Below are 137,730 nucleotides of genomic sequence, written 5' to 3'. Positions count from 1 at the left end.
TATTATTATTATTATTATTATTATTATTATTATTATTATTATTATTATTATTATTATTATTATTGTTATTATAATTATAATTATAATTATAATTATAATTATAATTATAATTATAATTATAATTATTATTATTGTTTTTTTTATTATTATTTTGACATAAACCATGTTTTGTTTAATTTGTATAGGATATGGAATCTGAGGAAGGCAGTGACGGTGTGAATTATAGTGGGAATTTTGTCACCAATACGTTTTTTCCTACATTTGACGATGCAGTTACATGGGCTGATGGTGTTTCCATAAAATTGAGATTTATATTGGTGAAATCGTCTTATAACAAAACCAGAGATGATCGGCCGTATCGGTATTTGCGATGTGATCGGTCACGAAGGAGCAAGCCGAGAGATTTGGAGAACGCGATACGGAAGGACACCAAAGCCAAAGCTAATGGTTGTCCATTCTACATCAAGATATATTATGATGTCAGCACCGACAGTTGGAAGATCATTGCGAAAAATGATCACACCGGGACACATAACCACCCAATGATTGTGTACCCAGAGGGTCACCGTAAAGTGAGCGGATTGAGTCCGGGTGCAAAACAGGTTGTGCGGGACATGACAAAGTCCAAGGTTGCTCCCCGTAACATCATGTCCACTATTGTCGAGCAATTAACTACTACAAAAAAGGGCAAAGAGACCCGTTAAAATATGCATAAGAGACCTCATTTGGACGGGTCTTTATCTCAGGGGTCTCTTTGATAAAGAGACTCGTCAATAGAAGGGGTCTGTTTAGTAGAACAACGAGACCCGTTGTTACAGATAAGGGGTCTGTTAGGTAAGGCATGAAATTAATATTTTAGAAGGTAAACAAACCCGTTATCTGAGATAGGGGGTCTCTTTAGTGGTATCAGTGAAACCTGTTATGTTAAATAACGAGTCTCTTTGTTGTATTTTTGAAAAATAAAAAAAAATAGGAAAAAATTGCTTTTCATATAACTACGATTCACATTTGAAATTTGAAAGCATTTGAAATTTGTATTTTTATTATGAATTCAAATTGGCGGAAAATTTCTAAAGTAACTTCTAGAGTTCAAGACCAAACAAAATACCATTGGACTAAATAGAATTCATAATATACAATCAAAATCAACAAAAAAAAGTAAATAAAACTATATAAAAAAAATTAAAATCCAATACATAAAATAAATAAAAATACAATACACAAAAATAAAATAAAAATACAAAACTCTATAAATGATAACTTCAGGTTCGTGATCTTCAAGATGATAACTTGTAGAAATCTTTACCTGTAACCACAAATATGTAAAACCAAACAAAAATTAGTCTCGAATAAAATAAATCAGAAACTTTGTCAAAAAAAAAAATCAGAAAAATTATACCAACATAATTAAAAAAAAAAATTAAAACAAAGAAAATTACGGAAAACTTAACCAAAAAAACCAAAAAAGTAATTTAAAACATATGAAAAACAAACAAAAACAAAGATCTAAAAATTGAAAAGAAAAATTCATAACTGATGAAATATGGGTTGTAAACTAAAAATTTGGTTAAATGGCAATCTTTAAACACAATAAGAAAAAATAAAAACGAAACTTGTAAAAATAATTTAAACTAATTTCAAAAACGAGCAAAAAGAATGATTGACCGGAAAAACTAAAAAGATAAATCTTAAAAACGAAAAAAAAATCTAGCACTTAAATCTGAAGAACTAAAAAAACGATATTGAAAATGAAAATAAAAGAAATACATCAACATATCAGATCTGGCTATCATTAAAGAAGAAAAAAACTAAAATAATATTAAAAAAATTGAACAAAAAATCAATTAAACTAGATCTAACACTACAGAAGATCTAAGGGAAAGAATTGTAAAAAAAAACGTTTAAAAAAAAGGGAATAAATCTAAATTAAAAATCTATTATCATAAGTAATGAAGAATTGTAGTATAAACAAAATTTTAAAAACAAAGGTTATAATCAATTATAAGATAGTCAGATTTGTTTTAAAGACAACGAAAAAAATGAAGATCTGCATTTAAAAAAAAAAAAAAAAAAAAAAAAAACTCGCCTTGACAGTTTCGAAGGAGGAGAACGAAGCATGAAGCGATTATTTAAGCTTTGATTGATGGTGATGAAATTACATGAGGAGGAGTGGAAGCGACCATCGACGCTAAGAAGGAGGCCGGCGGAAGCAGCATTTTACGCTCAAGAGAAAAAAAAAATAGAGGAGAGAGAAAGAGAAAAGGAAAGAGGCGTGAATAATGGAGGATGAATAGTGATGGAAAATGGGGAATATGAAGATAAAGAAATAGGGTTTTGCTATCAATCTTAAGTGGTGGGCCCTTACACATATAAGAGACCCGTTAAGTCAATTAAGGGTCTCTTATTTTTTTCCCACCATCTTTTGGTGGACCCTTACACATATAAGAGACCCGTTAAGTGAATTAAGGGTCTCTTATTTTTTTCCCTCCATCTTTTGGTGGGCCCTTTGATATATAAGAGACCCGTTATCTCTAATATCAGATCTATTATATTAAAGAGAGTCGTTGAATTAATTAACGGGTCTTTTATTATAGGTTCCTTTGACCATTTTTGTAGTAGTGATTTCCTGATGATCATCCAAACATCCGACACATTTACAATTGCCGAAATGACTTCAGGATGGAGATGTCCGAAGGAAGAGGAGTTGTTCAGCAATTTCTTCATTTGGCGAGAGAGAGTAAATACATTTACTGGGTCACGAACGATGATCACAACGTTTTGCAACATGCATTTATGGTGCACCCGATCATGGTCAACATACTCCGCACATACCCACATGTCATAGATATGGATTCTACTTACAAGACCAATCGATATAACATGCCTTTCTTTGAGATAGTAGGCGTGACACCGACAAACCAGAATTTTCTAGTTGGATATGTTTTCATGCGCGACGAGTGCACGACTAGCTATCGGTGGGTGTTGCAGAGATTAAGGGAGTTGATTGGGTTTGATAAAGAGACATCTGTATTTATTTTAGACCGTGATCTTGGGTTATGTGCGGCTTTGAGAGAAGTCTTTCCAGGGACGTCACATTTACTCTGTCTATGGCACATCAACGGAGATGTGGAGGCTAAGGTGACGAAGATGTTCGGAAACAAGAGGGTTGGTGTCAGTTTTAGAGCTGGGAGATGGTTCAAAATCGTGAATGCAACAACACGTACAGGCGGAGTATGATCGTGCTCTAGCTACCATGCAAGTGAGGTGGGGAAAATATCCGGAAGTGATTCAGTATGTTCAGAGAACATGGCTTTGTCATAAGGAGAAATTTGTGAAATTTTGGACGAACCAGGTTCTTCACTTTGGTAACACCACCAACTGCAGAGTTGAGAGCCAACATTCAGCAGTGAAAACTTGGTTTGAATCATCCACAGGTTAGTTGTATTATTTTATTAGTTGTTCTCGTTGTTACGTAATTGTAATTGTATTAATTGTAATTGTATTAGAATTTACTAATTAGAATCATTGGCAGGTGCTTTGGATATCGTATGGGCCCGAGTCCATTGTCATATCGGTAATCGCATCATACAAATTCATAATGACTTGGAGGCATCAAGGTCTAAAATTGGTCAGATGTACAGACAGTTGCCACTGTCACGTATAAATGGCTAAGTGTTTCAACATTGCTTGAAAGTTCTGGGTAACGAGACGAAAAGGATGCAGGATTTGAGTTACCAGGTCCATGAACGGTGTGGATGTGCTATGCGTGTGACCCATGGTCTTCCATGTGCTTGCCAGATACATGATTCGATAGTTGCACAGACAGGATTGTATAGCAGCCAAATTCATTCTTTCTGGAAGACACTGGTTATTGGTGATGGTGTTAACATTCCTGAAGTGGTAAATGATTCGACCGAGGAGGCTGCACATTTTTGGTCCCTAATCGATGAAGTCATGGAAAGTGACCCGGCCGTACGTCGAAATGTAACGCGAATCATTGAAGAGGAGCTACATCCAGATCATTCACACCTTGAAGAACCACATATCAACCTTAACACTCGTGGTCGACCGAAGAAAAATAACACCAGGCGTGATCCTAGCTATTTCGAGCATGTGAACCGTCAACACACTCGACGTGGTGGTGACCCAGAACCAGGTAATACTAAAATTCTATATGTAATATTAAAATATGTAAACTTAATACTTGTAGCTTTACTAATAATTTATCTTTTAATGTTGTGTTGTAGATCCAAGTGACATTAGTGAATGCAGGTATTTGAACTTGCTTCCAGCCCCAATGTTGCCGTACATTTCGTCTTGGAAGGATGTCATTGGTGATGGGAACTGTGGCTTTCGTTGTGTCGCCGACTTCTTCTTTGGCGATCAAAATTAGTGGTTTGACGCTCGGGAAACAATAGCGAACGAGATCGCTGGTTATCCTGATTTGTACGAACGAATTTACGGGCTTGGGCGACTTTGGATGAACGTAGAGCGTATTCAATGGGATGGTGGGGCTGTCGGGGAGCGGCATTGGATGGTTACAATTCAAGATTTATTTCCTATTGCTACGTGGTTCAACGCAAGGGTGATTTGTCTCGGAGTAGGCCTAGTACCAACTTGCTACTACCCATGCATCACAGTCTTACCGCTGAGGGCACGCAACGGGGTTCGGTCACCGACTCGAGAGTTTGTGATTGCTACAGTTGGTGGATCACATTTCATCCGTCTTGACCTTGTACCTGGTTCACCACTCCCGTCGATCGCCGGTTGGTGGACGGAACACCACGAGGATAGTGTCAATGGATGGGATCAAGCATATCAATTGAGAAGGGACATGTGGGATGCATTAGTTAGGTAGTTTGTAATGTACATTCACTAACTTTGAACATTTGTAAGAAAATTAGAATTATGAAATTAATTTTAAATGTATTTGCTTTTAATCTAACATGATATGCAACAAAACATCAAATATAAAAAAAAAATAAGTGTCCAGTTTATACATTACATTTAAAAACAAAAAATAAAAATAAGTTCATAACATAATTAAAACCACTAACAGAACATCTAATCAAAATAATCTAAAGTCCCATTTTTGACTTCCAATCAAATACAAGCTGCTCAGTCATTGTTCGAGTCTCACTCGACATTTCAGGATACTCAGCCAGTGCTCTTTGGTGAATCTCCATGGACCGACCCATCCACTGCAAATCAAACAATAACATATTATAAACACAAAAATTCATAGAAGTCATTGTTAATATAATAATAAGCATAAATACTTACGTAATCAGTGTTAGTCCGCTCAGGCAGGTTGCTTGTAAATCCTGCACCTGGAGATACCCGCGGGTGAGAAAACCTGTACAACCACTGCATGTAACCAGGCGCAACCGAAGGAGCTGCAGCACTAAGCCTGGTGAGGGCACCTAAAACTACACTCTGAGATACCCCAGGGATAAACCTCTTCCACATCACATCTGTCATCTCAGTCGGGAAGTCTACCCGATACATCTTCAAGTTAGTCGGCCTCTTGGCCTTCTCTGGCCTGATGATCTCGCGGGGTGATATGTCTATTTTATATAGTGTTTTACCCCCGTCCCTTGGTCATTATTAGTAGTGTTTTTGGCTCTTTCGGGCCACTTTTATTACTAATTTGTGTGTTCTAGTGTTTTCGTAGTTTTAGTTGTATTTTACAGGAAATTGCACTCTTGGAGCATTTTCCCGGGCCTTATTTGGCCTTATTTGTGTGTTCAAGCCTTTAAGAATCCCACTAGCTTGAACCCCACTGTGATCATACACTAAAGTACGGTGACGTCCAAAAGGGAAAAAAATAGAGCAAAAGAGTCGCCAACAAGTTTTTAAGGAACTTGTAAACCGTTCACGAGGTGAAGGTTACACCCCTTAACGATCCAAGAGATCGTCAACTCCATAAGGTCATGAACCAAATAAGGGTTCGGGGATGATGGTACAAATCCAACCTAAAAGAGATTGAACCTGCCCTAATAATAGGCCTCTACTTTATTCTGATCGTATTCATGTGCGCTTTCTGATTAACATGCAATCAATAGGATTAACCTAAACCTGTTTAATCTATGTTGGTTGAATTTAATGCACAAATAAACTATTATTGGCGATCACTTGAAATATAATCACAATTAACCCTAAAAAGATTATTAATTATCTTATTAAGCATGGTTACAAATACAAATTCCCTTTAAACATGCATCAAAGGTGATCAAGCAATAACAATAAAAAATATATCAAGCAACATAATAAATAATAATCATGAATAATAATTATAAATAATCATGACAATAATGAATATCATAATCATAGCAATCATATATATTAATAATCATAATTATAACAATATTCATGTTAAAGCATAATAAAAGTAAGATCCTAGGCATGATACTAACAAGATTAATAACAAACCCTAGCATGTCACTAAACAATAAAAATCAAATCTTTAGCCCTAACATGATACTAACATGAATAAATATTAGGAAGAGAATAAAAGGTATCGTAACAATCATATTTAATATTAAAAATACCCTAGACATGATACTAGGAATATCAAAATAACAATCTAAGCATGATATCTACATCATAAAATCAATTTAAACCATTAAAGTACTTACTTGGATGCCTCGTACCTCTTTCTAATAACAAAATACACGCGTTAGTAACTTCAAGGAAAATAATAATCAAAGCAATTAAATTAAATAATTGAAAGAGAGATTTGGGACCAAACCCTCAGAAATTAAAACCTTTCACGTCTAGGGCGAAGGCAACTTCGAATATGGCTAAGTGTTTCTAGATCTTGTGAATGCGGAATTTTGTATTAAAAAGCAAAGTTTAGTAAAGAATACTAAAGAATTAATATTATTGAGAATTGATGAAAGAAAGATGATGAATGAATGAATTGCGAAGAATTAGATGAATGGTAATTGGTGAATGATTTGTAAAAATAAAGAGAATTGATGAATGAATTGTAGATTAAAATTGGATAATAAAGAGAGTTGATGAAAGAAAGATGTAGATGATGAAGATAGATGGTAATTGGTGAATGTTGGTGAATGAAAACGGAGTTTTTGATACGATATTTATAGAGAAAATCAGCCAAAAAAGATAATTTAACAAAACAGAGTCTAAAGATCGCAAAACAACATTGGCGCCAACCCTGGCTAATTGGCGCTAGGCACCAGTGGCTAGCGCCAGGCGCCAATGGCTAGCGTCTGGCGCCAAGCCTGTTTCTAGACGCCAAGGCCTGGGGTTGGACGCCAAACTGGTTTTCAACGCGTTTTCGAAAATCCGATAAATTTCCCGTACTGGAAGATAAAATAATATAATTCCATCGAAAATGCTATTTGATCTTGATTAAAACTCTGAAGAGTCCTAATTGAATTAGAAATGATGAGAACCTTCTAGAATGTTCTAGAAGACTAAAACCATTCCTAATTGCATTAGGAATGATAAATTATATTAGGCCCTCCCCTAGATCATTGGGCCGTACATAAAGCTCAAACCGGACCCGGTTTAGTAAATTGGCCATAATTTCCTCAACATTCATCGGAATTGGGCTTATAATATATCGTTGGAAAGGTCTTTGCAAACCCCATCCAACTACACCACTATTGGACCCATATAATGGACCAACCAAACTGGATTGGCTGTTTTCTTAGAATAAAGTTTTCAAAAACAGGGAGAAGAGAAAAGAAATAAAACTTTCCGCAACACTAGACCTTTCCACACTTTCGTTTTATTCGATTATGATTCGACGTGAAAGGCACTCATCACCGGGTTTGGTTTTGGGGAGACACAAATGGGTGTCTACACTATGCCACCACAGAAAAGGAGTTTCTTGCTGTTATTTATGCTTTAGAAAAATTTAGATCATATCTAGTTGGTTCTAAAGTTATTGTTTTTACTGATCATGCAGCATTGAAATACTTGATAGCCAAGGCGGAATCAAAGCCAAGGCTACTCCGGTGGGTTCTCTTGCTCCAAGATTTCAACATTGAAATAAAAGATAAAAAGGGAGCAGAGAACGTAGTGGCAGACCACTTGTCACGTATCAGGTATGATGAGGGTAAGGATTCTTTACCTATAGATGATTCTTTCCCTGATGACAGCTTGTATGCAGTTGTAGAGCATCACCCTTGGTATGCCGATTTTGCTAATTATATAGTGGGTGGTACTCTACCTCCTGACTTGTCCTACCAACAGAAAAAGAAATTCCTTTATGATGTTAAACATTATTTTTGGGATGACCCTTTTTTGTTTCGTGAGTGTGCAAATGGATTATTTCGCAGGTGTGTTCCCGAATGGGAGGTTCACGGCGTCCTTACCAGTTGTCATACTTCACCCTATGGTGGACATCATGGCCCCACTAAAACGGTGGCTAAGATTAATGAGTCAGGCTTCTTTTGGCCTACTATGTTTAAAGATGCTAACACTTTTGTGCAGGCTTGTGACTCTTGCCAGAGGACTGGCAACATTTCGCGGAGGCATGAGATGCCCCAAACTGGGATTCTCGAAGTTGAAATATTTGATGTTTGGGGTATCGATTATATGGAGCCGTTCTCATCTTCCAATGGGAATTGTTACATACTTGTAGCCGTAGATTATGTGTCCAAGTGGGTAGAAGCCATAGCTTCACCAACAAATGATTCCAAGGTAGTCATTAAGCTCTTCAAGAATATCATATTTCCCAGGTTTGGTGTTCCACGAGCTATTATTAGTGATGGGGGTACCCACTTCCATGAAAGACAATTGGATAACCTCCTCAGGAAGTATGGCGTATATCACAGAACAGGGCTTAGTTACCACCCTCAAACTAGTGGTCAAGTTGAGGTCTCTAATAGGGAAATCAAGGCGATCCTAGAAAAGGTAGTAGCCAAGTCAAGGAAGGATTGGAGCATGAAGCTTGATGACACACTTTGGGCATACCGAACAGCATTTAAGACACCGATTGGTACCTCACCTTATAGATTGGTTTATGGTAAGGCATGTCATCTTCCCGTAGAATTGGAGTACAAAGCTTTTTGGGCGATCAAAGAGCTTAATATGGATTCTAAGGCCGCGGGTAAGAAGAGACTCATTCAACTCAATGAGTTGGATGAGTTTAGATTGTCGGCATATGATAGTGCGCGGATCTACAAGGAGAAGACCAAGAAGTGGCATGACAAGAGGATCTTACCAAGAGAGTTTGCACCGGGCGATAAGGTTCTTCTCTTTAATTCCAGATTGAAGATTTTCCCAGGAAAGTTGAAGTCTAGATGGTCCGGTCCCTTCACTGTCACAAAGGTGAACAAATTTGGTTCGGTAGAGTTTGTAAATGACAAAGGTGAAGAATTCAAGGTGAATGGCCAAAGGTTGAAAGTGTATCATGAAGGTGCTACCATTAGAGAAGTGGAGGAGACTCTCCTAACTCCACTTCCAACATGAGCTTCAAGGTGGTGAGAAGGTCGTGCGAGACCTAGATAAACCAGCGCTTTGCGGGAGGCAACCCGTATTTCATGCTTTCTAGGCTAGTTTTCCTTTTCCTTATATTTTTTTTTCTTATATTATTATTCTTTTTTTTAGAGAGGCGAGGAGAGTGATATTTCACCAGTTTTAAGTGTTGTTGTACAGGTATGAATTTGACAGGTATAAAGACTTAGAAAATTTTTGAAGAGGAAACGACATCGGAGAATAAGGCTCTCTCGGGCCCGATCGGGCGAGGCTCGCCCGATCGGGCGCGCAAGCTACCCAGAATTTAGCAGCAATTTTGCCCGATCGGGCAAAACAGCCCGATCGGGCGCAAAAGCGAGCTAAAAATCGGAACCAATTTCGCCCAATCGGGCGAAACAGCCCGATCGGGCGCGCAAGCAAGGTTGAATTCAGGGACAATTTTCACCCGATCGGGCGAAGCTTGCCCGATCGGGCGCTTTTTTGGGAAAATCGAGTAAAAGAAAAAGATATGTCGGGCGAAGCTCGCCCGATCGGGCAAGCAAAGGGCGAAAATTTCGTTCGCGTTCGCGCCCGATCGGGCACGCAACTTGAGTTTTGGAATTCCGCACTTTCGCCCGATCGGGCGAGGCTCGCCTGATCGGGCGCGCCTTCAGGCCGTCCCCCCTTTATTTTCTTTTCTCTTCTTTCTTTCCTCATTTTCTCCTTATTTCATCTTCTTCATTCACTTTCTCTCTCTAAAACCTCCATTTTCAAACCTTAAACTTACACTTCAATCCAAGATCTTCTCCAATTCTTCCATCCAAATTCAACAATTCTTACATATTCCATCTCCCCTCATCCTCCTCTATAATCTATACTAATTTTCCCCAATTTTCTCTCAACTTTTCTCAAACCCTAAGAGAGAGAAACCTCAAATTTTCCACTATTTTACAAGAAAATGGCCTCCAAGCGTTCAAGGAATCAAAGGGGTGAGAGCTCAAGTGCACCACAACCAACAATCAACCCGGACCTTCAAATTCCGGGATGGGAGGAGGTTGTAATCACCTCGGAGGAGCAACGGGTTAGGATGGTCAACCTCATCGATCGTCAGGTAATTTCTACCCGTTTCATTCATCATCCTACATTAGTTAGGCTAGGTCTTGATAAATATGTAGAAAAATTGTTCAAGGGCATAGGCATGAGTGGTTTTTTTCAAATGTGCCATGATACTTATGATTATTTAACATTGGAATTTATCTCAAGTTTTAATGTTATTAAAATGAATGCACTCATCACTCATGTACAATTCCGATTATTAAACAACGATGTGAGACTAACTCTAAAAGAATTTGGAAAGTTGTTTGATTTAAAATCGGATAAGCCTATTGAACCCTCTCAAGACCACACTGCCGTGGTCTATAAGAGGTTAACCGGGGAGGATTTAGTGAACCTCCAACATGCCAAAGGGACGTGGATTCAACATCCCGTCCCAAAACTTTGGCAAAGATTTGTCGGCCTCACCATTTTTGGGAGGCATGAACCGGAAAATGTTCGGAGAGATGAATTGGAACTATTGGCATCCTATTTAATCCCTAATGCTGAAAAATTGAACATACCCCATAGGATAGCCAATCATTTCCAAAGGGCGGCCAATGCGGCTGAGGCTAGTAGGTCTAGAGCACCTATTTACTTTGGGGGGTTAGTGACCCATATTGCTAGGAAACACTTAGGTTGGAACCCCGATGGCCATAGGAAAGTTGTGGGATCGAACCTAATGGACCTACCCTATTTAGGGAGTTTGAATTGGGTACAACCGGTGGGGAGTGATACTTGGTGGATTGTCCACCGACAATCGGGTAGGAGGGACCAAGCCTTTACCTTACCCAACCCCGCCTTGACCAAATTTGAGAGGGGAAAGCCCTCTTATATTTTCGAGATAAATGGTCAAGGTGAGGTTCAACCACCTCACCCCTCACCACAACCCCACCAATCCCCCATTCACCACTCACCCCACTACCAACCACCCCCACCTTTCACCTACGGCATGCCCACTTCCTCGATCGATTACAATGTCGACCCCAATGCCCCATATGACTTTTCGGCTTTTAGGAGCTAATTAGACCGCATTGAGACGGGGCAAGGGAGGGTTGAGGGTATGATGCAAAACCTAGACTCTAGGTTAAGCACCCTAGATGGGCGGGTTGGTCTTATAGAGAGGAACCTAGGGAGGGGCCTTTACCCCATGTATGATGATTATGCCCGTCTACTCCCGATTGGTTCCAATACCCCCAAGGAGGGTATTCTCACCCCGGTGCTTATGGTACTTACGTGGACTACTCTTCAGTCCACGAATATGGGGGTATGGGTGGGAATGTAGACCCTAACTACTATGCGGGTGGTTCGGGGTATGGAGGTGGTGGCTCTAGCCATGGAGGAGCTGGTTCTAGCCACGGCGGGGGTTATTCTAGGATGGATGAGGATGAGGAGTAGGCTACTCTCCCAAGTCAATGAGGGCATTGCTTGATTTGGCTTGGGGGGTGTTCTTTCACTTGGAAATTCTCTTCCTTTTCTCTCTTTATTTGCTTTCTAGTGTAGTTTTTATTTGCTTTCCTAGTGTAGTTTTTATTTTCTTTCCTAGAGTAGTTTTTATTGCTTTCTTATATATGAAAAATACAAAAAAATTGAAAAAATAAAACAATTCAAAAATACGTTCCAATGAATTGTAAATCATGCTTCCCTGTGCCCCATACTTGAGAAAATTTGTTTTGATTCTTGGTATTTGATGATGAATTTTGTGGATTTGTTGGTCATGATTTGAAGTCTAATTGTTTGGATTCCTAAACTTGCGTCAATTTTTCCCAACTACTTGTGAATATAGTGCTTGACTAGTTGATTTGGTTAGGAAATGTGTGATAGTTCCATAATTCCTGGTATGTCAATGAATTTGAGTATTGATTTGCAACTATGAGTAGTGTTTCATGACTTATTATTATGCACATGAGGAGGACGAAGGCGTTCATTCTTTTAGGTAGCCTTCAGAGTATTTAGATACATTTGTTCCCTTGTTGTCACCCATGTTGTTGCTTGTGCCCTTTTATTGTTTATAGCCACATTACAAGCCTTAATTGCCCCATTGGTTACTAGTCCCAAGCTTGGCTTGGAGGAGCTATTATTGAGTGAGGTGAGGGAGTTTGTAGTGTGCACACTATTTGCACAATTTGGGTGGGTTTTGAGAAGTAATTTGTTCTTGATCATATTTTTATTTTTATGAGTTTGAAAGTTGTATATATTTGAGAAAAATAAAAGTTTGATGGAAAATAAAAAGAAGTTCAAAAAAAAAGTGAGAAATAAAAAAAAAAGAAGGTGAACTTCTAAGAAAAAAAAATGTTTGATGTTCAAATGTTCTAAGTGAAGGTTAATCACAAGAAAAGAAAAAAAAAGTTGAGTTTCAATGTAAATATTTCAAGTTATGAGTTCAAGGTTTGTTTTTCACTCAAGTTCTACATTATCATATTTTTATGAGTGAAATTGTGAGTGTAGGGATTGTTTTTATTGTTTGGAGTATATTTGGTGGATTGTTGTTGGAGTTGGTTATGTTGGAGATGTGTATGATCATTAATTTTTATCATGGGTTTATTAGGATTTGGCTTCCTTAATGCATAGCTTTTCTCTCACATAATCCCAAATTTATCCTACCTTTACCCTAGCCTTACATTACAAGCTTAAAAGACCTTCCGACCTTGTGCATAGAAGTTATGTAAATGTGAAAGTGTTGTTTTTCAATGCAAGTTATGACTTGGCATATTTCGAGTCGACTAGTAGGATGAGCGTTCAATGTTTTTTATACACACGAGAGTGTGAGTTGGGAGGACATTGTTCACATTAAAGGGGTTGGGTGGAGAGCGATCGAGTACATTCTTTACTCGCCACATAAATGAGAGTCGAGTGTGTGAGCACTAGTCTTGAATTTTATATGCTCTTGTGGTTTGCTCTACTTGACAATTGTTGGGGAGGAAGGGTGATTAGATGAATAAGTTTGATTGATGTTGAATCATGTTCATTTAATTTTACCTTGAATCGTTGGATTTTGATTTGTTTATTGGGGTGAAGTATGTTTTATATGTTCATTGATGAGCTCTTTGCTTAGGGACAAGCAAAGGTTTGGCTTGGGGGAGTTTGATATGTCTATTTTATATAGTGTTTTACCCCCGTCCCGTGGTCATTATTAGTAGTGTTTTTGGCTCTTTCGGGCCACTTTTATTACTAATTTGTGTGTTCTAGTGTTTTCGTAGTTTTAGTTGTATTTTACAGGAAAATGCACTCTTGGAGCATTTTCCCGGGCCTTATTTGGATCGACTACGGAAGCTAGAAGGACACGACCATTTGGAGCCCAAGATCGGTGAGAGCCGGTGACTAAGGGCTCAGTTATTTGGATCACGAGGCATTTGGACCATGTATTCGAGACCCGAGAGGAAATATGGATTGGGCCGAGAAATCTAGCCCAATCGAAGTCCAAGCCTTGAAGAAGAAGACCGTGCCCGATCGGGCAAGCATACGCCCAATCGGGCGGATGCGCGTAAGGGCATTCTCAAGGGAGAGGCGCGCCCGATCGGGTGAGCGTAGGCTCGATCGGGCGCAGCACATCAGAAGAAGCATAATAAAAAAGGCGGGCCCGATCGGGCGCCCCTTCGCCCGATCGGGCACGTGTTTTTCCTAGAGTATGATTAAGTTTAGTTTAATTCGTGTTTTAGGAAAGGTTTATATACGTTTTTGTACGGAATAATTACTTACCTCTTTCTCTTAGACTTTCTCTCTCTACTTAGTATTTTTCTCTCTCTTAAATTCTCTCTAAACTCTTGTTCTTAATTCCTCCATTAATTCCAGATTTGTTTTGGTACAATTTCTTCCCTTTTTAATTTCAGCTATTTTAATTGTTTTCTTGATTATGTTCTTATTTATTTATTTGATTGGTTTAGTTATGATGATTAGTAAGTAGTTTAATTCTAGGGTTTATGGGGATCCATAATTAATATGAAGGGATAGTTTGTTATTATTGATTGTTGATATTGCATGATAATTTCCTATTGAATTGTTTTAATTCTTTGCAATTAGATTATGAATCGAGCAGATATAATTTGATTGTGAATGTTTAGCAATATTGAATTGATGAATCGAGCAGATGTTGATTTAATATTAAAGGCTATTTTTAATAGGAACTTAGGTCTAATAAATTGCGAGAGCCTGTTAGATCTATGTTGGTTAATAAATTGCGAGAGCCTGTTGATCATGTTATTTGTGCATTGTTAATTATTAACTACTTCGTTCTATCCCGGAATATTAATTATTGGTGAACCTGTGACCCTAGGTTTCCTTATTATTGATTCTTTTCTCCCTAAACTCATTCTTCGTAGTATAGAATTCACATTTAAAATATTGGTTACTTAGATAATTTAGATTATATTAATTAATTAGAATTAAAAAGACCTGTTTCCCTGAGGAGTTCGACCCTACTTCCCTATCTACCTTAGTTAGTGATTTAGGTAATTATTTTTTATTAGGGGATACGACTTTACCCTGTCACGGGGAATGCCTTGCACGAAACCAAGCTGGCGCACCACTCTATCAGGCATGTACGGCTCAATGATGTTACGGTACTGAATGCAGCCAATGAATAAAGTGGGGGGCACTCTTAATGCAGGATCAGCTCCGTACGGTAGTCAGTTCACCTCACGGTCAATAAGCGCATCAATTCTAGTACGAAAAGCTAACAGGCGCTCCAAGTTCTTGCTAGGACATCCCGCTCCAACATCCCAAGCAGACGCACGAGGCATTTGAAGGTCCCGGGTCAAGGTACCCTGCTGTGGCCGAAAGCACGGAAAGTACTCGTAAATCCACGCTTGCAGAAGCGTGAGACAACCAGCAATCGAATCAGCACTTTTCCGTGATGCCGTGCCCAGTTGCTGATACAAGTAGGCCAGTGCAGCTGTTCCCCAAGCATACTCGTTAATAGGGACATCTATGTAACATAGCTCGTGGAGGAAGGAAGGATGCGTACGGTTACCACTCTTGTCTACAAACAGTGTACCTCCAAGCACTAACCACAAGTATCCATCAAGCTGATCACTAAAATCCCGGTCAACCGCCAATGTCGACTCAAAAATCTTATCAGTCAACACCCCACTACCCTGCCAAATGGTCTTTGTGCCGCAAACCTCAGACAGATCATCTGGAGTCATATCCATGGTGATCGAGAACGCGTCCCGTAACACGTCCGTGCTAGGAGTAGTGGTCACCATATTGCCTGCAACCCGTAACCCAAGTATGTTGTACACGTCGTGCAGCAAGATCGTAATCTCCCCAAATGGCATGTGAAAGGTGTTCGTATCTGGCTGCCACCTCTCAACAAAAACAGAAATCAACGGCCAATCAAGTCTTTTAAACATCAGGCCGGGTAAGTGAGACAACCAACTAGCACCAATCGCCGCGAGGTCCTCCACAGATTGACGACCTCGCCAAGTGAACAAGTCAGAACATAACTTTGTCCTACTCAAACAGCGCAAAACACTACGCTCCTGCTCCATCTAAATATACCGTGCCACGTGAACGCCAAAACTAGGGATAACTGACCCATCCTCAGGCCCACCCGACATCGGTTCCTGCACTAACCATGCCTCTGCAGAAGTAGGCTGACTCGATCCACTACCAACAAATCTCCCAAACTGACCCCTATATACCATATGGAAATCCTTAGGGTCCTGTTCTTCATCCCGGTCACCAGCATGACTAGCCGAACATTCGTCTTCCTCGTCAGATATGGGTGCTCCACTTGCAGAGTACAAGGGCCGACTACTACCAGACTATTGGTCTCCCGACCAACCACTAGTAGATCCGTACTGCTGCTGCTCGGGCTGAAGCGGTGCAGATCGAGATGTCTGTCTCCTAACAGACGCATTCATACGTCGTGATATTGCATGTCGAGCACCAGAACCCTCGATCTACATAAAATAAGAAAATAATCCGATTTTAATAATAATAATAATAATAATAATAATAATAATAATAATAATAATAATAATAATAATAATAATAATAATAATAATAATAATAATAATAATAATAATAATAATAATAATAATAATAATAATAATAATAATAATAATAATAATAATAATAATAATAATAATAATAATAATAATAATAATAATAATAATAATAACAACAACAACAACAATAACAACAAATAAACTTAACAACAACAACAATAACCATAATAACAATAACAACAACAACAACAACAACAACAACAACAACAACAACAAATACAAATTAACAACAACAAATAAACTTAACAACAACAACAATAACCATAATAACAACAATAACAACAACAACAACAACAACAACAACAACAACAACAACAACAACAACAACAACAACAACAACAAATACAAATTAACAACAACAACAATAACCATAATAACAATAATAATAACACTAATATCAACAACTATAATACTAATCATAATTAAAAATATTAATAATAGTACTACTAATAACAATAATAATAATATTATTATAACAACAACAACAAAAAATAAATTAAACAACAACAATAACCATAAAAACCCTAATATCAAATTAGTTTAATAATAATACTAATCATATTTTTAAAAATAATAACACTACAAAATATGCTAACCATAATAATAACAATAATAATAATAATAATAATAATAATAATAATAATAATAATAATAATAATAATAATAATAATATCAACAATAATAATAATAATACTAACCATAACACTTCAAAATAACAACAAAAATAACAAAATCCAAAAAAAAAAAAAAAATAATAACAACAACAACAATAACCTTAACAATAATAATAAAAACCTAATATCAACAAAATAATAAAAATTATCATATTTTTAAAAATAAAAACATTACAAAATATACTAACAACAATAATAACAACAACAATAATAATAATAATATCAACAATAATAATAACAATAATAATAATAATCACCATAACACTTCAAAATAACAAAAAAAATAACAAAATCCGAAAAAAAAAATTAAAATTAACAATTAAAAACAACAAAACCATATTATTAACGGGCAAAAAAAAAAACAAAAAAAATAAAATAAAATTGGAACATCCGCCTAGAAAATCCGGATGTTCCATGGAGGATCCGCCTGGAATTTCCGGATCCTCCATGGAACATCCGGATTTTATGGGCGGATGTCACTTCCGCCTAAAAAATCCGGATGTTCCATGGAGGATCCGGAAATTCCAGGCGGATCCTCCATGGAACTTCCGGATTTTTTGGGCGGAAGTTCCTGGATCCGTAATTAAAAAAAAAAAATTACCTCGTCGCCACCGTCGTCGCCGCCGCCAGCGCCGCCGAAGCTCCTCCCTCCGAATTTCAGCCTAATCCGCCTCGAATCACCCATTTTTTTTGTGTTTTTGATGATTGATGTTTTTTTAAAAAATGAAGAAAAATTTTTGAATTTTTTTTTATAAAATTTTTAGAGTGTTTTAGAGAGTTAGAGAGTAAGAGAGTTAGAGAGAGAAGTAAGAAAGTGAGAAATGTTGGTCGGGAAGGAAAAAAACCGTATTTATATATTAGGGGTAAAATTGGAATTTCAATACAAAAAGGGAGTGTTACCCGGTAAAATGGGAGCGACGAATAACAACACCCTAGAATAATTATAGAGATTTTGATATAATTTCAAAGTCGTGGCTTAGAGGATAGAATTGAATAAGTTAAGAATGTTACAAATATTAATCATAACTAGCCTTTTGGCCCGTGCAATTCCTAGAAAATTGCATTGAGAGATGAGTTAGGAAATATCAATAAGTCATTATGAGGCATAATGTGTAATTGGAAATAAGGAACTTTTAAGTTGTGTTATGTTGTTAGGGGGTACTTGGGTGAGTTTTGTTGGTCGTCAATGTCGGAGCTCTGACATTGACTTTCACGTGTTAATCACTTAAGTTATTTATATATATAAAAAAAATATTTTCACCCCCTAAATTTCCCTCCTTTCTCGAACTACCCCTTTCATTTTTCCCCTTTTCTCTTTCTGTAATTTTGGGGGAATTGTTTTTTATTTTTTAACTCATCGGACTAACACGTGAAAGTCAATGTCGGAGCTTCGACATTGACCACCAAGAAAACTCATCCAAGTACCCCCTATAAATATAATACAATTTAAAAGGTCATTTTTCATAGCTTTTCACATAAAAGATCCCTTTTCACAAATTTCTCTAAAATTAAAAAGAGAAGAGGAAAATGTGGAATAAATAATTAAAGAAAGTGTTTGTAAAAAGACATGTGGCACTTTGGTTAGAGAAGAAAATAGAAAAGTGTAATATGATCTGAACATGTGTCTTTCTTGGTTAGAGTTTTTAAATACTACCGTATAAATACTAGGTATAGCCTAGGTATAGACTAGATATAGATATTTCTAATACTACCTCCGTTAACTTTTATTTGCAACTTTGGGGTATTATTTGTGAGATATAAAATATTCCAAAGTTGCACATAAAAGTTAAAGGAGGTAGTATAATTATCTCCTTCAACAAATAGATAAATATGACATCATTTATTTCCATAATTTCAGCATCTTCAATATTCTTAAAATAAATTTGTGACAGGCTATTCAAAAAAATAAATAAATTTGTGACAGAGATTTAATAAGGAAGTATATATGTCGACATGTCGTACGTATTCTAGGCAATTTAGGTTAAATAATATACTCCGTTTAAATTTAAATTCGTTTTTTTGAAATTTAGATTATATTTTTCACACACAAAAAAAAAAAGAAATCTAGATTCTAGAAACATCCTATTTAAAAACGGAATGAAGACAACACGACATCAACACGGAGTCTTATTGAACAAGAAAAATGATAAAACATACATACTTATCTTTTCTAGCCTCGACTCTATATATATATGTTTCATGCATATCCTATGAAAATTCCCACAGTATAATTGACCTCTCTTATATCTTATTAACTCCTAATTTTGCGCAGGAAAAAAAAAAACACACACACACACAATATAGTAAACATGTCATCAAGTTCACTCCCACAAACAAAGCTCATAAATCTAAGGCTGTTTCAATGGAACGACGTCGCTACTATGAAGCACAAAGCTGTTAGGCATGATGAAGGTTTGTTCGCCTTCAACTTCACCGCGAATCTCATACAAAAATTACCTCCTATAACCGTTAATTTTAAGCTTTGTTATCTTTTTAAAGATAATTTACTAAATTTGGCTAAACACATAATTAGCAAGGCTTATGTCTTTGACCCTAAGACAACTAAGTTACTTGCTGAAACAATTGCCGATTATATGAATAGTTGTTATAGATTTCACCCTTTGAGGACTAATCCTCGTCGCCCTAGGCTTGTTTTTGTCGCGGATCTTGACATTGATGATGTTGATGGTGAAGAGCAAATCGAAGAGGAGGCTATTAATAATAATCATAAGGAGGTTGTTCTTAATGATCTTTATCGAACGGTTGAACCTTTTATACAAGTTGAACAAGATGACAATAATATAGATACTAATCATGGCTGGCTTTTGCAAGATGTTTCGGTTGAAGAGGCACAACAACATGAAGTGTTGGAAAGCTTGGTTGATAGCCCTACTCCATTTCATCCATACCTTCAATTCGTGCCGTTTGCTAGACCTACTAGGGTTGCACTACCCCGGTTACTAATAGAGCCTACTAGTGATGTTGTTCGGCCACAACCCGTGAATATAGATATTAATTATACTTTTATTGAAGAACAACTTTGTAATGAGGGTGATGGTAACATGTGCACATGTTCGGATGTAGAGGAGGTTGATGATAACAATTTAGAAGAATTCGATCATGTTCTTGATATTTTAAAGATTTGGATTCTAATAGAAGACGAGAATAGTCCTTCTAATAAGGATGGGAGACGAGCATCCAAACGCGCTAAGAAAGTTGTGCAAGATCATACAACATTATTGAAGAGCTTATCAAAGATCAAACCAACACTAGTACGATTATTAGCAAAAGAAGAGGAATTAAGTGAGGATAGTATGTGCTCGATTTGCTTTGAGAAGATGTCAAGTGAAGAGGAAATCATAAAGATGACTCGTTGTAAACATTTATTTCATAGAGAATGTTTATTTAATTGGCTTCCGAAGAATCATACTTGTCCTTATTGTAGATCGAGTAGCTTAGTAGATGTTTATTATTGATTAATTAGGTGATAATTTATTATAGGTTTATTATGTATTCCCAATTTCCTAGCATAGGTTTCTATAATAATAAGTATATAGCAATACACTTCTAATGATTTTTGGGTGTTATTTTTTAGGTTTTGTCATTTCAATTTTGTCGGACTTACGAGTATGTTAAACTTATTAAACATAATGTCATTTCAATTTTGGCGCTTGTGAGTGTTTTTGCATTGCTCTCAAACCATAATCATTCGTATTGCCTACTACGGAGTATGTTAATACGGCATAGCATATATATATTTCTTTAATTACCCTTGCTTGTTTATTTAATTAGAACAAGTGTACATACACCATATAAATTTATTCTTTAAAAAAAAAAACTTATTCTTTCTAAGAACAAGCAATTTGAGCACTTTTCAAGGTGAAGTCAAATGATTTGTCCCAAGCATAATTGAAACTTAGGGCATTATTTGGACTGATAGGATTTCCACCGTTGATGGTACAATCTCCACCATCTTGTTTCAAAATCGACGGATCAATTGGTTCTTGAGTTTGAAATCCGTCACAAGCTAATATTATACTCGAAAACACACAATCACAAGTGTTTTTAAGGGTAAATTTAAACTCAGGCTTCCCTCCAACATTTTCTCCGGTTGGCGCTTGATCAAGTTTCAAATCTGCATTTGTACAAGCGCTCCTTCCTATACGAAAAAATTTCGTTATAACAAATAAGGGGTATTATTTGTAAGATATAAAAACTTCCTATGCTACAAATAAATAAATAAAAAAAAAAACAAAGGTAATATGTAATAAATTAATGATTATATAATATAATTTGTACAAGAAAACAAAATTGTAACTCTTACCTCCATGAATTAGACATACGAAAAAGAGAATTGCACAAAGGAAATTGACATATGAAGCCATTGGGAAGAATAATAACGAGAATTTAAATATAGATGTTTTGTAAATTGTGTTTTCTCTTAGAAAGGGTTTTATGGTTTTTGCTAATGGTGCATATGCCTATTTATAGTGAAGCATGCATTGTAAAGAGACTTTTTTAGAAAATGTTTTTAATTCATTACACAATCCTTAGTAGTATTGATATTGATCCTAAACATAATATCCTAAAGATATGGAGGTTTATTTAAGAAAATCTATATTATGATATCTTTCGATCTGTTGGAATCAACCTAAAGAAATATTTCTCCATTTGTTCATAAAATAAAAAAATCAAAAATCAAATCAAATCAAATCAAATATTATAGATAGTATTATCTAGTATGTATCTCATATATGATATTATCTCATACATATACTCTCCTATTCTGTATATACTTTGGTTGACTATATTTTATTCTTTGTAATCTTTAATTAATACATTATTCTCTCTTAGCTATATGTAATATTATTCTATAATTCTATTATTGAAGATTATTATTATTTTCCTAAGTTAGATTATTTTGTGCATATACTTAGGCTAATCTTGTACTATTAAAGCCTTAATTGAATAATATACAATTAATTCCTTCTTTAATTTTACCCCATCTCAAAGATATTTATATACACGTAATACACCCAAATATATACACAACGTAATTACTCAAATTAACTATTTCAGATCATCTTCAGAAAATCTTGCGTGGACCTGGTCCACAATAATGTTATTGTGGACCCGAGGTTTATACACACGAAACTGACATTATATTGAACATAGTGACCCTTAATTTTGACATAATAACCTTATTTTTAACATAATAACCTTTATTAAAACTAGTATAACGTTTAATATTATTGTGAACTTAAAGTACAACGTTATGACCCTAATTTTAACATAGTCACCTTTATTATTCAAATTAACCAGTATATAAAATATTTCATTAAAAAAATTAACCTTTTATAGCATATATATTACCAAAATGACTTTTATTTCAACATAGAGACCTTTTTTCTATTATAGTGACCGTTTTTTTTTTCTAATAAAACAACCATGATTTCTCTAATGTTAGCGGTCCACAATAAATTAGTGTGAACCAGTTCTATTTAAGAATTTGTAATTTCATAGTGCATAGTGCATAGTGCATAGTGCATAGCTACATACCATCCAACAATCAGTGTCTAAATTTAACTGGGACTATATAATTGGATTGATTGAATAGAAAAAAAAAATTGTTTGAGATTATCCTCCTTTAAAATTTTGAAAGACTCTTTTACTATGAACTAACTAGAAATTTTGATTAAAAAAAAAAAGTTTACTGAGTTTATGAATTGATGTCAATTCAAATATTCAATTGATATCCTTATTTGGTTGGTAATAATTTGAATATTTAAAATTTTATGAATAACAATTTACTCCGTATTAGCTTTTCTTATTCATAAATTCATAATCAAGATTAAAATTACTCTGTAATTAAAGCTTAAAAGCAATTAAGTACTTTGTAATGTATATAATGTTTAAATCGTGTAAAATAAAACAAATATAACCATTTAATCATTTACTCGATTTAGAGAAACAATAAATCCTTGAAATTATCCTAATATTTACTAGGAATATTTGAAAGACCTTTTTATTTTTTATAAATTAGAAGTGCAAGACGACATTTGATCACAAATTGATATTATATAGGTTTAATATCACCTCTTTTTTTTCATAATGCTTCTCAAGATATAACTTTATTCGAGTGTTTATTGCATGTAATAGCGGAATTTATAAGCACATTGTCAAAATAGGCAACACAAAGCCATAACCAATCAAGTAAAACAGTCGACAATTAACCGCCAATAACCGATTGCCAACAACACTCACTCCAAATTCAACCTAAGTTTCCAAAAGAAGAACAGTAAATTCCAATAATTTTTGAAATGCTCTAGATTCATCCATTGTCCTTGATTTTTGGCAATTAGTCTATGAGTACCCCTCACAATTAAAATCTATCCTCCTTTTTCTTTTGGGAATCAAGGATCAATAGACAAGTGTACCTGTAAAAAACTTTTGAATTAAAGCATTAGTCTTAGGAGGTCCACTTATTGTTTGTTTCAATAAATTCTCATTAATTTTTTGTCCATCTTTTTTTACATCTATAAGTTCCAAGTTATATTTTCCATTCATCAGAAACAAAGGAAAAGAAAAAAAAATATGGAAGAAAAAATTAATTTCCTCTTCATTGTTATAATTTTCAGCCTGTTGGTCCAAGGTATGTTTAATTAATGGAATTTATATGCATTTTTAATTGCACAATAATGCATGTATATTTATGTTGCAATTGTTATGTAATTTGTCGTGCATACATTTTCGATTAAGTTGCTTGAATATTAATGGAATGGTACTTACAACTATATGGAGTACAAGTTAAGTTCGTGTTATATTATGAACGTTTGGTGGTGGATGTCAACTAATTTTAGTACATTTTAAAGTGGCAATAATATAGGCATGAGATCATATCTTGTACGACATTGGTTGTTATAATTTGTTAGAAGTAACATTATTTGTTATTTTGGTTTTGCGCTTTTACAGGTATGGGGCAGTGCTCATTGAAGGATATGCGCTTAAACCAAACCAAGGTGAATAAGTTTGTGAAGAATAATAATAGTAATAGGCCAGTATGGAAAGTGACAATCACCAATAATTGTTACTGCTCTCAATCAAACATCAAAATTGCTTGTACCGGGATTCGAACCCTGAAAGAAGCTGTTGATCCCCCAATTTTGAAGATGGAAAAGGGTAAAGGAGTGGTGAAAAATGGAGAGCCAATTTATCCATATACTTCTGTGAAGTTTACCTATGCTTCTAGCTCACCACTTCAGTTCAAGCTACTTTCTTCTCAAGTTGCATGTTCTTAGATATTATGGTCATATGTTGTTAAGCTAATATATGTACATTGTTTTTAAGAAAATAGAAGGCTAGTGCAGTTGGCTAGCTCACCGACTACCATGCGTGACTCGTGAGGTTAGGGATCTCACCAAGCTCGACTTTTTTGGATCCTTTCTTCCGATGATAGGTCTTCTAATTATCCAAAAAAAATAAAATGTATGTTTAGGCTTAGGTAATTAGATTTCTCTTCCTTGTATTTAATGATTATTGATACTCGTTTGTGAGTTTCAATTCTACTCGTGTTTGTACTTTTGTTGTAGGTGATGTAAACGTTCATCCATGAATGTACTTTCCTTTCCTTTTTCTTTTAATTTGAGTTAGTGGATATGAACTTTGTTGCATATCGACATATTAGTTGATCATTTGGTAAAGAGCTTGCTGCTTGCACATAATGAAAACCAGATAAATCTATTCTCCACTTAGTTACATTTTTTAAAAATTCTAAATAACTAACACTTATTAGTTAGAGTGAAATAATAAGTTGGTTACTCATACAGATATACTTCGTATAATCGTATATATATATATATATATATATAACAAGTACATATAATATAGTAATTGAGCTCGATGGTCTGGAGTGCTTATGGGTTACATTTGAGAGCATTTACAAATTACAATACATGTTTGCACGGTTTCTTATAACTCTCTAAACGAACAAAAACTATTCAAAAAAAATAAAAAATAAAACTGAATACTTTTTATTCTAGATCGATATACTTTGATTAGAAATTAGATACGAGTAGATTTTGTAAAGAAGGCCGCTACAAAGTTGTTTGTACTTTGTATGGCTAGGGTGCTAGGTCTCATTGCAAGTTAGATGAATGAAAAAAAAAAAGCTCTAGGCCTCTAGCATATCTTCTTTGTTGGCAAACGAAATATGCAAATCAATTTATGTTTTTTTGAGGTTAACTTTATCTCTCCTTTGACTCCTTGATTGTTTGACTTTACCAAAGTAATACAGTACTGTAGCCGTGTAGCGTCTAACTAGTAACTACCCATCTACCAGAAAGTACAGAACTCGGTAGAACCCCAATAAATTTTGGAAATAACGCCCGCCATTGGAGCAAACCTTCAAGAAAACTTAGAGAGATAAGATGAGCGTAAATTGGGATGATGGGGTTGAAGAAGCGCTTTCCAAGTTAGAATCTCTGAAATTGTTACGTTCCCTTAGACCCATCAATGTCTCCAACAATTCATCCTTTTTTGATGGGCATGCATACCAAGTGTTCGACAATTTGCGTCAATGGGATCGTTCCTCTGTAGAAGTCATGATTTCTGAGTCTACTTTTCGCAATTGGCTCAATGATAATCCTAGTTGTGGTATTTTCCCTCTTCCCTTTTCATTGTCTTTTGAGTTTGTAGCTTATTTGCTGTTCTAATTTTTATGGGTATTTCATATTTTGGTTGTTTTTTTTTTCCTTTTATTTTCTGCTAAATGTTGAAATTAATTGAGCAATTTGGTAATTTAAATTGAACACATTGTACATTGTGTATATTGGATTGGATGAATTGCATAATCTGATAATCTGCGTTACTTTGGAAGCTGATTTCTATGTGTATCTAAGATTAATGTGATTTTGAAAATGATTAGAGAATGCTTGCATAAATGGGTTTTAAAAATTGAATTCAGTGAGCTTAAATGTCGTAGGATTGAGGATTGCATTTGAGGGAGCTATTTTTCTTTCAAAAGACTTTGTAGTTCTGAAAAGGAGGGACCTTGGAGTTGGAACTGTCTGTGTTTTTTCGTTGAGAGGAATAGCTGTATATATCAATTGAGGGAGGGGTCGATAGGGGATTGAAACCTGGAATATGAATATATGATAAATGTAAACCTCGGTGTTACAGGTTAACAGCTAGACTAAAACCTTATTGAGTTGTATTATTGTTGCTGAATTGCTTAGGATCAATTGAAGTGCCTAAAGGTGAAGAGGCCAATGAAGGAGAATCGTATTCTTGCAGTGGCAGGAAGCTACTGCTGTTCTCTGGAAATGATTACTTGGGCTTAAGTGCACATCCCACAGTTAGAATGGCTGCTGCTAAGGTGATTTTTGGTTGTTATCTATACATGTGTGATTCTTTCTAAGAAAGCACAGTGCAAAAATTTTGACATTAGAGGTGATTTGGACTGCTTGTGCTAGGCAGCCCAAGAGCACGGGATGGGTCCAAGAGGCTCTGCATTGATATGCGGTTATACAGATTATCATGGGCATTTGGAGGCAAGTTTAGCAAAGTTGAAGAAGAAAGAGGTTTGTTTTGTTCATAAACCACTATTAGCGTTTTTGTCTAGTCAATTATCTTAGTTGTGTTATGGGTCTATGGGACTTACTAATACCAAACCCTAACAGTGATGTACTCAAAGTTCTGCCTTTTATGTGTCAATACTAGTTTTAAGGATGCTAGGTTTATTCAATTGCTTATAGTTGACCATTGAACATGAACTATAGGTGTTAGGGTAGATAATCAGACATTCAGACTAGAGCTGTCAATTCAGGTAAACAGGTCAGGTTTGGGTCGGGTAAGAGTGGGTCGGGTCAACTCAGGTCGGGTCAATTCAGATTAATTCCATAACCTATGCAGTTTGGGTTTGGGTTGGGTCATGCTTGAGTCGGGTCACGTGTGAACAATAGGTCGGGTTTAATTGGGATTTTCACGGGTTATAACGGGTTAGGGTAATTCTCGAGTTCGAGTCGGGTTCGGTTCAAGTAAAAAATTTGCGGGTTAGAATCAGGTCAGGTCATTCTTAGGTTTGAGTCGGGTTCGGTTCAAGTCAATAATTTGCGGATTATAATCAGGTTGGGTCATTTTCAAGTCAGGTCATTCTCGGGTTCAAGTCGGTTTCGGTTCATGTCAATAATTTGGGGTTATAATCAGGTTGGGTCATTTCCAAATCAGGTCATTCTCGGATTCAAGTCGGGTTATGTTCAAGTCAAAAATTTGCAGGTTACAATCAGGTCGGGTCATTTCCAAGTCACGTCATATTTGTGTTCAACTAACTATAAATAGATAATTATCATTTTTATCAAGCTAATTATTTCCTTTGACTATAATATATATGGCAATATACTTGGGAACTATAGTCTATAATTTAGGAAGATACTTATCTCCTTTGACCATACAACAAATATATACTATTTTAACTCTTAAATTTGAGGATGATGACCCTTTCTTTTGCAAGCGTTGACCGACTTGGTCTCCCTAGACAAAATGCTTTGATCAACAATAATAAGGTGATCTAAATTACATTTAAGGTGATTTGAAATCAGGTGAGGAATTATTTGGGTTGAATTTAGGTCGGGTCAATAACAGATCGTGTTAATTTCGAGTCGGGTTAGTAACACATCGGGTTGAATTTTTTGGTCGAGTAAGTAATAGGTATGGTAAAATTCGGGTCGATTCAATAACAAGTCAGATTGAATTCAATTTAAGTCAATAACAAGTCAGGTTGATTTCGGGTCGGGTTTGTAACAGGTAGGGTTAAAATCGGGTCGGGTTAAGAACAAGTCGGATTGAATTCAGGTCAGGTTAGTAAAAAGTAGGGTTAAATTCGGGTTTTGACAGGTTAAAACGGGTTTGGGTTAATTTCTATTCAAGTCGGGTTCAGTGCAAGTTAATTAAATAGGTCGTTGTAAACCGGTAAATTTGCCATTTAAAAGCAAATTGGATGGTTCCACAAACCCAATTGGACTCCCGGGGGGTATTAGGGACCATGGTAAACATTTCGAAAATTTTTATTTTCGGGCGAAAAAAAGTCAAAAAATTCCAAGATGGAAGACTAATATCCACACTTTTTGAGAAACTTTGGAGGCTTCGGGGCCCGGTGTCGAAAAGTCTTGAAATTCTATGGGATACATCTTGGGGTCATATAATGCCGTTTGGAACCATATTGATCATTATTTGTTTTCATAAATGTTCGTGGTAGGCTTGAATTAATGAAATCGGTGCAAGTTGTAAATTGGTCGTTTAAAGGAAAATTGGATGGTTCCACCCACCCAATTGAACTCTCGCAGGGTATTAAGGACCATGATAAACATTTCGTCAATTTTTATTTCCGAGCGAAAAAATAATCAAAAAATTTCAAAATTAAAGGCTAATATCCACGTTTTTGGAGAAATTTTGGAGGTTTAGGGGCCCAGTGTAGAAAAGTATTAATATTTTAGGGGATACATCTTGAGGTCATATAATGCCGTTTGGAACCATATATGATCTTTATATGTTATCATAAATGTTCGTGGTAAGCTTGAGTTAATGAAATCCGTGCAAGTTGTAAACCAGTAATTAAATTGGCCGTTTAAAGGCAAATTTGATGGTTCCACCAACCCAATTGGACTCCCGGAGGGTATTAGGGACCGTGAAAAACATTTCGGCAATTTTTATTTCCGGGCGAAAAAAAAGTCGAAAAATTCCAAAATTGAAGACTAATATCCATGCTTTTTGTGAAATTTTGGAGGTTTCGGGGCCTGCTGTCGAAAAGTGTTGAAAATTTTTAGGGGATACATCTCGAGGTATTATTATGCCATTTGGAACCATATATGATCATTATTTGTTGTCATAAATGTTCGTGGTAGACTTGAGTTAATGAAATCGGTGCAAGTTGTAAACCGATAAATTGGTCGTTTAAAGGCAAATTGGATGTTTCCACCCACTCAATGGGACTCATGGACGGTATTAGGGACCATGGTAAACATTTCGGCAATTTTTATATTTGGGTGAAAAAAAAGTAAAAAAATTTCAAAATTGAAGCCTAATATCCACGCTTTTTGAGAAATTTTGGAGGATTCGGTGTCCGGAGTCGAAAAGTCTTGAAATTCTAGGAAATACGTCTCGGGGTCATTTAATGCCGTTTGGAACCATATATGATCATTATTTTTTGTCATTAATTTTCGTGATAGGCTTGAGCCGATGAAATCAGTGCACGTTATAAACTTATAAATAGGCCGTTTAAAGGCAAATTGGATGATTCCACCCACCAAATTGGACTGCCGAAGGGTATTAGGGACCATGGTAAACATTTCGACAATTATTATTTTTGGGCGAAAAAAGTCTAAAGATTCCAATATTAAAGGTTAATATCCACGCTTTTTGAGAAATTTCGTAGGTTTCGGGCCCGGTATCGAAAAACCTTGAGATTCTAGGGAATACATCTCTGGGTCATATAATGTCGTTAAGAACCATATATGATCACTATTTGTTGTTATAAATGTTCGTGGTAGGCTTAAGTTAATGAAATCAGTGCAAGTTGTAAATTGGTAAATTGGCCACATCAAGGCAAATTGGATGGTTCCACCCACCCAGTTGAACTACCGGAGGGTATTAGGAACCATAGTAAACATTTCGACAATTTTTATTTTCAGGCGAAAAAAAGTAAAAAATTCAAAAAAATTAAAGGCTAATGTCCACGCTTTTTGATAAATTTTGAAGGTTTTGGGGCCCGATGTCGCAAAGTCTTGAGAATTTAAGGAATACATTTGGGGGTGATATAACGTCGTTTGAAACCATATATTATCATTACATGTTGTCATAGAATGTTAGTGGTAGGCTTGAGTTAATGAAATCGATGTAAGTTGTAAACCGGTAAATTTGTCATTTAAAAGCAACTTGGATGGTTCCACACACCCAATTGGACTCTCGGAGGATATAAGGGACCATGGTAAACATTTCGGAAATTTTTATTTTCAGGCGAAAAAAAGTTAAAAAATTCCAAGAATCAAGACTAATATCCACACTTTTTTAGAAACTTTGGAGGCTTCGGGGCCCGGTGTCGAAAAGTCTTGAAATTCTATGGGATACATCTCAGGGTCATATAATGCCGTTTGGAACCATTTATGATCATTATATGTTGTCATAAATGTTCGTGGTAGGCTTAATTTAATGAAATCGGTGTAAATTGTAAACCAGTAAATTGGCCGTTTAAAGGCAAATTGGATGGATACAACCACCCAATCGGACTCTCAAAGGGTATTACGGACCATGGTAAAAATTTCAGCAATTTTAATTTCCGAGTGAAAAAAGTCAAAAAATTCCAAAATTTAAGGCTTATTTCCATGCTTTTTGAGAAAATTTTGAGGTTAGGTACGGTGTCAAAAAACCTTGAGATTTCAAGGAATACATCTCGGGGTCATATAATGCCGTTTGGAACTATATATGATCATTATATGTTGTCATAAATGTTCGTGTTAGGCTTGAGTTAATGAAATTTGTGCAAGTTGTAAATCGGTAAATTGGCCGTTTAATGGCGAATTTGATGGTTCCACCCACCCAATTGGATTCCCGAAGTGTATTAGTGACCATGATAAACATTTGGGCAATTTTTGTTTTCGGGCTTAAAAAAGTTAAAAAATTTCAAAATTGAAGTCTAATATCCATGCTTTTTAAGAAATTTTGGAGGTTTCGGGTCCGGTGTCAAAAAGTCTTGAAATCTTAGGGAATATATTTTAGGGTCATATAATGTCATTTGGAACCATATATGATCATTATTTGTTATCATAAATGTACGTGGTGGGCTTGAGTTAATGAAATCGATGCAAGTGGTAAACTAGTAAATCAACTATTTATAGGAAAATTGGATGGTTCCATCGAGCTAGGTGTACTCCCGTAGGATATTAGGGATCATTGTAAACATTACGACAATTTTTATTTTCGGGCGAATAAAATAAAAAAAATTCCAAATTTGAAGTCTAATATCCACGCATTATGCGAAATATTGGAGGTTTCGGGGCCCAGTGTAAAAAATTATTGAAATTCTAGGGAATACATCTCGGGGTAATATAATGCCATTTAGAACCATATTTGATCATTATATGTTGTCATAAATGTTCGTGGTAGACTTGAGTTAATGAAATCAATGTAAGTTGTAAACTGGTAAATTGGTCGTTCAAATGCAAATTGGATAGTTCCACTCACCCAATTGGACGCCCGCAGGGTATTAGGGACCATGGTTAACAATTCGGAAATTTTTTATTTCCGGGCGAAAATAAGTCAAAAAATTCCAAAATTAAAGGCAAATATCCACTTTTTTTAGTAATTTTGGAGGTTTCGGGACCTGGTGCCGAAAAGCCTTAAGAATTAGGGGATACATCTCGCGGTCATATAATAACGTTTGAAACCATAAATGACCATTATATGTTGTCATAAATGTTCATGGTAGGCTTGAGTTAATGAAATAAGTGCAAGTTGTAAATCGGTAAATTGGTCGTTTAAATATAAGTTGGATGGTTCCACCAACCTAATTGAACTATAGGAGGATATTAGGAACCGTAGTAAACATTTCGACAATTTTTATTTTTGAGTGAAAAAATGTAAAAAAATTCCAAATTTGAAGGCTAATATCCACGATTTTTGAGAAATTTTTTAGGTTTTGGGGCCCGGTCTCGAAAAGGCTTAAGATTTTAAAGTATATTTCTCGGGGTCATATAATACAGTTTTAAACTATAAATGATCATTATATGTTGTCATAAATGTTCATGGTAGGATTGAGTTAATGAAATCGGTACAAGTTGTAAATCGGTAACTTCACCATTTAAAGGCAAATTGGATGGTTCCACCCACCCAATTGAACTATCGGAGGGTATTAGGGACCATAGTAAACATTTCGACAATTTTTATTTTCAGGCGAAAAAAAGTAAAAAATTCCAAAAATAAAAGGCTAATGTCCACGCTTTTTGATAAATTTTGGAGGTTTTGGGGCCCGATGTCACAAAGTCTTGAGAATTTAAGGAGTACATTTGGGGGTCATATAATGCCGTTTGAAACCATATATGATCATTACATGTTGTCATAGATGTTAGTGGTAGACTTGAGTTAATGAAATCGGTGCAAGTTGTAAACCGGTAAATTTGCCATTTAAAAGCAACTTGGATGGTTTCACACACCCAATTGGACTCCCGGAGGATATAAGGGACCATGGTAAACATTTCGGAAATTTTTATTTTCGGGCGAAAAAAAGTCAAAAAAATCCAAAATTGAAGGTTAATATCCATGTTTTTTTTAGAAATTTCAAAGGTTTCGGGGCCTTGTGTCAAGAAGAAATGAGATTTCAGGGGATACACCTCGAGGTTATATAATGCCGTTTGGAACCATAAATGATCATTATATGTTGTCATAAATGTTCGTGTTAGGCTAGAGTTAATGAAATCGGTGCAAGTTGTAAATCGGTAAATTGGCCTTTTAGAGGCAAATTGGATGGCTCCACCACCCAATTCAACTTCCGGAGGGTACTAGAGACCGTGGTAAACATTTCGGCATTTTTTGTTTCCACGCTTTTTGAGAAATTATGGAGTCTTCGGGGCCCGGTGTCGAAAAGTCTTGATATTATAGGTAATACATCTCGGGGTCATATAATGTTGTTTGGAACCATATATGATTATTATTTGTTGTCATAAATGCTCGTGGTAGGCTTGAATTAATGAAATTGGTGTAAGTTGTAAACTGGTAAATTGGTCGTTTAAAGGCATATTGGATGGTTTCACCTACCAATTGGACTCTCGGAGGGTATTTGAGACCACGGTAAACATTTCGGCAATTTTTATATACGGGTGAAAAAGAAGTGAAAAAATTCCAAAATTGAAGGCTAATATCCACGCTTTTTGAGAAATTTCGAATGTTTCGGGGCCCGGTTTCGAAAAGCATTGAGATTTTAGGGGATACATCTCGGGGTCGTATTATGCCGTTTGGATCCATATATGATCATTATATGTTATCATAAATGTTCGTGGTAGGCTTGAGTTAATGAAATCCTTGAAGTTGTAAACCAGTAATTAAATTGACCGTTTAAAGGCAAATTGGATGGTTCCACCAACCCAATTGGACTCCCGGAGGGTATTAGGGACCGTAAAAAACAATTCGGCAATTTTTATTTCTAGGCGAAAAAAAAAGCCAAAAAATTCCAAAATTGAAGACTAATATCCACGCTTTATATGAAATTTTGGAGGTTTCGGGGCCCGTTGTCGTAAAGTGTTGAAATTTTTAGGGGATACATCTCGAGGTATTATGATGCCGTTTGGAACCATGTATGATCATTATTTGTTGTTATAAATGTTCGTGGTAGATTTGAGTTAATGAAATCGGTGCAATTTGTAAACCTATAAATTGGTCGTTTAAAGGCAAATTGGATGTTTTCACCCACTCGATGGGACTCCTGGACAGTATTAGGGACCATGGTAAACATTTCGGCAAGTTTAATTTTTGGGTGAAAAAAAAGTAAAAAAATTTCAAAATTGAAGGCTATATGATCATTATGCATTGGCTAATATCCATGCTTTTGAGAAATTTTTTAGGTTTCGGGGCCAATTGTTGAAAAGGCTTGAGATTTTAAAGTATACTTCTCGGGGTCATATAATACTGTTTTAAACCATAAATGATCATTATATGTTGTTATAAATGTTCGTGGTAGGATTGAGGTAATGAAGTCGGTACAAGTTATAAATCGGTAACTTCACCATTTAAAGGCAAATTGGATGGTTCCACCCACCTAATTGAACCCCCGGATTGTATTAAGGACCATAATAAACATTTCGGTAATTTTTATTTACAGGCGAAAAAAAAAAAAAATTCAAAATTTAAGGCTAATATCCACGCTTTTAAGAAATTTTGGAGGTTTCGAAGTCCGTTGTCGAAAATCCTTGAGATTTTACGGGACACATCTCTGGGTCATATAATGCCGTTTGAAACCATAAATGATCATTATATGTTGTCATAAATGTTCGTGCTAGGCTAGAGTTAATGAAATCGATGCAAGTTGTAAATCGGTAAATTGGCCGTTTAAAGGCAAATTGGATGGCTCCACCACCCAATTCAACTTCCCTAGGGTACTAGAGACCATGGTAAACATTTTGGCAATTTTTCTTTCCACGCGAAAATAAGTCAAAAAATTCAAAGATTGAAGGCTATTATCCACGTTTTTTGAGAAATTTTGGAGTTTTCGGGGTTCGGTGTCGAAAAGTCTTGATATTATAGGTAATACATCTCGGGGTCATATAATGTTGTTTGGAACCATATATGATCATTATTTGTTGTCATAAATGTTCGTGGTAGGCTTGATTAATGAAATTGGTGTAAGTTGTAAACCGGTAAATTGGTCGTTTAAAGGCAAATTGGATGGTTCCACCCAACCAATTGGACTCCCGGAGGATATTTGAGAGCACGGTAAACATTTCGGCAATTTTTATATCCGGGTAAAAAAGAAGTCAAAAAATTCCAAAATTGAAGGCTAATATCCACGCTTTTTGAGAAATTTCGAATATTTCGAGGCCGGGTTTCGAAAAGCATTGAGATTTTAGGGGATACATCTCGGGGTCATATTATGTCGTTGGGATCCATATATGATCATTATATGTTATCATTAATGTTCATGGTAAGCTTAAGTTAATGAAATCAGTGCAAGTTGTAAACTGATAACTTGGTCGTTTAAAGACAAATTGGATGGTTCCACCCATCCAATTGGACTCCCGGAGGATATTAGTGACCATGGTACACATCTTGGCAATTTTTATTTCCGGGCGAGAAAAAAGCCAAAAAATTCCAAAATTGAAGGCTAATATCCACGTTTTTTGAGAAATTTTGAAGGTTTCAGAGTAGAATTTTCAATTCGGGTAAATGGGTCGGGTTTGGGTCAGTAAGAATGGGTCTGGTCAACTCAGGTCGGGTCAATTCGGATTAACTCCATAACCTATGCGGGTTGGGTTTAGGTTGGGTCATGCTATAGTCGGGTCACGTCGGGTCATACTTCTTATCGGGTTTGGGTCGAGTTTATGTCGGGTTAATAACAGGTCAGGTTACATTCGGGTCAGCTGAACGATAGGTCGGGTTTAATTCGGGTTATAACGGGTTAGGGTAATTCTCGGGTTCGAGTCGGGTTCGACTCAAGTCAATAATTTGCGGGTTAGAATCAGGTCGGGTCATTCTCGAATTTGAGTCGGGTTCGGTTCAAGTCAATAATTTGCGGTTATAATCAGGTCGGGTTATTCTCGGATTCAAGTCGGGTTATGTTCAAGTCAAAAATTTGCAGGTTACAATCAGGTCGGGTCATTTTCAAGTCACGTCTTATTCGTGTTCAACTAACTATAAATATATAATTATCATTTTTATCAAGCTAATTATTTCCTTTGACTATAATATATATGGCAATATACTAGGGATGTATAGTTTATAATTTAGGAAGATAATTATCTCCTTTGACCATACAACAAATATATACTATATATAACTCTTAAATATGAGGATGATTCTCCTTTCTTTTGCTGGCTTGGAACGACTTGGTCTCCATAGACAAAATGCTTTGAACAATATTAAGGTGGTCTAAATTGCATTTAAGGTGATTTGAAATCGGTTCGGGAACTATTTGGGTTGAATTTAGGTCGGGTCAATAACAAGTCGTGTTAATTTCGTGTCGGGTTAGTAACACATCGGGTTGAATTTTTTGGTCGGGTAAGTAATAGGTTTGGTAAAATTCGGGTCGATTCAATAACAAGTCGGGTTGAATTTGGGTCAGGTTAATAGCAAGTCGGGTTGATTTCGGGTCGGGTTTGTAACAAGTTAGGTTAAATTCGGTTCGGGTTAGGAACGGGTCAGGTTAATAACAAGTCGGGTTAATTCGGGTTTTGACGGGTTAAAACGGGTTTGGTTCAATTTCGGTTCAAGTCGTGTTCGTTTCAGGTCAATAATTTACGGGTTACATTCGGGTTGGGTCATCTCCAAGTGAGTTCATGTTCGGGTTCGGGTCTCACATACTCGGGTCAACTCGGGTCTAGGGTTGGTTTCAGGTCATGTCGGGTTTGGGTGATCATTTTTTCGGGTTCAGATGGGTCGGTGAATAATCGGGTTTGAATCGGTAATTCGGGTCGGGTCAACTTTTGACAGCTCCAATTCAGACCACTTTAGGCACAATGGTTTTGCTATCTGTATGATAAAAGATATTTGAGACAGAGAGGGCAGAGACTAATATTCTTCATGATAACTATATGACGCAGGATTGTCTTCTTTGCCCTACTGGTTTTGCTGCGAATATGGCCTTCATGGTTGCAGCAGGAAGCATTGCCTCTCTCTTGGCTTCTGGCAAAATACCTCATAGAACTGAAAAAGTTGCCGTCTTCTCTGATGCCCTTAATCATGCATCAATCATTGATGGTCTCCGACTTGGTGAACGCCTAAATTGTATAGAGACTTTTGTCTACCAACATTGTGACATGTCCCATCTTGATGCACTTCTGTATGTCCTTTTCAATCCTATTTATAGACAAGTAGACTTGCAACTACAAATCTGTGCGTGACTTCTATAATTTGACTTCCTGAATATTGTCTCTCAGATTAGATTGTACAATTTCTAAGAAGGTGGTTGTGACGGATAGGTCAGTCCTACATGTTGTCCCCTATTTACTTTGTTCTTTAGTTACATAACTTTTTCATAATTGGTGATGTTGTAATGACAGCTTATTTAGTATGGATGGAGACTTTGCACCTATGAATGAGCTTGTAACACTTCGGAAGAAGCATAAATTTTTGTTGGTTATTGATGATGTAAGTGCTCCCTATTTGTTTATGCAATAGCGTCCGGGAAATATATATACAATGAATGATGCCTAAATTTTTTTCTTCATTACTCTGTTGTAATTATGTAAATTCAGGCTCATGGAACATTTACTTGTGGTAAAGATGGTGGGGGAGTGGCTCAACAGTTTGATTGTGAAAGTGATGTTGATATATGTATTGGCACATTAAGTAAGGCCGCAGGTTGCACCGGAGGTTTCATAGCATGCAGGTATCAACTTTAAACAAAGGATTTGTTTTGCTACTTTTGTCGTCACATTGTAGCAAGTCAAGTCAGTGAATATGTCTCTTCACTTCTAGATAAGCACTAGAACCACCATCCAGTGTATGTTTTGCAGTTAGCATGATAAAGGGAGGTATACTTTGATTTGTACCATATCCTTGCCAAAAACCATATGTTGCTACTACCACTTTTAAAATGTTAAGATTCGTTACAAGTATCTAGGTATTCTGATAAATATGCATAATTTTTTTTCCTTATTGTATTTCATGGGTACATCAAGCATCCTTTTCCATTAGAGTTGTTGGGTGGGTGTATTGCCTCTAGTATAGCAAGATAATTGAAGGTCTTGAGCAGCAAAGTACGTAGTTTAGGCCAGTAGGAGACTATTGCTTGGTATGCCAAGTTAGAAAAATGGAAAACCTGCTGATTCTGAAGGAACTTTTTTCATATTTCTGCAAGTTGATGCTTCTCATTGGCAGTCAAAAGCTTTGTCTTTAAAGGAATTAGTGTACATATTCATTCAGCAGTCATGAGTATTATTATTATTATTTTTTTTTTTGTATGTGGGTGGGTGAGAGGGGGGGGGGGGGGGGGGAATACCACTTGGCATATTCTCGTAGTCGTACTGTTGTCTTTTTTGATTTTCCTGTTTGTTGTCCATTGCATTTTTAGAAATTACTTACACATTTCATTAAATTTTTAATGGCAGTAAAAGGTGGAAACAACTTATTATGTCCAGGGGTCGTCCTTTTATATTTTCTACTGCTATGCCGATACCAATGGCTGCTGCTGCCCATGGTAAAGTGACTAATCTTTTCTATCTGGCCAACTTGTTGTATGAAGCATTTCCTAGTCATAAGAGAAGTTTATAGCATTAGTTTAATTAAAGCGGGGTGCGGGGGGTGGGTGTGGGGTGGGGAGGGGTTGTGGACTTGTGTTATACTTTCTCCACAGCTCTGCTCCTTCAACAACTTGTACGTTTTGCATGGAGATAAGGAGAGAAAAACTAGAGAAAAAAAGTGGGTGAGTGGATCTTGATTCTTGGAAGATGCTAGCTTGTTAGTACGTAGGATAAGAGAGTAATTTCAAGGTATTGCAATGTGAGTACACATATGTCGGTATATGCTGTATATATATATATAAATGCATAGCATTCTCACCACAGTGACAAGCATTCTAATGACACTACATACCAGCTGCTACTTTTGTTGCTGAGAAAGAAGCCTGGCGTAGAAAAGCAATCCAAGAACGGGTGCAAGACTTCCGAGACCTCACTGGAATCCCCATTACAAGTCACATTGTCTCAATTATAGTGGGAAGTGAAGAGAATTCCTTGCTAGCCAGTCGGTAAGTACTCCTTTGCCTTTCTATTTTACAAGCAGTTCTTGACTTTACTTAAGCCTTGTCATCCTGCAGGTATATGCTGAAATCTGGATTTCATGTTACTGCAATTAGACCACCAACAGTCCCTCCTAACTCTTGCAGGTTTTTCAGTTTTCTCTTCCGCCCTTTAGTTTCTTCCTTCCATTCGATATACAGATATGCTGCCATGCTGGGGTCATTTTTTCTGTTTTAGTTAGCTTAACCATATGTTGTGTTCTTTATTTGTAGACTGAGAATAACTTTGAGCGCTGCACATACAAGGAAGGATATAAAGATGCTTGCTGTAGCATTGTCTAATTGTGTAAACTTCCAAGATGTACATGTTGAGACTCCTGAATTACTGGCTAAGCTCTAGAATTCATTTTTTTTATAAGCTAGTATCTTTTTGGTTCTACTTAATTACAGTTGTACTATTTATACTAGAACTTAGGTCAGGCTAGATTTGGTCCTTGATATTCTTTGACAGACAACTTTGTTTGATATTCTTTGACAGAATTCATCAAGGGAGTAATGTGACATGGTTCACAACAATTTAATACCTTAGTCAATTTGTAAAACTGTGAATTTATCAAGGTATGCTATATAATCTGATACTCCACAAATCCAGTGTTTGATCCCCCAACAGTCCGACGGTTTTTGACATCTCGTCTCTAACACAGTCTGACACAGATAGGTAGTTTTCTGTGCATCGGAAGTCTGGCACAGATAGGTAGTTTTCTGTACATCAAAGGTGGCATTTCATGATGTATGCCATATTTTTTTTCTGTTACACACACTCTTCTTTGGATCCCAGTTTCAACTGTCTTTAATTTTTTAAAGTTTGCATGATCTTAATCATAGGAATTCACTCAGCAACTCAAGGCAACTCCTTTACATCACAATGCGAGGGGAGTTTGCATAAACCTTGTCATATAATCATAGCCTATAGCCTCACAGATATTCCGTCAGCTACTGAAGGCAACTCCTCTGTAGCACATTGTGAGGGATGGGTCAAGGTCCTCAAGGAGACAAGACGAAGAAGGGGCGAGAGGAAGAGGGATCCCTCATATCCCTTTGCCCATTTCATAATTCATATGCAAACATGAGAAATAGTACTCTTGACTCTTTCTCTCCTTTCTCCTCCAAATACATCGCACCAAATACGATATCTATCCATTTTCCATAAGTCTTCTTCAATCGTATGAGTAAATAACTATAGATCTTAATTAATAGCATGCAAAAAGAAAAAGAGCATGCATACCTTCAATTGTGAAATAGATGTGCTTTACAAAAGTTTCATAAAGAGTAAAATTCTTTAATTAAGAGAAATTGTTCCAGCAAAATAGTACATGATTCAGGAGTCTTATAATTATACGCCGTCTTCTTCAGTCCGTATATGATAATAAGAATTAGTACTCCATATGAGATAGAAGACTAGAGTAGTTGGCTAGTTCTTTGACTTTCAAGTGTGAGGACATAGGTCGAATCTCGCCAAGCTTATTCTAAGAAGAATTTCCCTTAAATCCCCCCTTCTAAAATGGACCTTCTCCTTACCCAAAAAAAAAAAAAAGAATTAGTACTCTATATTAGATTCCTATAAGAGTGGTTACTGTATTTTTCATTAACAGGACACCATTTGAATAATATAAATATTAATTAACCACATAGTAAGGCAAGTGATGTCGATATGTCCGAGTGGTTAAGGAGACAGACTTGAAATCTGTTGGGCTTCGCCCGCGCAGGTTCGAACCCTGCTGTCGACGTTATTTTTTTTTTTTTTCCTTTTAAAATTAAACTTTAGTTTAAGATTCTTATTTAAACCCAATACATATGAACTAATTGTGTTAGAAGTTGGCACCTTTTAATATCCAAAAAAGTAGGAAACATGATTCCAAAGGATGGTTCGTGCAGTCGGTGTACCCATGTGAGTCCAACAATCCAAATAATAAAGAAGTAAAAGTCCCACATCGACCATTTGGAGAAAAAACTGCAGGTTTATAGTCCATAATCTGTACAATACTGAGCACGACCTTACTTGAACAGGATCTGTTCTATAGGATCGTACCTCTGTATCCTTGAGTTCTAAGGAGACAGAAAACCAAGTCTGGTGGATGAACTATGACCGTGTGGTCAGAGCGTGATTAACAGCTACCTTTGGTTCTCGGACCACTGGTGCCGTAGATGATCGTTCCCCAGCTCCTCTGTGAGCTTGGGATGATCACACGGTTGTCTGACAGACTCCCTTCTTTTTTGTTTCATAGAAAATTAGCAGTTGATAAACATGACTTCGACTTACTGAGCTAAGCTTCTTGAACTTATAATTTGCCTGAGTTATAGTCTTGAAGATTCAATTCATATGAATTTTTATTAGGAGTATCTACTATTGTATAATTTGTATTAGTGAGAAATTTTAAGTCCCACATCGGTCACTTATATACGTCATAGGCTCGTAGCATATTATGGTATATATGCACTTGCAAAGTTGCAAGGCATACATTTTAGTTCAACCTGCTGATCTGTTCTATAGGCGAGTTCAATTCTCCCAAGTGCTCGTATACAGGTAGCAGACTAGCAATCAGGTTACCATCACTTACTACATACAGTCTGCTAGGACTGCTACGCCACTTCAGACCATTTTAACATTGTGGCATTCACTATAAATGTAAAATGGTGAAATGTGACGAACAGATCTGAAATGTAATAGATGTTCCTTAGGTCACAAACTTGAGTGTGTAACGCGATGAACAACTATTTAACTTTGTCTATGGATCTATGCGATGAACTATTTAACTTAGTCCATGAATCTTCACAGATGTGTACATTAGAGCTCAAATTCTTAATCTTCCAAAAATGTCATTCACTAGTCATTACGTCAATGATTATAACTTAATTTTGTGTAATGGTTTGACTTTGAGTCTTTGACTACTACATACGTATTAGTTAATGATCCTGTTTGTACTTGGTATAAATATTTTATATCTTAATCAGTTGACAGATTAGTCAATATGTCCGAGTGGTTAAGGAGACAGACTTGAAATCTGTTGGGCTTCGCCCGCGCAGGTTCGAACCCTGCTGTTGACGATTTTCGCTTTTTAATTTTTTTTTTAAATTCTATTACTTTGGACGTAATTGACACTTTTGATAGTTGAATATGAGAGAGCTATTAAAGAAGACTAGATTCAACAAATTCAGTCTTAAACTAAAGTTTAAGGCATGGATTTGTCAAATTTCTTAGAAGTAAACATGTGCATGTATAACCGTATTATTGTCAATTGCCTTTCATTATTTGGATATATTTTGGACCATTGCATGAAGGTTACTTCATTCACAAAAAACTAATGTTATTCTTTCACTTTGATGCGTTTTTTGAGGACTAATTTATAGATGGAAAAATTTAAGTGATTTTATTTTCGAAAGACATAAAGTTTAGGAGGCAACGACTTCTAAGTTTGCTTTTAGAAACAACGATCCCTAAACCCTAGTCATTTTATATTGTACTTATAAGCTAGTAGTCATTAGTCACTTGATACAACTATACAAGAATATTACAACAAATAATTATTCAAAGTTTTGTAAGTCCAAAATTTGTGAATGATGCGTGGGATCAATTCGTTTTTGACCAGTTGGAACATTTGAAAAATCACCTTTGTGCCCCATTGGACGGGTTACGGGTATAGTATAGCCAATCAGCAAAGAATTTGGTGTCTTAGTTCTTAACTAGTCAGGGAATCATCAAAATTAGTTTAGCAAGTGGACTTCAAAAAGTTTTCCACCTTATTTTCAACTATACATTATCCTACTTTGTATAGTAATAATACAATGCATTAATACAAGTATTTAACAAAAGCATATAATATACTTTGTAATTTAATATTCATGTTTACATCCATATAAAAATGTGCTTAATCTTAATGCTCAACTTGCAACTTTATTTGTAATGTACCTTTATAGGATGTTTCTTTGCCTAATAGCCTTATATTCTTGGCTCTTGATATACACCAACAACATTGATACTATTAACTCATGCAACTTTATGGAGAGCTTATTAATTTTTGACCCGAAGCTCAACCCTAACTCCCGAGTTTATAATAATCTATTTTTCGGCCCAATTTCTAGCACAACCCTTCATCAGCTCTATTACTTTATGTACATTGACTTACAAAAATTATTCCAAGTTCCTACCATTTGATTTGTGGATTATGCCCATCAAAATTTACGCACAAAATAATGAGAAAAGTATTTCTTACCAACCAAAGTGGGTCCTCAATCCTAAATCTTGTTCATGTAATTTGTATAGCCACCATTGACCCTAAATACATACTAATAGAAAAATCTAAAGTGGGAAAAAGAGAAGAAGGATCAATTGTTCTATTAATATGACCAAATTGTCAATTCTTCTATTATCTTTCCACTTATGAAAAGTATACTCTCTTTCACTATCCTTCCATTATTCTCATGTCAACTTTCTTTTCACTTTTTTTCCACCATCAAATATAACAAGAAAAATCATAACACCCATCAAAATTTTATTTCTTAATTCCATAATTTATTTTATATATCACATACTATATAATATACACCAATTAATACATAATATATCACACTTCTACAAATTTACAATAACATACATATAAAGTTACAAGAATAATATGAAAATTAGTTAAGACATGAAAATAAGAGGTGGAATATGGTGTAAAATGGTGTTTTCTATCATCTCTCTTCTGGGGTTGGCTTGCATCTTGTACTTCATCTTAAACCGTTCAGTTGAATCACCAAAGCATCAGACGGTGGATGTTTACTTTAATTCGACGGCTGAGATTGCTCGAACTGATGATGATTATATCTGCGCCACACTGGATTGGTGGCCTTCTGATAAGTGTGACTATGATTCTTGTAGTTGGGGTGAAACTTCTCTTCTCAATCTGGTATTCTTTTTTACCTTTTTTCTTCATCTATCATTGTTATGATTATGTTGTGGTGAATGAATACATGAAGTATAGTGTTTTTGTATACTTCTATTCTCTATATACAAGTTTTGCATTCATGTATTCATAACCCGATACTAAACTTACCTGGATTATAATACTCTCTTCGTTTTCAAATAAAAGTCTCATTTGCCTTTTGCATACATGCTTGAGACATAAACACTTAAAATCTAGAATAGTTGATAACAGGATCAAAATTGATTAAAGAAAACTTAAAAACAAAAAATTATAGATACAAATAGTATGAACCGAATTTAAAAAGTATGGCTAAAGCGATACATAAGGATGATTGGATGAGAGAATAGTAGACTAGTAGTACAACACTATTTGTCATTTATCAACTTTATTTAAGAATTATTTGTTTTAACAAAATAAGCATTAAAGCATCAAGGAATAAGTTTGCACTACAGTATATTATTAGCTTTATTTTCCATTTGAAATTCACATTGGTTGGTCCATTAAATGAGGCCAACAATACGAACGTGGAAAATGACTTCCATCCATTGAGGAGAAACAAACTAAATTTCTTCCTCACAAACACAAAAGTTTTCAAAGATTATGTCAAAAATACTCATTTGGGAAAATTTTCCCTTCTTTTTTATTGGGGATGAACAGCTGATAAATTATTTATGAGAGAATGAGTTGAATTGTATCACAATAATATATTTTTCTATATTCCTAACAACAGCCCTTTTAAAAAATTACTCGTAATGTGCATCCATAAGTACACTTTAACTTAAATAGAACGGTACGTACACCCATATTGGCAAATGAAGGACAAAGGCCTCACGTAATCGAACATACTAACAGGAGCACCATTTTCAATACTTATTAGGTGGGTAAAATACTTTGCTTTGTTTATGTAAACAATACATAATCATTTCAATAAAAATGGGAAATCATGACCACTTGAGTTTGCTATGTGCTTTGTATATGGCCTGCCCTATATGCAATGACTATGATGAAGCACGCTGATTATTACAACTTGTGACAAAAGGAATACGCAATTATATATTTATATTACTATCAATGATAATCAAATGACTAGCTAGGCAAATTGGATTAAAAACTACAAGTAAATGATTTCAGTTTTCACTTTTTTTCTAATTGCATTTATCTTTTTTTTTGTACAAAAAAAAAAAGAAAAAGAAGATAAAAAAGAAGATAAATGCATTTATCTTTGAAGAATTTAATTATCTACTCGCTTTCTCATGGGATAAGCCATTCTATAATCTTTCCAATTAGCCTAACAACTTTAGCCCGAGCCCAAATAGGTTAGGTTGATCGAGCGGGGGTGGCCAGGTGGGTCACTGGGTCATGGGATAAGTCTTTGAGTTATGTTCATGCATGAACAAGCCGGCCGGGTTAGATTTGACAAAATTATAGGCCTACCTATACTAGCCCAACCCAATTACATGGTCCAAATCTAGGCTCAATCCAACTTATTAGCCTACCTTTGAACTGGGCCAAGCCCACCTTTACTAACAGTAGTTGATTAATTCTTAAGCATGGTACCCAAACTTTGGATCAAAGAATGCACACGTATTTCATTTGAGGTTTCACTGATTTCTTCTAATATGTGTCTTTGCTAATTGTAGGATCTGAACGACACAATTTTGTCAAATGCTGTAAAGGGTAAGCTCGGTGCTCTACGCTGTACTAATCTCCAGCATATGGATATATGTAATAATGTTTTCATAAGATTTATGTGATCGTCGTGGTATTGCAGCATTTTCTCCCCTGAAAATCAGAATGGGCGGAACATTACAGGATAGGCTAATCTACCAAACAAACGAGCAACAACCCTGTAACCCATTCATCAAAGACTCCTCTCAATTTCTTGGTTTCTCACAAGGCTGTTTGCCCATGGCGCGATGGGATGACCTTAACAGATTCTTCAAAGAGACGGGGTATGTACTAGTTTATTAACAAATTTCCTTGCCAACAATACATATCTAAACAAATGCATCTTTCGAGCCTTCTACAAAACTTGATCAAAATCCAAGTAAAAATTTCCGATGTCTTAAAAGGTTATATGGCATTTGTATGACTAGGGCTGTGGTCACTTTCGGGTTGAATGCACTGACAGGAAGAACTATAAACCCAGATGGGTCAACAAAAGGAGCTTGGGATCCCAGCAATGCTGAATCACTTATAAGATACACAGTTAACAAGGGATACAGTATCTATGGATGGGAACTTGGTAAGGTGCTCTAAGTAAGAATTGCTCACAAGATTTCAAGCGAATCAAAGTACTCGTTCCAAAATTATGACATATTGTTAATGTTCTGAACTATTGATAGGAAATGAACTCAGTGCAAGGGGAATAGGTGCAAGAGTAACAGCTCACCAGTATGCTTCAGATGTAAAAATCCTGCAAAATCTGATTGAAAAGGTGTATGTAGGCTCTGAGACAAAGCCTCTTATACTTGGCCCTGGAGGATTTTTTGATGCTACATGGTTCGCAGAGTTTATTGGCAAAACAACCAAGTCTCTCCAAGCAATCACCCACCATGTCTACAATCTTGGTGCAGGTAAAGTGGTAAACCACTCATTCTCTCAAAATCATCTGACTCGTAATATTAAGGAAATCAGCACAACCTACCAGAAACAGTCTCCCTATCAGATCAACTGGCAAAGTATTAGTATAACAAATAAGGCATTACAGCTATGTACATCTTGACCAGTAGGACTAACATGAAAATAATAATTGTATACTCTGGAAGAAGGTAGGACTTTATAGGTAATTCGATAGCAAATATAACCTTACCGTGAACCCTTTTTTTTTTTTTTATTTGCAGGTGACTACAATGGCCTTGTGGGTAATATATTAGATCCATCCCACCTCAACGGGGAAGCAAGAGTATTCAAAAAACTCCAACAGGACATAAGGAATTCAGGGACCTCAGCTGTTGCTTGGGTTGGTGAAGCAGGTGGTGCTTTTAACAGTGGTCGAAATCATGTTACAAATACTTTTGTGATGAGCTTCTGGTAAACATTCCACTCAATAAGCCACTGAAACTCAGCTTAATTTTCGATGAACCTTGGCTTAAGCTTCCAGGCTTTTAATAAACAAAAACAGGTACTTAGATCAGCTTGGACTGGCAGCAACATATAATACCAAAACTTATTGCAGACAAACTTTGATAGGTGGAAATTATGGGCTTCTCGATAGATCTAATTTTGTGCCAAACCCTGATTATTACAGGTACTCTAACAATAAGTTTTATAGCTATAATTGTTATGCAAGCAAAGCATATATTTTAAATTGTAGCAAATTTGTTTTATTACTGACTTGATAATATTTGTAGCGCTCTTCTTTGGCATCGTTTGATGGGAAAACAAGTTCTCTCTACAAGCGTTTCTGGGACGAGTAATTTACGAGCATACACTCATTGCTCAAAGCAATCTGTGAGTACTACCAATTCCCATATCAAGTTCTTATCTTATTACATAAGGATTTGAAAATTTTACACACAATATTTTAGCCACTTCAGTTAAAACAATAAGAAGCATTTCCTAAAACAATAATACTCGTATATCTTCTTGAACAAGGGAAAGAAAACTGTCACCCCTACTTCAAAAAGTATATGCCTAACTAAAGACATCCATAATTGAAACATTTAGCTTGAAATGGAAGGTTTAACTATACATTTAAAACTAGATCAAGTATATCATGTCATTCTTCCTCATTTTAAGGTTTTTTATGAATAAATTACATTGAAACTTTGAAAGGTGAAAATTCAGTAGAGGAAAGACAGGAAGTTGTATTTGACAAGGCTAAACTTGATCTGACATACCGTATTTATCCATTCAGCAAGGGATCACATTGCTCTTAATCAACCTTGACGCTGAGGCGACCCTTAGAGTCAACATATCTACAGAAACAGGCAGCATTTCAGCAGAAAACAGCGGACCATTTGCTAGGAAGTCCAAATTTGGTAAAATGCCAATATTTACTCAGAATATAAGAGAAGAGTACCACCTGACAGCCCCAGATAGAGACTTGAGCAGCAAAAAAATGCTCCTAAATGGGAGAGTTTTGACTGTTGAATCCTCCGGAGGCATCCCAACACTGAAACCTGCAATTGTACATATAAATGATCCGATAACTATAGCCCCATTTTCCATTGCATTTGTCCATATACCAAGCATTGTTTCAAACGTTTGTAAATAAAAATCGATACAAATCATTATAGATTACAAATACTAGGGAAACACAGCATAAATGTACCAAATTTAAATCAAATATCAAAGTGAAGCTTTATAGTCCTGAAACAGTCTCGTCTCAACTGTATTTGTTACAAATCCAAATCTGACTTTCATGCTGAAAAGCAAGGCAAGGGGTCAACAAAGTACTGAGGCAAGAAATCATATAGTAAATTGGAAACAATATGGTGAGTCATTCGAACTTGTACATAAGAAGAGCACTTGTAAACTAATAAACACAAAATGTTTCCAGTAATAGTATTAGATTATTAAGCCGCATATCTTATGCTCAACCTCAAGTTTTTTCACCAGAAAACTCAAAATAATCTACAGAAAATTTCAAAATTTATAAATAATGTCTCCTTGACTTTGAATTTCTGATATGGTATAAAAACAATCATGTTACATTGACTCAGCTAGCCATTGTTGGCACTTGTTGTAGTGCAGTGGGAACCACAGGTCTCCACGTCGTTCCTTCTGGGCTGTCCATCAGAGTAATTCCCACTGCAGCCAGTTCTTTCCTTATTGCATCTGACTTCTCATATTCTTTGTTCTTCCTTGATGTGTCTCTCTCTTCAATCTTTTGCTTAACTTCAGCTTCTGAGAGCTTGGCACGTTTCAAAGCCTTCTCTTTGAGCTGATGTAAAGCCTGCATCACCAAAAGTCGACATTAGTTAATGTTTTTCCAGGTTTTTTTGGCTGCATCGGATCTAAAAACATCAACAAAGTTTACCTCTGAGTAATTTGATGGCATCAACCCAAGAGCAGCCAGCACATTTCTGATTGCCTTCTCTAAGGCTACAAGTGATTCAATTCGCTGCTCACGCTTCTTTCCCTGTAGTGCAAAATGTTAAAAATTTATCAAAAAGCTGAAATTTTCCCTTCATGATACCAAACCAGAAAGACATTTCTTCCCATAACAGAATTATACTGGAGAATTGGATGGTAAAAAAGAATTGAGTAAAAGGATAACCACTCAAAAGAGCATCCATATATTTCCTGACCAAAGCAACCAAATGCACAGATCACAACTTTCAAATTATCATCAATTCATCACCCAGATTTATCCAAGCATTTCCCATTTACAATTCCCCTTTATTTATTTCAAGTTACATGATACATGACTATCATCTTTTACAGTTCAGAGAAGCAGATATCCATCTTTTTCAAGCAAAACCATCATTCCTATATTAAACCCCAGCAGATAGGTTAACAAAGCTCCAGCAAGTTGACTTAATTTGATTAACCAATATAGCAAAAAAAAAAACTTCCATGACTTGTTATTGAACACCCATAAAAGAACAAAATGACTTGGCAGACTCGACTTCATACTCACATCAGATGCTACGCCCCCCTTTTGATACAAGGAAGAGGAAAGAAAAGCAGGGGAGGAAGAAACAAGAAAGATAATCTCTGAACATTATATACAATACTATTCTTTTATTAGCTTGGGAAAATCCAATCTGGGGCAAAGTCATAATAGTTCAGCCCAGTAAATTAACATAATGGCCTCATATTTAACCTAGGTAAAGGAAAATTGGGATTAGTCAGAATTACATACCTTACGAGTATGAAGAAGATCATTCATGGTCTTCAACGGATCAGACAGTCCAGCAAGAACAACCGGAGTGAGGAGATCATCTGACATGGAATTCACAAAACTATTTTGGAAATCATTGATGCAACTTGCAATATCCTGGGGAATTGAGTTTTTTAAACTAGCCTTGTCATGCTCGCCCAGAAGAACTTGACTATCATATAATGTCTGCATAGAGATCACACTAGATATTAATAACAAAGCCAGTAGGAGCAACAGAACCACCTAAGTTTTGCCCATATCATAAGCATAAAACTACATCAAAAGTGCATAGAAAGGAACTAAAAAAGAGAAGCGGTAAGTAAAAGGGCATAAGAATTCATGCCATAATTTCAACATTCCATAATCATGCAAGGAGGACAGGCTATTTCCATTTACTTCATATAAAAGGAGTGAATTACTCCATATAAAAGGAGTGAAGGGCCCCAAGTTTATGTTAAGAGGGCATTATTAATTACCATATATAGAATTATTTGAAAGTGTCAAAAGATTAAAACAACATTTTCAAATAACAGTAATTATTGCCAGACATACCTGGTATATGTAGAAAATACGTTCTGATGCATACTCTAGTAAGGCATCAGAATAATTTATTGGAGAGCGATAGTGGGTTCCCATGAGGAAGAGTCTCAAGGCAAGTGGGTGATAAAGTTCTATAACCTGGTAAGACCAATAGCTTACTAGATTCAGTACAACAGCCAGAAACAGAAGGGTTATGAGCATGAGGTGAATAAAGATCACAATTCACAATAATTAGAACTGAAAATCTTATGCAGCTAAATCTTTGTACCTGCCGGATTGTGAAGAAGTTACCAAGAGATTTGGACATTTTTTCCGAATTTATAGTGACAAATCCATTATGTACCCAGTAGCTTATATTACTTTCACGACATGCAGCACAGCTCTGAACGATTTCGTTTTCATGGTGAGGAAACATAAGGTCCATCCCACCACCATGTATGTCAAAAGAGTAGCCCAGATATACAGCACTCATAGCACTGCATTCAATATGCCAACCAGGTCTTCCAGGACCCCATGGACTCTCCCAAAAGGGCTCTCCTTCTTTGGCAGACTGTAAAAATAGCATAGTTTTGTAAAAGGTCATATATCAAAAGCAGCCAAACAGCACAGCAAAGTAAAACTAAATGTTACCACCTTCATCAACAAGAAACAGTCAAAAACCAGCTTCTGCATGCATCTTTTTAAGGGAGATAAAAGTACAATTAAAATATTTTGCACTCTTTTAGATGTGAACAGTGAGAAGTATAAGACAAGAATAAGAAGACATTGATGCAACAAGGCTCAGATAAAAAGAATCACATACGACACTATGGCTAGATATCCTCAAAAGTCTAGGCATGGTATACTTTGAAGTGTACAAGTATCATGTTATATCCAATATTGAGGTGTTTATATATTATACCAATTAATTCCCAATAGGTATTAGAATTGATGTAGAATATAGGAGAGAACAAAACACAACACAAGGAACAGAACACGTAAGCTACTACAGAGTACAGACTCACTTCACTCTCCAATTCTATCTGATACAATTAAGTGGTTACACACTTACACTTCCCTTTTATTAAAACCAAGGAAATGATTGGAAATTCAGAGAGAGAAATGGAAAAGGTGAAATCTTGAAAGAGGAAAAAAAAAAGTTTAAAAATAAATACAGGGTCCAAAAGAATAAATACATCAATACAGGAATAAAAACGGAAAAGAAATGATTTTTTTTAAAAATTGTAGAACGCAAATCAAAATGAAAAAAGGTGAAGTCTAAAGTGTAACCATAATCCAATATAGGAAAGCATAATCATTGATATGAATTGGGGGAAGTAGTAACAACCTAGATACAACTAGAGCTGTCAATTCGAGTAAACGGGTTGGGTTTGGGTCGGGTAAGAGTGGGTCGGGTCAACTCGGGTCGGGTCGATTCGGATTAATTTCATAACCTATGCGGGTCGGGTTTGGGTTGAGTCATGCTTAAGTCGGGTCACGTCGGGTCATACTTCTTATCGGGTTTGGGTCGGGTTTACTTCGGGTTAATAACAAGTCCGGTGAACAATAGGTCGAGTTTCATTCGGGTTTTCACGGGTTAGGGTAATTCTCGAGTTCGAGCCGGGTTCGGTTCAAGTCAATAATTTGCGGGTTAGAACCAGGTCGGGTCATTCTCGGGTTTGAATCGGGTTCGGTTCAAGTCAATAATTTACGGATTATAATCAGGTCGGGTCATTTTCAAGTCGGGTCATTCTTGGGTTCAAGTCAGATTCGGTTCAAGTCAATAATTTGCGGGTTATAATCAGGTTGGGTCATTTCCAAGTCGGGTCATTCTCGATCGGATTCAAGTCGGGTTATGTTCAAGTCAATAACTTGCAGGTTACAATCAGGTCGGGTCATTTCCAAGTCAGGACATATTCGGGTTCAATTAACTATTAATAGATAATTATCATTTTTATCAAGCTAATTATTTCCTTTAACTATAATATATATGGCAATATACTAGAGATATATATTCTATAATTTAGGAAGATAATTACCTCCTTTGACCATACAACAAATATATACTATATTTAACTCTAAAATTTGAGGATGATGCTCCTTTCTTTTGCGGGACTGACTTGGTCACCCTAGAAAAAATGCTTTGATCAACAATAATAAAGTGGTCTAAATTGCATTTAAGGTGATTTGAAATCGAGTCAGGAACAATTTGGGCTGAATTTAGGTCGGGTTAATAACAAGTTGTGTTAATTTCGAGACAGGTTAGTAACAGATCGGATTGAATTTTTTGGTTGGGTAAGTAATAGGTCTTCTAAATTCTGGTCGGGTCAATAACAAGTCGGGTTGAATTAGGATCAGGTCAATAACAAGTTTGGTTGAATTCGGAACGGGTTTGTAACATGTAGGGTTAAATTCGGGTCGAGATAGGAAGGGGTCGGGTTGAATTCAGGTTAGGTAAGTAACAAGTCAGGTTAAATTCGGGCTTTGACGGGTTAAAACGGGTTTGGGTCAATTTCAGTTCAAGTCAAGTTCGGTGCAAGTTAATTAAATTGGTCGTAGTAAACCAGTAAATCGGTGCAAGTTATAAACAGGTAAATTGGTCGTTTAAAGGCAAATTGGATGGTTCCACCCACCCAATTGGACTCCCGGAGAATATTAGGGACCATAATAAACATTTCTACAATTTTTATACCCGGCGAAAAAAGTCAAAAAATTCAAAAATTGAAGGCTAATATACAACTGTATAAGAAATTATGGAGTCTTCGGGGCCTGGAGTATTCTAAGGAATACACCTCGGGGTCATATAATGTCGTTTGGAACCATATGTAATCATTATTTGTTGTCATAAATGTTCGTGGTAGGCTTGAGTTAATGAAACCAGTGCAAATAGTAAATCGATATATTGGTCGTTTAAAGGCAAATTGGATGGTTCCACCCACCCAATTGGACTCTCGGAGGATATTAGGGACCATGATAAATATTTCGGAAATTATTAGTTTCGAGCGAAAAAAAGTCAAAAAGTTCTAAAATGAAGGCTAATATACACGCTTTTTGAGAAATTTTTAGGAATCAGGGCCCGGTGTTGAAAAGTCTTGAAATTATAGGGGATACATCTCGGGTTCATATAATGCCGTTTAGAACCATATATGATCATTATTTGTTGTTATAAATGTTCGAGGTAGGCTTGAGTTGATGAAATCGGTGCAAGTTGTAAACCGGTAAATTTGTAGTTTAAAGGCAAATTGGATGGTTCCACCCACCCAATGGGACTCTCGAATGATATTAGGGACCATGGTAAACATTTCAACAATTTTTATTTTCGGGCGAAAAAAAGTCTATAATTTCAAAATTAAAGGCTGATATCCACGGTTTTTGAGAAATTTTTTAGGATTCGGGGATCGGTGACGAAAAGTCTTGAAATTCTAGGGGATACATCTCAGGATCATATAATGTCGTTTGGAACCATATTTGATCATTATTTGTTTTCATATATGTTCCGAGGTAGGCTTGAATTAATGAAATCGGTGCAAGTTATAAACCGGTAAATAGGTCGTTTTAAGGCAAATTAGATGATTCCACCCACCCAATTGGAATCCAAAAATGTATTAGGGATCATGGTAAACATTTCGGCAATTTTTATTTTCAAGCGAAAAAAAGTCTAAAATTTCCTAAATTGAAGGAATGTCCACGCTTTTTGAGAAATTTTGGAGGTTTCAGGGTCCAATTTCGCACAGTCTTGAGTTTTTGGGAATACATTTGGGGTCATATAATGCCGTTTGAAATCATATATGATCATTATATGTTGTCATAGATGATCGTGGTAAGCTTGAGTTAATGAAATCGATGCAAGTTGTAAACAGTAATTGCTCGTTTAAAGGCAAATTGGATGGTTCTACCTACCCAATTGGTCCTGGAGGGTATTAGGGATCATGGTAAAAATTTTGGTAATTTTTATTTTCGTGCGAAAAAAAGTCAAAAAATTCCAAAATTGAATGTTAATATCCATGCTTTTTGAGAAATTTCGAAGCTTTAGGGCTCGGTGTCGAAAAGACATGAGATTTTAGAGGATATCTCGGGGTCATATAATGCCTTTTGGGATCATAAATAATCATTATATTTTGTCATAAATGTTCGAGGTAGTCTTGAGTTTATGAAATCGGTGCAAGCTTAAACTGGTAAATTGTCTGTTTAAATGCAAATTGCATGGTTCTACCCACCCAATTGGACTCTCGGAGGGTATTAGGGAACATGGTAAATATTTCAACAATTTTTATTTACGGGCGAAAAAAATAAAAAAAATCCAAAAGTGAAGGCTAATATCCACACTTTTTGAGAAATTTGTGAGATTTCTGTGCCCTATGTCGAAAAGGTTTGAGATTTTAGGAGATACATCTCGGGGTCATATAATGTTGGTTAGAACCATATAATATCATTATATGTTGTCATAAATGCACGTGGTAGGCTTGAATTAATGAAATCGGTGCAAGTTATAAATCAGTAAATTGGCTGTTAAAAGGCAAATTGGATGGTTCCACCCACCCAATTAGGCTCCATAGGCTATTAATAACCATGGTAAATATTTTGACAATTTTTTTTTTTAGGCGAAAAAATCAATAAATTCCAAAATTGAATGTTAATATCAACACTTTTTGAGAAATTTTGAAGGTTTCGGGTCACGGTGTCGAAAAGTCTTGAAATTCTAGGGGATATATCTCAGGATCATATAATGTCGTTTGGAACCATATATGATCATTATTTGTTGTCATAAATATTCGTGGTAGGCTTGAATAAATGATATCAGTGCAAGTTTTAAACCGGTAAATTAGTTGTTTAAAGGCAAATTGGATGGTTGCACCCACCCAATTAGAAACATGGAGGGTATTAGGGATCATGGTAAACATTTCGGCATTTTTTAAATCCAGGCAAAAAAAAAGTCAAAAAATTCCAAAATTGAAGACTAATATTTACGCTTTTTTTAGAAAATTTGAATGTTTTGAGGCCCGGTGTCGCAGTCTTGAGATTTTAAGGAATACATTTGGGTGTCATATAATGCCGTTTGAAATCATATATGATCATTTTATGTGGTCATAGATGTTCAAGGTAGGCTTGAGTTGGTGCAAATTGTAAATCGGTAAATTTGCCATTTAAAGGCAAATTGTATGGTTCCAACCACCCAATAGAACTCTCGGATGGTATTAGGGATCATGGTAAACATTTCAGCAATTTTTATTTCCGGGCGAAAAAAAAGTCTATAATTTCAAAATTGAAGGCTTTTCAATATTCACGCTTTTTGAGAAATTTTTTAGGATTCGGGGCCCGGTGTCGAAAAGTCTTGAAATTGTAGGGGATACATCTCGGAGTCATATAATGTCGTTTGGAACCATATATGATCATTATTTGTTTTCATAAATGTTCCAAGGTAGGCTTGAATTAATGAAATCGATGCAAGTTATAAACCGGTAAATAGGTCATTTAAAGGCTAATTAAATGGTTCCACCCACCCAATTGGAATCCAAAAGGGTATTCAAGACCATGGTAAATATTTTGACAATTATTATTTCCGGGTGAAAAAAAGTCTAAAAATTCCAAAATTAAAGGCTAATATCAACGTTTTTTGAGATATTTTAGAGGTTTAGAGTCCCGATATTGAAAAGCCTTAGAGATTCTAGGGAATACATCAAGGGGTCATATTATGTCGTTTGGAACCATAGATATATGATCATTATTTGTTGTCATAAATGTTTGTGATAGACTTAAGTTGTCATAAATGCAAATTGGATGGTTCCACCTACCCAATTGGACTACTGGAGGGTATTAGGGATCATGGTAAACATTTCGGCAATTTTTATTTTCGGGCGAAAAAAGTTCAAAACTTTCTTAAAATTTCCGGGTGAAAAATAAGTCAAAAAATTCGAAAATTATAGGCTAATATCAACGCTTTTTGAGAAATTTTGGAGATTTCGTGGACCGCTGTCAAAAATCCTTGAGATGTTAGGGGATAAATCTCGGAATTATATAATACCGCTCAGAAGAGTCAGAACCATATATGATTATTATATATTGTCATAAATGTTCGTGGTAGGCTTGAGTTTATGAAATCGGTGCAAGATGAAACCGGTAAATTGGCTGTTAAAATGCAAATTGGATGGTTTAACCCACCCAATTGGACTCCTTAAGGATATTAGGGACCATGGTAAACATTTCAGCAATTTTTATTTTCAGGCGAAAAAAGTCAAAAAATTCCAAAATAGAAGGCTTATATCCACGCTTTTTGGGAAATTTTGGATGTTTCGGGCCTGGTGTTGAAAAGCCTTTGAGATTTTATGGGTTATATCTTAGGTTCATATAATGTCGTCTGAAACCATAAATGATCATTAAATGGTGTCATAAATGTTCGTGGAAAACTTAAATTAATGAAATCGTTGCACTTTGTAAAAAAGAAAAATTGGCTAAAGGCAAATTGGATTGTTCCACCCACCCAATAGGACTCCCGGAGGGTATTAAGGCCTACAATAAACATTTCGGCAATTTTTATTTCCGGGCGAAAAAAGTCAAAATATTCCAAAATTGAAGGCTAATATCCACGTTTTTTTTAAAAATTTTGGAGGTTTCAGGGCCCATTGTTAAACAGCATTGAGATTATAAGGGATACATCTCGGGGTCATACAATGCCGTTTGGAACCATATATAATCATTATATGTTGTCATAAATGTTCGTAGTGGGCTTAAATTACAGAAATCGGTGCAAGTTGTGAATCGGTAAATATGCCATTTAAAGACAAATTGGATGGTTCCGCCTACCCAATTGGAAAAAGCCAAAAAAATTCCAAAATTGAAGGTTATAATATCCATGCTTTTTGAGAAATTTCGAAGGTTTAAGGGCCCGGTGTCGAAAAGAAATGAGATTTTAGGGATACATCTCGGGGTAATATAATACCTTTTGGGACCATAAACAATCATTATACGTTGTCATAAATGTTCGTGGTAGGCTTGAGTTAATGAAATCAGTGCAAATTGTAAACTCGTAAATTGGTCGTTTAAAGGTAAATTGGATGGTTTCACTCACCCAATTGGACTCCTGGAGGATATTAGGGAACATGGTAAATATTTCTGCAATTTTTATTAACGGGCGAAAAAAAGTAAAAAAAATCCAAAAGTGAAGGCTAATATCCACGCTTTTGAAGAAATTTTGGAGGTTTCGGAGCCCGGTGTTGAAAAGAGTTGAGATTTTAGGGGATACGTCTCAAGGTTATTGGAAACATATAAGATCATTATATACTGTCATAAATGTTCGTGGTAGGCTTGACTAAAGGAAATCGGTGCAAGTTGTAAATCAGTAAATTGGTTGGTTAAAGGTAAATTGGATGGTTCCACCCACCCAATTGGACTCTAGCGGCTATTGGAAACCATGGTAAACATTTCGGCATTTTTTACTTGCAAGCGAAAAAAAATCAAAAAATTCCAAAATTGCATGCCAATTATCAACACTTTTTGAGAAATTTTGAAGGTTTTGGGGATCGGTGTCAAAAAGTCTTGAAATTCTAGGGGATAAATATCGGGGTCATCTATTGCCTTTTGGAACCATATATGATCATTATTTGTTGTCATAAATGTTCGTGGTAGGTTTGAATTAATAAAATCCGTGCAAGTTGTAAATCGTGAATTAAATTGGCCGTTTAAAGGCATATTGGATGGTTCCACCGACCCAATTGGACTCCCGGAGGGTATTAAGGACCGAGAAAAACATTTCGGCAATTTTTATATCCGGGCGAAAAAAAAAGTCAAAAAATTCCAAAATTGAAGGCTAGTATCCACGCATTTTGAGAAATTTCGATGTTTTGAGGCCCGGTGTCGAAAAGCATTGAGATTTTAGGGGATACATCTCGGGGTCATAGAATGCCTTTTGGGACCATAAATGATCATTAAATGTTGTCATAAATGTTCGTGTTAGGCTTGAGTTAATGAAATCGATGCAAATTATAAACCGGTAAATTGGTCGTTTAAAGGCAAATTGGATGGTTCCACGTACCCAATTGACCTCTCGGAGGTTATTAGGGAACACGGTAAATATTTCAGTAGTTTTTATTTAAGGGCGAAAAAAAGACAAAATATTCCAAAATTGAAGGCTAATATACACGTTTTTTTTAGAAATTTTGGAGGTTTTGGGGCCCGTTGTCGAAACGTATTGAGATTATATGGAATACATCTCGGGGAACCATATATAATCATTATATGTTGTCATAAATGTTCATAGTAGGCTTGAGTTACTGAAATCAGCGCAAGTTGTTAATTAATAAATTTGCCATTTAAGGAAAATTGAATGGTTCCACCTACCCAATTCGACTCCGGGGGGTATTCGGGACCATGGTAAACATTTCGGTTATTTTTTTATTCCGTGCGAAAAAAAAGTCAAAAAAATTCCAAAATTGAAGGTTAATATCCATGTTTTTTTGAGAAATTTCGAAGGTTTCAGTGTCCGGTGTCGAAAAGAAATGAGATTTTAGGGGATACATCTCGGGGTAATATAATCATGGAAAAAAATCGCGGTCGCGTTTGCGGTAACGGACACGTTGCCGCGAAAGCGGCTTGTAGCGGTCAAATAAAACGGATCGCGGATTTCGCGGCGCGATTTTTTTCAAAAACTTCACATAAGCCATTTTTTGAGCTTTTAAATTCATTTTTTTTTACAATTCACTATTTTTCCAAAAGTACTTTAAATACAGCCCAATAAACGGACCATGGTAAACATTTCGTCAATTTTTATTTCCGGGCAAAAAAAGTAAAAAAAAATTCCAAAATTGAAGGCTAATATCCACGTTTTTTTTGGAAAGCTTGGAGGTTTCGGGGTCCGGTGTCGAAAAGCCTTAAAATTTTAGGAGTTATATCTCGGGTTCATATAATGCCAATTGAAACCATATATGATCATCAAATGTTGTCATAAATGTTCGTGGTAAACTTAAATTAATGAAATCGGTGCACTTTGTAAACTGGTAATTTGGCTGTTTAAAGGCAAATTGGATGGTTCCACACACCTTATTGGACTCCCGGGCGGTTCTAGGGAATTTCGTAAACATTTCGGCAATTTTTATTTACGGACAAAAAAAAGTCAAAAAATTCCAAAACTGAAGGCTATTTTTTGAGAAATTTACGAGGTTTCGGAGCTCGGTGTCGAAAAGTCTTGAGATTTTAGGGGAAACATCTGAGAGTCATATAATGTTGTTTGGAACCAACGTTACATGGAACGCGGGACGTTCCGGAACTTGGTACGGGAACGAGAACGTGGAACGTAGCCTTTAAAGTTCCCGGAACGTATGGTCGTTTATTTTAATAGTGTTTTTTAAATTTTATAACTGATATTTACCATAAATAAATACACATACAAAAAAAAAAAAAAAAGATAAAGGTGGAAATTGTAATTAATTAGTGGTATTGATTCCGTGTAGGCAATTTAAATTTAGTACAGTGATTACAGGCATTCTAGGCAATTTAATACCACGTAAATAGAAAGAAAAGGGGACATAGGGGTCCACAATAGTACTGTGTAGGCAATTTTTTAAAAAAAAAGAAAGAAAAGGGAACATGGGGTCCACAATCTTGCTCTAGACTTATTTATTTACACGTTTCTTCATCTCCCTCCTCCATAAATGAAAACTTTTTTTTTTGAAACACCATTGACGAAACCTTTAAAGTGTTTTAAGCTTTCAATTAAACATGAAATTATAAACAAATAATAACCCAATTGTCACTCAAGATTGCATCCTAGATCTTACTACAATCGGGTTCACCGTCATCGAGGAACCAGAACGCTAACCACCGCGAAACAGAACGCGTCAGATTCGCGTTTCGGTACGGACGTTCTAGTACGGGGAACGCTATACCGTCCCGCGTTACGGGTAACACTGTTTGGTTACATATATGATTATTATATGTTGTCATAAATGTTCGTGGTAGGCTTGATTTAATGAAATCGATGAAGTTGTAAACCGATAAATTGGCCGTTTAAAGGCAAATTGGATGGTTCCACCCACCATTTGGACTCACGGAGGATATTAGGGACCATGGTAAACATTTAGGAAATTTTTATATCCGAGCGAAAAAAAGTCAAAAAATTCCAAAATTGAAGACTAATATACACACATTTTTCGTAATTTTGATGGTTTTAGAGCCTGATGACGAAATTTCAAGAATTTATAGGGAATACATCTCGAGATCATATAATGTTGTTTAGATTTATATATGAGCATTATATGTTGTCATAAATGTTCAGGACAGACTTGAATTAATGAAATCGGTAAATTTGTCATTTAAAGGCAAATTGAATGTTTCCACCAATGTTACATGGTACGGGGTTCGATTCGAAACGTGGTACGGAAACGGATACGTGAAACTTTACTTTTAGTGAATCCGGAACGATTGGGTACGAAATAAATAATTAATATTATATTTTTAAGTAATTTTTTATTAACCAATAAAGGATAAGAACAGAATATATTTTAAGATTTTATTTTTAAAAAAATTTTATTTTATAATTATTAATTAAATTTAAGGCTTTTTGGCCTAATTGACAGCCGCAGTGATCCAGTCCTATAAAATTCGAATTTCACTAAAAAATAATATTAAAGTACACTACACAGCTGTATAATACGGAGTACTAAATTAAAAGGTAAGACAAGAGGTCTAGAAAAGTACAGGTGGGGTTGTTTAGGCTCACTCACTATCCCCACCTACCCAAAAGAAGATTATTTAAAAAAAAAAACCCTGCCAGCTGAGAACCCATTATCTCTCACCTGCACAATTAGTTTCTCTCTCCTATTTCAAGAACTCTATCAATTTTAATGGAGATTTCTCCATTTTTTCCCTTTCTTTTTCCCTTAAAAAGCTATGAAATCGGTTTGTGGACTCCGGCGACCCGAATCGCGACCTCCAGCGACCTGAGTCGCGTTTGTACCGTGTTCCGATACGAATGAACGAGATCGCGGTTCGGGCCAACGTACCGCGAACCTTGTAACCCTGGTTTCCACCCACCCAATGGGACTTCCGGAGGGTATAAGAGACCACGGTAAACATTACGGCAATTTTTATTTTCGAGCGAAAAAAAGTCAAAATATTCCAAAATTGAAGGCTAATATCCACGCTTTTTGAGAAATTTTGGAGGTTTCGGGGCCCGTTGTTGAAAAGCATAGAGATTATAAGGGATAAATCTCGGGGTCATACAACGCCGTTTGACCATATATGATCATTATATGTTGTCAAATGTTTGTAGTAGTCTTGAATTACTAAAATCGGTGCAAGTTTTTAATCGGTAAATTTGCAATTTAAAGGCAAATTGCATGGTTCCACCAGGTATTAGGGAGTAGGGACCATGGTAAACATTTCGATAATTTTTATTTCCGTGCGAAAAAAAGTCAAAAAATTCCAAAATTAAAGGTTAATATTCATGCTTTTTGAGAAATTTCGAAGGTTTAGGGCCCGATGTCGAAAAGACATGAGATTTTAGGGGATACATCTTGGGATCATATAATGCCTTTTGGGACCATAAATGATCATTATATGTTGTCATAAATGTTCGTGGTAGGCTTGAGTTGATGAAATCAGTGCAAGTTGTAAATTGGATTGTTTCACACACCGAATTGGACTCCCATAGGGTATTAGGGAACATGGTAAATATTTCGGCAATTTTTATTTAAGGGCGAAAAAAGACAAAAAAAAATCCAAAAGTGAAAGATAATATCCACGTTTTTTGAGAAATTTTAGAGGTTTCGAAGCCCGGTGTCGAAAAGGCTTAAGATTTTAGGGGATACATCTCGGGGTCATATAATGTAGGTTGGAACCATATAAGATCATTATACGTTGTCATAAATTTTCGTGGTATGCTTGAATTAATGAAATCGGTGCAAGTTGTAAATCAGTAAATTGGTTGTTTAAAGACAAATTGGAAGGTTCCACCCACCTAATTGGACTCCGGAGGCTATTGGTAACCATGGTAAATATTTTGGCAATTTTTATTTTCGGGCGAAAAAATTCAAAAAAAATTCAAAATTGAATGCTAATATCAACTTTTTATGAGAAATTTTGAAGGTTTCGGGGATCGATGTTGAAAAGTCTTGAAATTCTATGGGATATATCTCGGGGTCATATAATGTCGTTTGGAACCATATATGATCATTATTTGTTTTCATAAATGTTCATGGTAGGCTTGGATTAATGATATCGGTGCAAGTTGTAAACCGGTAAATTGGTCGTTTAAAGGCAAATTGGATGGTTGCACCCACCCAATTGGACCCCAGAGGATATTAGGGATCATGGTAAACATATCGACAACTTTTATATCCGGGCGAAAAAAAAGTCAAAAAATTCAAAAATTGAAGGCCAATATCCACGATTTTTGAGAAATTTCGAATGTTTTGAGGCCCGGTGTCGAAAAGCATTGAGATTTTAGGGGATACATCTCGGGGTCATATATTGCCGTTTAGAACCAAATATGATCATTATATGTTGACATAAATGTTCGTGGTATGCTTGAGTTAATGAAATCGGTACAATTTGTAAACCGGTAAAATGGTCGTTTAAAGGTAACTTGGATAGTTCCACCGACCCAATAGGACTCTCGACATGTATTATTGACCACGGTAAACCTTCGCGATTTTTATTTCCAGGCGAAAAATAAGTCAAAAAATACGAAAATTAAAGGCAAATATTAGTGGTTTTTAAGAAATTTTGGAGGTTTCGTGGACCCGTGTCGAAAATCCTTGAGTACTAGGAGATAATCTTGAGATTATATACTACCGTTAGTAACCATATATGATTATTATATGTTGTCATAAATATTCGTGGTAGGCTTGAGTTTATGAAATCGGTGCAAGTTGAAACTAGTAAATTGGTTGTTTAAAGGCAAATTAGATGGTTCCACCCCCCAATTAGACTCCCGGAGGATATTAGGGACCATGGTAAACATTTCGGCAATTTTTATTTCCGGACGAAAAAAAGTCAAAAAATTCCAAAATTGAAGGCTAATATCCACGGTTTTTTTGGAAATCTTGGAGGTTTCGGGGACCGATGTCAAAAAGCCTTTAAATTTTAGGGGTTATATCTCGGGGTCATACAATGCCGTTTGAAACCATATATGATCATTAAATGTTGTCATAAATGTTCGTGGTAAACTGAAATTAATCAAATCGTTTGTAAACTGGTAATTCGGCTATTTAAAAGCAAATTGGATGGTTCCACACACCTAATTGGACTCCCGAGGGGTATTAGGGAACATGGTAAACATTTCAGCAAGAAAAAATTCCAAAACTAAAGGCTATTATCCACGCTTTTTGAGAAAATTTGAAGGTTTAGGGGCCCGGTGTCGAAAAGTCTTGAGATTTTAGGGAATACATCTCGGGGTCATGTAATGTCGTTTGGACCCAATATGATCATTATGTGTTGTTATAAATGTTCGTGGTATGCGTGAGTTAATGAAATCGATGAAGTTGTAAACCAGTAAATATTTCCTCCGTACTATGTGCAACATTTTCTAAAAAGGGATGTTACACATTATCTGCAACAAACTAAAACTTTCCCCTTTTAGTAATTTTTTTTTACTTAAAATGACCAATGTACCCTTAGTTAGCTTTACTAACACATATTAAAAAAATTCTTAAAATTCCAAAATTTAAGGCTAATATCCACGCTTTTTGAGAACTTTTGGAGGTTTCGAGGCCGGGTGTCGAAAAAAATCCTTGAGATTGAAGGGGATACATCTTAGGGTCATATAATGTTGTTTGGAAATATATATGATCATTATATGTCGTCATTAATGTTCGTTGTAGGATTGAGTTAATGAAATCGGTAAATTGGCTGTGTAAAGGCAAATTTGATGGTTTCACCTACCCAATTAAACTTCCGGAGGGTATTAGCGATCATGGTAAACATTTCGGTAATTTTTATTTCCGTGCGTAAAAAAGTCAAAAATTTTAAAAATTAAAGGCTAATATCCACGTTTTTTTGAGAAATTTTAGAGGTTTCGGAGCCTGGTGTCGAAAAGACAGATTTTAAGGAATACATATCGGGGTCATATAATGTCGGTTGAAACCATATAAGTTCATTATATATTTTCATAAATGTTCGTGGTAAGCTTGAATTAATGAAATCGGTGCAAGTTGTAAATCGGTAAATTTGTTTTTTAAAGGCAAATTGAATGGTTCCACCAACCCAACTGGACTACTAGAGGATATTAGTGACCATGGTAAATATTTCGGCAATTTTTATTTTCGAACGAAAAAAAGTAAAAAAATTCCAAAATTAAATGCTAATATCAACACTTTTTGAGAAATTTTTGGGGCTCAAAAAGTCTTGAAATTCTAGGGGATACATCTCGAGGTCATATAATGCTGTTTGGAACCATATATGATCATTATTTGTTGTCATAAATTTTCGTGGTAGGATTGAATTAATAATATCGGTGCAAGTTGTAAACCGATAAATTGGTCGTTTAAAGGCAAATTGTATGGTTGTACCCACACAATTGGACACCGGGAGGGTATTAGGGAATATGGTAGATATTTCGTCAATTTTTATTTACGGGCGAAAAAAAATCCAAAAGTAAAGGCTAATATCCACGCTTTTTGAGAAATTTTGGAGGTTTCGGAACCCGGTGTCAAAAAGGCTTGAGATTTTAGGGGATACATCTCGGGGTCATATAATGTCGGTTGGAAACATATATAATCATTATACGTTGTCATAAATGTTCGTGGTAGGCTTGAGTTAAATCGGTAAATTGGTCGTTTAAAGGCAAATTGGATGTTTCCACCCACCCAATGGGACTCCCGGAGGGTATTAGGGCCCACGGTATACATTTCGGCAATTTTTATTTCTAGGTGAAAAAAAGTTAAAAAATTCAAAGATTAAAGGCTAATATCAGCGGGTTTTTTTAGAGATATTTTAGAGATTTAGAGCTGTCAATTCGGGTAAACAGGTCGGATTTGGGTCGGTAAGAGTGGATCGGGTCAATTCGGATTAATTCCATAACCTGTGTCGAGTTTGGGTTAGGTCATGCTTGAGTCGGGTTACGTCGGGTTATCTTATCGGGTTTGGGTCGGGTTTAGGTCGGGTTAGTAACAAGTCAGGTCATATTCGGGTTCAACTAATTATAAATAGATAATTATTATCATTTTTATCAAGTTAATTATTTCCTTTGACTATAATATATATGGCAATATACTAGGTAACTATAGTATATAATTTTAGGAAGATAATTAACTCCTTTGATCATACAACAAATATATATACTATATTGAACTCTTAAATTTGAGGATGATGATCCTTTCTTTTGCTAGCCTGGACCGACTTGGTCTCCCTACACAAAATGGTTCGATCAACAATAATAAGGTGGTCTAAATTGCATTTAAGGTGATTTGAAATCGGGTCCGGAATAATTTGGGTTGAATTTAGATCGGTCAATAACAAGTCGTGTTGATTTCGAGTCGGGATAGTAACATATCGAGTTGAATTTTTGGGTCGAGTTAATAATAGGTCTGGTAAAATTCGGGTCGGGTCAATAACAAGTCGGGTTGAATTTGGGTCTGGTTAATAACAAGTCGGGTTGATTTCGGGTCGGGTTTGTAACAGGTTGGGTTAAATTCGGGTCGGGTTAGGAACTAGTCGGGTTGAATTCAAGTCAGGTTAGAAACAAGTCGGGTTAAATTCGGATTTTGACGGGATAAAACGGGTTTGGGTTAATTTCGGTTCAAGTCGGGTTCGGTTCGGGTCAATAATTTACGGGTTACATTCGGGTCGGGTCATCTCCAGTTCATGTTCAGGTTCAGGTCTCACATACTCGTGTCAACTCGGGTCTAGGGTTGGTTTCATGTCGAATTTAGGTCATCATTTTATAGGGTTTAGAATTTAGATGGTTCGGTTAATAATCGGCTTTGAGTCGGTATTTCGGATCGGGTCAACTTTTGACAGCTCTAGATACAACCAAAGATGAATTCTGCTCCAATGATTTCCAGAAAAATATGGAAGGATAAAAAAAATCTTTCAAAAAAAAATAATAAAAAAAATCCTTACTTTCCATAATGCAAAATCAGCTGGATGTCTCTTTCTCGAGTCAATAGCTACTCGCTCACCAGCTCGATTGTCTTCCAATCTTCGTCCAGACAATTGTCCATAATCAGGGACCTTTGCCACCGAGAAGTAAACATCTCCATCCACACTGTAGGCAAAGCCATTATCAACAATCTGCCAAGAGAAAGACAGAATATAAAACAAAAAAAGAAGTAAAAGGAAGAACTTATTCTACAAAAATTTCAGGTCATCCAGAAAGTCCCTTCCCGAATTTGTGCAATATAGTCCTCAACATAAAACAATTTTATGTAAAAAGAATCTTTTCAGCCAACAACTATATATGGAATCACAACATGACCTTAAGAATGAGCATATCCTGATAAAATAATTCAAAAAAATACCTGCTTAATCATGTCTATAATTTGTGGTATGTGATCAGAGACACGTGGTTCTACAGATGGAGGCAAACAATGCAGATAGGCCATGTCTTGGAGGAATTCGTCACAAAAACGTTTGCTAAGAGATATTGGATTCTCCCCCAGTTCGTTAGCTCTGGCAATTATCTACAGAATTCGAAAATTCCATACTCAGGTATCCTGTCAGACAAGTATAAGACAGTCGGTACATGACATTCATATTAACTCAACTCAAGGCTAATATTACATTGAAGCACAAATATGTTGATTGCCTTGATGTGACAAAATTTGCCTTTAAGATAACTTGATCACAAACATATAGAGTTAAGAGAAAGTTTAGGATAGGTATATAGATCAAATTTACAATTATGACAGCCAAAAGGGAGGGTGTTCATTAGCACATGACATTGCAGCTTGTTAACTAACCTTGTCATCAACATCCGTAAAGTTGCGAACATAACAGACTTCATAACCTATATGCTTGAGATGCCTGCCAAACCATCAGATTAAACAGAAACAGCTCTAATCAGCTGACACAGTGATGATTAAAAACACACATAACCAGTTCAAATGTTCAGTTAATCTAACACTTTGTACATATTAGTAGTCATCCTGCCAACCTCCCATCTTCCTAGACCATAGAGACAGTTTTTTCAGTCTGCCAGTAAATTAAGTTCCCTAATCCATTAGAAAAGATATGAGAAAAACAGTTACATGAAAGTCTGATTACCACTCTAATTATAGAATATACCATCAAATTATGTAACCTTATCCATTCAACAAACCCAAATTTTTTGGTGAACTACAACAAAGCTTTGAACTTTCCATAATGAAACCAACAAGAACTAAACAAGAAATTCTCCATACATACATTATAAACAATTAACAATTTATACTCCCATCCAAACAAAACAAATTAACAAACAGGCATTTATATTGCAACAAACCATAAACTTAAACAACAACATAGAAACTTCACAGCAATAAAACCAAATCCACAACATTATAGTGCAGGACAACTAGCTTAGTTGGTTGAAGGGTACTCAAAACCTGGGATCAAATCCCGTCTACATCATTGCCCTTTGTGACTCTCTCTACACCCAATCAAAGATTACAACATTAAAAAGATCAAGAAAGAGGGAGAAAGAGTGAACCTGTAGAGAATATCAAAGGTAACATAAGCTCTAGCATGACCAATATGGCTGAAATCATAAGCAGTAACCCCACAAACATACATTCCCACTTTACCATCAATTTTAGGTTTAAACAATTCCTTTTGCCTGCTCATTGTATTATAAAGCCACAATTCTTTCTTGATTCCACCCTCTAATTTCTCGTTATTTGAATCAATAATCGAATTACTATTGGTATTTTGATCGTTAATTGAAGGGGTAGAACAGTATGAACGAACCCTTTTGTTGATTGCATAGTTTCTGGGGTGATTGGAGAATTGAGAACGGAATTGAAGTGGGGTTTTGGAGAGAGAAAGAGGGGTTAGATATGGCGGGAGGAAGGGTTTGCAGCACCTTGCTAGTGCTACCATTTTCGGCTATTTTGGAGATAATCTTGATGTGGTTTCGTCAATTTGGGTTTTATGTACCACCACTAACTAAAGGATGGTTGATTTTTGAGACCGGTGATTTAACATGTTCCACATTCGGTTTACCCTGTTTAAACCCTACTCCTCTAGTCTCGTATGCGTATTGCGTAGTACTTCTTTTGTTTCATAGTAGGCATGTTCTCTTCATCTTAATTTCATTTTAGTTTCTAATTTCCTCATCTCATAAAATGATTCATTTCAACTCTATTCATTTCAGTTCAGTTCAGCTCCAATCAGTTTAGTTCAGTAAATCAGAACAGGGCCTACGATTAGTCATGAATTTGAAATATAAATTAAAAGTAACAAGGTACACATAAGGTCAATGTGAGTGAACACATACATTTACAAACACAATAGGTGCATATGTCTACTCTTATATGTCCTATCATAAGTTCGTGCATGTCTTATACGAAGTACAAATTTGAGTTGTAGTTGCAAGAATAAGATTTTTTTTTTTTTTTTTTAATAAGAACAAACATAGGATGAATTCTAATATTAATCAACACAAGGGCACTAAGTGTAGCCCTAATCTACAATAATCTATACCATTTGTTATATGTCACCATTTTATTTATTGTTGTTCACTTCTAGTCTAGTTATAATGGTTTTTTTTTTTTGTTTTTTGAAAGAAAGTTATAATGGTTTATAACTTTGACAAAAACTCCCACTCTTTTAATGAGAAAATTGTTACAATACTTACAACTAAAACTGAATGGAGGAAGTACTTGACGATTTTATGCTCATATTGTCCATCAGGTTGTGTATAGTTTAGCTTGTTTAAGAAAATATTTGTTTATTTCAGTTATGATAAAATAAATCAACTAGATCGTTTCATTTAAATTTACTTATTATATCATTAAATATGTTTACGTCATTAATTTTTAAAAAACTATGGAAATTTGATATATGGGAAATACAGTTTGATACGAATTTATTGATAGCTCATTTGATTGAATCTTAAGAACTACTCTATATTTTACAAATAAGGTCAAAGTTTAATCTAATTAGATAAAATTTAATGAAAATTATTTGATTAGATTAGGTGAACTAAATATATTTTGCATCCAATTATGCTTATAACACAGTCACGTTTATGACATGTTCTTACTCAAACTTTTTCTCCGTATTACGAGAAGTTATTAACTCATTACCCACGAGGCCACGTCCCAAACGTTTATGGTTCATTGAGTCACGAGTCCGACGACTATCTTATCTTAGAATGTGGCTAATAGAGTAAGTTTACAAAACGCTCAATAGTCCTTGTCACCTTGTGCACTATAATTGACAAAATTCGCAGTCATACGAGCCCCTTAAAATTCCCCGCCCTCCTTTTAACCGACTGTAATTGCTGGTCCTTCATTCCATCCTCTTCCAATCTCTCTCTCCTCTTCTCAGACGCTTCCGATTCCTGAGGTATCTTCTAACCCTAATTTCATCAATCTAATTCATTTTCTTCTCTGCAATTTCAATTTCAATTTCGATTTCGATTTCTTCAGTTGGTTTATTGCTTCCAAATCACGTTTTCCTTTCAATTTCTTCTTTCGGTAAGCATGATTATTCGTTTTTTTTTTTTTTGTTAAACAGCTTTTCTTTGGCGGTTAATTGAAGTCGATAGCTTCAATATTAGTGGTGATTATTTCGTTTAATTCAGCTTAATAATATTGTTATGATCATATTTTCGAGTTGTTTTGCGGCTTAGTGATGGAGTAATTGATTTAAGTGTTTAATGATGATGATGATGATGATGATGATGATTATGATCTTATGCACTAATTTATTGTTTATTTAAGTTAATTTTGTGACTAAGTGATGCAAATGTGCATAATATTCAGATGATTAGTAGTTTGTACAGATTATCGTATCATGCTCCCTCCGTTTAGATGCATTGGTTTGACTATTTTCACTATTATATATTAACTTTGACCTTGTTTATGTACTGCGAGTAATATGTAAAGATATATGTCGACATGTCATTATACGAATTGCTATTGTGTTCATCTCAATGCATATTTTCAAAATATCAATTTTTATACTGTAATTTTTACTAGTAAATGATTAGAGATTTTGTTAAATTTAAGGTACAAACAGCGTAAAGTTTAAGTGATGTATCTATTGAGTTCTTGATTTAGTATATATTCCTTTTACCTGTTAAGAAGTTTGTAATTTGTTTGAGCCATGAATTAGAGGGTACCTCTTGACTCTCGTTGTGGTTAGTTTGGTTTGGCGACTGTTTCAGAGATGTTGATGACTGCTAAGAAACAGGAGGTTTTAGGATTGCAGAAGAACAAGGATTTGCTTTCTCAATTATCTTCTTTTCAGACCCTGCTGGATGAAGTTTATGGATCTACCCGTCCCAGCATTGACGACTATGCCAATAGAAGGGATTTGATTCGTATTTTTAATGATATTGCTAGGGAAATGTATGGTAAGCTTTCTTTTATGTGCACGAGGAACTATATCACCATATGCTAGTGGGTGTCCCCTTATAATTTCATGCTGAACTTGAATCAATAGAAGAGGAGAGATAGTCTATTGTTATTATTTTATTTGGTACTGCTCGCAGTGTTGTTAGATATTCTGTTCTTAAATAATTTATCCTGGGAAAGTCTTGCAATTTCTTAATGGCGCTTCTTAAACGTTTGAAAGGTGAAGTTTGACACATTGTTTATTGTGAAGTGCATATTTTTTTGTGTGTGGATGTAATATTGACTGTGTAAAGCTAGAGAAATTTACTACCTTTTGCACAAAACATATTGCATGTGAGTGAAAGTATAAATTCCTCATTTTTAAACTGTATTTCTGGCTTTATGCACATGTTCCTTGATAAGCTTTGCTTTGTTATCGATTGAAATTTTTATTGTGCAGAGATGCCCGATAAATAAGCTAGTCTGAATCATATTCTTTGCCCTTGAACATGAATAAGTTTTTCAATTGTCTTAATTTCGCACAAGTAGTCTTGCTACAAGACCTTATATTAGACAGTTGTATCTTAACCTGTTGTAGATCTTGCTGAGCAGTAGCTGCTGCACCAGAGCTGATTGCAACATCAATGCAAGGGCACATATACTGAATGAAACTAAGTTATCACTCATGAGTCATGACACATAATAAACTACAATAATTAAGAAATGTAGAATGATTAGCTCTTTATGTTACCTTTTTTTATAGCCACTCACTAAGTAGTGGCATACTGCCGCTTCCCTTATCTGATAAAATTGCGATTTTATAGATTTAAAAGATTGAATCGGAATATACTTTGTGGAATGTGCTTTAAGAACTTTCAGAAGTACAATCTGCAATATAGTATTGGGAAGAGAATCTTATTTTGTTGATTGTTTATTGTATAGCAAAGTACATTGCTGAGCTAAAAAGGATATTTTTCGGCCTTTTGGTATAGCTGTTTTGGCCCCTAGGTTCTTTTTTTTTTTTGGTTGAGAGGTGCCCCTAAAGAAGTCATAAGCGGAAGCTAAAGCACAAAATTTAATAACAAAAAAAAAAAACCCCTTGTCAACTTATTAACTAGAAGTAATCATTCTTACACTTTCCACCATTTACTTTAATCATTTGTTTTATTCTTTGGGGAGGGGGTGGGGGGGGGGGTGGTCAATCTTACCTTTTTCCCCTAGTCTTTTTATTCAGGAAAATGGCTGGAAGAATACCAAATCTCACTTACAAGTTAAATTTAAATTTACCTTTGATTATTAAAAATTAATTTAAAGTTTGGAGCTTATATTCACAAAAGAGTATGATCTGCTATTTATCTTGTCTATTGTCTGTCGTATATAGGAAGACTAGTACTCCAAAATAGTTTGAAAAGGTACCCACAAGACCTCAGATTAATCCTATATTACCAAAATTTCAAAAAGTGTGATTAATTTAAAAGGATGAGTGAAATTAGGGATTATTCATGTCAATTGTCACCCCCTTCACCCTTTTTTTCTTTGAAAAAAATCCATTTGTGTCATCATTTTTTTAATGCTCTTGTGTTATACATTTATTATAATTAGGTATCAATGAGGGATAAAATAAAACCTCTCTAATGAATCCATTCTTATAAATCTCAGGAAATGAAGAATGCCCTGTAGTGGAGGACTTTGGATCATTCTTGATGAATATGTTCGATGCTAAAAGTGACCTCAATTTATCAATTAATTTTAATGATCAGTTGTTTGAAGCTGATCGCATTGCAAAAATCAAGACCCTCCGCAAGTTTGCAAAGAAATTCTATGCCCTTCGAAGTAAGTAACCTACAAATTTCTCCTCACTTAACGTTTGTTAATTTATGGCTCTCTTTTGATACTTCTTTTACTTAATCTTATCGAGGTTATTCCTCTGTTGAATTTTTAAATGTATTGCATTTATTAATTGTTTCCTCGGTGCTGAAATCTGCTTCAAAATTATTGGTTTTGCGGTGGATAATCATTGTGTGTAAGATTTTGTAGCTACGTATAATATATAGAGTAGCATATCCGTCATTTACGGTATCAAGTAGATAAACTAACTGATTTTTTTTGTTAACTTATTCTATTGAATGACATAACCAATATATAAATGCGTAGGCACTTTCTTAAGTGCTAATTTTTAGAGGTAAGTATGCATGCAAGTAGTGTCGTAGGCGGAAGCATGGTGTATTTGAAATGATGCTTTAACATGCGTAAAGGAAATATATAAGGCTTTAATCAAAGAAGATACTACCTCCGTCCCATGTATAGTGAGAGTGAGGAATAATGCTTAGATTAACATGCATTAATCAAAGCAAAAGGACGATAAATTGGATATAATAATACGCATATTGGAATTCGATAATTTGAGATTATGAGAATATTATAATTTGATATTACAGTGATTATTGCCTTATAAGCTTATTTGTGATGTAGAAACTTCGTCTTGACTCTTGGTGTAGTACTTAAATTATGTGGGCACACTGTTATTAGTAGGAATAATGCAGAGTTTTTTTTTTTTTTTTTTTTTTTTTTTGGGGGGATTAATTGCGATGTTAGCATGTCATAGGTTTTTGTGAAATTCAGCAAAGTGAAGTTTGAATATAAAATTCCACTTTTCTGCATTATGTGGCAGAACAGAATAGGCTGTCTCTATAAACACTAAGTCAATAACTGGTGTATCTGAAGTTCTGAACAAGAGGTAGTTCATTATCTCCCTGTCTGGCCATTATCTTGTTTAAAATGTGACTTTTCATTTTGCTCAATTGATAAAGTTTCCACGTTTTGTGGGTGTCAGTCACTCACTATATAGTTGAATCCTTTCTTCCTCGCTCCAAGCTCAGTTGACCCTTTTAAATATTTGCAGAGAAAGGATGTGTTACAACTGTGGAGCTGATCATGTCGGCTAGGGTGCCTGTATTAAAAGTTACTGATTCTGGATCTGGAATTGAATGTGATTTTTCAGTTGGAAATAGAGATGGTATTGCTAAATCCCACATTATTTTCTTGATTTCGGCTATCGATGAAAGGTTTCAAAAGCTAAGTTTTATGGTAAGTAAAAGGAGAATCAAAAGCCAATCAGCTGTAGTTGGTAATAGCTTGTAAGGACTTGATTGAACATATGTTAGTTTTCCCTTTCATTTGCTCCGCATTAATAGATGGATGAAGGTCTTTCAATAAGATGGGTAAAAAGATATAATTGTTTTACTTTCTTGGGGGAAGTCACGACTTATAAGATTTTGGATGTACCAACTTATAGAAGCTAGTCTCTCACATCACATAGGGACACATATACACACTTTTCTATACTCCCTTTGTTCTTTTATATTCTACCGTAAAATAATATTAAAAATGATGATCGGATGTTAGCTTAAGTAGGGGGAGAAAAAGTTAAAAAGGTTGGTGGGTGTAAGGATAAGGTGTATGAAGTAAGAGAGTGTGGAAAGTTGTAATTATTGTGGGATAAAAGGGGTAAGCTTGTAAAGGGGGTATGCCTAAGACAGAATTAGCAAAATGAGTAGAACAAAAAAGGTCAAATTTGGAAAGTGAGTAGAACCAAAAAAAACAAAAAAAAAACAAAAAAAAAAAGGGTGTACTGCAAATTTTATTTGGTGTTTTGCCTTTGTTTTAGTGTGCAATTTATTTTTGGGTTGGGCAATAGCAGCTTTCAAAGATATAAAGGCTGGATAATGATACGAAAATTAATATACAGAAGGAGAAAAATTGTGGTGGATTTTATTTGCTGCAACTAAGGCCTGTAATTGAGAAAACATGATTTGGTTATTGAATAAATGTACTGTATGAAACTATGATTGGGGCTTGTAGTTCAATGAGAGCTCCATTTGCTATTTGGGTTGTGTTTTATACTGATTGCTGACTTTGTCACTGTATTAAATACCCAAAATAAAAAGGAACTGAACTATTGATCTGTAGAAACATATTTGTGTAAACCTTTTCATTTGCAACCGATTTGCAGTTGAAAGCATGGGCTAAGGCACAAGATATCAACAGCTCTAAAGATGGTACACTGAATTCTCTATCACTGATATTACTGGCGGCATTTCATTTGCAGGTATGACACTTGGATTAACCTATTATCTTTATTTTTTGTTGTTTTCTTGTATCTTAGAATTTTACCAATGACCTAAATTATAAACATGATCAAGATTATAGAAAAAGATGTTAATCAGAGTGAATATCACGCACTGCATTTTTATACTGTATGGTTGGGAATTTTACCATGTAATTTGTGCAGATTAATGCACATACAGATGTTTTATCATCATTTTTTACCATTGATTCTTCTCCAAGGGCCATCTGAATAGTCATTTTGTTGGCTGATGCTTGTTGCAAGTTTCCCTGCGGTGATCAGACTTGCATGGATACCTGTTGCTGAATTTGTGCTAATTTCATGACCATTGAACTGTTCCAGATTTTTAAATGTGTATTTATTTCCAGTTTTCAGATTATCTTTCTTTCCAGAAGGTTAAAATATCATCTTTGCACCATGAAATGACTGTTAGCCTATATTGAATGCTTCTTGGCAGAGTTTGTACAAGTGTTGAAAACTTGAAGTATATAATCATCTTGATTTTATAAATGTGTTTAGTATCCTAAAAAGTAAAAACATCAAGTCTTTCTTCTATTTATCATATTGGCATTTGGAAATGACTTATTAATGATTGTGGTTCATAAATAATGTTGGGACAATGATTTATCATTGATTTGACTTTTCTTCAATGATTTCTGGTGATTCTATGTTGATTGATGCAGACTCGAGACATCCCAATATTACCTCCATTTTCTGACATATTGAAAGGTATTTTTTTTTTTCCCTGATCATGAGTATATAAAAAATTTAGATGGATCCTCTTTTTTCTTTTTCTTTTTAGCTGTTGTTTGCTTCTGCCTAGAGAGAAGTGGAGCTTAATTTTTCAAATAGGCAGTCTCAACTCTCAAGACTTGATATTAGTTGCAATACTTGCGAACCTTTGTATTTTCTGTAGACAAAATGATACTCTGGGGTAATTTGTGTACACATCATTTCTGACTTTGCCATTGGTTTTACTGAATATTATGCTGGGAATAGTCATATAGAGATGATCTCAGATTTTCAGCATTTTTGTTTTGACTACTCTTTTTACGTCACGCACTCCAGATGGAACAGACCCGGAGGCTGTGAAGAAAATAATTCCTAGATTTTTGAAATATGGAAAACGAAATAAAGAATCTCTTGCTGAGCTCTTTGTATCTCTGTTGGTTAAGGTAATCATTTTGATTATTATGATATTATCTCGGTTTCAAGTTATGGGGTAGGTTAATGGAGTATGTTTTTAATAATTTCTCCTATATCATGGGTTGCTCTAAATTTCCATTATGCCATTTTATGCAGTTCTTAAGAAGCACACAAGGACATAAACTCAATTAATTTACTCTTCTAAATTTAAATGCTCACTGCTTTATGTGCTACATCTTAAAAACACATTTAAGTTTTGTATCAAAAAAGGGAGTTGCATGATATGGTTGGTTTAGAACCTTTTTTTTTTAATCGGTCAGTACTCAGTAGTTTTGTACAATTCCCACTGGTTTTGATATCCTCCATTGATTTTTCTTGCCATTATAGATTGAATCAGTGGAATCACTGTGGTCGAAGGGAATTTGTGTTAGTACTTTTGAGGGAGCATGGATATATAAAAACTGGAAAGCAACGGGTTTGATAAGAGTAAGCTGCCTGACTTTATTAACTGAAATGTATGCCTGTAAATTTTAATTCAATTATTTTTTTGAACATATTGGTCCTATAGCTTCCTACCTGAATATCTTGCAGATTGAGGATTTTACTGACAGGTCCCAGAATACTGCAAGAGCAGTTAGGTCTGCTAAAATTACCAAGATATATTCATGTATCCGGCGCTCTGTGGAACAGATTCAGCTCTTTACCAAGGGAATAATTAGTGCTGACAATTTAAAGTCTCTTTTATTTGGTAAAGTTCCACCTCAGACCAAGAAGATAATTGCAACTGCCTGTGATTCAAATCTATCAAAGTCCGTCCCTCAAAAAAGAAAGAAGAAGTGCCCGACACAGGGGGCTCCTGCTGAGGAGCAAAGACCTGGAAAACAAGGTAAGCATTGTCATAGTCCTTCCAGCACAAAAGTCCCAACACCGTCTAGGACTGGCAGGGTAAAAAAGAAGTCCAGAAAAAAAAGAAAATCTGTCCAAGGCTCTGGAGTAATTATACCTCCACATATTCTGGATGGCCAACTGCCTCCCTATTCTAACCAGTATCTTCAAGGTTCTGCAGGATTTATAGCCGATAGAACTCATGTTGAGACTTTGAGAGACGCTTCACCAAACTATCCTCCACGCCAACCTATTTCCTTTTCAGGTTATGGAGGATTTAGACCAGAGAGAAATCATGAAATAATGAAATATGCTGATTCCATTTTTCCACAGCACCAACTGCCCTCTCATTCTAATCAACATATCCAAGGTCATAGTGGGTTTAGATCAGAGAGGACTCATGTTCACAATTTAGGACATGCTCCAAATTTCCTGGCAGGTCCATTTTCTGTTTTTAATCCACCAGTCCAAGGTTTTGGAAGATACATTCATGATAGAATGCATGTTGATACACCAATCTACTCCGGCTCAATGAGCCGACCACATCCCCTTGCTAATCTTGCTGCAGGATTTGGACATGAGGCTCAGGCTGAAACTATATACCATCCTGCTACTAGTTTTCAAACATCTGTTCCATATACTTCATCCTATAGACCAAGTAGTAGTGCAATGCCTCCCCATCAGCCTTACATTCCTACTGCTCCTTGTCCAGATCCTGCTGGATTACAAAGATCGCATGATACTCGCCACTCTTTCCCACATGTATCTTACCACCCTTATCAGCTGTGAACTTCTATGGTGTCCAACTCTAACAGGGTATCTTCTGGACTTCTTTTGGTTGGGTTAAGATTTAGCCTTAATGTAAATGATGGATCAATAGTTGAGGGACATGGTATAATACTAGCAGAGTAGATGCGCAAGCGATAGTTGTTGCTTTGTGTAATTGTCGTTCACATTAGTAATCAACTTTCATGATTTTCTTTTCTAAATAGCCTCAAGGCTCGAGGAAGATTGAAATCTGAATTTATGTGATTACTCTTGAAAGAAGATTTTATTTTATTTATGGAATGAATCACAAGTGTCAACAAATTAAAAGTTCATCGCGAAGTTTCATAGTTAAATGGAGACAGTAAAACCTTGTTGTGGATCAGAGATTATGGAGAAATTGGACTGAAAATGAGGGAGAGGAGAAGTGGTAATGGGCAGCTCAATATCGTGGACTCAAAATTTTGGCATTCATGAGCTTAATATAACTTGTGTGAACACTGAATAGGCCTGTATTGTAATAAAAAATAATAATGGATTGTACTGAATACTTCTCTTGTTATGGCTTACGAAGGCCTCGCATTCGTATTCTTTCTATACAGCTCCTACACCAATCCCCCCCCCCCCCCCCCAATGCTCCTGGTTCCTCTCTCTACCTTCACCGGGATCATGCCACAGAGCACACTTTGTCTGCAAAAAAATGGAATTATAATTTTTTTTTTTTTTGACAGGAAATAGAATAATAAATTTAAATCTTTGAGGTTTTGGCAAAAAAAAATATGGTCATCTGAAAATACAAAATACCTTGACGGTTGGTACTACAACAAAGTCGATTATCATCTATGTAAGTGGCTTGCAATCCCATCATCCATGAACCAACTGATGTATCATCATGCGCATACGTCTTTAAAGATACACTAGATGAAGGAACAAATAAAGTATTAGGAGCTAGAAAATCCTAAAATGCTTGCCCAATTCAAATTAATAATAGAAAAAACACATTTTAGTGAGAAAATACTTATGAAATTCAACCTAACAACCTTAAATGCCCAAATCAAAATACGAGCCTAGTTAAACCAACCTACCTCCCAACTAACTAGGCTGGAAGTTTGATTCTGTAAAAAGCCAGCAAACTAATGCAATCATATTTTTATCACGATAGGAGTAAGTTAAGTATTTGCTTGTCTTAGCATTGCGCCCAATTTCCTTGACAACCGCCGGAGGGGGGGGGGGGGGATTTCAGAAATCCTTATGGGTTGCAAATCAGTATTTAGCTTATTCTAAAAACAATGCCACTTTCCAGCCTAGCAAGAAAACTTCAAAGGACTGCTACCACCCCAATAGTTCAATTTGATTATAATCATGTTATCTGGGCAAAAACAATTAGGCAAAACTACCTGTTCACAAAAATGTACTCTGATAAACTTTTGGACAGTATTACAAGTGAACTGGCAGCATGTCGGAAGTACCTGATGCAAACAAAGGAAAAATATAAAGGTTTCAATAGCTGACATAAAATAAGTTCATATTCTACAATTGAAGACAATATGCCGTAGATAAGCATATTATAGGTGCAAAAGATTGAGTACACCATAACTTAGCTAATTATTGCATAACGATCAGCTTAGCCTCACACAAGCATATTACAACAAGAGATGGGACTATCACACAGAAAGAGATCAATCTACTAATCATTTAAGTATATGACCGCCCCCACCCCACCCACACCTACTTTTAAGCATCCTTATCTATGGCAAAAGCAACAGATAGCAAAAGATCGAATTTGTAAAAGGTCTAACTTACGATTTCTGATCACCAAACTTCCACCACTCAGGCTCGTACCATTGTTTTCCCCTGAAAAATAATGAACATCATAAAATTCCTGACATTGTATTCAAATTTTTAATTGACACAGTGATAAGCTAAATAGGAGCTCAAACCCATGTTAAAGCTTACACACACACACACACACACAAACACACACACACACACACACACACACACACACACACACACACAACCACACACACACACACATACAAGCTAAATCTAGTAAAGACATAAGATTTACTCTTCTGCTATCACGTCTCCGGACTTCATACATCCAATATATGCACTCTGTTGACCACGACGGCTCTCGAGAAGTCCAATTAACCCATCTGATAAATAAAAGGAAAGCAAATGATGAGCTAAAACATTAGAAGAGACTTAAGTCGTGTATAAATCACTCATATGAATAAGAGTTGACTTTCACAGAATTACCAAGGTCAAGGTCAATACTATCATCAACTTTTACATAGAAGTCAGCATCCCAATTTTGTACAGCAGTACTGAAGAAGAACTTTGCTTTCTTTGGCAATTCTTCTTGAGCCTCCTCATGCCCTTCCTAGAAAATGCATGCATTACATGAGCATAGCAAAACCAGATTTTGGCAAGTTACAAGCAGATCCTTTAGACATAATCTGCTATACTAGCACTTCACAAAACCAAATAATAGCATATACCTAATATCCAGATACAAAGGGAAAAACTAATACTTAGTCAAGGGAAAACAAATATTTAATTTTACATCTTCACTTAGCACATAGCCACACATAATTTGATTAAAGCCAAAATCAGAAATATACAAACATCTGTGAATATATATATATATATATATATATATATATATATATATATATATATATATATATATATATATATATATATATAAGCTATTAAAGATAAAAAATATGATATGAATCAAGATACAAGAATTAAAATCATTCAAATTACAAGGAGCAGTAAATGATCATGGGAAACATATAATTGTTTATTTGAGTGCAGTCTTTCAAGAAAGCCCTTAGTGATAGCAACATCAGCCAGCAATAAGTATAAAATTTAAAAATCAAGGTCTCCATTGAGCTATCAGTCTTTGACTCACAAGAATTAAGAAATCATTAGTTTGGCGGTTTTCCTCATCAATGCCACGATCCAAGCTATCACCTCGATTTGGACTGCATTTCAGAAAGTCAACAAGTGAGTAATGTCCAAGAAAGTATGAAGATAGTAATAATAGGAAAGCAAAAAATGATAGCAATGTTCAGCATCTTGCAAAGTGTCAACTACAAAGACCAGAAAAGATGTTGAGCAGAAAAAAGACCTCCGACCAATAACAAATCGTATGACAATTCCTTTCTCCTCCAGTTTTTTCAAGTTGTCACCTGAAACAGTAATCATGAAGCTTGTGATACACATGCTTAGTTGCAGATACAGAGTTTTAATAATTAATGACACCATACACATAGACAACTTATTAAAAAAAAAAAAAAAAAAAAAAATCAAAGGAATTCCAAACCAAGCAAGCAGCAAATATTAAGTGAAACGTATTTTGCTGAAGGTGCATTATAAGCCACATTGCAAGAAATTAAGGTCAAAGGACTTCTCCAACGGATAAGTCAAACATCTCTAGTAAATCAGTAATGATTTATCACAGGCCCATCACTCAAGACTCATCAATCGATAAAATTACTAGTACAACAGCAGGCAATGCCAAATAAACAACCTAGACTCTTAGAGACCATTCATAAATTGCACATGATAAGCCATGCAAGTCATGGAATAGCAGAGAGCCAAAAGCAGACTTTGCAATAGGGATGAATGGTCATGCAAATTAAGAACAACATTCAATTGAGTTGAGGATATGAGAGAAGGAAGAGGAAGGGAAACTGGAGATGAAAAAACAGACACAAGATCATTGATTACAAAATAAAAGAGATCCCCAAACAATTTTTACTTGTCTGAGAAAAAAAAATGGAGGACATCATGAGATTATGTAAAGCAAAAGGCTAGATACATAGTACTCTAGTAACTAGTAATAAATGGTAGATATCATGATATTCATGAAATATGTCAGTGATCAAAATTTTTATGAGAGATTTTAGCATAAAGTAGTTTAATGAGTGACAATTGTAGATGCTAAGATTGCTAGCACGACACTAAATAAAGAGAATGGACATTAACCTCTAGGCATCCACGAGCCTCGAAAAGTACTGCGCTTTAAACGACTTCCAAATCCGGTGTAAACTCCAATAACAGCAAGAAGCTTCCTATCAGCAGAACCATCTTGTTTCCGCTGATTTCTTAGATATCCTTGACTCTTAGCCAGTGTCAAGTCCATTTCTGCCTCGGCAATCCTTTTCTCCAAATCTCTTAAACAAGCAACATTGTAAATATCAGTGAAAATGACCAACGCAACACAAAAGCATCCACAAGCAGTAAGCATTTAGACCAAAGAAGGTATAGATATAATAAAAGGAATGAGAGCAGTACTTGCATCCTAGCACCATAAGCTTATCGTCTACAGTAAGAACCTTTGGTCTCTGCAAAGAGAAAATGGAAACAAAAAGGCCACGAGTATTATAATCAACCAGAACTGAAGAAACCAAAATAAATAATGGACAATTTTCAGTCATTGCTAGCTCAACAACACGAAAAGAGCTATATAATTTTATAGTGTCCTTCCCGCATCAACTCTTTTATGTAAATAGGATAGGATACACATCCAAATTTCCAATCCAGTACCTGGTCTGAGTTTTTCTGGAGAAGATTGACCAGTAAAGTTCGGTTCTCAGCATCCTGCCATAACCTGATTTTATGACACGGAAGTTAAAGACAGGAAGAGCAGACAGTAATAAACACACACAAGTTAAGAGCATATATTTCTTCTCAGAATCATTATTAGACCACTAAAGTGCAGCAGGAGTACAGCCATAAGGAGCTAACATCCGACACGACAAATAACAGATTTCGGTCTGAAACCTACAGAAATTTCACTCAGAAATGCCAAATCCAAACCAATGGACGTTTAATTAAATTGAAGGACAAAGTACTCTAATAACTTAATTAACACATTTCCAGATTGATTGGCTACTGATTAATGACGAAAACAGATTACAAACCAATGAAATCAGATCAGTAAGTTCAAGTACTAATATAAAATCAGATGATCAATCATCAAAAGTTCAAAATGATCATTAATTCGTAATAACAATGAAAATATGTTATCAATCCGATCTGAAAACACCAGAAATTGATCTAATTACAGCCCCTAACATCAATCAAATGAGCAGCCTAATTCTTCAATTAGGTCAAAATAATCAGAAAACAATCAAAAAGTAGAGAATTCACACTAATTTCTCACATAATAAATGCGCTGAATTCTACATAAATTACAGCCAAAATTCTCCCAAAATCATACAATTTCTCCAATTTGATCGAAAAATCAAGAAATAACGACAAAATCGATACGAAACAAAAGTAAGAGAGAGAGAAAAATTGACCTGCCGGCGACGTAGAGACAAGCGACGCAAGAGAGGAACGCCAACAGAAGAGAAGGTTTAGCGGAAGAAGAAGACGACGAAGAATTGTAGGCAGATGATCTTCCGACGCCTCTTCTCTCTCCTCCGCCCTTCGCCGCCGTTGTCAATGGCAGTGAACCCTCCATTTCTGCCGATCAGAGAGCACTTCAAGGTTGGGAGCTTCAACTTAAAGTTAAGTGAAAAGCAGTAATTTAAGAGGGTATTCAATCAAAATAGAACGGTGTCGTTTAAGTACGAGGGGTTTTTTTATTGCTGTTACTCGTTCATCCAGGTGAACAAGTAAATGTGAGGTATCCAAATTGAGTTCGGTGAGATCGGATTAGGTTCAGATTAATTTTCAAATTTGATTCACGCTGAATTGGATATGGAGTATTATTCAAGTCGATTTTCGAATCAAATTAATCGGGTCAGTTTTCGACACCTACATGGCATGGTGTAGATTGCGTAGAAGTCAAAGCGTGTTTTTATTTATTATTATTTTTTTTTTACTTTTTATCAAAATAATAACACAAATTCTAGATCGAGACGGAGCTGATGGACTTTCATTAAATTATTGCAAAACGAGTTAAGTCACCCTAATTTAAACTTACCCTTTTTATAACAAAAATTTTACCTTAAAAATATTTATAATGTATTAGATTAATCATATTCGTTCCTTAACAGGGTTAAGATTATTGTTACCCTTAAGTTGATTGTCTCACAATAAAATTAACGTAAATCCGCTTACAATAAAATTAGCGTAAACCCTTAAATCACAAACTTCATAATTAAGGTTTTATCAATACTACTAATATTAATAATTACACATAATTGAAAAAACACAAGTACTAAAATAAATGGTGCTACAAGACTAGTATTTCATGGTTAACCACGAGAACAAAGATAAAGCATAATACTAATCTTGCAATTAAGAAAGAAAGTCAGTACAAAAACAAGCAAAACTAAAAGTTGGGCATAAACCATATGGGAGCAAAGTATTTGGAAATTGTATCACCACCATCGTAGAATGATGTAATATATCCGGATGCCATGTCAAACATACCCATATCATGTCCACGAACATCTGTTCCGCATGATGCACCCCAATATACTCTTTGTTCATCATCAATATAGTATATAGCGTTCTTTTGGCAATTTGGAGCCTCTGATGTATGAACAGCAGTAGCATAATTATCACCAACAAATAACATATAATTGCCCAAATCATCAACATTTTCCCACAACAAAGATTTTGTGTCACGAACAAGCTTATAGACCTTGAAATTAATGGTACGGTAGCAATGTTTATTCTCCCAGAGGTATATATACTCAGCTTGACCATTTTGATCTGAAATACCAGACTCTCTTTGGCGTAAGACTATAAGTAAATCACCGGCTAACTCCACCATATACATCTCTCCTTCAGTCGCTATTGCATGCATTGATGTTTCTAGTGTGTTTCCATACAAATTGTAGGGAATGATACTATGATTTTTAGCCATAACATGATTAGAAGAACTAGCCGCAAATGCAATACTAGCTGTATCCAAATATGCAATCCCTGCATTATTACCAGTGTCATCAATATGACTACACAAGATGACTACTTTTCCATCCCAAACCATGGCATGATGAATAAAAGGGCGGTGTGGATTTCGTGGCCATGGTTCGATTACTTCGGTCCATGCTTTGTCTCCAGGACGAGCAAAAGATATACTATCAATTGGGTAATGGATTACAAACACAACTAGCTCATCAATGTTGTTGCTTCCAGGAATCTTTAAAACAATGAATTTTTGCACCAAAACTTTCATAGCCCAGGGATATCCCTCCATCATATCATCTAATGATGATCCGTCTGATAAGACTTCGTCGAATGTGTAAGTATTTGAGTAAGGTGGCAAATCATACAACGAAGGGAGGCTTAATTCAGCTTTAGTAATAGGATTAAACAACTTAACATTCATGTAAAAGTCTTGCGTCACAATCCACCCATAAGACGACCCCCAACATCTTTTCTCAGTTATCTCAGGAATCACCATGTCGTAGCACTTGTTTTTGCTGATGCTGAAAATTTTCCTACGATTCGACATGTCATCGTCGCTTGGCTCCGGCTCCAGCTCCAGCTCTGGCTTTGGCTCTGCTAGCAGCAACCAAGGCGAAGTTGGTTTATCTGCACGACTCCATTCGGGTTTAACCATTGAGGAAACACGGTTCCATGAACGACTTACCAAAGAGAAAGAGATAAAATCTTCAATGGTATTCAATTTCAATGCAATTACACCGAGGATATCAGAGGGCAACACAGACCAAGCAGCCATCTACGCCAACCCACATTAAACAACACAAACACTACAAGATCATTAAATGAAAGATTTGAGATATAATCAATATGCGAAAAATATATCTGGGAAGCTAAAACCAATTTGACACAAATCAATTAAGAGTCTCAAAATCAACTCAATTCATAACAAAGAATACATAAATTACATCAAATCAAGCTACATTAATTGAAAAGATAAACAGGTTACATTAATTGAAAAGATAAACAGGTAACAAACCTTTATTAATCGAATTCTTATTATATATCCTTGAATATTTGTCAATTTGAGCCTGCCAAAAGGAGATTTTATTGAGTTATTGGAAAACAACAATTACACCAATTGAGTAATTAATCTCAAAATCAAAGACCAAAATTGAACTAAACAGATTAAAGTAACAAAACCTTACCTTAGTTTTCTGTGTAATTGATTTCCCCTGCTTTGAACGAAAAACTCTTTATTCTTTTTTTTTTTTTATTCACTGAAGCTGGAAACTTGAATTTATTCCTACTGTAAAAACTTTTTAAACAATTATTAATTCTAATTACTTCCAACTTACGTGCTTCTGGCTTTCCTAATAACTTTCGTATCATATAACTAATATATAAAGCTAAACTTAAGTGTCGCGCTACGTTGGATAGAGTTATATAGAACTCAATTTGTAGGGATAAAAAAAGTTAGTTTAGAATTCTATTTACAATCAAATTTGGATAGAATTTTAGGATAAAATTGTTGATTTAGAGTTTTTTTTTTTTTTTTCAATAAACTACCAATATTTCATATGTACAAATTGAATTATAATTCTATTCAAAAAATAATTAGATTATAATACTCATAAATTATAATATAAATTTATTTTTTGTATCATCATAATATTTTTTTAAAACGAAGGAATTAGTTCAAAATATACCACATTTAAAACGATTGCTTTGTTTAATCGGGTCGGGTCACGAGTCATTTTGGACAGGGTCATTAACTCATTATTTCAAGTTACGGGTCAAGAAATGTTTTTCACCAATATTATTATTATTAGTCATTAACTCATTACATGCCTACTACATAGTTTAAATCGTCACAAAAACACATCAATTCCTAACTAATTTTATATCAATGATATGTTTTAAAACTTGGCATATAGATTAAAAATTTATCTTAAAATTCAATAAACAACCCGAGCATCACACGGGCACAACACTAGTATTTCATAAATTGAACAACACATACGGTAATATTTTATTTTTTAAAAGAAAAACAAAGGAAAGTTCTTATACGTAGTATTTTTTATAAATTTAATAACACAAAATATTAAGTCAAATAAATCAAGAAAAGCCTAAAAGGTAATTGTGTTTTTCACAAATTCTACATTTTTTTAACTTGAGCCACTTTAACTTTTAGCAAGTCAAGTTAACCCTAAACCCAACTAAACCAAGTAGAGCGGTTAAATTAGGCCTACAAGTTGATATCGAGTTAGGTTATATGGTAACATAGGTGGGTTTGTTCATTCATATCACTTTGCATTTTTATCTGATTAACCTTAAGATTGATCAAATCAATTTGACTGCATGCCTCATTACAAAAATATAAGGCCACTCGTTCGCAAAAGTGCAACTGAGGGAGGGGGGGCAATGTAATAGGGAACCTAACATACGTGGATTGGTGCACTTAATGTTAAAATACTGAACCTATGAAAAAGTACATAAACGACAAAAAAGTGAATGAAATCTAAATATTGTACTATAAATTTAGCATCTTAAAACAATGACTTTAGAGTCAGTTTCTCGGAGCAGCAGCACCACCGCCTAACAAGCTTGCCAATGGTCCACCTTGACTCCTCATTTGCTCTTGAGCTTGTCTCATTTCCTCAGGATCTGCCAGGGATACAACATACATTATATACTGAAAGAAGCTCTCCATAAAGCAAAAGCCAAACTTAGAGTAGAGTCAAAGTATATGATAAGTTCAAAAATATACTGTTAAGGAGATGCATTTAAACATTTATACAGGTTGCTCAGAAGAAAAAATTTATAAGCTGGTTAGGAAGTAGTTTTCCGGCTATATTAGCATGAATTCTCCTCAACGATACTTTCCAGGATACTTTTAGGTATTTGCTTCTGTTATTTCTTGGATACACATAATTAGCAGGTGGTGCAGTCACAATTCACAAATAGATGCAATTCTATGTAAGCAAGAATAGAGTTAACTAATTTAAGAGTTCAGAACAGTTACCCATGTTTTCCATTAGTTTGGGCATCACGAAGACAACTAACAACATGAATCCAACCATAAGACCCATAGGGCTCTTCACTAGAGACAGGGGTGAGAAGGGTTCCCTTTTCTGTGGTTAGCAAAGCATGACCAATTGTGTGAGATTCACTGTTGGATAGAATGATACTCCGTGATAAACAAGACTAGTTCATGGCTTACCTCATAGTAGTATTCCTCTCTCAAGGGCTCCAAAGCCAACTCAGACAACCCTCTTCTGGTTTCCGTCAATGCAGCCTGGACTTTTCCAGGGTTTCTAGCACTAACATCAACACGAACCTACACAAACAACATGAAAAAATACTACACAGTGATAACCCATACCTCCAAAAAATAAAAATAAAAAACCCCATAAAATAGACATACCGGTGAAAAGAAATAACCAGTTGCAGCCACTTCAATTAGATGAGTGCCAGCTGGAACGTTATGGCTTTAAGCATAGTAAAGGAATAATTTATAGAGCAAGAGACAATTAAGTATTAGTGAATTTATTCTTCATTAGCATATGTATAAAACACAATTCAAGCAAGACATTGAGGATTGGCAAAAGCTTGTCAGATTAAGACCATCCAAAAGGAATGGCCCTATCCCTACAGATTTATATGAAGTCTTATAATGAAATAAACTGTATTCAAAATAAACATAAAATTTAAAAGTACACTTCGTAGGATCTACATGGTAGGATACAATGAAAAATATCCATCAGGCCTCAAAAATGTAACCCTTTGACCACCATTGAGTATCACTTTGATATTTGAAGTCTTTGCAGGCAAACCAAAATCTCTAGTCCCAAAATCTGCAAGGAAAGATGTGGTTCAGTTTGTTGGATTTTTTCGTCAACATGAACCATAACATTATGCAAGGAAGCATCATCAGCACAGAAAAAAGTAATAGAATATGGGGATGTGATCCTAGTGTATAAAGTTGAAAGCAATAATTTTAGTTGTTGACATAACTATGTATACTATAACATAGCTCTGTCCTATTAAAAATCAGGAAATCTTAATCACTCTGTCCTATTAAAAATGAAAATGACAGAATAATGACCAATAACTTTCCACATTTGATAAATAGGATGCCATGTAGCTACTCCTTATATCCAATTCTTGTTAGTTTCACACTTTCACTTATAGTACATTTATGACGGGTTGTAATTTGAACCATCCATCGAGAATAATAGTCACATATGCCATAGCAAAATGTTTAAACAATATTGTCACCGTTTCTAGAATAGTACTACGTGTAGTTTGTGACTGAATCTCCCAAAATATCCTCGCTAGAATTCAGTAATGTGAGGAAATGGGAATCGCCCAAAGTATAATAGAAGGTTATTTAGCAGAATTGTATAATACAAAGTAGATATATCCTTAATTATGAGGGGTTTGAGCTATGTAAATTATATCTGGACTAATGATTAGTTCATACAGATTATCAACGTAGTCACTCACTGTCTGCCATTAAGTTATTCATACTAGTCATTTAGTAATTATTCATATCTCTTAGAAGTTAGAACATCTATTTCATCTTTGCCTACAAATTTTCTCCCTAAAAAACAGTTTTGAAACCATCATGGAAGTAGTGTTAGGTAGTTAAAAGCAAGTGTATTGCACGGATTTCATGTGCTATTTTGTTAGCAACGATTACAATCCAGCTGATATTAAAAGGCTTAGTTTGTGTTGGTTTGGGAATTATACATTGGTTATCATTCTAATGCAAATCTCTCTTCTTTACACCTAATTATAACGTTATTGGTTTGTTTCAAAAAAAAAATAGCGTTATTGGTTAATCACTTTCTAAAATCCAACTCACAGCACTTAGATGTCTCGAGTCATACTACTAAGTTGTAGGCCTTGTAACTTGGTTCAATGTTTTGTCTACTCCTGTGTAAAATTCACCATGATTGATGATTGAATTACAAATTCTGCAGGCTAAGAATACAACCATTGGTGAAGACCAAAGAACTGATAACGGAGCTTCTACTCAGACCTCTAAATCTGAGCTCTTCATCAGTTTTAAGCAAAATCCTATATATGATTGAACAATCGCTTTGTGCCCTTAGTATTAGCACCAATTAAAACATCTTTCATAGTTCATTCTTATTCCACACTACATTCCTTTACTGTATCATGCATACTTTTTTAATACCTATTACCAAGTACAAACTTTTCCAAAGAAAGCTACTGTCGGGAATTATTCTTAATCTCAATAATAAGAGAGCTTTGACTTCTCAACCTCTCTTCACAACATGTATCAATATTGCCACAAAAACCATAGCTAGTTTGGTTATCATTTCACTAGATCAACCCAAAGCTAACAGTCTAACACCCATCAACAGGACACCGACCTACCGCGAGATATGAGATGTCAAATTAATCCAAAGAGACTAACTCCAACCAAATAAACTACTCAGTTAACCCCCCCAGCGCACGGCCACACTACACAATACATGGAGAAATTCGAATGATATTGAATGTATTAGTAAACCTATAGACAAAATTATCTCATCTTACAATATTCTAATAATTCAAAAGCTTCAAGTAATTCAAAAATCAACAACAATGTCTTCAATTATAATCCATATAGGTCAACCTATAATTTGTTGTGCTATGATTGTTTCAATAATCAGATTCAAACCCACATAAAAATCAAGTCTTTCAATTTAAGAAACTAGCAAACTGTACATTAATTAATGACATAAATTCTCAATTAAAATTATTCAGAACAGAAAACATATATCTAACAACTAAATTGAGAAGAAGAAAAAAAAAAAGAGGGTCAGAATAATCGTACTTGGGATTTTTACTCGACCATTGATAGTGAAACCATCATTCAGCCTGAAAAATCAAAGTAATCAACAAAATTAATATGATGTAGATCTCAATAATTGGCAATTTGGTTCAAAAAACAAAAAAATAACCGTCAAATAATAAAATTGGAAGAATAATTAGACATACCCAGATGAGAAAGCGAGAGTTGTTGGCAGAAGAACGCAGAAACAAAGCGTTAGAGAAAGAGAGAGAAGAAGATTGGATCTGTTTATCGTCGCCATAGCAGAAGAGTTCGAAGCAGTCAATCTGCTTTTAATTTAAGTCGATATGCTCATTTGGTGAAGACTGAATAGGCAAAGGGTCGTTTAGCAATTTAGTAAAGTAATTGGCACTTGGGTGTCATTAATTTTAATCACTCTAATTTAGATTAATGTAATCATATTAATCGCAACAATTTACTTTCTCATTAAGCAACTTTGGTAATTTGTTTACACAAGTAACATCTTTTACGGAGTAGTAAATTAAATACATAGTAATATTTCAAAAATATACACTACAAATGATAATTCAACAATGTTTTATCTAATCTGATTAATATTTTGTTGTAGACATGATAAATAGTGTAATAGTCAATATATTGTGATTAGAGGTGGTTATTGGACAGGGTAGCCCAATGATAATAGATCAGGGCCAAGCTTATAGGGCTTTTAATGGACAGGGCCCTTATTGGGTAGGGTCAATATAGGGCCAACATGTTTTTCCAATTTAGTTGATAAAGAAAATACATAATGTAAAAATAATTATATAGATTAATTTGTATTCATATGTATTTAATAATGGTTTTGTCCAATATTTGTTTTAATTGATATTTTGTAGGCCCGCCCATTATCGACCCGCGGCCCACATTGTCCCGACCCTATATTGACCCTATAAAATGTGACCCTCTTTGACCCTGACCCTGACCCGCAACCGACCCGCATCGACCCTGACCCGACCCGCCCAATAACCAGGTCTAATTGTGATTAATCGGAAACATAGAGAGTCTCATGCGTCCTCTACTCCTCTATTGCCTAGAAATTACAACATTTTATTTAGTACAATTGTCAATGTATATATTTAACAATATACTCCGTATTTGATTTTACATTACTCTCTACTAAAACTTAGATAGAAATGAAAATTTTGAGATATAGAGTAAGGGGGCGTTTAATTTGGACGTTTGGTTCACTTAATTAAGGTATACGGTATGGGTTTAGAATGGTTTAAACTCATACTTTATGTTTGTTTTATTATTTTAGGGGGCGTTGGTTCACAGAGTGGTATGGGGTTGGAATCAGGAATGGGGTTAAGGTAGTATCGGGTTGGAACTTAATACTTAATACCATGTGTTTGGTTTAATTCTGGAATGGAATATCTCACTATTTTCTCCTTTTATTTGATACCTAAGGGAATGGAATGAGCCAAACCCACCTCCCCCCAAGGTTTCTAAACCCCATACCTCATGGGTTTGAGGTATGGGTTTGAAATTCATATTTTTGACAATCAAACATATGGTATGGGTTTTAGTCATTCTAAACCCATACCTCATACCTATATTTCGTGAACCAAACGCCCCCTTAAGAGTTTCAAACCCATACCTCAAACCCTCAAGGTATGGGGTTTAGAAACCTTGGGGGGGAGGTGGGTTTGACTCATTCCCATACTTTTAGGTATCAAACAATAGAAAAAAAATTGCATTTCATAATCATACCAAACATATGGTATTAAAAATCGAGTTCCAAACCCATACCACTGTGGTTTCATTCCTGATTCCAACCCCATACAATTTGTGAACCAAACGCCCCCGAATCTATAGGAAAGTGATATATACAACCAATAAGAAACTAGAAAAGGTATAATAAACATAGTCAAGGATTAATAAACATAGTCAAGGATTAATAATACTATTTCCAAACCGTATTCCATATCACACTAGGAAGTGCATTAAAAACTTTTGTACAAGGTTTGTATATAACATTACCCTATTTTCTAAAGTTGGTTTAAAAAAAAAAATAAAAAAATAAAAAAGTCCTTTTGATGTTGTGAATCTTGTGAGTTGTGATAGTGATCACGCTTCTTTAGGGTTTACTCTTACTGTTAAGATAATTAGGGACTAATAGGAAGGGGTCTTTTTGGCCCATATATTGTGCTTGGGATGCCAAATTTGGACCCTGAAAGTAGGAGGTGAAAATTAAACTTCACAGTGACTTTGAAACAAAATTGACTTAAATTTTTATTTCAGATCAATACAAAATCAAAGTATATATACACAGAGGGTGCAACTGCAACACCCATACAAAAACTGATTTTTTTTTTCTTTTTCTTTCTTTCTTGTTGGTAACTAACCTTCAGACTATCATTATTCATATTTCACCAAGACATGATTTAGATTACATTATTTTGCTCTTTTATATTCTGTGCAAATGTCGTTTACCCCTTGGGAGTTCACGCTCCTTTTTTTATGACACTTCTCGCCCAAAGAGCAAGGCTGATGACGAGAAAAAAGAATATGATACTCAGTTAAGTGTAGTTCCGGCAACGTTATAAACCCAGCTTCTTCGAGCACCAATCTGAAAGATTAGCAATTACAAATCCGCCAAATACCTGAAATGTTGAGCGTTCCCATGAACATGTTAAAGCAATATTGATTGAAAATTGTAAACCCTCAAAACAATGCATGCCTACAAATGTTTTTAACAGGAGAAAGAAGTATGAGTATTTGAAGAACAGCCAAGTCATCTGAGCCTAGGCATTTACGGTTTGATTTGGTACACATTAATGATTAGCAGCATGACAATAAAATTATGTTCTGGCACAAATTAATCCTACATAAATGTCCATGATAAAGCATCTCCATTTGTAAATTTAATTTTGTTTGCCAAAGAAGCTCGTATTTTGACTTTTGAGGTGGTAGTAACTCTAGTAAGAAATGAAGGAAAACTGCATCTATGTAAGCGGAGATGCATAAACTGGGCATTCAGATGAGGCATTTATGTCAAATTAACACCAAAAGGGCTGTCAGTGGAAATAATTATCAGAACATCGGCCAGATTTTAGTAAGGGTATCATCCAACAGTATACTACTATACTCTTAGTAGTACCACAAACAAGACCATGAGAAAAAAGAGGAAGGCATTAAGAAACAACCACCATTTCAGTAGAGAATAGGAAGTATGAGACTCAACTCATAAGGACTTTATGCACAACTAATGTATTTTTTAAACTCATTTAATAAGTTGGCAAACTCAATAAGTAAAGAAAGCAGAAACAACTCTCTTTGTCAGTAATTGGAAATGAAAATTATCTTGTCAATCATATTTCTTACTATGTACAATAAATTAAATTTGAATCTAAATTGATGAAGTTACCTGGATAGAGCCAAGAACATAGACTATGGAATAATGGCGACCATGTATAATCATATCAGCCAACATTGCAAGAGGGATCGTAAGCGACATACCCAAAGTTGCAACCAGAGGAGTTGTCCATACAACAGATAATGCCCTGATAAGAATAGGTGAATTAGTATGTTAAGAGTTAACTGAAAAAATAAACCATTTATTAGAAGGATTTGGAAAAGGACTAAATACCAAAAGTAATCAGATAGAACGCTTCCAATCAGTCCATTTGCAAGAACAACCTCGTCTGTTTTAGCAGAGTGAGGTATAGTGAACTTTGGTTCAATCCCTAAAATCGTCAATGGCCACACTGAAAGACAAATAGCAGAATAACTGTCATTCAACCAAACAGGAAAATAAAATATAGCTCCTCACAAGGCACATGGAAGAAAATCACATACTTCAGCAAACAAAGAGAATCAGAAACAGTTAATCAGCACTGCACTAGCATTTTTATCACAATTTTTACCCTTTGTTCCAGAATCACTTGTAAAATCAAAGAAAGATCACTTACCAAGCCACCAAAGGGCTATTAGAGTAAAGAAACCAATGTATCCAAAAAGTTTCTGAACATCCACTTTTCCTTCTTCCTCACCGGCAAACTTTTTCAGTAGCACTGCAAAATTAATAGGATTGTAAGCATTGCAGGAGGCGTCGCCGCAGGGTGCTAACAATAACAAATTGAAGTTTTAAATGTAGCATCTTACCAGTGAAAAGCCCATATGACATAGCTGAGAGAAGCCCAAAAAGATCCCCCACGAGTGAACGTTGACCATCGCTGGAAAAAATTTTAAAAATTTGAATTGTCAAACAGTAATCTAAATCACAAACATTGAAAAGAACACCAGAAGCAGCATGAGGTATCCTAGTAGATGCCAGAATGTGAACAGCATACTTTGGGCTTCAGCTAAAGAGATGTTACATCATAACCTATGTGTAAATGTCTGCTTGTTGCTATGCCAAACTAGCATCTAAACTAGAATTTCTATATAAGGCTATGCTTGGAGTGAGAGGAATGAAATATGGTCATATGGGGTTACAAGAATCAATTAGGCGGCTTCTAAAAGGTGGTGATGGAGGTTGTTAAAACTTGGTGGAGGAACCAAATGCCCACATAAAGGAGTATACACCCCTCCAATTTGGCAGGTGACATAATTACCTCCCTAACTAATTTACATGATAGCTTACGCTCCACACCAGCTTGAGATTCAATTCTTAAATTGATTCTCCACATTTCTATGGCCTAAATGTGATAACATTAATTTCACAGTTTACTATATAGTCACAATGATTAAGAAAAAGCTTATGGGGAAATAATGGCAAGCCAACTATTGACAAAGTAAAATGGTCCATAAACAATAGAGGAACAATTAGTCTTAAATTAAAGTAAACTACTTGTAGCATTAAATTCTAAACTGATGAATGGCAATGAACATGCAAGACAATAACTTGTGTAAACAGTTGCTAATTGATATAAATTGCAACCAAAATTTTTCATATTGTGCAACCAAAATAATACTAACTTGACATAATGGATTTTTCAAAGATAAGTAATCTTTTATTGTGCTCCTATATTTGTGCACTAGACAAATGGGGATGGGGCTGAAACAGAAGTAAAGTGAATCATCCTGTAGCATACCACCTGATACATCACTGATGTACTTAATAGAAATGACAAAATTACAGACACTTCAGAAGATTTACCTTGAACTACTAAGTTCCGACTCATCTGAGGCCCAAGTTTTCCCCAAAGTAGTCATGACGACACCGGCCATGCTAACAAATACAGCAACAACCTTGGCCATGTTCAATGAATCCTCTCCAAGGAGCACTCCAATGAAAAGAGTAAAAAGTCCAGAGGTTGAGGATAAGACTGTCGTACTTGCAACACTGGTACGTGCCAAGGCAGCATTTGAGAGATACTACAGGAAATTAAATTTTCATGTCATAAATTTTGCTGTACAAAGCAGATCAAGGGAACAGATGAGATGTATTAGAGAACAGGATTCCCTTCCACAGTGCAACCTCAACCTGCTGAGTTTCAAGCTTTCAACGGCAAATTCAAATCTACCAGAACCTTTGATATAGTTCTTGTCCAAAGAAAATCATCTGTAACCTAAATCAAGACTTTTTAAAAGAAATTCCTTCTCTACATAAAACATTATTACTGAACCATTTAGCCATTAAACCACCACTTCTTCCTACTCCACATACAATCACACTAAATAATTTGTTAAGCATACTTTTGGTACACCAATTACTTGTAAGTTGTAACCAATTGTGGAACTTGAACATAAATATCATGAACAATTGTCAAGGTTTGGATCCTTAATCTAAAACTCATTATATTAAAGCATAACCATAAAACCTAAATCAGCAGAATATAAGAATATATATGATTGAATGCAAAACACAAACAGAATTCAAAGCACCTCAAGAAAAGAAAGACTTGAAGAAGCACAGATAACAGAGAAAAAGCAAATGATGTAACTGTTCAAGCAACAAACTTATAACAATTAAATGGATCGACAAAAAAGTAGACAAGAATAGATTATCCAAACAGAAAAGAAATATTAATAGACAAAAATCTGAAGTTTAGTTACCTCAACTGCAAACCAAAGAGGGGCAAGGTATAATCCATATCTAACAATTTCCCATTTGCTGAGCTCCCTCTCAGGCTTCCTCAAACCGTCATCAAGAAAAGGTTTTTCTTCTCCCACAGAAAGGTTCAAGTCACAGTTTTTTTTAATGGGAGTCCCTTCCAATTCCATTGCACAGATTTTCTGCTCAACGTATTTAAGAGGAGAATCAAGTATGTCCACAGAATCTTTTACAGTTTCAGCAAGTTTCCCATTCCTTGATGAGCAATTCTTCATTTTCCGATAAATCCAATCTTTAATATAGGATATGGGAAGGTAAACCACCATTAGAGATGCCCCAAGATATGTCACTGCAAATGGCTGTCTATATGCATTATATATGTCCTGCATGGAAGATATTTGTCAGGCGTTAGACAAGGTATGGAAGACTATGGACAAACATATGCCTCAATCATGTTGGCACACAATCAAGAAAAAAGTAATTTTGAAGCAAAAAACAGATACAACTATGCAAAGCTGAAAAATATTCATAGATGTAAGCTGTATCTTCACATGTAAAACTTCAATTCAGAGCATAGCTTAAATACATCACTTGCATACACTCTCAGGGCAAGGAATATGAATTAGTTGAGGCTGCTGAGATAGTTAATCGCAATATAACAAACTGAACAGAGTACACCCCACAATAAGGTGTCGCTGTAATTTGCTTTAGTCTTGGAACAGTCTATTAAGCACCAAGGTTTTTCTACTGTCATTCCATTATCTACCTTCATTTAAGGCATTGCACCAGCCCCTCTCCCCCCAAGGCCCCAACAACCCTGCAGTTTCCAATAGTGATGCTCTCTTCATCTTTATCAGGAATATCACAATAAAGGGGATCGGTAACGCTCAACACGAAAACCAAAACTAAATCATTGAACTCGTGTGGTCACAAGCTCTCATTTCCAACACCCAGTAAACATCGTTTAATGATCATATAAATAAAGTATATATATTTTGTTGCTACTTGCTAATTGTTTCCCTATTCTTAAGCAATCCTCAGATTGTTCACAAATGATATACATTATTCACAATGTCACCCAAATTTGCAAAAAACTATCTCAGATACCAGAATGAAATCATAAAGCTATTTAATCTCCAGATCCATCTAAGTGGGGTTTATGCTGACTCTTTTACCCAATAACTGATCTTACACCCACCCTATATGAAAGTCGTGTGTTTTCACCACTGGAATCCTATTCAATACAAGCAAGTTGCTACTTCATTGATTGGATTACTCCATCTAAGTGACAAGTGCACATAAAATATACACCCTGGTCTAGGAAAATTGACATACTGTGCCACCTCCCATAGTAAACAATATGACATGTTCGTACTTAAACACCCATTATAATACTTTCATACTCTCACATTCTCCTTTTTGTTCCCTTTAAGCTAAGGAGTAAAGGAATCTTCTGAATACCATATTCACCAAACTATTATTTGAAAGAGGAGAGTGTTTTCCTGACATTCCGAAATAGCACGTGATTATTATTTCTAGACAGGGTGACTATATGCAAATGGACAAATAAGTAGAACAGTCCTCTCCGGCCTGGCTGAAGGATTATATCCACTTCCACATGACCATGGCTACACAGTCTAATTGGATGGAAGACATAATATATTTCAGGTAAGTTGTAATTGTATTGGAGTTCGAAAGAGTTCATCAGACCCCAATACGGACTCGAACAATTGACTGAAATCAACCTCATTCTCTCTAAATTCAACAGTCAATCTTTGGTCAATCACCCCCTTATTGTATACTTAGAACTCCATCTTAATAAAGTCTTCTATAATCAATCATATTTTATGTTATACATATATTTAAATGAAGCATTTGGGTGAGTCATTACTGCACAAATGCAAAATTTTCCCTAACCTTCTATTATAATTTATAAACCCATTTCCAGTAAATAATAATTATAACAAATGTACTATTTGCAAATTATAACAACTAAAATTATCAAAATATCAACTCCAATTCCCAATTTTTCAGCAGAAGTTCTACTAAAATTAACACACACGTATCCAAAAAAAAAATGCAACAGTAGCTTCCAACTTTGAACTACTAGATACAGATTACAGACCCACATCAAAAATTGAAACAAATATCATTAACCAGTAAAACCAGTTTCAAATTACCAAAATAAAACCCATGATTATATTTAGCAATTCAGCCCAAATTTTGTATTAAAATCCTAAAAAAGAGCAAATTATTCAATTGAACAAAATTAAATACTAACCTGGGTAACTTCTGCAGAAGAGACCCAAATGATAACAACAGTTCCAATGAGAAACAAACCAGCATTATACTTGATATTCATCTCAAAAATCAATGGAAACCCCCCAAAATCACAAAAGCTTAATCAATAAGAAAAACCCAAAGAGATCTATTTGAGCTGGGATTTTTTGAGAAAATTTATGGGGCTAATTTGGTTGCTGAAATTCACAGAAAAGGGTATGAGATCTGAGAATTTGATTAACCTATTATTGTTGAGGATGAGTTGGGTTGCTTCAAGCAGAATTGTGGGGAATTTTTTTTTTCCTTTGTAGGAAAGAGGAAAAATAAAAGAGATTGAAGAGGAGGGAAACACTAAAAAAAATAATTTTTGGTTGTTACTAGTTAGTTTTCGCTCTTGTTAATGGTTATGTGTAAATTTTTTTTTGACTTAGTTGACTATAACCCATTTTGATAGGGGGTAATAAATGACAGTAATAAATAAAGATTTTATTTTCTTTAATTTTCAATGTTTTATTGGTTTTTTTCATTTAATAAATAAGGATTTTACTTTTATCAATATATATTTTGTGTCATTGTTCGAATAAATTTTTTTTTTTGTTTGACGGGTTGTTTGAATAATTCTTGTAATACTCTCCTATGATACTTATCAAGTAATCACATGATTATTTACTCCATACTCTATCACACGGTTCATATATACCTGCTCTTTATATATAAACTAGTGAGTAGCTCGGACGTTGCTCCGGGTTTCTACTGTTGTAGACATACAATTAGTAATTTTTTAAAAAGGTTTTTTAAAATTGAAATTGTCATTATTAAACTAAAATTGAATTATTCACTTATTCTCAGAGGTTTTTATTTTATTATTTTTTTTTTAATTGAACCTTGTGGTTTACACATATATAATCTTCTTTACATTTTAATATCATAGTTGATATTTGTCTTATATGGCTAAATAGTCAATTTAGTTATAAGAGGTTGAGCATTTGATTCCGTTTATCGACGTTATTAGAAACGCCTTTTAATTCAGTGTGTGAACAGGCCCTAAGAGTTCAGGTAAGTAAATGTGAACAAGCCCTACATTTATTTATTAGTATTTCATCACTTATTTTTCGATTCACAACTTTTAAAGTGTTGGGCTTGTTGGTAAGGGTTTAGGAGAGTCTAAATCACACTTTCATAATAAGTTACCTCTCCTACATACTAATTACTTTTTCTTACTAACCAATAATTTTTTTTTTTTCCTGAAAAATACTAAGGACTACTTGATACCTCCTCTGTCCCTAATTGCCCCATTTAATGTGTAATTAAAATAGTTTTATCTATAATTTTATATGTGTAAAAATTATAAAAATTATATATTAATAAAATATTCAATGAGAGAATTGAACAAGATCGCACATGAATGACTATTTTATCTCTTATAGATTATGAGTATTTTAGGGTCAAATATTTAAAAGTGTGACCCGTATTTTTGTAATAGGTAAATAGGCAAAAAAAAATTAGGGATAGAGGGATTAGTTATTTAGAGTCAGAGATGACAATTGATCACATTTGGATTGGGTAGAAATTCACCCTCAAATATATTGTTTAAGGTCCAGTTTGGCAAAAGTAGCGGTAGCGGTAGCTTTTAGCGGACGAGTAGCGGGAAGCTGTTAAGGTAGCGAATACCGGTCAATTAGTAGTGGGTAGAGGTTAGCTGTCAAAGTAATGATTGATAATATGAGTGTCTGGCAAAAGTAGCGGTTGCAATATTAAAATATATAAAAATTTATATAAATATTGTTTAAAAAGTAATAAAAGCTGTCAAATGCTACCCGCTACTTTCAAACACTACTATTTATAACGTTTGAGAAAAAATACCTAAGTGCTACCTCTACCGTTAACCGCTACTAGAACCGTTACCTTGCCAAACACTCTCAAATTTTTTCTGGTAGCGTTTTGCCTGGTTAAAACGCTAACCGGTACCTTAAACGCTACCACGAAACAGAGCCTAAATTTAAACATTACTCGTAGTATAATGAAATATAAAATAAATAAATAAATAATCGTGAAAAAACAGTTAATTTTGGTTGGTGCGTGGGGTATTGGGATATTAATAAATTAAATTGTTCTATATTGCATAACAAAATAAATGAACCGACAGATTGGCTATGGCATTCTTCATAATTTCGCTGGCTAATATCTGATGAATGATAATGGTGTGTAATTATGCCACTGTTAATCAACAATTGATTTGCTTATTAAGAATTGAAAATGATATCAACATCACCACATCGACCACATGCGTTCATCTTTTGGGTTTATCTCAATTTAGCTTTAACTAATTTTTAACTAATTTTGTTAGGAATATAAAAAAAATACGTAGTAGTATATTAATGTGATATATTTTCTATATAAATCTTAACAGTATTACTTAGAATAATAATATATCTTAGAAAAAAAAAATTACATGCCAGAAAATTATCAAAGACGTTCATACAAATTATAAACTAGTTCCGAATAATTATCCGTATTGTTTCATGAATTACGTCTGCTAACTTCCTCTCCTATTTAAACAAGGATTGGTTATAATAAATTAATAATCAATAAAATTTCCATAAAATTTCCATAAAATTATAACTTTCCTATTTTTTTTATCCTTCTTTCTCCGTTTTATATATGCTTCGTATTTCTTAAAAACTTAACATAACCCATAAATCTCCATATCTCCTCGTTCAACAAAACAATGAAGAACTACTCAACCATTAATGCTCGTTCAGCCGAGCGAAAACGGCAACATCGAAAGCAAGTTGATGAGAAGGATAACAACTCCGAACCTCGAAAGCAAGTTGAGAAGGAGAACAAATCCTATGATTTCACCATTCAACTCGATAGTAAGCAAAGATCGTTAAGGGAAAAAACACTAACATCATTAGTTCACTTTTTATCTTCAAACGCTCGTCACGAATTTGTTGATAAAAATTACGTTACACTAATTCACCGTTGCCTACATCGCCTTACTTTTAAGAAAATTGGGTCTAGTAAGTTTTCTAAGACCGAGATTCGCCTTGCTGTTCGTATCATATCTCTCGTTGTTATTAATCTTGTTAACGAGGATAAATCTTCTGACATCTTTCATCAGTGTGTTCCTAAACTTGCTAACGCGTTGGTTAGTTTGGAGTATGAAGGTGACGTGGTTTTAGAGTTGATAGCGTGTTTAGGAATGGTTGGGTTCTTTGGTTCGAGGAGTTCGATGGAAGTAGAGAAGGTGATGCGGGTTGTTTGGGGTTTTGGTCATAAGTCTAATTCTCCTGGATCGGTTTTGGCGAGCACGATTTCGACGTGGTTGTTTTTGATTACAGTGGTGAATGGCGATTATTTGAGTAACAAGCATTGGAAAGAATGTGTTTCTTATTTATCAAGTTTGTTGAAAAGAGATGATTTCGAAGATAATGATTGTGAGTCTGTTTATACGGCTGTTACGGATGCCTTGACTTTAATGTTTGATAATGATATGTTAAACAAGTTTTCGTACAAATTAGAGACAGAGGAAGAGTGTGTTCTGTTGAAAGAAAAGATTGGTGGAAATTTTGAGGGAAGTTTGGATGATTTTAGGGAGATTATTCAAGTGAGGACTATGAAGGAATTTCTAGGAAAGGGGGGTTTTGCAAGTCATTTGAAAACGAATGAGAATTTTTATGAATGGTACGAGTCTACAACGTGTGATGAGGCTAATGATGACGACAATGATAATGAGGACATACCCGAAAGAGAGGAGGTTGTGCTGAAATTTTATCGGCCTGAAGTTGAGAGGCAGAAGGAAGACAATGATCTATTATTGCCTTATGTTAGTGCGGCAGAGAAGAATGTTCAAAAGAGGATGATTAAGTCGCCGTGTTCTCCCCTGAACAAGGCTAGGACACGGCTCCTCACCAAGCAAAGGAAATTTGTCAACTATCCTCCAGTTGAAGGTGATTTGTGGGTTTAATTACACTGATTAGAATTTTTAGTTTTTGTTACAGTTTGTTAAATTCTACTACTAGCATATTAGGTTGTTTGGATTTGTCAATGAATTGAAATTTTGTTTCTTATTATCTGAATTCGTATTAGGTTGTTTTACATAGTAATGATAACCACTTATGCTATGAGCCAATTTTGTGCTCATCAATAGCTGTAATAATCGATGTCAGACTTGAAATTTCTAAACAATCATGGTAATTGCTCAATTCTTCTAGGGAGTTATAATTCTGCTTTTCTGTAATAAGATCTTAGATTCTCAGCTTAATTAACGGCTCAAGAGCACTTTGTTATTTGTTCATTGATACAGAAATTTAAAATTGAACCCCAGTACAGTGTTTGTACAATGGTAGTATTACCTAATGTACAAGTAGAACTATCTTTAGCTAGCTTGAGCCGTTCTTTATAACTCTTTATCATCCTCAACCTGATTACGAGACTATACATAAGATGCTAATTCAGTACGCCGAGATACCTTGTAAAGCATACATTATCATAGCATCAAGCATGAGATTCCCATAAAATTTCAGCAATAACAGTAGCAGCTTCTGCCTCAGAAACACAGGCTGCCCTGACTCTCCTCAGTATCATCATCTTAATTTCCTTCTTTTCACTCTTCTCCATCCCTTCTCCTACCTCCACTTGCACGACCAACCTTGCAATACACCCGGAAAATGGATTACTCGACGAAGATTCACCCTCTTCACTTTCCAACTCATCATCACCTACACATAGTTGTATGTTTTTTCTTTCCTCTATCCAAACCACTACTTCACTTAAATCACTCCTAAACTCTTCTCTTTGTAACAACACCAGCTTCTCAACCAATCCAGCATTAATCATAGACTCGAGTACTTCCTTTGTACTGTAATACACCATTTCGACGAGGCAGTGCATTGCCATTAATCTTCTCAGTATATTATTTGAGCTTAATAACCAAATAATGTTTAAAATTGTGTCATTAAACAACTTCTCATTAACCAAATGGCCTTCACATGATTTCACAAGAGTTAAGAGAATCTTAAGTGATCTGCTAGTACCATAACATACAAGACCATGCATTATAAGACCCTCCAACAAATAATCAACAAACATATCCCGATTGAACCGAATCAAAGCACCAATCGCGCACCCGACTTTTTCTTGAACATTTAGTGGGTAACAATCATCATCATAAAGCACCGTCTCGAAAACTATTGGATACAATTTCTCTTCAAGGATCAAATTCTGCAATTCTAAATCAAACCCAGTTGAGATTCGACCTATAAATTGATCAAGAGCTCTCAATTTCTCCTCATCATCACTTGGTTCTTGGAGTATTTTTATCAGGTTTCTGACATTTTCTTTGTCAACACAGAGCTGAATCTCCTTCTGAATTATTAAACCAATGCCAGAGATTTGGTACGAAATTGTGCGGCGTTGAATGAAGGATCGAGGGGTGTAACTTTGACATGATTTGAGATTGTTAATGAGGATTTTGAGGTGATTAAGGTTGGAGTAGATTGAATCTTGAGGAGAAAAAAAGGTGGATGCTCTGTTTTCAAGCTCCAAAAGAGAGATGATTTGGGGTGAATTGATATCTATTACACCTAAATAAATAAGGGATTTGGTTTGAAGACACTCTAATTCTGTGTTTAGTTCTTGTAGAAACAATACGATTTGATTAGTGTTGTAATTATCCATGATTAAAGTTAGTGCAATAAGATGGAAGAGAGGAGGGAGATGATGAATGTTAGTTTAGGCCATTTTAGGGTTCGTTGGTTTATTGCTTTGCATGATGTATATTGTATAGTGTCTCAACTAACAGTCCAATTACGTGGGACCAACCATTCAATTCAAACGGTTTGTTCTTTCTCTCACCTTTGGAAGGTTAAAAAAATGTGGTCTTTTGTTATATTAGTTCTGACATTCTTCCTGAGCTCTTTTTATTTACATAGGTTGTTTCATGAGTGTTTCCATAAAATCTTAACACAAACATAATAAACATTGTGAATATGACTGTAAGATCTGAATAAAAACCAAATCTTACTTGTAAGTATTTGTCCCATTTCACAATTAAACATAATAAACATTGTGAATATAAGTGTAAGATTCACCATGTTTAATTAGAGTCATGATAATTACAACTAATTTGAAAAAAAATAAAAAAATTCTATTTTACTCATTTTAGGTACTCATATCATGAATATGTAAGACCAAATATCATTATATTACTTCACATCATTATGACGAATACCGCCTCATACTTACGAAATATTCAAACAAGTTTGGTGAAATTAGTGGGAACTCAAAAGTCACGAGTTCATAAGTTCCAATCCCACCATCAACTATATTTGCTTGGGACTAAGAGATTTCCTTACCTCCTCTACTCTCAAGCGCTAACCTATAAAGTTGGGCTAACTTAACATTTGAGAGATATCATCTGCGTCAAACTCGAGTTTATTTATACAATTATACTAGAGGAAGGATAGATGCTTGTTCTTTTTCCCGCACTACCTACCTGGCTAAGTGGCCAGGCTACCTACCTACCTACTGATAACTTCCTGCTTACAGTCTTCACTTTTCTGTGTTTTCACCATACTTTCTGATTATTCTTTTTCCCATTTCCGATTTCACCGTACTTTATCTCAAATTCCCCAAATTCAATTAATTGTTCTTGATTTAATTTCCAGGTAACTGTTTGATCTTAAAAACCCTTTATGTTTTGGATCAAATTTCGATTACTTTTGCAGTTTAGATATAATTATATGCTATAATCTGATTTCAGTTGTCAAATTGAACTGGGTGTTGTTAATATATACCAGATTTGGATGTTTATTTCAAAAATTGAAAATTGTATGTTGTTTTCTTAATGCTAAGCATTGTATTAGAAAGCTCTATGTGCTTGATAAATTAATTTGGTTGAGGAAATATAGATGAAAATTGATCAATTATGTTAAATGTTAGGGTTTCTTAATTTTTCTATTTTTTTTTAATATTTTTTTTTTGGATTTTGTTGGTGAAATGTGATGTAAAAACTACTCTGCAAAATTAGTTATTGTTGATATGTAATGCTAAATTGCTAATGTCTTCTTGTAAATAGAGTGTTAGGGTTCCCATTGAAGTCGAGCCGTTGAAACACATAACTTTTTGATACTACAGTGTTAAAGACAATGGAAATAGCTAATGAGTATTGGACAATATTGGAGTAATATTAATAAAACATTGATTATGCTCAATTTTCTTCTTGTGAACCAAAATAAGTGAAGTATAGTGTAACTTTAGCTATAAAAATTTATATTTGTTTGGAAGATTCATTTTTCGAATAATTGTATTTGTAGTTTTTTTTGGTGTGTTTTTGTTGATTAGTGTTGGTTTGTGAGATGTAAGGTGTGATGGGAGCTAATAATGTTATTTTTATCACTAGTAATCTGTATGATAAAGCTTTGAGTTAGTTCCTTAAGAGAAGGATTTGCACAGAGAAGCACCCTGGTTTTAGAGGAAGGGAAAACTATTTTCTAGTAAGCAGAAGATATGACTATGACCTGCCCTTAGCTAGTTTTATGGCTTCCTTAACTGCAAAGCCAAATGTCTCGAGATTATCAATTTCTTTGAAAGATATTAGAGTTGAAAATGACTAGGGAATGAAAAGGGTTTGAAAGAAATGAGAGCTTCCATAACCACTGAAAGCTGGCAACCTATCTGTGGCTGGAACTGAGGGAATACTTCCTTCATTCCTTCCTTCTTAATAGTCCCTTCTTTATCTAATCTCAATTAAAATAGAAGCACCTTGGGGGTCTGGGCTGTGTGTAATTAGAAAAACATCCCTTCTGACAACTGATATTGGCTGGAGTGGTTACTATATTAGAGAGATTCATGCAGAATTTCCTCTAATTTGGGGTTATAGAGGAGAAAAGGGATCATTTTTTGCCTTTGTTTCCTATCCAAACCTATCAAAGCTCATCTGCAAGGCATTTTCTTTGTTTTTCCTATGATTAATTTTGTTGGTGTGCGATGGGACTAGAGTGGGTATTGGAATTATTTGTTATGAAAATCCCATCGTCGATTCATTTTTTCCTTGTATTTAACATTAATCAACTTTACAAATTCATCTATTTCACACTTTATGGTTTCAAAGGCACATAGCTTGTTCTGGCAATCTGGCAACATTGACACAAAATCCTCAAGATAAAGAAAATTGATTGAAAGTTCTTCAGCTCACTTGTTCTGTTATTCTTTATATAAAGCTGTTCAATTTGGAAGAACAAAGGTCCGTATGAAGGATAGGGATTTAAAGTTGATAGCGGTATAAAGTATATCCTTGTCTCCAAATGTGTGTATTATGTGCTACTAAAAGGCAGATTTGAATCCTCATCTCTTTCTACTATATGATGTTGCTGGTCCTTATGGTGTATGCCTTTTGTGTTAGAGAAAACCAGGAGGTGCTTTATATCTTTGATGGGCTGGTATTTGGGATAGTAAAAATCTGATGTTTCTGGTGATACTATGGGTGTTATTGTAAGAGCAAAATGAACGTGTCTTTGTAATAGAAGTAAAGTGGGTGAATTGTGGGATTTTATGGTGTTTGCAACCTCTATTTGTTGGTGTAATTTTTCTTAATTGCTTTCTGATGTACACAATTTGCCATGGTTTCTGGCATTTCTTTTTCTGTTTTATAAAGGCATGTTTTCCTGTGGCTGCATATTACATAGTTTCTTAACTTTTCTATTTGGACCGCCAATTTTGAAGGAGGAAGAAGTGCTTTGTCACTAGTGCTTTGTGAGGATCAATGCTCGTAGCTTTCAGGACCAAGCGATTATGCATTCATTTTTTATTGCTGTTTTCTACGATATTGAGCTCTTTGAGCAGTGGGCATGCTGGGATAACTAGCGCCTACATACGATCAGAATGGCCTTCTGTTGACATCCCTCTTGATAATGAAGTTTTTGCAGTTCCAGGGGGTTTCAATATTCCTCAGCAGGTTTGTAGCTTGTTCATTAACATTCAAAACTTTCTCATATTTAATAAATTATACAACGCGTATGCTTGAGCTGCATAATATATACGTACTCTTTCAAAATCTAACATGAATCATTGTTTAAGATGATTTATGTGCTACATTTATCTTCAATACTACAGTAAATAGGAATGTTGAATATGGTAGAGAAGCTGGCATGCATCTTCAAATTGTCCTCAAGTGTATTATATTCACAATTTTGGTGCTAAAATGTAAAAGGACTGTGAAAGAAGATTTCTGTTACCATTCTGAAAGGGCCTATCAATCCCCACTTTCGTTATGTACTTTCTCTCACTAAAAGAGAAACAATGATGAACAAGTGATCATTAGTTTTGTGCTGATTAGGGTACTTATTACTTCGTATATTTTTGCTAGTAGTGCTTGACATGCGTACACATTCCTTAATTTTCAAATTAAAGTGAAACTTCTTGCTAATATCTACTTACAAAAATTCTATGACAAACAGGTACATATAACCCAAGGAGATTATGATGGGAAGGCTGTCATGATTTCATGGGTTACACTTGATGAACCAGGCCCTCGTAAACTACAATATGGAAAATCCAAGGAGTACAACTTTAGTGTTGAAAGCACTGTGACTAACTACACTTTCTATAAATATAATTCTGGTTACATTCATTATTGTCTTCTTGATGGTCTTGAGGTATATGTACATTCTGGTGAATGGCTATTTGGATGATTCAGATAACGCCTTTAAATTAATATATTTAGACTTTGTGTTATACTGTTATTGCATCTCTCTTACTTCCGTATTAGACAAGTCAAGCTGAACACTTTAAGTTATTGATTAAAATTCAAGTCTTCCTCAATTACTCTTACAAGTGCATCATAGGAGCAGCTATGTTTGTGTAATTACATTTGTTAGATTTTTGACATTTTTTATGCTTTGGGTGATCAGTAAACTTATTCTCTAGACACCTTTGATAATCTCTATATATTAGAAAAGAATGAAGTAAAGCTCCCCAACTCAATAATTTCTATAGTTGTCTAGTTTTCTCTCCACTCTCATCAGAAATAGCTGCACTTTAAAAAATTATAGCATGTTATAGGCATTAGATATGTGCAGATACTAGGCTGTCTTAGAGTTTTAGATCATGTTAATTACTTTTTGATGGTATACAAGTTTGTTTCAGTTGGTATTCAATGTTTTGCCAGCTACTTATTTTCTCATCTCATTACAGATGATAAAACTACATCATACTGAATTAATCTGGATATTTCTGATGTTAAAGTAACTTAATTAATCAAATATTAATATGCTGTCGTCTAATATTCTTTTCTGCCCTTTTAAGATCTTACAATCTTACTTCTTTTCATACCCTTACATTACAGTATAGTACAAAATACTATTACAAGATTGGATCAAGTGGCTTGTCTCGAGAATTTTGGTTTCAAACACCTCCAAGGATCCATCCTGATTCTCCTTATACTTTTGGAATCATCGGTAAGTATTGTCATGCTTTAAGATCCAAATATCGCAATTGTGGTTGTTTCAGATCCATATATCTTTCAGCCTTGAACATGTTGTGTTAGTATATGAGATCATGCATCTGCTCTGTATGAGCGCTATGAGGCTGAGAAATATTATACAAGTCAATAAGTCATACAAATATTGATTGAGTGCAGAGGCTATTTTCTTGCTGAGTATCAATAGTGTGGTTATTAATTACTGTGGTGAATGTATGATGTTTCCTAACATGTGATGGGCTGTTCATCCACAACTGAAAATAAAGTATGTAGCATAGAGCCTAATAGACATCTTGGTGAAAGTAAATATAAGTCTATTGCGTATTCTAAGGTATCTTACATTCTTACGTGATGGAAATGCTAGATTTATGGCCGATTCAAGCACATTTGGAAGTTTGGAATAGTATAACATCGGTTTCAATTGAATGCATTTTTTCACACATTTCCATTACCAGAAACTTAGCTTAGTATTCCTGACAATGCTGAGTGTTAGTGGTAGACTGGCAATTAGAACCTTTGATAATTGGTGACATAAATTCAACTTTTTGTGTATCTGTGGTTGCGATAGCTGATGTATTATGCAACATCCATTCCATCTTGGTGCTTTTTTTTTTCTTTTCCTGTTGATGCACATCTTTCTGAGCTCTCTATAGCTGGATAATTGAGCAATTCATACCTACTCATTTTCCTGCATTAGGTGACTTAGGTCAAACATACAATTCTCGTTCTACTCTCCAGCATTACAAGCAAACTGGAGCACAAACTGTACTATTTGTGGGTGATCTTTCTTATGCGGATCAATATAAGTACAATGATATTGGGGTTAGGTGGGATTCTTGGGGCCGCTTCATTGAGCCAATTGCCGCATACCAACCATGGATTTGGACGGCTGGCAATCATGAGATAGAGTATATGCCAGATTTGGTAAGATTATGGTTGCAGATGCCTCAACATTTTATCAGTTGTTTAATTTATTCTATTTTATTTTTTGTGTTGGGGAGGGGGGTATGCAAGAGATAATATATATCCCTTCTGAAATTATATTACATATATGCCAAAGAAGACTATGGAGCCAAGGGGAGGGATCACTTTCCTAGAAGAGTTAATAGAATATTTCTATCAGTTTCCCATCTCCAACAACCCATATCTGGGATTTGTAAATTTGTATGAATGCCTTTGGTGCTTAACTGAGTGATATACAGTCTCTCAACTGGAGTGTGTCTTACATTATAAAATGGTGTTGATGTAGAATTGGCGTTGTAGCTGGACATATTTTGTGGTCGTGTCCGTTTTTTAGTGTCTTTTGGTTGCTTGATAATCTTGGTACTGCTGTATACTTCCTCCAATTTCTGTATTTTGTACCATTTGGTTTGGACACAACATTTAGGATACGGAGTAAAGTATCTTGTTATCTTTGTATTTTTCAAGAGGTAAATGCTTGCTGATATTGTGCTTCTGTTTTGTGTTGCTTTATTAGATTTAATTGCCATATTTTCCGTAATTTATATTATGCTATATTTTTTCAGGGGGAACTAACTATGTTCAAAAATTACCTACATAGATATCCTACTCCTTATGTCGCCTCCAAAAGCAGTAGCCCTCTCTGGTATTCTGTTCGCCGTGCATCTTCTCATATTATTGTGCTATCCAGTTATTCTCCATTTGGTGATTTCTTCTTCCTTGTATTCTTTTCATGCAGATCTGTTTACTATGAATTGTTTTAATCTGATTCTTGCATTTGATTATATAGTGGTATTCCATTATCCTTGAAGAATTCATATATTGCTGTCAAGATTGAGTTGAGCTAGCATAGGGCTCCCCCCCCCCCCCCCCCCCTCTCCCCTTCCCAAAAGGAATAAATAAATAAGTAAATATATAAAAACAACTTGAAAAAAGTGAAAATGCAAAGATAAATAGAACATTAGGTGGTTTGTTTATGTAGCCTTTGATCTAGGGCTTTAGATAATGGGTTGGAGTCAGTGTTAATGTTTTCATTCTATATCAGAAATAATAGGTGAAATTTTAATAAATATTATGTTAAGTGATACAATTTTCTAATGATGAAATATCATATATGTTCCATGTTTTATACCCAGCCGTTTGTGATTCTGATGATTATAGTTATATTATTGTTTTATCTTTTTTTTTTTATATAACCTTAAATGCTTTGTTTGTTTAATTACTTTTCAAACTTCTCATGGAAAGAATAAATTATTGTAAAGGTGTACCTGTTTTTCCGGCCGGAAAATAGGTATTGCAACATTTTGTAGAGCTATATACCTACTAGGTTTACTGTTTCAATTTGCTGTTCATTATTCCTTGGGTGATGCTTGGATTTTGCCAGACTCTAAACTCTGCACATGTTGATGACTTTGTCTTCATCTTGGACAGTTAAATATACTCCACAATGGATGTGGCTCAGAGAAGAACTCCGAAGGGTGAATAGAGAAAAAACACCTTGGCTTATTGTTCTAATGCATGCCCCTCTTTACAGCAGTAATGTAGCCCATTATATGGAGGGTGAAAGTATGCGTTCTGTGTTTGAGAGCTGGTTTGTTCAGTACAGAGTTGATTTTGTCTTTGCTGGCCATGTCCATGCTTATGAAAGATCAGTATGTATATTCTTTTCCTTTATTCCTGGGATTTCATAAAGTGCTCATGTTTTACTTGCTTATACTGTTCTATGTTAAGATTGAACTTTAAACTTTCGTTGATTGTAAGCATACAGATCTGAGATACCTATAAATTATAGCCATAATAAAACTTGGGAATGGGGTGGTCAAACATCTGATCAGACTTCATGCTCTGACATTCCAATATGGTTTGAAGTTGCTATGGAATAAACTGAAACTGTTGAAGTTGGGAGGTTCATACAGCTCATTTTACATGGCTTGACTTTAGGCATTGGAAACTTTTGTTTTGGGTTTAGGATTGAAGTGGGATAGGATAGATCAGATAAAATTTATCATTTACAGTCTGTTAATGAAAGACGTTTGGTTTGCTGGCTACGCACATGCCTTTTTTTAACTTCCCATAGCCCATGCTTCAATCCCATGAGAGCCACTACTGTGCTTGCTTCCCAGTAGGCATTTGCCTGGAATTTGTTGACGGGTCAGCATGGGGTAGCAGTGAGGGGAACCCTGTGTGTAGGTCAGTCAGTTATTGGCCAGGGCTTGCTAATTTCGGACATGCTGAACATTATTAACTCCAATGGGAGCTTTCCCATTTAATTGTCACAATCAGCTAGAATCTAATCCCTCGAGGTAAAATGAGAAACTCTATGGGACACTGTTGTGGGGCGGAAATAATAAGACCACAAGTGACAACTTTGAGATGCTTCCCAAAATTACTGACAACTACTTGGGGAAGTGGGAAAACTGTTATTCAGTCTGCACCTTGTTTCTGTCTGATAAGCATGGTTTGTTATCTTTATAGGCTAATTGGTGGTGTTAAAAATAAACTAAGGTAGTAACTGAGCCATATTTAATCTTTTCTTTATTAGTCTAAGATGATTTGGCTATGTAAAACAGAGACCAAGTGAGGCTCTGGTAAGAGGCTTGAAGAGTGGCATATTGATGGGATTGTGAGGGGCAGGAAAAGACCTAAGAAAACTTGGGATAGGGTGATTGAGAGTGATATGAGTGCTTTGGGGATTGAGCAGAACATGGTGTTGGGTAGGTTGGAGTGGAGGGAGAAATGCATTGTCGAGGATGTATTGTGATTTTATATACTAATATACTGTATATACTTTGTTGTTTATTTTGTTTTAATATTTACTGAACTCGTGTTTTTGCAAACACTACTTATTTCCCTTGCTAAGGTTTTCTCAAACCTTTTTGTGTGTTTTGCCCACAAGTTTTTCCTCTCTTTTCTTTCCCCTCGCCACTCTTTTTAAACTCTCTTAAAAACTATATATTTCTCTTTTTTGGTTCTCAAACCTTTGTGTTTTGCTCATAAGTTTTTCCTCTCTATTTTAGCCCTGGGTTGAGGACTTGGGGGTCAATTAAAAGCCTGGATGCCTAATACACAAGCCTTTTTTTTTTTTTTTTTTTTTTTTTTTTTTTTTTTTTTTTTTTTTTGATTTTTGTGATTTCAGTATCGAATGTCTAACATACACTACAATGTAACAAATGGCGATCCATATCCTGTACCTGATAAAGCAGCTCCAGTTTACATAACCGTTGGAGACGGTGGAAATCGAGAAGGTCTAGCTGCCAAGTAAGTATGATGAATTGTGCTTGAGATTCCTTTGATTAATGATTTCTGCTTTTCACTTTGGTGGTTGCTTCTGGGGACTCTTTTGTAGTTCATGTTAGGAAGTTCTGTTACTCAAAAATATCCAGTACTGAACAGGTTTTGGTTTTATTTTACAAAAAAAAACCTGGAAAATGGCAAATCACCGTAGCTCTGTCCTGTACGACCCCCTCTGACTATTCAGGAAAAAAAAAAAGAGGGGTGGTGTAGGCTAACTCCATTATTTCTTAATGCAAACTGACTGAGCTTCCCACCAATTTTTTTATATATATTTTTTTAAATAAAGATAATAAGTCAGAACATATAGAATGGCACTAGTCCTGATCATGGTTATTTTTGCATCTTGGATATCTTCCCTTATGATCATTCTGTATATCTGAAGGTTATTCAATTTACAGGTTCTGGGATCCACAACCTGACTATTCTGCGTTCCGAGAAGCCAGTTATGGGCATTCCACACTGGAAATACAAAACAGAACCCATGCTATTTACCATTGGAATCGCAACGATGACGGGAAAAGTATACCAACTGATTTTGCAGTATTCCACAATCAATACTGGTATGTGTTGCTGCCCATCTCTAGTCTTTCATTCTGTACTCAACTTTCATACCTTGAGGAAAGGGAGAGTGTGTCCGTTTGTGTAGGTAGGTAACAAAGGGATAATAGAGGATGACAACTCATGCTTTTAATCTGTTTATACTTTATAGTTTGTTGAATCTGGTGTGTTTCTATTTGCTGCATAGGCTTTGGGTACCCACTACGTAATCGAATTAAGATTGGGTACTTGATACCTGAATTCAGCAAGTATATATCTACCTGCATTTGTCACTCGAATGTCAGGAATCCATACCCAAATTAATTAAAAATTGAAATAATCTGTGTTAACTGAACCATTCGGTTGAAAACTAATGTACGAGAAAAATTACTCCGTAGGAATTTTCAATGCAATCATTTTACAATATTGGGAGTTAGTTAACTAAAAAATTGTATTTTTTGAGCAAGCAATTATTAGTAAACGTCTATTGGACACTTGCTTACATCTCCAATGCAGTCATTAAAAAAGTCTTGATGTAGTTAGGAGGGAATTATGGGAGGGATACATTATCTTTTCTTATGAGCATAAGTACAAAATTTTCTTGTATTGGAGCCTTGTAGTGAGCAAATAACTAAAAAGAAAATTACAAAAAAATATGTTTAAGTTATGCATTATGATGATTTCATAGCTTGTAGGCGTTGTAGCATTTTTCATGCGAAAGTTCTGATTGTATATATTACTAATATTAATTAGTACTACATTTCATATCGAATTAGGTTTATTACACGAATCATTGGACTTGGTACTCCTTCCGAAATCAGTTGTCGATTCTGATGTACTCATGTACCTATTTTTTGGATTTGACATTTGGGTTTTCTGATTGTTTTGCTCTATATTATTAGAGTAGTAACATTTCAAAAGGTAGCAAATAAGTTGGATTTTATATTTTAGTATGGTTGTAGTGAGATAATGAGGTATTTCACATACTTGTTTTTCGTATTCTAGGGCTAGCAACCTTCGCCGCAGAAGACGAGGAGGCTGAGATAGGGATGTATCAATTTTGGTACTTATATCAACCGTCACAATCCTGTTAAAACTTGAAACATTGAGGGATGCACATGAACTCCCCCAATATTTATATGCTTCAGGAACTCCCACATCTTACCTAAATTGGACTTGGGCGGACGACTGATCTAAGGTGTTGTGTAAAGCTAGTCAATTAAAATGATATGATGTGTAAGCCTTTATTATTTTAGTGATTCATTCAATTCTTTGTTTTGTGTATAGTTCGAAGTACTCTTCATTTTGTATTAAAAAGTTTTGAAAATAGACATTGTAATTATGTAACTATTTCAACAATCTATTACGAAGTATGTACTATTAATATTTTTTAACATTATAATGGTTAAAAATTAAGTCAAAAAGTACTATTGAGAATATATAAAGTGAAAAGAGTTTTGGAAGATAAATTTTACTTTTGCAAAATACTCCTTTACCCCTTTAAAATAAACTACCCAAAAGAAAAAAACCACCCTATACCATTTTAGCTAATATTTTTTCTTTTCGTTGATATAACATATAACTATAATATAATATGAGTTGAGTATTGAAGTCATGATTAATATATGGATGAGATGGTAAGATATCTAATGCATCCTATCAGGAAATTAAACGAGAGAGAAATCTGAGTTAACATAAAACTCCTATTTGCGACCAATTAACATAATAGGGCTATGATATAGATACTTGTTCACAAGGAGTTCCTCCATTTTGGTAACAGAAAATAAGAGTACGTTTTTTACCTTTCAATTAACAAAAGGAGTAGTATAAAATTGCAAAGCTAAAGTGCATACGAATAAGATTGAAAGACTGTGCCTCATTATAGCATAAATGGTAACCATGATTGCCAAAAATAAAAAATTATAAATTAAATAAATTAAAATTAAAAAAAAAAAAAAAAAAAAAAAAAAAAAAAAAAAAAAAAAAGTAATATAATCCGCTACAACATCAACAATTCAACACCAAGAAACAGGAAAGTTATAATCAAGAAATTAAACGAGAGAGAAATGTTACAAATCTGTAACCACCATTACAAAGGCAATGAGTAACAAGATTCTTATGAAGAGATTGCTAGTGTTGTAAGATGACGATGACCATCTTAAAAACTGTACGGATGCTCTTGAAACAGAGCATACCCGAGAACAATCTCATGGTTCAAGCCATAATGATTGTACGGGAGAAAGTGGATGAGGGTGTTGGGGATGCAGAGGAGGAGTGAAACAGAGGAGTACGAGAAATTTGCCCAAAAAAACTATTATATAGATCAAAATCGTATTATATGGGATGTTATTAGATTTTATAATTGTTTTAACTCAACTTATATTGAATATATATATAGTCAAATATTTGTATTAGAGATTGTGAAAGTCAAAAGTATGACTATAGAAAAGAGATGAGGGGGATTGGGGAAGGGGATGGTGATTCGGGGGAAAGCGGGAGGGCTGATGACAAGGGTGGTGGGAGGGCCGACAAAAGGGGGCTGAATTTGGTGCTGGCGGCGGGGGTGGGGTGGTGGCGGAAGGGTATTTTTTTTTTATTAATGCATGAAAAGCACATTGTATGACTAATGCTTTATATTCATATGATCGAATTTTATACATGACGTGGAAATCAGATCACCTTCGCAGAAGAATAATTGAACAAAAACTCTAAAAATCCTATGTACATAATCTACTGTGTTTGGGTTTGAACTTTTGATATCTCTGGTCATTACATCTATAACAGTAAATATCATTTACCACAAAGAATGACCTGAATCATGCAGAAATTTAATCACTTGGTCTCACCATAACATATATTCCACGGAAGTTGAACTGAGCTTGCACTTGTTGTTAGTCATATGCTCAAATGAGGGAGGAAAGTCGAGGAAACGTTTTGATATTTGTGTACCTTTCGAGCACTCCTTTCACAGCGTCGTGCTTATCCTACTTAAACATCCCTCATTATTGGCTGAGGAGTCCACTTCAGATGCAAGGCTAGCCTTCCGGATGTTGTTCCGTCTAGATCAAAGATGTCGTAGAGATCCCCTTCCAGCAGTACTCTAGTAAGTGTCATGATGCATCTTCCCATATAATTCTGCAATATTAGATAGAGATAATTTTTTTGAATTTTCCAGAGAGTGATCTGACTATTTAACATCATATGAAACAAAAATTTGACAACAACATTGGATACATGAAATAAGTTTTTTGGTGCCGTACAATACAGAAAAAGTGTACACACTTTAAGTCTTTAACCGATGCAAACTAGAAATATCCTCTTTGCAACTGTGTGGTAATGCTGAAAAAACCTCCTGTAATTATACAAAGGATATTGTGATGAACCCAAATAGAGCTCCACCTATTCGGGTCTACCATCGTAGGGGCAAGGTTGACAACCGTGGTCAAAGAGGGAATACCGAGAAGAGCAGGGAAGCAGAAGCAGGGGAGGGATGAACAAGGGGTCAAACACAACAAAGAGCTAAAGACGAGTAATTAAGAGTAGAAGAAGGAAAGAAGAACAAGCAGCTTCAATTATGTTATGTATGGTTTTTCTTAAAGTAGTAATTAAGTCACATGTGACTCCTAAGTAGAAGTATAAGTAATGTAGTAGTATGATTAGGAAGGGTATCCAGAAAATTATAAGGAAACACTAGAGAGTAGCAACCTCAAGTTGCCGGAGATTGGTAACCTCAAGTTACTCCCCCTATCACTTGTAATCGTTCCCTTAAATTAATCAAACAACAATCAAGCCTTCCTTCTATTTAATTATTACAATTAATTACTAATCTCCGGTGACCGGAAGTCGGTTCATAACAGATATGTGTAAACCCCCCCCCCCCCCCCCCCCGAAATAAAAATTTAAAAAAAAAAACCCAAAAATAATAAATACTCTGTAATCTGGAAACAGTGTGAATAAGGTACTTGAGACTTGATAGCAACTGGGCAACAAAGCATTGCATTGATGTCCTGATGATAAATGTAATTAACTACTTGTGGACTAGTAGAAGAAACGGTCAAATTCAGGCTAATGAACTTACCTTTCCGATTGTGTCATGATCATACACCTCAAAAATAAGTAGTTCGTGCAAAGCATCCTCCACAACAAAGTCAAAGGTTTGGTTCCAAACAGGATTTAGAGTTTCATTTAGAACCTGCAATTGAATAGAGAAATTGGTTAAGCATGCAGCAATTTCTGAAGACCAGTCCAACTGCAAGCCATAAATTAAGGCAGTAAGGCACAATAATGCAAACACTGATCAATAATGAATACATACTCTAGTTTTCATTTTTGTTCCTGCCTTCTTCAGTGACACAGTCACATAAGGGTCAGACTTTCCAGTCAGATCCATAACGGGCAAATTTTCTGCAGATACTACTGTTACAGAAAGCACCCCTCGAAGGATGACCTCATGCTTCTTTTCACTGGTTTTTCTTTCGATATCACTGACATCATCCTCAGTTGTGTCTTTCAAGACTCTTTCCACATCCGTCAGCGGCACAATAGAGGAAAAAGGATTTAGAATCTGATTTTCAGTGCCAAATGGACAATATAAGAGCTCCAGATGCACCTGCATTCCGAAAGAAGCCAAGTGAAAATTAAGTCTCCTCTTTCTCAAGCTTCTCTCTTATTAGCCTCAGTGCCTCACCACGAGGTTTATAAAAGAAGGCAAGAAACTAAGAATTGAGAGGAATGAACCAAAAATAGGAAACATTTGTATTTCAAATCTTGTATACTATCACCAATATACTTCTAACAGATGATTTCAATATCTCTACTCTTAAGTAGTTCAATCATTCTCATTCATAATACTTTTATATTCTGCTACCTTATTTTAAAAAAAAAAAAAATCTAAGTATCAGGTAAGAAAATGAAACTAAATTTCACTGACTTGCACCTCCGAAAATAATAGATAATATATGAGCAGGATAAGCCAATAATATAAAAATAAATGAATAAGTTCACAAGCTATTGGGTTGCTGAACACAATGTCAAAAAATGTGGAGAGGCAATTTGATACAACATTGAAAAAACTTAGCAAACACTCTCTTCTGTTTTGACCTCCTACTTACAGGAAACAATTTAATTTCATTTCCATTAGTTTTCTGACTTTTTACGTTGTTCATATACAAAAACCTAATAGAAAGGAAATCAGTAAAGATTTGTGAGACAGGTTCCTTACCTGACCTCTATTTTTTTTATCCCTCTGAACCTTCAGGTCCTTGACAAGATTCAACCATTCAATTTTCACTTTACCAGGCTCAAGCACATTAATTGGTATTTGTGCACAGCCAATAAGTTGAGGAGGCTGAAGACCTTCATCATCATAGACTCTAACAGTCAAATGTTGCGTGGCTGGATCCTCAACTACGAAGTCAAAACTCTCATTCCATATTGGATTTAGTTGATTGCTCTGAAGAAACGCTATAAAGTCATCGAAGATAAAATAAAACATTTGAAACTAGAGTAGAGAATAGAACACAAACTTACAATAGTTTTACTTTTTTTGGTTCTGTTACGTAATGGGCGTATGAATAAGGAAGCAAAAGGATCAGACTTCCCAATGAGATCTTTATTTGACAGATCTTTAGCTTGCACCAGTTTCACCTCTAAAATTCCATGAGGCTTCAATTCCAAGTCACTGCACCAGAAAAAGTTCACACACAAAACTATCATCAAACTCAGCTTTCAATAAAGCAAATTCCCCTCCAAAGATTCAATTTATGTTTGAAAAAAATAAACATTCCAAAGCTTTTTTTTTTTCAATCGGTCATCATCTCCATATGGTTACATTTTTTGGCTGTCCATAGCCAATTTTATATGCAGCGCCTTAGTTAAGGTCTCTTGAACTTTACTATTGACACTAGATAAAAGATTGATGGGTTCATTTGAACAATTTTACGGACATAAGCTCTATTCTTTAACCTATTTATTTTTAAGAAAAAGGAAATGAGGATGAAGCCTTCAAAAGAGAACATTAAGAGCAAACAGCACTTGCCTGTAATCTCCAGGTATAATTGGTATTATCTTACGAACTGGCCACGTTATAGAGTCTTCTATAGCATCTCTTATCATTTCCTGCAAATTTATTGCCAGATTTTCAGGTTGTACGGCCCAGTAGCTTAGAAGTAAGTGTGTAAGACTTTACATACATGATACATCCTATACAATAATGTAAAACAATTAAATTAAGAAACTTTTAGGGAACAGAAAAACAATGAGTTTAAAAATGTTTTCAACAAAGAAAGAATTATGATCAGTCTAATGAGTTTTTATATTTTTTTTTTGTTTTTATTTTTTTTACCTTCTAATCACAAGGATTGAACAGAATATCTTACTGAAATTTCTAGACATAGTTAAAGGTACATGCATGCTATGTGAATATGTGATTGCTTTTTTTTTTTTTGAAACATGAATATGTGATTGTAGTCAAGCTCTAATGAAAACAACTCTAAGCCAATATCATTGTCCCACACAAAAAAAAAAAAAAAAAAAAAAAAAAAAAAAAAAAGGAAAATGAGAAGTATTTTTTTATTTTTAAAAAAGCTATGAAATAGTTTAACTGTTCATGCCTAATACTAAAAATATTAAGCCATTTTCACAGTGCTGCTTGTGTTTCTAGGCTTGAGTGTTTGACTGTCTGATCCTCGTGGGAGGCATGGGATAATGAAATGGTAAAGTCAGGATTATGGTGACAGGATAGGATCTAAACACGACAATGGAAATAGCAAGAATAACGCGCAAGCGTAGCCCTTGTAATTGGAATGATCTGGGAAGGCTGTCCTATACAAAAGCTTATACCCATTAAAATAGAAAAATGATTCCCAAGGACCCCTAGTGGCCCTATGGAAAACATCTGTGTGAAATATAGCTATCATTTTATAAAAAAGACTGCTGATGGCAAGTTAAAGAAGTGGTAAACAAAACCGTAGCTAATGTAGCTTGACTCGAACACACAAAAAAGGGTAGTTAAAGAAGTGACAAACAAAAGGGTAACAACTGTACTTTGCTATTGGTACTAATACTACAGAGTACTAAACAGGAAACATGTATGGAAAAAAAACTCTCTTTCTCTCATTGCTCCTCTATTGTATCAAGTTATAATGCAGGTAGTGCATTACACAATTTATGAAGACAGGATTCCAAGAAACTGTAACCCTAAAGCCCAAGCCGTATGTACCCCACACTACCTCACAGTTCAATAAAATTGCTGATGAATTGACAGCGATTTTCTCTTAATTTTGCTCTACCAAAAGAATAGGCTTCCCATAAATACACTTTAAACACGCCAAAAACCATAATAATGCATGACTAAGAGATTCAGTTGAGCAAAAACCATAACAAAGAACATTGAAGCTACACAATTTTCAAAAGATAGCAGGATCTATTCAACAGATCTGCAACAAACCAACAAGAAGCATAATTTACAGAAAAAATAATTTCTTACATCAATGGAATCAGAAAGTCCTGGAACCATGGACATGTCACCACCAATAACTTTAAGTTTAAAATCCAAGTCTTTCTGCGTTGAATTAAACAGATGGGTCAATTGACAGAAAATCAACGAACCTAATAAAATGCTCAACTTTGAGTCAACTTTTTTGAAATGCTAATATCCATTTCTCATTTGTAAATTTTCTGATAAAGATGCCAATATATCATCTCCCATTTATAATGGAAGGCATATAAGGATAAAGGTCCTCGCAGAAAAGACAAAATAATAGAGATAATATATATAGATATCCAAAACAAAAACCCCTACCTTTTCTCTTAGTGAATAAGATACAGCGCCAAAACAAGGAAACTCGTTCACGAGAGGCTTGAAAATTATCCTGAAGAGCCCAGTAAAACCTATATTTTTAATCTAAATAAGCACATCAAGAATAAAAACATCAATGAGCAAGTGAGAAACCATTCAAAACAATAAAGAATCCAAATTATGAAGATATGAATTATTTAGAAAAAAAGATATGCAGAAGATTTCAATAAACAGTAATTAACCTGTGAAAATAAGGTCACAATGACTGAATCAAAACTTTCTAAATCGTGCTATCCTATGTTCCTAACTCTTCTTTGATATAAATTTGGGGTTTTGAAGGAGAGACAATTGAGGATGTAAGCTCATACATGAGCATTTCGGTGTATAAAAAATTTGTGCTCGTACAATTATAGAGTGTACTTCAGTAAATAATGCATCATATTTTCATCGTAAAGGCTACTCCTACAGCAAAGAACTGAAAAGGTTACAAATGTACCTGTATAGGTAGTGCAATACCAACATGAGTTTTCACATCAAGCACAATGTTTGGATTACCATCCCACTGCATCTCTATTTCCATGACTATCTCCCCAGGTTCACTATCAAGAATGCAAATTCCTGAAAACCCAACATCACGCATTGAGAAAAAAAAAATAAAAAAAATCAGCATTAAATACTTAACTATAAGAGTAGTAACATGTCATATTACCTAGTAACAACCTGAAATAATGACACTAAAAGGATCTGAAGTTCAACCATTAAACTGAACTCACACAGCCTAAAATATAGGCAACTGTACAACACTTAGGCACTCTAATTAAGAGTGCTGCCAAGACATCACCATTCAACACCCAACCATGAAAAATAATGATCATGATCAGGACCACAATTAGGGCCAAGAGAAGCTAAACAACATCTACTTTATTGGACATGATAATAAATCAAAGAAGCATATAATGGTTCATGAATTATATCTTGAATGTCAAAACACTGTTGATTTGTTCTAGTATTTCCAAAATCAAGAGCTTCCAGCATTTAAGAGCTTACAGCAATTGCTAATCATCATTCTCATAGCTGACATAACCTCTGGAGGGTAGAACACTAGAGAAAGTAATATAATGATCATTTAAAGAAGAAACAAATCTCATTTATCCTTGAATGAAGTTGAAAATGGTTCAATTTCAGATAATTGCTAAATTTCCAAAGTGTCAAATCAACTACTTCTCAATAAACACCACATCAAGTGATAGAACATATAATTACCTCACTAAATAAACGTGTACAATATAAACAAATCAATTACATTCTCCAACTTATGCCACAAAAAATTCGATCAAGAGATAAAATACTTAGTATACCAATTTCGATTCAGCACCCGGTGTTTCACAAACTCACAATCAGCACACTGACCTGTAAACTGAGGGGCCACAGTTCCAAGAGTCAGCTTCTTAAATGTCATGGAGGCTAATATGACAGGTCTATATTGCTCAAGAATCGGTTCCACCGTGCTCCTAATCAGCTCTGATGCTGCCTAATTAAACAGCCAAAACTCACACAATTATTTCCAAATCAATCACAATACATAGTTATGAGTCTTTTATGGCCAATTTCAATGATTGCAAGATGAAATAACTTACTTCATTAATATAAGGCCATAGTTTCTCTAACTGAGTATTAAGCCATTTTAGCTGCAATTTAACAGAACCCAATATTATTTCATTTGTTGCCATTTTAAGCATGTTCAATTCTCCAAAACAAGAAGATTGCAACAATCTAAACCACCTTTTCCATTTGAGGAAAGATAACCCATGGTGGGTATTGCTCAGGTGTGAATATCTTCCTAGCATCCTCCACTGTCATCCTAGAGAAAGCAGCCACTGTTGCAGCCTTAAGCAACAATAATCAAAATTTTAATGCACAACAACATAAACCCATCAAACAGCAACAACAAAAATTTGATCTTTGGCAACAAAAACACATTATAAATTGAATTTGATTGCATTAAGATAGGTAGGAGGGAGAAAGAGACCAAATCGGTGCGGCGTTTGGCGCGTATGTTCTCATAATACACCATAGCCATGATCAATCCAATACCAGAAGCAACACCAAGAACAATTCCTAAAACAAAACCCATTTTTTAGCTGAAAATAAATGGGTTTTGATCAGTTTGGTAAAATATGCTGAGAATTTGATGGGGTTTAATTTTAATGATGTGTTTGTTCATTGAGACATTTTATCGAACAGGTGGTGAGCATTTAGGAGAGAGAAAAGGGAAGAATCCAAAAGAAGGTGTGAAGAAGCGAGAATGTACGAACGTGATTATGTGAATTAATTTAGGATTAAAAAAAAAATGTTGATTATTAAAAAAAAGAAATATTCTGCTTTTGGGTTTGTGTTGTTAGTTAATTTAGAGGGTGTATTCCAGTTTTAGCAAAGGTAGTTTTTATTGTTGGAGAAGTTACTCCATTGCCACCTCTTTTTGTTTTGCTTGATTCTTTAACTTTCCCTTTTTATACCAAACAAGGTGTTTGTTTGTTGTATGTTGTATGTTGTCTACTTGTCCAAGAGATTAGTTTTCACAAGTCACTGCTTTGAAAACATTAGTTGGTTTTGATGGTACATAATATACTAGACTGTGTCAATAACTCAATGTAGTATGAGCTCCAACGGTCATAATTGCTAAAGCGGATAATTTTTTACTCCGTATGGCAATATAATAAGCGCAACTTTTTTAACCAATCAAAGTTTTTTTTTCATATAAAATGCTAGAAGAAATACATTTAGGGGTGGACCTTTATTTAACCAATCAAAGTATTTTTAAATTGTTCATTATAAGTAATTTGATGTCTATTTGTTGCATATAGAAAGTTGTGGCATAGTGGTTAAGTATTGTTATTTTTGAACAAAAGGCTAGGGGATCAAACCTTGCACCACCTAATTTTTTGGCGAGGATCCGCCATTGATTCTTAGCACAGTATTATTTATGTTACTTGTCTAATCGTCTATCTTAATTAGGTAGTCAAATTATATATCATCTAAACTAGTCTTTTGACTTGTATAACACAGGAGTTGTTAATATTAAAAAAAGGTGGAATATATGTGTTTTTTCATTATAATTTTTTTCAATGAGAAATAAGTTAAAAATTTAGGGAGAGGGAGAGTGAATGTTGAAACATACTCGATAAAAAATTTAAATTACGGGGAATATAAAAGAGTTATCATCAAATGTATATTAGTTTAGTATTGAAAAAAAAGGGGGGGGGGGATTGGAGGATGAAACGTAATTCGTACTTATAATGCTTGTAGTTTAAGTTTTTATCTTAAATGTTAGGTATAAAAATGTCTATAGTTTTTTTTTTTTTTTTTTTTTTTTTTTTTTTTTTTTTTTTTATAACAAAGTCTATAGTAGCTTTGAATAATACAACTTTGCTTATATGACTACTTCAGTACTTTGTGAATGTCTAATTGCTCATATTATATCTAGTATGGTTTTAAGTTCCAATGTTCACTTTCATTTATTAACAAATGATAATAATTTCTTAAAAGATATTTGAAATTAAAATCTTTCAAATTTAATACCCCAGTTATACTAAACAAGCCCCAGTGAACATACATTCATGTGTTTCCAAAAAAACAAATTAATAAAGAAAATTAAGATATTAAAACAAACGTAGATCACTTTACCTGGAGACAAAGCAAAGTAAAAAGAATATCGTACCATCTCTAGGATTATGTAGTGTGTGGGAAAGAATTTGATACTTTGTTTTTTCTTGTCAATCTCAATGCATTCGATCTTCTTGGAAGAAAAAAAAAAAATACAAGTATGACTGTATGAGAGTGGCCATTTTCCAGAGACTAACCCACGTTTGTTGCCACATAAAACCTTACACGCGGCAACCCTTTGTAATGGATTAGTGTTTGTACTGTATGTAATCATTAATAAAGAGACACTTTTTTGTTTGTTTGTTTTTCTTTTGGTCTTTTTGTTTTCCTTTAATCTTAAGATAAAAAATAATAATAATTTTAAAAAATATATAAATAATAAGGAGAATGACTTTGTTTGAACATCAACCCTCATGGTTTTTTTGGTCCAGTATTTACAGGTCAGACACTTTAAAAGTGAGGGGGGAAGTATTAAGATCCTCACCCTCAACGTGTCTCTAGTGGGATTGAAACCTCAACCTCAAGAAAGGTACATCCTTACCACTACACCAAGTTTATATTGGTAGAGATACCTCAAGTAGTTAAGTGTGAGTGTGTGACTACTTAGGGAGTATGTATAGTGTATTTAATAAGTAGTTCATACTAAGGGTTTGTTATAATTTACTGAATTGAACTAATTGGAGCTGAACTGAACAGAAATAAATTGTTTATGAGAGAAGGAAATTAGGAAATGAACTGAACTAAACTGATTGGAGCTTAATTGAAAAGAAATGAACTGAAAATAAACTGAAGAGAATAGACACGAAGCATATGGCAAATAATTTCGGACAAAACAAGGAGATATATGTGGAGAAAATAATTTTAATTCATAATAAATAAAATTATGAATGTTTTGTTTAAAAAACACACATTAATAAGAATCTGAAGATATTTTATTTGATAATTTATTTTATTTATGATCAACATATAAAAATAAGACCAAAGTATAATTTATAGATAGATCAAATCAAATTAGAGTAGACAAAAACTAAACTAATGACCTATTGACCTCGAATCATTAGAAGGAAAAAAAAAGCGGGGTTGCTAAACGCATCAAATTGAAGATCCATACAACGTTTCTCGAGAGCATTGTCAATATGGGGGCCCAAGAATCAAAGTGTCATTCACTTGGGCCATGGGCAGCTCAGGCCCAATCATATGATTCATGAATGGTGGTAGTACAATTGTGAGTGTGACTGGGTGGTTAAAGTGACTTGCACAGTTGCACTAGGCTAATGGCCGTGTTGATTTTCAATGGTTCATGCTTAAGAATGCATAGTCATATAGGGCTTAGAGCACCCAAATTTACCAAGCTCTTTCTATGTTTCCGGTCCACTGAACCTATGTAGCCACAGTATGCCTTGATTTGTCTTAGTTTGTTCTGCACTGTTATTCAACTGTTCGAAAACGTTTACCGCTGTAACTTTTCATAGGGTTTGAGTTGATAATTTTTCCATCTTCCTATTTGTTTCCCAAAACTTAGTGCTGAGTGTTTTCCCTTTAGTTGTCATTGCACTTTAATACCCAGATCATATTCTAGAGATAGCCCTTGATGTTTTTATAATTCCTGTAGTTGGGTAAGGTATTGATAGTTTAATCAGTGCTATGCTTCCGGCATTTATCTCATTGCTGCCATCATTTACCTTTACTCTTTTTGCCATTAATTCGACTTTGTGCTATTTATTCGACAGTCATACTTATTTAATTGTAGGTTGCTCTTGCAAATTTATTAACATTTTGGCTTATTTATTTTGCTGGTTTAGTCACCTGAAAGTTGGTTTTTGTTCTTTTATGTTTTTAAAGAGGGGTGCAGCAATTGTTTTAGACATGATGTCTATTAGAATTAATAGAAAAGTTCTGTTACTTTAAGATTATGTAGCTTTACTGTGAAGTGTAATGAAAGTGGTAGGTTTATCTACAGCTATAAGAGATCCAATACAAGCTTTAGAGTGTGTATATGTTCTACATTAGGGTTGTGGCCTGTGGGTCAATAATATGATGAAGGTAAGTGGGATTGTAGACAACTGTAAATTCCTGTGACAAAAGCCTGAAGTTCGTATTTAGAATCTAGAAGGATTAGACCTCTGTTTTTGGTTTTGCAATTGGGAAATTGTCTCCAGTACTTGGGGTAGACTATCTTATCTGTGGTGTGTTCCAAGCAGCTGATAACAGTTGCTTTATGTCGTCTCTCTTGCTCTTTCTCCCAACTCCGTTGAACATACTCCAAACTATTCTATAATCCTTAGTCCATACCTATCTTCTCATCCTTTACCTGCTTAGAATCTACCTTGGTCTAAATTGTTATTTTGCGCGATAGGGTATATTTGAAGATGTTATGTTATTGACCTTTCGGTCCTTTTGAGATTTAAAGGTTAGCTTGTTTTGTCAAGCTCTAGTAGGATCCAGGGATTAAGACCTAATTTTCAGACTAGTGAGATTTACGATGGAAGATTTTGTTTGAGTGGTGTCATTTTGTACCTTGCTTAAGGTTATGTTAAGTTCTGCTTCTTTTTTTTTTCCTGCCTTGCTTGTGGATTATATGTTTTAAAGTTACTTGACTTTTAACTTTTTCGGCTACCGTGATTCCTTGTGGAGATATGTGCCCTCCCCTCTTCTCAAATAACATAAAACTACCTACGATGTGGTAAATGTTTTGATTGTTGAGGAATATAGTTTTGTGTATTTATCTGCAATGGGCAAGCTTTTCTGGTTCGTTTGATTGGCGATATAAACGGGGGAATGAAAATGAGGTGGTCTATTTTTGTTACTGAAGTCTAATCACTTTCACTTAGCACTCATCATTTAAAGTGATTATTATCCCCATTTATTCGCTTACCTTACGAGTTGCTAGTGCTTAAGAAGAGAATATTTCATGTTTGCTGGAGTCCCTGCCTTTGTGTAGTATATGCTATTTGCAATTAGCATAGCTGGGCTTGCCCCTTTTCTTCACCCAAAAAAAAAACATTTTTTTTTATTAATGGTAAAAATGTTGTTCCTATTCTCATTCTCATCTATTTATTACCTACGTACCCTCCCTAGGTAATAAAATGGTGGAAATTCACCCCTAAATATTTACATTATCATTTTCTTTAAGTGAGTGTAAATAACATAAAAAATTATATTAAATTATTTTATAAATTAACAAATTACGTGATGAAATAACCGAACTTTGGGTCTTATTTAACCATAGCAATAATACTAAAAACAAAAACATATAAAAATAAAAATCTAAATGAATCTAGATATTTGAGTTATATAAACAGAAAAACATCAAAATAATCTATTTTGAGAAACATACGATTGTGCTTGTATAAGTTCCCACCGTGCGTAGATGTTCTGGAGATTTCCATAGCCAAAAGAGTAGAGAGAATTTTTTTTTTTTTTTTTTTTTTTGAATTGTTAGGAACGAGGGAATTGGAGAGAAGAAAAAAAAAGTTTTTGACAAACGTAAAATTGATATTTCGTACGGAGGAAATAAGGATTAAGGGTAAGAATGAACCCTAATATTTGGTCGAAATTTGATTTTAGTCTCCACGTTTGACTTGTTTGGTTTTAGACTTAATTTAGTCCCTTAATGACTCAATCACCACTTTGAGTGGTCATTTTGCTAATTGTGCCAAATATAAGGGACTAACATGTTAACATGGCGGAATATTTTGACACATTAGGGACCTGCAACAATGACAGGGCAATGGGAATAATTAATTGGGAAGCTTCTTGCGTACGCTACACTAACGAGGTAAACATTAAGGAATTAGGATCTGTTCACATTTACTAAAATGAGCTGAACTAAACTAAACTGATTGGAGTTGAACTGAATTGAATTGAATAGAGCTGAAATAAATATTTTATGAGAGAAGAAAATTAGGAGCTGAACTGAAATGAATGATTAGAGCTGAACTGAACTGAACTAAACTGAAATTAAGTTGAAATGAACATGCCCTTAGTGGGACACTTGGACAAATAATAAAAAGGCAGGAACGAAGAGTTATGTTAATTGAGTGAAAATTAATCTTGGTGAAGTTAAACAATGGTTAAACTATTTGGGAGCGCACAAAATGACTGATGTACGTTAAAGTGAGCAATAAAAAAATCATTTCTACCAAAAAAGGTTGGCGCCCTTTCATTTCTTCTCCCTTGTTCCAAAAGAAACCCTGCCATTTTCGGAGCTTTAAGGAAGGCGATTCATCAGTCCGAGGTGTGATTTCGACTTGATTTCCATTAATTTGTTAGGTACATTACTCTTTTACTATGGTTTTTTTCCTGAAATTGTGTGAAATTTTTCTGGTAATGTTAGGGTTATTAGGGTTTTATGATGATCAGTTGATTTTTTTATGTTAAATCTTTTGTTTGTTATAAGTAAAGAAGGTGTTAGTTTGCTTTCGAGATTAGATTATTAAAATGTGTTGAAATTTCTACTTCCTTGTTGAAATGAAACATTAGAACTTCGTTTGAAGTAGCGTAAAAAACAGGGGATGTTGTAGTTTGAGTTTGAAATTGGTTTTATGCTCACTGTTGGTTTTTATTACTTAGAATAAACGTACATTGGCCGACCATGATGAACTTCGCCCAGTGTCGTCCATGTTTGACGTGTTGCAACTTCAAGTTTTTCCTCGGCTTAGAGACTTTGAAGGGGAATAAACCATTTATTGTTTCTCACAAGAGTACCCTCTATCACAATCCCAGTTTGAACATAACTCTCAACAATAGCAAACTATGTCAACAGAAGCATTGCAGAATAAAGCTAGAGCCAAACAAATGGACATATCAATTAAAGAAGAAACATTAAGAGATAAATTAGATAAAACAATTTCTTATTCATTCATAGAACTCAAATACATAAAGTAGCATTATTATTACAACTACTCCTTAATTGACAACTTTGTTAATCAAAAAACACCAACACACACTGCTACTAATGCAATTAGCACCCACACTTCACACTTGAACCCTACAAAAACCCTTCCATTTTTCTTTCAGCATCAAATACTCTGTCTACATCTTCCTTGCATACTCCTTTGCTACATTCATCTTCACCTTTGAGGGGCTCAACATCAACACTTAACATCTTTTTATCTTCCAACAACCATAATATCACATCTATCTACCAGTCAGTATGTCTTTCATCAAACCACTAAAAAACCCTATACCCCGTTAGTGTCTGCATCATAATCGAGACATGGCATGAACATCATCCCTGGATTATCTTTAGTCCTTGACAATGACAGACTACAGTGGCAAGTTGTAGCACTTCCCTAGCTATTGCTAGACATTTCCTCAATTCAAAAACTGACTTTTTTTTTTTTTTTTTTTTTTTTTTTTTTTTTTTTTGCAACCACTTTCAGGAAATCTCTTGATCAAGAACAACTTCACAATCTCGAGCCTTTCACTTGGTTTTACCATAACATATATTCCATAAGAGTTGAACTGAACATGCGCTTTCTGTACTGTTCGAGTCATATCATGCATGATAAACATGCTAAAATAGAGCCGACAATGGTCATATTTCATTTTGTTCTCGTGTTGTTATTCACAAAATCTATCAAACACTATATAAAAGTTAGAATAGTTGCATAATCTGACCAATTTATTAAAACAGTTTATTTTTTGGTCTCATTTTAATTTTTAATATGAGACATCTTAGTATCTTACACATACACAACATGAATAAAATATAAAATAAAAAAAATAAACTATCCAATTACAAGCAGAACAAAAATGGAATCAAAACAAAAGATTCGAGATACATGGACTGTAAAATAGAAGTTATGGTGATATATATGGGAGTAATGGGACCAATTTATTTGAACCAACCATTTCATTTCTGTTATAGGTCACACAGCATATTGTATTGTATCATGATATAGGCTAATGGCCAAAATCAAGTGATGGACAGATACCTCAAATTATTGTGTATAACTAATTCATTGATTATTATTTATGTATTACCATAATCTATAGAATATTCACATCGCATCTTTAATGTTGTGATAAACTAACTATTTTATTAGAAGATGTTGATGGGACATGGGAATATGATTATATGAGACAATATGAATATATATGTCATTGTTTTATTGGTTTTAACCTACCAAGATATTTTCTCTTTCATTACATACTTTACTATATGTTTTTTTTGGTGGGAGATTAAACTTACGTACAATACTCTATCTAACGTAAGCTAACTTGGGAAGATTATGAAAAACCAGCTAAATTCTAAAAGCACTCATTTTTGGAAATTCTTTACTAAAAAGGAATAAAATCTTTGGAGCTATGGATGTACTCTGTAATGAAATTATTGGTTACATTACTTACATATGTCGTTTAATAAATATTTTGATTTTTATACTATATATTCTGTTAATTTGATTTAGAATAATGTATTGTGATTTAAAATTATGAAAGGTTTTTCTCGAATGTAAATATCTAACAAATGACCAATGCAGCTAATGACTAAAAGCTAATTGTCAAACAGGACTATTATTGAGAGAATTGAAATATCGGAATCTAGGTCTAGATGATACTAAGTTTTAGAGATATAAAGCATAAGCTACTTTATTTTTACAAGAAATATGAGCATGTTTGACAGAACATCTTTATATATTTATTATGACGAATTATTCTATTACATGTAGCTCCATAATGTTGAAAATACTCCACAAGATTTGGGAACAACTTTCTGGTGCACCAAAAAGACAAGCAGCTAATCAAGGTACTTGGTATATATTATTAAAACAAAGGAACATTCCTGATTATGTCCATTTTCAATTATTTCATTAATTTAAGCCAAGATAACTGAAATAGGAATATGAATACAGTACTTTTTATCAGCTCAGCATATATGTTATTCTTGGTAGTTCATGAAGAAATTAAATATGTAAAAGTTACTAAGTTGTGATGAAATCTAAGATTAATTATGAACATTTTGTTTATGCCACTATATGTAGTCTACATATATGGTTAGCATCAATTGTATATCATAATCATTGCATATTAATATATATTATGTACGTTTCACCGTCTCTTGTATTTTGTATGTGATGATGGATACGACCCACTATATATCACCAAAATAGGTCAATCTAATTTCATAGAGGATAATTTTTTTGTTGCCAATAATTTTGTTTTTTATTGTCTTTCGCAATAATAAGAAGTTAATTTACATATCACAAATTTTGACTACTTATCTTTGGGGTTGCCAATGCCAAAAATTGGTTTAATTTGCCATTTGAAATAAAGGGTGGAAAATAAGATCAAGGAAATGAGCCATTAATTTTCCCAATTTACATATGTGAAAACAAAATAAGAAATTCATTTCAATTTTGTGCTAACTCAAACTCCAAAGTAAATTGTTTCAAAAAAAAAAAAAAAAAAAAAAAAAAAACTCCAAAGTAAATATCCGAACATATGAAAATATCTCTTTGTTTTATTGATTTAAATTATTGCCTATCCTTTCATTTTTTATCCAAAATAATAATGTACTTAGTCAAATTCCAAAAACCTAATCTAAAATTCTCTCCACATATATTAAAATCCTTTAATAGGGGAACGTGAACCCAATCCGTAAGATATGGAGTAGTAATATTCTCCATCTTTTATTTTTTATTTTATTTTATTTATTTTAGTTTTAAAAAGTAATATTCTCCATCACATACCTAAAACAATAAGCCAAATAAAGTTATCAAAAACCAATTTACAATAAAATTTAAATCAGCCCCTTAGCAAGAGGGAAAAGGGAGGTCACAAAATTAACGAGAGCAAAAAAGCCATTTTTTATAACTTTGTTTTTAAGAAAATGACATAGTATATAGAAAGGACATGCTTGCCGACTTGCTTTGCTATATTGTCTATCTATAACAGATCAGAAAGGTAACACAATTTTTGATTGAGCGTCACTACTCTCAGTTAGAGCTGTCAGTTTCTGACCCGAACCGTTAAACCCGACTGTTTCGAACCGATCCGAAAAGGAATTGAACTGTTTAAAACCCGTTTTTTGGAAACCGAAAACTGACCCGACCCAATTTTTTCCAAACCGAAACTGAACTAAACCGAATTTGTGCAAACCGTTACTAACCCGACCCGTTATCAAGCCAAACCGTTACAACCCGAAACTGAAAGCAACCCAAACCGATTACGTTTAAACCTGATAGTAACCCGACCCGTTTTAAACCGAAAACCGTTAAAACCCGATAAAAATCCGATAAACCTAAATCGTTCCAACCCGTAACCCGTTGTGACCGAACCGGTTATAATCCGTAACCCGTTGTGACCGAACCGTTTACGACCCGTAGCCCGTTATGACCGAACCGTTTAAAACTCGTAACCCGTTATGACTGAGTCATTTACGACCTGTTACCCAATATGTTTATGATCTAATCTGTTTCAACCCACTACTCGATAAACCCAACTTATTTATGACTTGACTTGATTATAACATGACTCGTTCCTACCCATTATATGACTAATTCGACTCGGTAATCATCCGACTCAATTTTAACCCGATATGATTTGATTAGAAACCCGTTTCAAATTGAGTAAACTCGTTTTCAAACCAACCAAGTTCAATCTAAACCGATTATAACCGAAACGATAATGGTTGGACCCGATTTCACCCGATCTATTTTGAACCGAAACCCATTTTCGAACCGACCCAATTAAACCCAAACTGATTATGACCCGAACCAATTACGACCCGTCCTGATTAAGACCCGAACTGTTTTTAACCGAAACCCACATTAAATGGGCTAAACCCGTTTTCAAACCGACCTAGTTCAACCCAAATTGATTATGACCCGAACCGACTAGCTAGAACCCGACCCGATAAGGACCCGATCCGAATAGAAACTGCAATTAAAAAAACCAAACCGAACTGACCCGATAATTTTCAAAACCGACCCAAACCGACCCGTTTATTATTTCAATCCGTTATAAACCGACCCGTTATAACCCGAAACTGATAAACCCAACCCAAACCCGAACTGTTTAACCGAATTGACACCCCTACTCTCAATAGCTCCGTTTTAGATCAGTTTGACCAACACATTTATCAACTGTCATTGATCATTAATATATATCTATGCAAATATGATATCATAGAAATTTTCATTGATATTATTCTAAAAGCATCTTACTTTGTAGTTTGTCTAAACTACACGCATGTACTTATAATATTTTAATTTATGATTAAGTAAATTACGATTAAAGTGAGACATGTGAATTGTGCAAAAGTCAAATTATTGCCTCTAATAATCAATCTAAAAGCAAAGGAATTAATCAATTTATACAAGTAATATTTGCTAAAAACTTTTGAAGTACAATCTAACACTGTTAGAAATTATTTTATGTAGGCCTTTTAATAATTACTTCCTCTATTCTTTTTCACTTGACCCGCTTTAACTTTTACACTATTCACCATCCCTCCTTTGACCGTGGTTTGTGAATAATATGTAAGAATAACATATTAATGTTGGATCAATTTGATTTCGTCTCAATAAGTATTATCATAATATATAACTTTTATATTTTTTAATTATGGAGAATTAAAGTTATTGACCGTTAAAGTTTTACATTGAAAAGCGTAATAAAATTAACAAGTCAAGTAAAAAAGAAGAGAGGAAACCCCCCTCAAAAAAAAAAAAAAAAAAAAAAGAGAAGAGAGGGAGTATAAGTATAGTAGAATAACAACTCTTGGAGAATATTTTAGGTGTCTTTATTCATAACAGTGTCTTTTACTCTTAATCATCTATTATGTAGTCAGTGAGGCTCGAACAAGCTTAGTGACCTCAAAATTACGAGACGAGTTACCTATCAATTTCATATAGAACCCATAACAAGCCTAAAATCAACTAATTTTACCCAACACGCCCATAAAACACCAATAGGATCAAATGCATTATGATTATTATTTTTTTTTTTAAAAAAAAAAATTGATTTAACAAAATCACTATTTTCATCACATCTATACTTAGTATTTAAAAACTATAACAAAAAAATTAAGAAAGACACATGTCCCCATCCATTCTATTACATTTCCCCAACCATAGTGCCACATGTCATCTTACACTATTAATTTTTTATTACACCATTTTTTTTTAATTCTTTCATTAAACTTATACTTTATTTTTCATACACATTCCATCTCTTCTTCTTCTCCCCCCTCTAATTCAACCTTTTCCTATTCTCTCTTTAATTTTAGCACTTCCACCTTTTATTTAAGCCTTTTTTTCGATTAAAGTTCTAAAATTTCAATTTCTTTAATCATGTTTCCAATTACATATTATACCCTATAATGACTTAGTGATAATTCTTCACTTATCTCTCAATACAATTTTATAGAAATAACCCATGCATTACACGGGCCAGAAGGCTAGTTATTATTTAAGTAAGACCGTTCCAGAAAGAGAATATTTGTAATTTTATTTTCCATCTCTCTTTCTCTCTCATACCCTACAATTCGCCACCTGTAGTTACGCCCTCATAACTGTCAATCCTCTCTTCCTCCTTTCTCTCTCTCCTACGCCATTTATTCATCCTCCCTTATTCTTCTTCTTCCAGAAAATTACAGACTAAATTCAATTCAATTCAATTTCACAGAATTTTATCTGAAATTGAAAAAAAATGGCGGGAAATGACTGGATTAACAGTTATCTAGAAGCCATTTTAGATGTTGGAGGTCAAGGTATCGACGCTTCTAATGGCAAAATGTCGTCGTCTTCACCATCTTCGTTGCTTCTTCGTGAACGAGGCCATTTTAGTCCTTCTCGTTATTTTGTCGAAGAGGTTATTTCTGGGTTTGATGAAACCGATCTTCATCGCTCTTGGGTTCGCGTAATGTTTCTTTCTCTCTCCTCATTTTCTGCTATTTTTCGTCGTTTTTATTCATTTTTGGTTTTTTGGAGTTTTGATTTTGGTTGGTTTTGTTTGATGAATCATGTATTAAATTATTTGATTTTTTATTTTCTTTTCTAATTGCGTAATTGTGGAGTTATGTGGTTGGTTTGTAAATTGTAAGTTTATTGGAGTATTTTATTTATTTGATTTACGTGTTGTTGTGTGATTAGCTATGATTGACTGGTTTATTTAGTTTTTGAATTAATTATTTAATGGGAATTGAAGTTTATTGAAACCAGTGAAAAAGGGTTGTTATTTTTCTATTCAGTATTTGTTTATATGAAAAATTACTTGGAGGACTTGAACAAATTGTTAATTAGAGTGTAAATAAGTCGAGTCAAGATGATAGGGGTGTAAACGAGTCGAACCAAGATAGGGGTGTAAACGAATCGAGATCGGATGATAGTGAAATGTTAATGTAATATTATAGTATGATTGGATTTACTGGAGCTCATTTTGGATGAGCTCTTACTTTGTTTGAGTTTAATTAATTTGCTTCTGGGTGAGCTGAAGGTTGTTCAATTGAGATCCCAAAATGGTCTTATTTTGAAGTTAATTATGTAAAGTACTCCATATTAAAGTAGTTTACACACTGAAATAAATGTAACAAGATCCTACCTGATAATTTATTTCTTGTAGGTACAAGTGTATAACTCACAATTATGGTCAAATTTCTTATTTTAACGAAAATTAGTAAGTGGGTAGTAAAAAAAACGGAGGTAGTAATTGATACACAATTACGCATAGAACCTAAATTTTTTAACAGGTTTTACTAGAACTGTGTCCTTGCTGATTGCAATGAAATGATGGATGTAACAAGTAATCATAGTAATCGATGTACAATTAACATACAAAAATGGAGGTAGTATTAGTAATTGATACACAATTACGCATGGAAAATAAAATTTGAATAAGCTGTTGCCAGAATTGTGTGGACTAGACTTGCTATGTGCAATAAATTAAGACACTGAGATCTTAGTAATATCAAATTTGTTTCGAGCAAAATTTTAGTTTGCTTGGCAACGAGACCAATTTGAATGTGGATCACTATTTTGGGACGAGATAAGCTAATCACAGAAATGAAAAGGGAGAATATTTCCAATGTAGATTAGCAAGTTATTATAGAAGTATGAATGTTTATTGACAGAGATGACTGATGGCATTAGCTGAAAAATGGAACAAGTATTGAGGCATGACCGCATGAACATAATAACTGTAATATGGATTTGCTCTTAAATCAGGAATACTAACGAGCAGGGTTATACTTGGATGAGGTTTGGAAATTTTCTACTGTTTTCACTGGCTTTATGTTACAGTTGGTTGTCAGTTCTGAAATCAAGAGTTTTGTTTTCCCCTGCTTCTTTAAACATTGGTTTGTACTTTGTAGTATGATTTTTTTCATAGAAATAATCCGTGTTGTTTTATTATGTACTTATTTGCTTTTCCTCCTCCCTCTTAAAATTATTTCGATGCGTATTGATTCATTTAGTTTTGACTTGTGGATTTGTGGTAGTACATTGTAGGATCAACTTTTATTTTCCTTATATCTTGGATTTGAATGCTGTTTTTGGTTACTACTTTGGCATTCTGAAGATTTCAGTGTTTCCCTGTTTGTATAGGCTGCATCAACTCGCAGCCCTCAAGAGAGGAATACACGGTTGGAAAATCTGTGTTGGAGAATATGGAACTTGGCACGCAAAAAGAAAC

At 34.8% G+C, this 137,730-nt stretch overlaps 12 protein-coding genes, 1 long non-coding RNA gene and 3 other non-coding genes across 25 annotated transcripts in view; 10 read left to right on the top strand and 6 right to left on the bottom strand.

Annotated features, from left to right (window-relative positions):
- The first annotated feature begins 23,591 nt into the window (after nucleotides 1-23,591).
- LOC145556812 (uncharacterized) lies at nucleotides 23,592-24,847 on the top strand. The gene is made up of 2 exons (XR_014091924.1): nucleotides 23,592-23,861; nucleotides 24,182-24,847. It is a non-coding gene; the product is annotated as an uncharacterized LOC145556812 (long non-coding RNA).
- Nucleotides 24,848-25,524: 677 nt separating this feature from the next.
- LOC145556811 (8-amino-7-oxononanoate synthase-like) lies at nucleotides 25,525-39,218 on the top strand. Of its 2 annotated transcripts, none has more exons than XM_081618460.1 (11): nucleotides 25,525-25,861; nucleotides 26,443-26,592; nucleotides 26,684-26,787; nucleotides 36,505-36,743; nucleotides 36,841-36,882; nucleotides 36,964-37,051; nucleotides 37,159-37,292; nucleotides 38,014-38,102; nucleotides 38,501-38,651; nucleotides 38,721-38,789; nucleotides 38,916-39,218. In XM_081618460.1, exons 1-11 carry the CDS (start codon nucleotides 25,636-25,638, stop codon nucleotides 39,040-39,042), a joined length of 1,419 nt encoding a protein of 472 aa, XP_081474586.1. In that variant the 5' UTR covers nucleotides 25,525-25,635; the 3' UTR covers nucleotides 39,043-39,218. The 2 variants fall into 2 exon arrangements, with proteins under 2 accessions (XP_081474586.1, XP_081474587.1); XM_081618461.1 differs by having other exon boundaries at nucleotides 25,528-25,861; nucleotides 26,443-26,582; nucleotides 26,680-26,787.
- A 1,129-nt stretch (nucleotides 39,219-40,347) lies between these two features.
- TRNAS-UGA (transfer RNA serine (anticodon UGA)) lies at nucleotides 40,348-40,429 on the top strand. Its single transcript has one exon. It is a non-coding gene; the product is annotated as a tRNA-Ser (tRNA).
- A 262-nt stretch (nucleotides 40,430-40,691) lies between these two features.
- Nucleotides 40,692-40,906, top strand: LOC145557222 (small nucleolar RNA U3). The gene has a single exon (XR_014092271.1). It is a non-coding gene; the product is annotated as a small nucleolar RNA U3 (small nucleolar RNA).
- A 759-nt stretch (nucleotides 40,907-41,665) lies between these two features.
- On the top strand, nucleotides 41,666-41,747 carry TRNAS-UGA (transfer RNA serine (anticodon UGA)). Its single transcript has one exon. It is a non-coding gene; the product is annotated as a tRNA-Ser (tRNA).
- Nucleotides 41,748-43,098: 1,351 nt separating this feature from the next.
- Nucleotides 43,099-48,044, top strand: LOC145642484 (heparanase-like protein 3). Its single transcript, XM_081693688.1, has 9 exons — nucleotides 43,099-43,591; nucleotides 45,250-45,286; nucleotides 45,381-45,561; nucleotides 45,706-45,854; nucleotides 45,955-46,185; nucleotides 46,453-46,642; nucleotides 46,734-46,859; nucleotides 46,963-47,062; nucleotides 47,469-48,044. The coding sequence occupies exons 1-9, from the start codon at nucleotides 43,334-43,336 to the stop codon at nucleotides 47,826-47,828; spliced, it is 1,632 nt and encodes a 543-aa protein (XP_081549814.1). The 5' UTR covers nucleotides 43,099-43,333; the 3' UTR covers nucleotides 47,829-48,044.
- LOC145642483 (cysteine--tRNA ligase, chloroplastic/mitochondrial-like) lies at nucleotides 48,011-68,031 on the bottom strand. 3 transcript variants are annotated; one of them, XM_081693686.1, is made up of 9 exons: nucleotides 67,579-68,031; nucleotides 66,851-66,914; nucleotides 66,410-66,571; nucleotides 66,012-66,182; nucleotides 50,248-50,529; nucleotides 49,992-50,117; nucleotides 49,422-49,625; nucleotides 48,594-48,695; nucleotides 48,011-48,497 (listed from the first exon to the last, which is right to left on the bottom strand). In XM_081693686.1, the coding sequence occupies exons 1-9, from the start codon at nucleotides 67,965-67,967 to the stop codon at nucleotides 48,273-48,275; spliced, it is 1,725 nt and encodes a 574-aa protein (XP_081549812.1). In that variant the 5' UTR covers nucleotides 67,968-68,031; the 3' UTR covers nucleotides 48,011-48,272. The 3 variants fall into 3 exon arrangements, with proteins under 3 accessions (XP_081549812.1, XP_081549811.1, XP_081549813.1); XM_081693685.1 differs by having other exon boundaries at nucleotides 48,011-48,509; nucleotides 67,579-68,030; XM_081693687.1 differs by lacking the exon at nucleotides 67,579-68,031 and having other exon boundaries at nucleotides 48,011-48,509; nucleotides 66,410-66,604; nucleotides 66,851-66,911.
- A 1,321-nt stretch (nucleotides 68,032-69,352) lies between these two features.
- On the top strand, nucleotides 69,353-77,575 carry LOC145642481 (protein HESO1-like). 5 transcript variants are annotated; one of them, XM_081693683.1, is made up of 10 exons: nucleotides 69,368-69,437; nucleotides 70,261-70,449; nucleotides 72,089-72,262; nucleotides 73,332-73,516; nucleotides 74,442-74,537; nucleotides 75,239-75,284; nucleotides 75,624-75,730; nucleotides 76,089-76,187; nucleotides 76,293-76,587; nucleotides 76,768-77,575. In XM_081693683.1, exons 2-10 carry the CDS (start codon nucleotides 70,263-70,265, stop codon nucleotides 77,373-77,375), a joined length of 1,797 nt encoding a protein of 598 aa, XP_081549809.1. In that variant the 5' UTR covers nucleotides 69,368-69,437; nucleotides 70,261-70,262; the 3' UTR covers nucleotides 77,376-77,575. The 5 variants fall into 5 exon arrangements, with proteins under 5 accessions (XP_081549805.1, XP_081549809.1, XP_081549804.1 ...); XM_081693680.1 differs by adding an exon at nucleotides 69,609-69,653 and having other exon boundaries at nucleotides 69,394-69,437; nucleotides 70,239-70,449; nucleotides 76,293-77,575; XM_081693679.1 differs by having other exon boundaries at nucleotides 69,353-69,437; nucleotides 70,239-70,449; nucleotides 76,293-77,575.
- Nucleotides 77,576-77,802: 227 nt separating this feature from the next.
- Nucleotides 77,803-82,888, bottom strand: LOC145642482 (hydroxyproline O-galactosyltransferase HPGT3-like). The gene is made up of 12 exons (XM_081693684.1): nucleotides 82,673-82,888; nucleotides 81,915-81,978; nucleotides 81,663-81,712; nucleotides 81,354-81,541; nucleotides 80,494-80,554; nucleotides 80,275-80,347; nucleotides 79,614-79,737; nucleotides 79,423-79,510; nucleotides 79,155-79,205; nucleotides 78,749-78,820; nucleotides 78,156-78,268; nucleotides 77,803-78,041 (listed from the first exon to the last, which is right to left on the bottom strand). Exons 1-12 carry the CDS (start codon nucleotides 82,834-82,836, stop codon nucleotides 78,019-78,021), a joined length of 1,071 nt encoding a protein of 356 aa, XP_081549810.1. The 5' UTR covers nucleotides 82,837-82,888; the 3' UTR covers nucleotides 77,803-78,018.
- Nucleotides 82,889-83,652: 764 nt separating this feature from the next.
- Nucleotides 83,653-85,011, bottom strand: LOC145555534 (F-box protein SKIP23-like). Its single transcript, XM_081617269.1, has one exon. The coding sequence runs from the start codon at nucleotides 85,009-85,011 to the stop codon at nucleotides 83,653-83,655; it is 1,359 nt and encodes a 452-aa protein (XP_081473395.1).
- A 1,540-nt stretch (nucleotides 85,012-86,551) lies between these two features.
- On the bottom strand, nucleotides 86,552-90,379 carry LOC145556810 (ER membrane protein complex subunit 7 homolog). The gene is made up of 7 exons (XM_081618459.1): nucleotides 90,228-90,379; nucleotides 90,064-90,107; nucleotides 87,961-88,069; nucleotides 87,640-87,703; nucleotides 87,436-87,552; nucleotides 87,238-87,346; nucleotides 86,552-86,879 (listed from the first exon to the last, which is right to left on the bottom strand). The coding sequence occupies exons 1-7, from the start codon at nucleotides 90,320-90,322 to the stop codon at nucleotides 86,782-86,784; spliced, it is 636 nt and encodes a 211-aa protein (XP_081474585.1). The 5' UTR covers nucleotides 90,323-90,379; the 3' UTR covers nucleotides 86,552-86,781.
- Nucleotides 90,380-92,265: 1,886 nt separating this feature from the next.
- Nucleotides 92,266-98,721, bottom strand: LOC145556809 (putative vacuolar membrane protein YML018C). The gene is made up of 8 exons (XM_081618457.1): nucleotides 98,361-98,721; nucleotides 96,082-96,462; nucleotides 95,183-95,400; nucleotides 94,186-94,256; nucleotides 93,993-94,094; nucleotides 93,671-93,788; nucleotides 93,449-93,584; nucleotides 92,266-92,684 (listed from the first exon to the last, which is right to left on the bottom strand). Exons 1-8 carry the CDS (start codon nucleotides 98,439-98,441, stop codon nucleotides 92,622-92,624), a joined length of 1,170 nt encoding a protein of 389 aa, XP_081474583.1. The 5' UTR covers nucleotides 98,442-98,721; the 3' UTR covers nucleotides 92,266-92,621.
- Nucleotides 98,722-101,087: 2,366 nt separating this feature from the next.
- LOC145555533 (uncharacterized) lies at nucleotides 101,088-102,329 on the top strand. The gene has a single exon (XM_081617268.1). It carries the CDS (start codon nucleotides 101,088-101,090, stop codon nucleotides 102,327-102,329), a length of 1,242 nt encoding a protein of 413 aa, XP_081473394.1.
- A 2,471-nt stretch (nucleotides 102,330-104,800) lies between these two features.
- Nucleotides 104,801-115,027, top strand: LOC145642479 (bifunctional purple acid phosphatase 26-like). 3 transcript variants are annotated; one of them, XM_081693676.1, is made up of 10 exons: nucleotides 104,801-105,030; nucleotides 107,087-107,318; nucleotides 107,821-107,949; nucleotides 108,708-108,819; nucleotides 109,540-109,766; nucleotides 110,369-110,507; nucleotides 111,234-111,454; nucleotides 112,939-113,060; nucleotides 113,495-113,656; nucleotides 114,639-115,027. In XM_081693676.1, the coding sequence occupies exons 2-10, from the start codon at nucleotides 107,127-107,129 to the stop codon at nucleotides 114,673-114,675; spliced, it is 1,341 nt and encodes a 446-aa protein (XP_081549802.1). In that variant the 5' UTR covers nucleotides 104,801-105,030; nucleotides 107,087-107,126; the 3' UTR covers nucleotides 114,676-115,027. The 3 variants fall into 3 exon arrangements, with proteins under 3 accessions (XP_081549802.1, XP_081549801.1, XP_081549803.1); XM_081693675.1 differs by having other exon boundaries at nucleotides 107,821-108,018; XM_081693677.1 differs by lacking the exon at nucleotides 107,821-107,949 and having other exon boundaries at nucleotides 104,802-105,030.
- Nucleotides 115,028-116,248: 1,221 nt separating this feature from the next.
- Nucleotides 116,249-123,894, bottom strand: LOC145556808 (synaptotagmin-5-like). Its single transcript, XM_081618456.1, has 13 exons — nucleotides 123,461-123,894; nucleotides 123,214-123,318; nucleotides 123,069-123,119; nucleotides 122,842-122,962; nucleotides 121,928-122,049; nucleotides 121,435-121,536; nucleotides 121,120-121,194; nucleotides 119,671-119,750; nucleotides 119,163-119,313; nucleotides 118,855-119,085; nucleotides 117,949-118,242; nucleotides 117,712-117,825; nucleotides 116,249-116,768 (listed from the first exon to the last, which is right to left on the bottom strand). The coding sequence occupies exons 1-13, from the start codon at nucleotides 123,563-123,565 to the stop codon at nucleotides 116,622-116,624; spliced, it is 1,698 nt and encodes a 565-aa protein (XP_081474582.1). The 5' UTR covers nucleotides 123,566-123,894; the 3' UTR covers nucleotides 116,249-116,621.
- An 11,665-nt stretch (nucleotides 123,895-135,559) lies between these two features.
- The window catches only part of LOC145642478 (sucrose-phosphate synthase-like), an 8,040-nt gene continuing 5,869 nt past the window's right edge, over nucleotides 135,560-137,730 (top strand). Inside the window, exons 1-2 of the mRNA XM_081693674.1 lie at nucleotides 135,560-135,960; nucleotides 137,643-137,730. The exon at nucleotides 137,643-137,730 is cut by the window's right edge and continues 2 nt beyond it. Coding sequence (XP_081549800.1) covers nucleotides 135,751-135,960; nucleotides 137,643-137,730 — 298 coding nt within the window. The 5' untranslated portion in view covers nucleotides 135,560-135,750. The remainder of the gene's footprint in view (nucleotides 135,961-137,642) is intronic.

Source organism: Chenopodium album, chromosome 8 (genome assembly GCF_948465745.1).
Source record: "Chenopodium album chromosome 8, dcCheAlbu1.1, whole genome shotgun sequence".
NCBI lineage: Eukaryota > Viridiplantae > Streptophyta > Magnoliopsida > Caryophyllales > Amaranthaceae > Chenopodium > Chenopodium album.
Note: the sequence above shows the minus strand (reverse complement) of the source record. Positions and strands in the feature narration are given on the sequence as shown.

Coding starts and splice junctions, on each gene's coding strand:
- LOC145556811 (XM_081618460.1), top strand. CDS start 25,636: ATGAGCGTAAATTGGGATGATGGGGTTGAAGAAGCGCTTTCCAAGTTA. Junction 26,593..26,683: donor TGCTGCTAAGGTGATTTTTG/GTTGTTATCTAT, acceptor TGTGCTAGGCAG/CCCAAGAGCACGGGATGGGT. Junction 36,744..36,840: donor TCCCATCTTGATGCACTTCT/GTATGTCCTTTT, acceptor ATTGTCTCTCAG/ATTAGATTGTACAATTTCTA.
- LOC145642484 (XM_081693688.1), top strand. CDS start 43,334: ATGAAAATAAGAGGTGGAATATGGTGTAAAATGGTGTTTTCTATCATC. Junction 45,287..45,380: donor TTTGTCAAATGCTGTAAAGG/GTAAGCTCGGTG, acceptor GTGGTATTGCAG/CATTTTCTCCCCTGAAAATC. Junction 45,855..45,954: donor TATCTATGGATGGGAACTTG/GTAAGGTGCTCT, acceptor AACTATTGATAG/GAAATGAACTCAGTGCAAGG.
- LOC145642483 (XM_081693685.1), bottom strand. CDS start 67,967: ATGGTAGCACTAGCAAGGTGCTGCAAACCCTTCCTCCCGCCATATCTA. Junction 48,696..49,421: donor ATCTTCTTCATACTCGTAAG/GTATGTAATTCT, acceptor TTTGCACTACAG/GGAAAGAAGCGTGAGCAGCG. Junction 48,510..48,593: donor TGCCATCAAATTACTCAGAG/GTAAACTTTGTT, acceptor TTGGTGATGCAG/GCTTTACATCAGCTCAAAGA.
- LOC145642481 (XM_081693679.1), top strand. CDS start 70,263: ATGTTGATGACTGCTAAGAAACAGGAGGTTTTAGGATTGCAGAAGAAC. Junction 73,517..74,441: donor TTCAAAAGCTAAGTTTTATG/GTAAGTAAAAGG, acceptor ACCGATTTGCAG/TTGAAAGCATGGGCTAAGGC. Junction 75,731..76,088: donor TTGTATCTCTGTTGGTTAAG/GTAATCATTTTG, acceptor TTGCCATTATAG/ATTGAATCAGTGGAATCACT.
- LOC145642482 (XM_081693684.1), bottom strand. CDS start 82,836: ATGGAGGGTTCACTGCCATTGACAACGGCGGCGAAGGGCGGAGGAGAG. Junction 78,269..78,748: donor GAGTACATTTTTGTGAACAG/GTAGTTTTGCCT, acceptor TCCTTCATCTAG/TGTATCTTTAAAGACGTATG. Junction 78,042..78,155: donor TTGTAGTACCAACCGTCAAG/GTATTTTGTATT, acceptor ATTTTTTTGCAG/ACAAAGTGTGCTCTGTGGCA.
- LOC145555534 (XM_081617269.1), bottom strand. CDS start 85,011: ATGGCTGCTTGGTCTGTGTTGCCCTCTGATATCCTCGGTGTAATTGCA.
- LOC145556810 (XM_081618459.1), bottom strand. CDS start 90,322: ATGGCGACGATAAACAGATCCAATCTTCTTCTCTCTCTTTCTCTAACG. Junction 87,704..87,960: donor CCTGATGGATATTTTTCATT/GTATCCTACCAT, acceptor CTATGCTTAAAG/CCATAACGTTCCAGCTGGCA. Junction 87,347..87,435: donor GAGAGGAATACTACTATGAG/GTAAGCCATGAA, acceptor TGCTAACCACAG/AAAAGGGAACCCTTCTCACC.
- LOC145556809 (XM_081618457.1), bottom strand. CDS start 98,441: ATGAATATCAAGTATAATGCTGGTTTGTTTCTCATTGGAACTGTTGTT. Junction 94,257..95,182: donor TCGGAACTTAGTAGTTCAAG/GTAAATCTTCTG, acceptor AATTTTTTCCAG/CGATGGTCAACGTTCACTCG. Junction 94,095..94,185: donor GTCATATGGGCTTTTCACTG/GTAAGATGCTAC, acceptor TTAATTTTGCAG/TGCTACTGAAAAAGTTTGCC.
- LOC145555533 (XM_081617268.1), top strand. CDS start 101,088: ATGAAGAACTACTCAACCATTAATGCTCGTTCAGCCGAGCGAAAACGG.
- LOC145642479 (XM_081693675.1), top strand. CDS start 107,127: ATGCTCGTAGCTTTCAGGACCAAGCGATTATGCATTCATTTTTTATTG. Junction 107,319..107,820: donor GTTTCAATATTCCTCAGCAG/GTTTGTAGCTTG, acceptor TATGACAAACAG/GTACATATAACCCAAGGAGA. Junction 113,657..114,638: donor GTATTCCACAATCAATACTG/GTATGTGTTGCT, acceptor TTCGTATTCTAG/GGCTAGCAACCTTCGCCGCA.
- LOC145556808 (XM_081618456.1), bottom strand. CDS start 123,565: ATGGGTTTTGTTTTAGGAATTGTTCTTGGTGTTGCTTCTGGTATTGGA. Junction 123,120..123,213: donor TCTTTCCTCAAATGGAAAAG/GTGGTTTAGATT, acceptor GTTAAATTGCAG/CTAAAATGGCTTAATACTCA. Junction 122,050..122,841: donor TGTGGCCCCTCAGTTTACAG/GTCAGTGTGCTG, acceptor TTGGGTTTTCAG/GAATTTGCATTCTTGATAGT.